At 43.1% G+C, this 121,896-nt stretch overlaps 2 protein-coding genes and 2 long non-coding RNA genes across 21 annotated transcripts in view; 1 reads left to right on the forward strand and 3 right to left on the reverse strand.

Annotated features, from left to right (window-relative positions):
• Positions 1-4,223, reverse strand: part of LOC139082777 (uncharacterized) — an 8,870-nt gene extending 4,647 nt beyond the window's left edge. The window contains exon 1 of the long non-coding RNA XR_011539003.1: positions 3,872-4,223. This is a non-coding gene — a long non-coding RNA (uncharacterized lncRNA). The remainder of the gene's footprint in view (positions 1-3,871) is intronic.
• A 16,295-nt stretch (positions 4,224-20,518) lies between these two features.
• Positions 20,519-27,609, reverse strand: FIGNL1 (fidgetin like 1). 12 transcript variants are annotated; one of them, XM_008531892.2, is made up of 3 exons: positions 26,074-26,175; positions 23,739-23,761; positions 20,519-23,304 (listed from the first exon to the last, which is right to left on the reverse strand). In XM_008531892.2, exon 3 carries the CDS (start codon positions 23,292-23,294, stop codon positions 21,261-21,263), a length of 2,034 nt encoding a protein of 677 aa, XP_008530114.1. In that variant the 5' UTR covers positions 23,295-23,304; positions 23,739-23,761; positions 26,074-26,175; the 3' UTR covers positions 20,519-21,260. The 12 variants fall into 12 exon arrangements, with proteins under 12 accessions (XP_008530114.1, XP_070471701.1, XP_008530116.1 ...); XM_070615600.1 differs by having other exon boundaries at positions 23,675-23,761; positions 26,069-26,150; XM_008531894.2 differs by having other exon boundaries at positions 23,675-23,761; positions 26,074-26,128.
• On the forward strand, positions 26,184-54,407 carry LOC139082776 (uncharacterized). 3 transcript variants are annotated; one of them, XR_011539002.1, is made up of 5 exons: positions 26,184-26,272; positions 28,407-28,445; positions 32,713-32,790; positions 33,035-33,130; positions 53,425-54,407. It is a non-coding gene; the product is annotated as an uncharacterized lncRNA (long non-coding RNA). The 3 variants fall into 3 exon arrangements; XR_011539001.1 differs by lacking the exon at positions 53,425-54,407 and adding an exon at positions 36,319-39,475; XR_011539000.1 differs by lacking the exon at positions 53,425-54,407 and adding an exon at positions 39,312-39,475.
• DDC (dopa decarboxylase) lies at positions 31,254-121,460 on the reverse strand. 5 transcript variants are annotated; one of them, XM_070615602.1, is made up of 15 exons: positions 121,276-121,460; positions 105,547-105,775; positions 102,105-102,218; positions 99,481-99,600; positions 92,821-92,955; positions 89,844-89,987; positions 65,686-65,752; positions 59,864-59,958; positions 55,380-55,447; positions 44,970-45,046; positions 41,425-41,444; positions 38,603-38,701; positions 36,353-36,454; positions 33,444-33,662; positions 31,254-31,627 (listed from the first exon to the last, which is right to left on the reverse strand). In XM_070615602.1, the coding sequence occupies exons 2-14, from the start codon at positions 105,745-105,747 to the stop codon at positions 33,462-33,464; spliced, it is 1,443 nt and encodes a 480-aa protein (XP_070471703.1). In that variant the 5' UTR covers positions 105,748-105,775; positions 121,276-121,460; the 3' UTR covers positions 31,254-31,627; positions 33,444-33,461. The 5 variants fall into 5 exon arrangements, with proteins under 5 accessions (XP_070471703.1, XP_070471707.1, XP_070471704.1 ...); XM_070615606.1 differs by having other exon boundaries at positions 33,459-33,662; positions 121,276-121,453; XM_070615603.1 differs by lacking the exon at positions 121,276-121,460 and adding an exon at positions 116,234-116,560.
• Between the last annotated feature and the right edge of the window lie 436 nt (positions 121,461-121,896).

Below are 121,896 nucleotides of genomic sequence, written 5' to 3' on the forward strand. Positions count from 1 at the left end.
TTTCAGTAGATTTCTCAGCAGAAACTTACTGGCTAGGACAGAGTGGAATGATGTATTCAAATATTTGAAGGACAAAATCTTTCCAGTAAGAATACTCTGTCCAGCAAAAATATTCTCCAGTTATGATGGAGAAATAAAAACTTTCCCAGACAAACAAAAGCTAAGGGAGTTCATTGTCATAAGACCCCCCCCCCACAAGAAATCCTCAAGAAGGCCCTCATACTTGAAATAAAAAAGAATAAAGGGGTTACAAAGTCCTGAGTAGGGAGATAAATAGGTAGACAAAATGAGAAAATTGTAGCTATCCTTCAGAACAGGTTAGCAAATACTCAGGTAAGACATTAAAGATAAAGGGAAGGAAAACACCAAAAACAAATATAATTCTGTCATTTTAACCACAAACTGACAATACAAGATGGAATAATATGTGACAAAAACAACTTAGGAGGGGAAGAGGAAAGAGACTGAATTGCCTTAGTCTAAGGAAATAAGAGGTCATCAGAAAATGTACTATCTCATCTACGAGATTTTGCATACAAATCTCATGATAACCACTAAACAAAAAAGTAGAACAGAGACACAAATAATAAATAAGGAGGAAACTAAGAAATCCAGCATAAAAAACTACCTAACTGAATTGATAGTCCAAAATACATGGAACGAGAAAAAAAGGAAATGCTGGAGAACCAGGAATCAAGCAATAAAATGGCAGCATTAAGCCCTCATATATCAATAATCACTCTAAATGTAAATGGGTTGAGTTCTCCAATAAAAAGATACAGAGTGGCAAGATGGATTAAAGAACAAGACCTAACAGTATGCTGCCTCCAGGAAACACATCTCAGCTCCAATGACAAACACAGGCTCAGAGTGAAGGGATGAAAGATGATACTCCAAGCTAATGGCAAACAAAAGAAAGCAGCTGTTGCAATACTTATATTAGACAAAGTAGACTTCAAGATAAGACAGGTAAAGAGAGACAAAGAGAGGCAGTATATAATGATCAAAGGGACACTCCAGCAAGAAGACGTAACACTTATAAATATCTATGCACTCAACACAGGAGCACCAAAGTAGACAAAGCAACTATTAACAAACCTAAAAGGAGATATTAACAAAAACACAATAATAGTAGGGGACCTTAACGCTCCACTCATATCAGTGGATAGATCACCCAGACAGAAAGGCAACAAGGAAACAGTGGAATTAAATGAAAAACTAGACCAGATGGACTTAGACGTATATAGAACACTCCATCCTAAAACAGCAGAATACACATTCTTCTCAAGTGCTCATGGAAAATTCTCAAGGATGGCCCATATGTTGGGAAACAGGGTAAGCCTCAATAAATTTATGAAGATTTAAACAATACAAGCATCTTTTCTGACCACAATGCTATTAAACTAGAAATTAACTACAAGAAAAAAGCTGAGGAAGGGACAAAGATGTGGAGACTAAACAATATGCTACTGAACAACCAATGGATCATTGAAGAAGTTAAAGGAGACATCAAAAAATATCTGGACACAAATGAAAATGAAAACATACCATACCAACTATACAGGATGAAACAAAAGGGGTACTAAGAGGGAAATTCATTATAATACAGGCTCACCTTACTATCTATTAAAGGAATTGAATTTATAGATAAAATCCTTTCTACAAGATAACTCCAGGCCAAGATGGCCTCACTGGGGAATTCTACCAAACACTTAAGGAAAATAATACAAACACTACACAAACTCTTCCAGAAATTTGAAGAAGGAATGCTTCCCAATTCATTCTATGAGGCCAGCCACTACCCTGATACCAAATCAGACAAATCCTTTAGAAGAAAAGAAAACTAGAGACTAATGTCTATCATAAATATAGATGCAAAAATTCTAAAACAAATTTTAGCAAATTGGATCTAATAATATATAAAAAAAATTAAAAGTAAATCATGACCAAATTGGATGTATCTGAGGAAGGCATATATGGTTTAGCAATCAAAAACCAATAATTAATTAATAATATTAACAAAATCACAAAGAAAAATCATATGATCATCCCAATAAATGCATAAAAAGCATTGACAAAATACAACATTCATTTCTGATAAAAACTCTCAGAAAACTAGAAACAAAAGGGAACTTCCCCAACCCAATAAAAGACACCTGTGAAAAACTTATAGCTAACATCATACTTAATGGTGAAAGACTGAATGCTTTTCCCCTAAGATCAGGAACAAGATAAATTTGTCTAGTCTCACCACTTCACTCAAACTGGACTAGTGGTTATAGCCAGTACAGTATTGCAAGAAAAGGAAAGAAAGGCATCCAGATTGGAAAGGAAGAAGTAACACTACCTTTATTTTCAAACAACATGATTATCCATGCAGACAATCTGATGGAATCTACACAAAAGTTACTTTATTTGTGAGTTTAACAGGATTGCAGGACACAAGATTGACGTGAAAAATCAATTGTGTTTCTATATATTATCAACAAACAATTGGAAATTGATATTTAAACTGTTATTTATAATAGTACCCAAAAGTATTAATTAGTTCAGGATAAATCTGACAAAAAGTGTGAACCACTTGCACACTGAAAACTAAAAGACATTGCTAAGAAAAATTAAATATGACCTAATGAATGGAAAGACAGAGCTATACCTCGTTCATGGATTGGAAGACTAAATATTGTTATGATGTCAATTCTCTATGAATTAATCTATAGATTCATGGCATTCCCAGGACAAATCCTAGCTATTTTGTTTTGGTAGAAACTTTCAAACTGATTCTAAAATTGGGAGAACTAACACTACCTGATTTAAAAGCTTGTTATAAAAACAGAGTAATCAGCACAGTATGGTATTGGCATAAGGAGAGACAAACAGATCAATGAAACAAAACAGACCCACACGTATACAGACAATTGATTGTCATAAAGGTGTAAAGGCAATGCAATGAGAAAGGATAGGGGCTTCAAATTACTGTTTTGGAACAGTTAGATATGCATGTACAAACAAAAATTAACTTTCATCTGTAATTCACGCTTTATACAAAATTAACTCAAAGTGGATCATAGATCTAAAAGTAAAAGTTAAAACTATAAAATTTCTAAGAGAAAATTTTTGTGCTCTTGTATTAGGCAAAGATGTCTTAGATACAAAGAAAGCAGTTCAGTGGTTGCTTGGGGTTAGGGGAGCCGTGGGTGGGAGAAAGGGATTACCAAAGGGCAGGGGAGGGATTTTGGGGTTGGAGATGATACCTTATCTTGATCCTGGTCATGATTTCACCTGTGTACACATTTATTAAAAGTTATCAAGCTGTACACTTTAAATAGGTACAGTTTATTGTATTTCAATTACACCTCACTGAGGCTGTCTGAAAAAACATTAAGGGGTTGACTGGGATGAAATTATTTTGAAACTGCACCTTCTTTCTGAGAGCTTTTCTGGGAGTGTTGCTGGATCCTCAGGGCCTTCAGAGCTGATTTACGTGACACCATCTGCCCCAGGAGAGCACTCAGAAGCTAGGACACACATCTCTGTGGCCTGGGTGAGGCAGTTGATCTGAACTCACAGAGCACACCTGGTGTAGGCTTTCATTTTTCATCTTATTTACTTAATTGTTAAGTTATGGCTTGCTTCATTTCAGAAATCCTTTGAGATGATTTTAAGTGTGTAACAGGGAAAACTCTTAATCTCCAATATAAAATGTGTAAGAAATCACATTTCTTTCTTTCCTGTTTTTTTAATGAATCTCCTTAATTTCATGTTCAAGCCCTGTCTTATTGAGCTAGCAAAAAAGTCAACCTCAGTAATCCTGGGAAAGCCCCCACTCACAACATCAAGCTTCTGCGGCCTCCCACAGTGCCCCGAGCACCTGCCGTCTGCCTGCCCTGGCTGCCTTTTCTTGAATCCTTAGGCCTTGCTGGCTCTCTTGCTCTGGTCATGTTGAGCTGAGGAATCATTGGTCACATTGGGTCCATCCTTCCTGGTGTGTCGTGGCTCTCTCCCTCCAAAGCCTTGTCCTTTTCTTAGGGCATTGTCAAAATCTACAATAGTGGATTTCTCAGATCTCTCTCTCTCTCTCTCTCTTTCCTCCAGCCCAGGGAAAAATTGCTTTTGTCTGAAGAAAATCCCTCTTCTCCTCTCCATATTTTCCTCAGGCACCGTCTCTTTCCTCATATCCTATTTTCTTCAGTAAACTTGAGAAGTCTATCTCCAATATGCCCCTGTTAGGGGAAGGGAAAGAAAAAAATAGAGAAATAACTGAACTCCTCAAAAATCATCCTTCCACATATATAAGAAAATACAACTATTTTTAAAAACCAACACTAGAGCTAATACAAATTAGAAGAGACAGTTAAAAGGAAGGGTGTGTAGGCTGAGGGTTCTAAGCTCCCTGCCAAATCTGACCAGTTCCATGAGTTTCATCATTTAGGAGACACAACATTCAGAGCACTCCACCAGAACTTCAAATAAGAGGAATGGGAACTCTTTAATTTGCAACCTTTTGTATTTGAAATGCTTTAGTTTGCAACCCTGCCTACATAATAGAATCATTTGGTAAGATTTTTAAAATACTAATGCTCAGGAACCCATGCCAAACCAATTAAATTATGTGTCTGGGAGTAGGGCCTGAGAAATCTGTATTTTCAAAGCTGCCCAGGTGCAGCCGGGGCTGAGGACTACCGACACAGAGGATGACATCCTCAGAAATACCCTTCCAGTTACTGCCTCTTGGGTTTCTCAGGGCTTTTCCTTGTTAGACCACTCAAGTTAAGCCAAAAGCCCGATCCCTAAAAGTGACTCAGACAGAGGTCAACCCTGGCCCAGACACTCAGCTCTGGCTGTCTGAATTCAGAGATGGACCAGGGTATCTGGAGGATGGTGTCCAGTTTGTCATGTCATAGGAGGCACTCATGTGCCCAATGAATAATAGCCTGCTCGTGGCAAGGGTGGGTAATCCTGCTACAAGACAAGGGATTGGAGAGACTGGTGATGCTAGTTAAAGAAGACAATGCCCTGGGAGATACCATCCCCATGACTCGGTCACTTTAGTACATGGTTGTCGGCTTCACCGGACTGCAAGTTCCTTTATGATAGGTTCCATGTCCCATTCATCATTGTATTCTCACTGACACAAGCAATTGTCAATAAATGTTTATTTAATCAATGACTGTGAAGAAGGAATGAGGCTGATTCTACGTGAACCTAGAGAACAGAACTGCAACAGTGAATAAAAATCATAGGATGGGAGAAAAACTTTCCAACAAAGAGGGATTGCTAAAAGATATATAGGATTGCCTGGGAGGTACTGAATTCTCTGTCATTGGAGATATCCAAGTATTCCCAGAATCCTGGGAATTGGTAGGCCCCCTGATGCTCCAAGATTTCTGGTCTATTCTTTGAATTCTATCAACTGTCTCTTTGAGAATGTGTGAACATCAAAGCAAACCGATGACCTCTGATGATTAGTGGGCAGCCATGTCCTAGAGTAGAGTAGACCCTTGACATTCATAAGCAATACCACTGTGGGAAAGTCACGAGTCTCAGCTTCATAAATGCCACCACAAATGGTGTCCTTGTGTCACAAGTGCCCTCCACAAATGAGGAGGAGAGATTAATGAAGCCAATGACATCCTTTATGCTAGGCTCACCTTGGGGCTAGAAAACTGGCCACCATACACAACATGCCAATTAAAATTTATGCCTCAGCACAATTAACATCACCACCTGTCCTGGAATTTGGGACCCCTCACAAATTGTCAAAATCACAAATGTTTAACCATATACCCAAGATTTCCTAGAAATAGAGTCTCATTCCTTGTATTTAATAGTAATTTTAAAGGTAAAAGAGGGATACTAGTTTCCTTAATCATTCTGCTTCACTCTGTTAATAGTACAGACAAAAATAAATAATGAACAACTAAGATGAGAACTCTCAAAACTGAAGAATTGAAGGAAGACATTTAGCAAGGATTTGGGTTCTAAATTCAGACTCAGGTTTAAATGGGCTTGAATTCATTGGTTGAATCATTGCTATGACTATGGTAGTCAGGTTACAGAACCTCTCCAAGTCTGCTTACTCATCTGAAACATGGGGATAACAATTGTTAAGGAAAATTATTCAAAACATGGGAAGAGGCAAAGGATGGCTGTGCCCTTTTAAAGTCCTCCTGGGGCATAGGCTCACAGATCCACCAGGGATTACTTAATTCTCTAGGAGAATGCATTTGTTTGACCTGCTATTACTGTCCATTTAGCCCAGGTTCTGTGAAGTGAAACTTGTTAAATGTGGGTGTTCGATGCAGTGGGTCCGGACTGGGGCCCAGGCAGTGCCAGTGCTGCTGATCCACAGGAAACACTTCACATTCTCCACTAAGTCAAGCACTGGAGTCCATGAATTTCAGGGTCTCTTGTTAAAGTTGTTAGCCTCCTATTTCTGTTAAGCCCATATAGTTCTCTGCTGTTCTTATAAGAATTTTCTCAGCACATAATCTTGTTTTTTACAACAGGCCAACATCAGGGGACTAGTTGAGTAAAGCCTGCTACAACCAGTCAGTGGAACACTATGAAGCCCTGAAGAATTTGGAGGAATGTGGAGTTCTGCTTGTAGTATATTGGTAAGTTTTAATGATAACAGTATCTGCAGTTATAATTCTAGCTATATAAAAATATATTATACTGTGTGTCACAGAGAGAATGACTTGGAGGAGAAGTATACCAAAACATTCTGGGCTGTGGACTTGTGTTTGTTTTGTTCCTGGTTATATTCTGTTCTTTTCCTTTTGTTTTTAATTTTTTGGTGATGAAGATTGTCCCTGAGCTAACATCTGTGTCAATCTCCCTCTATTTTGTATGTGGGATGCTGCCACAGCATGGCTGGATCAGCAGTGTGTAGGCCCATGCCCAGGATCCGAACTCGTGAACCAAGGACTGTCAAAGCAGAGCACCTGAACTTAACCACTATACCACCAGGCTGGCCCCACATTCTATATTTTTCAAATTTTCTTCAATAAGCATATATTGTAATAATTAAATTTTTATATGCATTAAAACATTTTTTAAAAATTAAGATTGCTCTAATAGTTGGAAGTGGGAGAATCTGTGATAGGAATTCCAGCTGGGAATTTAAAACAAGGATCCATAAATAAAACCTTAAATCTGGTTTGCAAAGGTGAATTTTCTCAGTTTTAGTTGTTTTTTTAAAAAAGACCTTAAAAGCACCTTATTTCTACAAATACTACTCAGGAAGATTCATATAATACTTGAAGAAAAATGCAGAGAAGATAACAGGGAAAAGGAAGGGAAAGTAGAAGGAAGAAAAGAAAAAATGTCACACATATTGAGCATGTCCCTGACATTTCCAAATATATATTTCCCATTTACTCCTTATTGTGATATTTAAAGTAGGGACCATTATCCTAATGAGAAATAAAATACATAGAACATTAAGAAGAGACAAGGAACACAAGGATTCTTAAATTTGAGTACCCAGAATTTTATATTCCAGAGGTTTATAATCAAAAGAATCAGTTTCAGTTGTTTTACTTTTTGACCCTGGGCCTGTACTATTTTTATGGTTACCTTAGAAAATGTGTTGGTTTTTTTGTCTCATGCAAAATTCAGCTTTGTCTGTTTAATACATTTTTTCCTGTGTCAAGTTATAATTAATCTTAGAGGAGCTCATTTATCTTAAGCTGATAACATCATTTATCAAGTTATCAGGGAATTTGTTTCCTTTTTTTTTTGTGTCATATTTTCTCTAGAACATTATAAAGTGTGTACTATGTTTTACATAAATTAGCATTTTAATCCAATAAAGGAAATACAATTTTGAATTCCCCATTTCTTACAATAGATACCTATGACTTGATTCCTCGACTTGGGTAGAAAGTCTACTTTCACTTTTAGTTCCCCTTCTTAATCTATCTGTTGCATAGGCTGCAAGAAAGACTAGCCTTGCTCACTACTTAATAACATGGCTCAGTAAACCAAGAGTTACAAGTTGGAAGGTATCACAGCCTTTTGAGGATACTTCAGTGGAGCTCATCGCCAATTGCCCTTTCATCTGGCAGCAATGCTTGGCAGATCTCTGTGTCCAATCTCACTAATCTATATTTTGCTGAATAAAAATATTGACCCTCAGAGTCCAGATCTTGATCAAAAGAGAATTTGTGAACTCCATTCAGTTAGTGGTGAACAACTTGATGGCATAGGTAATGTCTGACACACAAAAGGTGCACACAGATTGTGTAGTGGAATTGAAAGAGAAAGTCAAAAAGACTTTGAAATTAATTATACAGGAGGATTAAGTTTGTCCAAAGTACTAAAATGGCTTAGGAAAAATAATTTTTTTTTCATTTCTTTGTGTACAATTGTAGACTGGATATCGTGTGCATTCTCCACTCTAATTTGGACTGGTTGAAAGGAATAAATAATGAAGTACTGACATTTATTTTGCATCTACTAAGCTTATCCATTAAAATAGATTTATCTGCACCATTTCCCTTAAATTGCAATCAGGCCTTAGTTTTACAGCAATTTTCTATATTTTGTGAAATTATGTCTCCAGAAGCTTATCATACATTAGGGTTTCCACCGTGTCTGAAGCATATGTATGGCCATGCTGTTTCTTCCAGATGTCAGAGCTCAACATTATCTGCACCCCAAACTCAAACAAAATAGAATTTATCCACTTCTGTAGTCACAGATGTAATGTTATGCATATATGTTGCTTGCCCACAGATTCCTTTGTAAAATGGGTTTCTGAACATTCAGTTTCTTAAAATGCAGATTAAATCTCTGTTTGCTTCACAGATACTTTTTAAAGCAATTTTGATAGCTTTGCTCAATTTGGAGTTGGATGGATGACTATTTGCTATGGATTCTGATTCTGAGAGGTTTACTTCTAAATACAATCTTACATATGTGCAAAACATGGGGACTTTCAATCTGTTCTTTTGATGATTTATTTACTGTTTGGTCATCATCTTTTCAGCCCTGTTTTCCATATGCAATGCATAATGTTTTCTAAGAGGAATTTATAATAGGGGCTTTCAATTCTCACCCCTTGCTTCTCCATTACTTACTAACAAACCTAATGGCTCCTATAATAAAAGAAAACTCTAATTATTCAACAAAGCTATGTTCAATACTTCAAAAATACTATTTCTTTGAGTTGTTAAAAATTACAAAAAGAGTACATTATTGTTGTAAACAATCAAAACAACTATATTGTGTGTCTAAAGCCAGATATGGAAATTCCCCACTTCCCCCAACTCCTACTCCTGGAGAGGTAAGCACTCTTAATTGTTAGTGTACATCCTTCTGGAGCTTTTTGCATTCCTTTACTTACACAGAGACATATACAAATTAGTGTGCAGCTTGCTTTTTTTACTGAATAACAGAGCCTGGAGCTCTCTCCCTATCAGTGTGTACACAGTATCCATTTGATTTTCAAAAACCACTGCATAAAGCCCCATGGTACAGTTTTAACAATTCTCCACTGATGGATATTTAGGCTGTCTACTTTTTCATGTACTAAAATGTTTCAGTGGACTTATTTATGTAGTCACAGATGCCCAGAAGAGGAATTGTTTTTTGGTGGATATGATCAAGTTGGCTTCCAGAAGGCTGGAGTTACCCATCCCCCCAACTGTGTATGGCAATGTCATGCTTCCCCAGTCATTATCAACCCTTGACACCAGCAGTATTTTCACATTTTTTGCTAGTGTTTTAATAATTTTTAGTTTTTAATTTTTCATTTTCTTGCTTCTGGCTTGGTGTGTAAAGGCTCACAACTGGCATAAAAGATAGTAAACTTTTATCAGCATAAGGTATTTTTCCTGATTCAATTTATTGCTTTTCACTTGATTCCTCTTCTGTTAGGAATCACTTTTCTTTTCTCTCTCTCTCTCCATCCCTCTACTGTCAACATTTCTGTCTCATTTTATAAAGATAACATAATTGAACTTTGCCTTTTTACCTAATCTATGAGGCTTTGTTTATTAATCAAGGAGTTCTTTGCATTTATTGTGACCCTGAGATGTTTAATCTTTTTACTGACATCTTATTTACAATTTTCTATTAAGCTTTTATTTTTTTTGTCTTCATCCTTTTTTAAAAAAAAATCTTTTTTTCTCCTTCATTGGATTGATCAGGTTTTCTTGTTTTTTTTCTTACGTGATTTGGAAGTTTTCTGATCTATGTACAATTTCTATTTTACTAACATTTGCACTTACATTTTAGACAGACATATTTAAGCACATACATACATACACACATACACACATATATATTAGTTTTGTTTTGATAGTAATTTAAATGGGACATACATATATATATTTAAGTATACACATTATATATTTAGTTAGATGTTTAATCAATACTGATTGAGTAAAAATTTATTTATTCTAAAGAAGTTATTTCATGTGAAGCAGTTGATGATCATTCATCAATATCCACAGTCATTTACCCCAAGTATTAAGCAGAACATAAGGACATGATATAGTAAGTTAAAATGCAATGTTAAATACACAGTACTTTGTGAGTTCCAAATTTCAATATCAATAATTTTATGGACATTTTAAAAAGAAAATTTATGTCAATAATGGCATTATTTCAAGCATTTCTATTTTTATATAGCTTTTTCTTTTTTGTTCTCTCAATGTATAGTAAGTACTTCTAAATTACTGTAGATAAATATCACAACTTTTCCTCTGACAATAATTCCTGTAGTATAATTCATGTCACATGATTTTAGATGACAGAATGAGCCTGGGTGGCAGCAAAATGCCTAACAATGAAGACTGAGAACTTTTAAAGATCAGTGTCCAGATTTGTGGAGACATTGGAGCAACATGATGAGAGGCTATTAGAACAGAGCCAGTCTGTTTCTACGAAGCTCACTAATTCCAGAAGCCAGATTCTCAATTTTAACTCTAAAGGTATAGAAATTAAATTATTGTCCAGTTCAAAAGCCTGCCTGTGCATATACAACACTTTAAGGAAAACTGCTTAATTACGAACCTGGGAGCTGATGATTCAAGGCTCTGGACCTGTCCTGTCCAATGTGGCCACTAGTCAAATGTGACTGTGGAGCACTTGAAATGTGGTCACTTAGACTGAGATGTGCTGTGAGTGTAAAATACACACAGCATTGCAAAGACTCAGTACGAAAAAAATGTAAAATATCTCACAAATAATTTCTGTATTGATTACATATTGGAATGATAATAATTGGGATATTCATTTCACCTGGCTCTTTATTTTTTTATTGTTGCTACTAGGAAATTTAAAATTACCTATGTGGTTCTCACTATATAGCTATTGAACAGCCCTGTTCTAGATGTCCTGAATCCACTCAAGAGAAGAAAGTCTAGTGAAATTGTGACTACAGAGAAAAACAATTTTCCATGAGCCACTGACACCGAGATAGTAGGAAGGGTAACAATTCTTGGTAGGGCTCCCGCTGTCATTCAGGGTAGCGCCTAAGTTCCTTTACTCTTGTTGGTGTGTTGCTCATCATTTTCTTAGAACTCTGATAATTCTGCCTTGACTACAGCAGTGACTGTTCCAGGCCTGCTTAGTTTAATTCCATCCCAAGGATTCAGCAGCAATTCTCTGAAAACACAGGAGACAGTCTCTTCTCTTTAGTGTGACAAATGGCTACTGAGGTGATTTTCCTGCCAAAACTGTAGTTGCCCTTACTTGGTTTAATTATTAGCATAGTTTCCAAATTCATCATATAGCCCACAAATGGGCCCAGTGGCTGGACTCTGGATGTGTTTTGTTTTTGCACTGTATTATTCCTATCTTCTAAATACAGCCTTCGTAGTTTGTACGAGTTTACACTAAACAAATCCCTGTGCTCTATAGATATATTATTCTAAAATCTTGACTTTCTTTCTCATTTCTTCTTTTTCTCTCTCTCTTTCTCCCTCTCTCCCTTCCCCTCCTCCCACTCCCACTTTTATTTGAAGAGTAACAGTCTGGTTTCCTGACAATGTTACCCTTTTAAAAAAGAAATGTGGTCCTACTGTTTGTTTTCTCCACTCTCCTAAAAGCTTAGTGGATAAACTGTGTGGTTTAAGTAGAGTTCTTGGAGATGTCCTCATCCAGTGGCCTTCCTGTCCCCTCTGACTTTTGCTGTCCTGTGGTGGGAGTTTGCCTCACCCTTCCCCTCTCACCCCACCATGCCTGCACCTCGAATCACTCATCACATGGCTGCTAGGGGGTCCACCACTCAGTCTCAGTGCCCCTGGGCCTTGCCCCCAAACCCAGATGCTTTCAATCCACATTAAGACTCAACTAGAATATATACCAAACTCCCTCAAACAAAACAAAAAACACCATAAAAAGCAGGTGTGTTATTTTTGTTTTTCCTCACTTCTGTTTGTTGAAATCATCTGGAATTTTAGTTTTGGATTATTTTTTTTTTTTTTTTTTTTTTGGTGAGGAAGATTGACCCTGAGCTAACATCTGTTGCCAATCTTCCTCTTTTTGCTGAGGAAGCTTGTTGCTGAGCTGACATCTGTGCCCATCCTCCCTGATTTTATGTGGGATGCGGCCACAGCATGGCTTGATGAGCAGTGTGTAGGGCTGCACCAGGGATCCAGCCTGCAAACCCCAGGCCACCGAAGTGGAGCACACGAACTTAACCACTATGCCACCAGGCTGGCCCCTGCATTATTTTTAACGTTATAATTTTATCTAGAAATTCTTTTTAACAGTTTCATTAAACTTTACAATTACATTTTCACAAATGGTTTAGATTTAGTCCTAAGATTTACTGGTTCCTTTGCTCAGGGCTGTTCGTTATATGCTCTATCTTTCCTTGTGTTAACTTCTCCCCGCTGCTGCATTTTTCATTTTGTCTAAGTCACCCTTGAGGAGTTTTTGCTGTTTTGTTCCTTTTCCTATGTAGAATGTATGAGTGATAATTTGGGGGTTTGTTGTGTCTAAATAGGGCTTTATCTTAGCCACACATTTAACAGCCTAGGTCTACAATTCTAATCTCAACATTATTTGCCCCAGAACTTTGTGAATACTGTCCTATTATTTTCTAGTAGTCCATGTTGACACTATGGTGACACTGATTGTTTGTCTTTTATAAATTGCCTGTTGAATTGATATTTCTCTCTCTCTCCCCAACATCATTATTTCTAGGTGAGTCTGTGAGGGTGTTTCCAGAAGAGATTAACATTTGATTCAGTAGACTAAGAAGATCCACCCTCACCAGTGTGGGTGGGCATCACCCAATCTGTTGAGGGCCTGAATAGAACAAGGGGGAGGAAGAGTGAATTGCCTTTCTGCTTAAGCTGAGACATTCATCTTCTCCTTCCCTCGATGTCAGTGCTCCTGGCTCTCCAGCTTTCAGACAGACTGAGACTTATACCATTGGTTTCCTGATTCTCAGGCAGTGAGATTCAGACTGTATTACAGCACTGGCTTTCCTAGTTCTCCAATTTGCAGAAAGCAGACATGGGACTTCTCGGCCTCCATAACTCCATGAATGAATTCCTATAACAAATCTCCTCACATATATGTATATATATCCTATTGATTCTGTTTCTCTGCAGAATCCTACCTAATACACCAAGATATTTCTCAGTATTTCTTCCCCATCCTCAATTCTTGCTTGACACTCAATGGACTTTTTTTAATATGAATTCTCACATATTTAGTTCAGAAGAATTATCACCTCTTATTAATGTTACTATTGTCTCCCCTCTCTGCTCTTATTTTTCTATAGAATTCCCATTAGATGGATATTAATTTCCTGGAATCTATCTTTCATACCACTGAACTCCTAATTTCCATCTCTTTATCTTTCAGCTTAAGATTCTGAAATAATTCCACAACTTATTCTTCCATATCACTAGCCTGGTTTCAGCCTCTTTCATTCTACAAGTCAGTCCTTCCACTAAATTTTTTATTTTGACAATTAGAATTCTTTCCTGTATCCCAAGTCTTTATTTCACAGCTATGCTGGACAGACTCTAAGTGGTGTCCATTACCCAATAGGATACAGCAAAGGTGTGGAGGGTCACTTGTGTGGCCACATTGCAGATGACTACAATGCCTGTCTTGCTAGTGGACTCTCTCCTTTGCTGGCTTTGAGGAAGCAAGCAACCATGTTGGGAAGGCCAACATGGCAAGGAATTGAGGGCAATAGACAGCAAGAAACCCAGGTCCTCAGTCCAGTCACCTGCAAGGAACTGCAAGCTGTCAACAACCCCACCAGCTTGGAAGTGGGTCCTTCCTCAGTCACGCCTCAGATGAGACTGCACTTCTGGCTAACACCTTCAGGGAAGCTTTGTGAGCCCCCAACACAGAGGACTCAGCCAAGCCTGACCCACAGAAACCATGAGATCATTAATGTGAATTGTTTTAAGCTACTTAGTTTGTTACTGTTACACAACAAATTAATATCTGCCTATTTTTATTTTGTGGCCACTATGTCTTCTGGAATCAGTTTTCAAGGCTCTACTCATTCTCCTGAACTAATGGCTCCATGTGATGTGAACTTCTCTCCTTCTCCAGGTGTCTCTCAAGCTGTTGGATTTTCTAAGATGTCTGATGAATCTTGTGTGGTTCTGAAATGAATGTGAAAGTCCCTCTGTATAAGGAACTTTCTAGTGTGTGTGATATGGGGGCAGGGAGGGGTTAGGAGCAAAAAGACAATAAGCATCAATAAAATATTCCAGTTAGTGATATACACCAATAAAAAATGGAAAAGAAGTCATATGATAGTGACAGGTGTACACACGCTGGGAGTTGGTGAGGCTACCTTATATACAGTGGTCAGGCAAGGCCCTTCTGAAGAAATTGTACATGAGGCAACAACCATGAAAGGAGGTAGGGAAGAGCCTTCCAAACTCAGGGAACACATAGTATAAAAGCCTTTCTCCCTGTTATTACTTCCCAATCGCTGCTGCAGCAAATCACAAACTTACTGCTTAGAACAATACAAATTTATCATCTCACAGTTTCTAGGTCAGAAGCCTGGTAGGCTTGGCTGGTTTCTCTCTCTAGGCCCCATGAGGCTGAAATCAAGGTGTCAGCTGGCCTGGGCTCTTAGTTGGAATCTCTGTCGGGAAGTCCACTTTCAGACTTATTCAGGTTGTTGGCAGAATTCAGTTCCATGCAGTTATAGGACTAGGGTGTCTGTTTCTTCACTGGCTGTTGGCTGGGACCACTGCCAGCTATTAGAGGCTTCTCAGTGGTCCTCGTACATGGACCCCCACATCTCAGAGCTGTAATGGCCTGTCAAATCCTTCTCACACTTGGATCTCTGACTTCTACTTCTGCCACACCTTTCTTCTGCTTTCCTCTTCTCTAATCAGAGAACATTCTCTGCTTTTAAGAACTCATGTAATTAGAGTGGACCTGCATAAATAATCCTGGATAACCTTTTTTTTTTTTTGAGGAAGATTAGCCCTGACCTAACTATAACCTCCCCATCTTAAGGCCCACAATTATCTTACATCTGCAAAGTCCCTTCCCAACAGTGCCTAGACTAGTGTTTAACTGAATAACCAGAGGACAGGAATCCTGGAGGAACATCTTTAGAATCCTGCTCACCACAACTCCTGTATGGGGAAAAGTTAGTTTCGTCTTAGAAAAGAACAAAGACCAGTGGGATAGAGCAAAGTAAGAAATAAGGGAGTAAAGGGAGATGATGTTTGGCCCTAAGAAGGAATTTGGATTTTATTTTCATTTCAATGGGAATCTATTGGAAGATCTTTACATGAACTAATTTATACTTTAAAATTGATCACCATGGTGAGTGGGGAAAGTTTCTTTAGCAAGTGTGTCTCTTACACCACTCAGCAGGGCCTTGCATGGAAACGATGCATCAACCATGGTGTAGTATGATCTCCTCTGTGACTGCAGTGCGTGCATGTGGTGCAAGTGCATGTGTATGTTAGTGAGAGGGAACAGAGATAGGACCTCCCTTTAGGGACTGTAGGAAGGGAGGGTGACCCCTTAAAAACTGCGGAAGTAGGTAACAAGTTACAAAGAGAGATGGAGTGTGTACGTTAGGAGCTTCCACTGCTTCTTCAAACACTTATGCTTTTGCCTAATGTGGCAACCTGAAGTTACCTAGCACACTGTCCCACTTCTCAGGCCACAGAGCAGACAAAACGCAAGGCCACTGTAAACCACTCCCTGATTTAGGGAACTCTACTTCCCAGCTGCTCCACGTGAACACACTGGGCCATGAGAGCTGCATGACTAGTCTCTGCAATCCTTGCAGCATCCAGTCCACTGACCGCAGCCAGCTTTGCTGCCTGAGCTAGGGTAGAACCCAAGCACTGAGGTCCAACCTCATTTGGCCTTCCCATTGCCTTTATTAGATTGCAGGTCTCAGCTCAGAGATTCCAACAACCCAATACAATTTGCCTTGTAACTTCCAGAAACGCCTAAAATGTCATATTTGAAAATGGTATTTTCCAAGATTGCAAAGGGTTTAGTCTTAGTTTTTATCTTTGCATTTCAATGATGATTTCGCACATGTGGGTGGGAAAGGTAATGTGTGGCTTAGTCCACTACCTTAAATGGAAAATTCCATACTATATCTTTTCTTATTAAGCTAATATTTTGTTCTGGGAGAAAAAAAAAAGCTGGTAAAGTTTACCCAGAAGCATTTTAAGGGCAAGCTGAGTGGCATATCTTGAACACAAACATAAAGAGCAACTCTGACACCAAAGGACGACACCACCAAGAGGATGGGTCCCTCTCTGGGACTGTGTGTTTTAGTCATGTGTGGGGACAAGAACTACTGCCTGGAGCTGCAGGACAAAGGGTGGAGGTGAGACAGGGAGGGACAAGGTTCTGCTCTGTACTCCACCTACAGAACACATCTTGACTCTGCACACGTCCTTCTGGTATCAGAATGTTGCCCTGGCCATAACCAAGGAACCTGAGACTAGTCTATGTTTAACCTGAGTCATCTCTAACTTGCTGAGGAGAAATGCATTATGAAAGCTCAGCCACTGTAAAGCACTCGGGCCAAATGTGTCCTTAACTACAGCCTGCTGCCTAGTACTCCACCTTAAGTGGACTTCCTAATTTTTCACTTTTCCCCCTTTTTAAAATGATTCATATATTCAGTGGCACATTACGTTGACTTAACTTCTTACCAAAGCTCTTTCTTCTTGTTTTCCCTTTTAGTTTCCATAACAAGCCAAATTTGTAACATTTAAACAGGTAACCCTTAAATAAGTACATTTTTTTTGTACTTACCATAGTGCCCAACATCTGGTACCTTGCAAGCATTTGTCAAGTTAGTAAATTAATATTTGGTAATTGATAACAGAATAGCACACCTGGGTATGTCATTAAGGATTATCTAATACAACATCCTCATCTTATAGCTAGGAAAACAGAGATCTTAGGGGTTATGTACAAAATGTCCAAGATCACTCACTGGCACTTTTCTAATGCCCATTTCAAAGCTGTCTTCATTATAAACTCTGTGTTGGTTAAAGTCTTATTTAAGGACAAGAGTTAAAAGTGGTGACTATATCTCATCCATTCTCATTAGACTCCCTCGATTCCCCAGGCCGTTGGGGCAGACTTTAAATAGCTGCGCCAATTGGCTCACTCACTACCAACTCCAGATTTCAGGTCAAGCACCAGGAATCTGAGAAGGAAGTTAAAGTATGTATCCTTATCTGACCTGCCCTTTTGCCATGGACCTCTTAGATAGAATCCTCTCTTTTAATTAGATCTCTGGAGGTGGGCTGCAAAGTGTCTTTTAAGAACACTGAGGAATAACTATGGAGACCAATAAATAACACTTAAGGATGAGTAAGTGAAAACTACCAATCTGGGACCTATGAAAAAATCCTATAGTCTAGAAGAGAAACAAAGATATTTCTTTCTTTTGAATTAGATTTACTCTATCAAACTAAAGATAAATTTAGATGGCGTCTTACCTATAATGAAATACAAATATCACAAATATTAAGCAGAATGAGCTAGAATAAACCACGTGAAATAGTTGAAAAGAAAATGGCCCTTCAAAGCAATGAAGGCAGAATCAAGGCAGATGGACAGAAGAGGATGTACAATTATTGAGCAATCGTGAACGAGGCTTTTAAACATGTATTTTAGTATTTAATCCTGTCTAACAAGACAGGTTTAGACTATTCTCATCTTAGCATTGAGACTGAACAATTAAGTGGCCTACAGTTACAACTAGCAAACGACAGAGTCAGAATCCAACAGGTCCATTCGGTTCCAAGCCTATAACCGTTACACTATGATTGCACCTTTTCAACTTGTCAGTGTGGAAGCAGATTTGATAAATATTTTAGAATTGAGAAAATGAATTAGAATTTGAAAAGAATGGATGAGAAGACCAAAGACTGGAATAGGTTTTCCCAAACATACATCAAAAGAACCATAAATTATATGTGTAATACAAACATTTAAAAAGGACTGATATTAAAAATTCAGATACATTACTGTATTCCTACCAAAATTTTTAACCACTTATATACAAACACGCTACATGTGTTGGTGAAATGTGTGTGTGTATATTTCCACAAAGGAAATTATCTTTCAAAGACGTTAAAAACCAGGTTAATGTTCACTTCTCTGAAACAATGGCTAAGGACAGTGCAGCAGCAACACAACACTCAGGAGGAAAGGATTTGGCCCAAGATTATCATATCCAATCAAGAGAGGATTCACAATGTGAAGACACAAAGAAATCTGAAGTCTCAGTTTCTGGATATGTCCTACCTAACTGCCTCAGAAACATATTCCAAATCATAAAGGGCTGAGAAAATGCCTCTCTATCGTATAACATAGAAACAACTGTCAAGTGACTCCCTGGCTCACATTTTCTTTCCAGCTTTAAAATATTCTACTCGATTATTCCTTTCAGGTTTAGATTCTCACTTGAATAGAGCAGACCCTAATTCAAGAGGGGCCATTTCACATTCTAACAGGGCCATGGGCTCTGCCTAATCAAAGATGAGCTAAGCCAACAAGACTTTTTCCTCTTAGACATAATCTAAACTAAGATCTACAGCGGGAAGTGGCCTCATAGTTGGTGATCAATGGAGTGAAAAGTCAGGACTGGCAGAAGTTGCTGCTGAGAAAAAACAGACAATAAACATTAAGTTATAGAGCTAAACAGAACACTAACACCTACAGGACAATTGCTGATAAATCTAAATAGCTACACTAATTGTAAGATCCAAGGGGATGAGATGATGTCTGGGGAATTCTTTGATATCAATACCAAAGAATCCAAGGATATAGTGTTGTTTATGTAGAAATGAAAAGAGACAAAGACAGTAATCAGTATCATGAAATGCTTTAAGATTTTAAAAGATACAACTAAAAACTAAAGAAACTAAATACCTAAATTCTAATGAGAAACAATTACATACTTCAAAAGGAAAAATTAAAATTTGCAAAAATAAAGCTTTTAAAAGCATAAAAATAGAAGGTAGACAAGAATAAAAATTAAAGTATATGAACTATCTAAATTATTAAACCTAGTAAAAGTTTCAAACTTCGTTTTTCACTTATTGCATTGTTCTCAAAACATTAGAACTTGAATGTAACCTACAGGAGACCAAGGATTTTTGCCTGTGTTGTTCATTGCTCTACGTTCAGCACCTGGAACAATATCTGGCATTTAATAAATATTTTTGAATGAATGAATGCAAAAAGAATGCTAACAAACACTGCCTAAGGCCCAATGTTGGCATGGCACATTGGTAAACAGGCGCTTGGATTCAGCAGAGATGGGAATTCTACACAGGCACTGTTTCTCCAGAGGACAATTTACAACACATGCCAAAGCCTTAAAAATGTGCCTGGTCTTTAATCCAAGAATTTTACTCAAGAAATGTGTGTATATATATTTATTTATTTTTCCTTTTTCTCCCCAAAGCCCCTCGGTACATAGTTGTGTATTTTTAGTTGTGGGTCCTTCTAGTTGTGGCATGTGGGATGCTGCCTCAGCACGGCCTGATGAGCGGTACCATGTCGATGCCCAGGATCCGAACCAATGAAACCCTGGGCCGCCAAAGCAGAGCACACGAACTTAACCACTCAGACACAGGGCCGGCCTGATATATATATATATATATATATATTTTAAAAGATCACTATGGCATTCAACATATTTGTTTACAATAAACAAAAGACAACCAACCAAATGTCTTGCCCTAAATGCCACCTAACAGAGGAATGACTAAATTACAGCCCATCCATCCAATGGAACCCTAGGCAGTCATACAAGGGAAGATGTTGAAGAACTATGCTAACATGGAAAATAATGATGATACACCTTAAAGAAAAAAGCAGGCCACAAAAGGGATGCATAATACAATCCCATTCCTGTAAAAAGCTTCTGGAAGAATCGATACTCAACTGCTGTGTTCCCAAAAGTGGAAGGATAACAGTGATTTTTATTTTATTCTTTTTGTTCTTCCCTATTTTCTACTGTTTCTACAATGAACATGTATTACTCATAAAACAACATGGTCCATTACCAAAATTTTAAAACATTTATTTTGAAAGGGAGCAATACTATAGGCTGTGAAGTAGAGTCAAATAAACCATTAATTTTAAACATCACATACCCCCTGGAAAAATACAATATTCTTCACTTTTCAGTTCTGTGGATACGTCTCTGATATTGGATTACACCTTGCTATTTCTGAACATATTTTTATTCAAGTTAATCCTGGTAAGCAAAAAAACCCTTAAGAGGTCACAAACCAGAAGAAAGTGAAAACTAGCACTTTCACTCTAGCTTTGGGTGAGATCTTAAGTCTATTTAAACAACAGTAAGCAATATTCTGTCTCAAATGCAAACCATTATACTAGCAAACACTGAGAATCAAGTGGTCTTCAGAAGACTCTTTCTTCACTAAAAGATGAATATAAATCAGATACATCATCATATACAAATGAGAGTTAAAAAAGTTTCAATTTGAGCTCACTATTCATCATGTTATCCATCTTCAAAAGAAAGACCTCTTAGTAACGTCACAAAAAGTTCGTTCTTGTTTCGTATGAATCCACTTACGCATCAGGCAATAAGTGGAAAAAAAAATAAAGCTTATAATAACATAGGCTAGGTCAACTGTCAAACAAGCTATTGTTATTCTATCTAAGGTCCAGAATTCAGAATATACACTAAAACCACAATTAATAAATTCCCAGTTTTCTATGCTAAAAAATGGAAAAGATTGTACTACCAAGATGCCATCTTTTAAGTGTCCCATTTACTTTCCACAACCAAAAGTTTTGTTCCAGTTTTCATAAAGCTCTAAATCTTCTGGAGACACACTAGGTCGCACAGTTCTCAAAGCATTTTCAAAATCAACATAAGCTATTGGTCGAACTTGATCTGGTGTAATTGTGGCAATGTCGGCAGTTTGTAAACTGCGAATAGGACCAAGAGAAGCTTCTCTGCAAAGCTGTGTCATGTCTGCTCCAGAGAACCCATCAGACTGCTGTACAACCAGTTCAATTTCCTCTTCACTGAGGCAACACTGCTCCTTGGACATCAGATTAACTACTATCTGTTTCCTGGCTGAAGCTTCTGGGAGGGGGATATAAAGCCTTTTTACCAACCTTCTCCGGGCAGCCTCATCAATTTCTTGTGGCCGATTAGTTGCTCCCACCACTAGAATACGATCTTCAGAAGACGTGGTTGCTCCATCTAACTGAACTAGAAATTCGGTTTTTATCCTCCTGGAAGATTCATGCTCACCATCTCCCCGTTGAGATAACAGAGAATCAATTTCATCAATAAATATCACAGCTGGTTGCTGACACCTTGCAACAGCAAACAACGCACGGACCATTTTCTCCCCCTCACCTACCCATTTAGAAGTCAAGGAGGAAGCAGAGATACTAAAGAATGTTGCCCCAGACTGACTAGCAATGCACTTGCCAATTAGCGTTTTACCAGTTCCAGGAGGACCAAAGAGCAGAATTCCTTTAGGGGGTCCTCGTAAACCAGTAAAGATGTCTGGCCTCATCATGGGCCACACAACTATCTCCTTTATTGTGGCTTTGGCAAATTCTACTCCTGCAATATCCTCCCAATTTACTGGAGGTCCATGATCCATAATCTCATTCATAATGAGTTCAATCATCTTTGGCTCCAAGTTCTTCAGACGTGCATCAACCACATGTGCTGGTTCTGTAGGTCCTGCACCATAAGGCTTATACTGCATTCCCCCATTCAGATCTCCCCCATCTTGCTTAGGTACAGGAGGAACAAACTTTCCAAAGATTCCTCGGGATCGACTAGCTCCAAGAGACTTTTTTATACCACCATATGAAGACCCTGATGCACGCTGGGGTTGGTGGTGCTTTTTTTGCTGATCTACCCATAATTGTTCTTTTGCAGTTTTAAAAGTAGGCAGGCTGCTTTCCTCCCTTTGGCCAGTATCTTCTGTTTTAGTAGGAGCCTTACTCAGTATTGGGGTGGAAAGTGCATCAATGATGCCAGAACCATAAAAAGCTTTCCGTTCCTGTAGATTTTCACAGCCAGAAGGAAAACAAGACTGATTAGATGAGAACATATTTAGTCCTATGTTGGCTTTTGGAGAGTTGTTATTTTCCTTCTTGACATTGCCAAACAATGGTGTGGCATGGAATTTTGCAGTGCCTGATTCACCAAAAGGTGTTGAGAATATAGAACACATCTTAGTGGCATTAGTCACCATAGGTGGCTGGGCATTCTGAGGGCACTTCAAAGAAGGACTGCTCTCTGGGATGTCTTGAGTCCTATCTATACCAAGAGCTGACTTAGTTAATGGGTCACTCTCCCCAGAACCACCACAAATGCTAAATTTAGGAAGATCAAAGACAGCGGCTTCTTTATGGATTACTACTGATGCATCAGCAGGTGCCAAAAGAGAGTCTTTGAATTTTTTGCCAGCTTGCATCATCTCCTGTACATTACTCATTTTGAAAACATTACTTATTGATAATCCAGACTGCCACTTGTCACTATCAGTTTGCTGAGATCTTACCAAAGTTAAAATGTTTTCCGCATAGTTATTCAAACCAGATTCAACATTGTCAGAATCAATAATTGCAGAATATTTCTCTGCATATTTTTTGAACAGTTTGGTAGCACAGACCTGGGAGATCTCGGAGTTTGCCCATGCATACTGAATGCGTAGTATCTGTGCTCGGTATGCATCCGCCTTCTGTCCTGATGTACATATATCAGACATAAGTGCAAAGTAATTCTTCTGCCATTCACTCAGGTGCACAGACCTAGAGTTGGAGACCTGCATTTTAGAGGTCCTATAACAAATGACAAAAATGAAAAAGAATCAGTATCAAGAAGAAAACAAAGATATAATAAGTTAAATATACTTTTTAAATCTCTTATCTAAAGGAAGGTATATTGGACTTTTCATTTATAAAGACAGATCATTTATAAGGGAAATATGTAGTTAATCAGAGATTCCAAGCATTCAAGATATAAAGATTAAAGGCTGACTTAATAATGTTTTGTTATGAGTTAAACTATTTTAGTTATATAGTAATTTTCCCTGCCAATAAGGAGAATATTCATAAGATTTAGATGGGAAGGATTTAAAATTAATCAGCAAAAGAAAGGCAATATAGAAGAACAATGGAACTACAGAGAAACAAAATGAAACAAACCAACCCAGGAGTGTAAGTCTGGTCTCTAAGAAAACATAAATGAAGGATCTTTTAAGCAAGCCTCTTACTATTGCTGAGCCTTCTGTTTTATCTGTAAAGTGAAAGAAATCCTTGTGAGAATCAAGTCAAACGAGTATGAAAATACTCTGAAAACTACTATTATCATCCCTATTGCACAAATGTAGAGATTCAGGATGAGAGAGTTAGGAAACTTACTAGAGATCACACAGCCAGTCAGCAAGGGTGTCAGAATTCGCACACAAGCAGTTTCACTCCAAGTGCAGTGCGCTTCACCATGTATAAAATGCTCCTTGATGCTACTACCAAAGGTCATTGCTGCATGGATCATAAACATGAACCACTATGATACACTAAATGTTTTTAAGGACTTATTCATGAATGAGAACTTAAAACAGGATGCCCCAGAATCTTTCCCAATTTCCCAATTTCACATGAAGTATTAAAATGTGAACTGTTATGACAAGTGAAATATGAGAAGAAGCTAAACAATCTGCTAGTAAAGTATTGTTAGATTTCTTCTCTCAGGTTATTTTTATAAGGCTCCTTACATTAAGTAATATTATTGAAACAGAATTGCAGATGAATGTACCATGTTGCAGAATTTCCCTGCCAATCCACAATAAAAAGTTATAAGGAAACTTTTAAGTTTCCAAGGAGTATTGCAATAAAGCAAAAACCAAGAACTCACATATTTGAAAATTCACCTTCCAAATCACCTGTAAATATAGCTTAATATTCAGTAGGTTCCTGTAGTGCAAGAGCCATGTTTAATACAGCTTTGTATTTCCCAAAATGCCCTACAAGGAATCTATCACACTCTAGGGAGGTGTTCATAAATCTTTGCTGAAAAAAAGTAAAGAAACTTAAGAGGCAGGGAGATTGTAGTTTGCTTAAAGCTATAAAGATAAATAAACTAGAGTCAAAACTAGAACTTGTATTTCCTGACAAGCACTTCATCCCTCTTTCCACTATACTATTCTAACCTACTTTAATCTCTTTTATGCACTACTGGAAATGAGAAACTGTAAGAGAGGTGACTTAGAAAACATTTATCACAAACTTTCTTTGTGTATGAGCATCCTTCCTCTCCATGGCTTCATCCCACTTGGTCATCTGCAGTCCTGGGTACTCTTACAACAGCTCTGAGTTCTAGTCACTGTTTGCAGAACACCTTCCTTTCTCTTTTCCACCTTCACCATTTTCTTCAATATTCACCTCCCAAGTCTTACTTCTTCCTTTGAACTCAATCATTTATCCAACAAATACAGATATGGATAACCAAACAACCGTTTAGCCAGCACTGGTCAATAACACAGCCATTGTCCCGGTTACCATTTCCAAGTCACTCTAACCTTTATGGCCTTTCCTAGATCTAAAAATTATGGCTAATTAGCACTGATACATGAATGGCATTTCAATCTTCTTTGAAAGTTTACTGCTTATTGTGCAGTGTGATATCTGTCTTTTTAGCTAGATAGTTGGCCTCTGCAAGTAGCAACTCTTTTCTATTACATTTATATCCTCCCAGTATCTAGAATAGGGCAATCCACTGGAATAAAAGCTATTAAAATACTGACGGAACTCCTAGCAGGTGCCAGACACTGTGCCGGCCCTTTATTTAAGTTTCTAATTCCCAGAGACAGCACAGGATTCGGATTCTGGCTCCACTGCCTGCCAGCCGCGACCCTGAGTAAATTCCTTAAGTTCTCTACGTACAGTAACATTACTTAGTTGACAGGAGCTCTTAATTCTGCAGGGCACTCAAAACAGTTCTCAGCACTCAGAAAATACTCGACGGTGTTACTCCTTATCATTCCTCACCACCACCCCTCCACGAGGGACAGTATCCGCCTCCTTTCTGATCACAGAGGTCGACGCCTGCCTCGGGTCCCCCGGCTGGGCTGTCAGCGGCGGATGGGGAAGAACTAGCCCGCGCAGACCCATGACTACCACCGACGAGAGGGAAGGCTGAGTGTGTACGACAAAGACTCCGGCCCTGGGAACGACCTGCGACAGGATGCAGCCGGCCAGACCGACCGCCTACAGCCCAAAGTGCCGGGACAGCCTCCCCCGCCCGCGTCCCCACACTGGGACCGCGCTGCCCCCTCAACCGCCTTTCTCGGAGCCTCCAAGGCCCCCTCCTCTAAAAGTAAGTCACCTAAGACGGACCGGCGCTGAGGGCACGCCCACCGCGAGAAACGACTCCAGGACTCCGGCTTTTCCCCAGCCGGCCCAGGAAGACCCTCAACTCACTGGTGATTTGGGTTGGCGCCGGGAACCAGCCTGGTCCCTCTGCGCTCCGGGTTCACGGCTCCCAGCTCCTAGCCGGCCCGACTCCAGCCCGGGCGCGGCCCCGCCCCACCTCGTCTCGTCTCACCTCACCTCTCCGCCTCGCCGCCGACGGGAAGCCTCCGAAAAGCGCGGGGATCGCTGTGCGCTTGCGTACTGCTGACGTGCTCGGGCCCGCGACGAGCGTGCGTGCGTGCGTGAGACGCGACGAGTAGGCGCGCGCGTCTCGAGGGCGGGTCTCCCGGGCCGGCCGCTGCTCCGGCCCCTGCAGTTTAAGGAAGGCTGAGAACAGGTATTCTGCGACCAGAGACGTGCTAGCTGTCTGGCCACGACAGGCTTACTGACGTCCTGAACTATCTTCGTTTTCCTGCGCCTGTGCTTCATTTTAAAAGTCCTCCGAAATACGGACGCGGCGCGCTTAGAGCTGACCTACGTTCAGAGGATTCGCGTGGACCGCGCCTCCCTGGACTCACGGCGGGGGAGGGCGGGTCCTCTTGAAGACGGGCGTGGGGAGGGGTGAGCGCGTCTCCTGCAGGGGTAAGGGGAGCCTGCGGCGTCAGAGCCCAGCCCAGCCCAGTCCCCGCGGTTCCCGGCCGTACCCCGTCTCCTGGCCATACCTGGGCGGCGAGTCCGCCAGTCTGTTCGCCAGAGAGCGCGTTAGTAGGTGGGTGCTGGGGAAAGGGTACTCACTGGCGGAGAGGCTTGAATAGAGTGCCCTGCAAGATCCGCGTGCATTTTTGAGACCTAAGGGAATTGGAATACCTGCTTTGCATGAATCTGGCAGCTCAGATCTACTCCTCAGCTAGCACTTCCCTTTTCCCGCCCTGCACTCTCTAGGGACACGTTCCTGGAAGACTGAAAAGCACTCTATTATTACCTGGGACTTTGTTCTGGAGCAAGGCTTCAGAGAACAGAACCATGTTTAGATTAGTGAATTGCATTTTCAGACCAAGTGACAGAATAGCCACTCACAGCTATTCTGTGGGTAAGCTATTCTATGGGGTAATTGCTGTCATGTCACATAAGTCTGGAAGTTGGCAGTTCCAGGTCTGATGACACTACCTAAGGATGTCATAAAGGACCATTTCTCCTGCCATCTACTTCCCATGGAGTTTCCTCCCCAGGCTTGTCACCTCTTTCTCGGAAAGGGCCCCCACGATCCAAGGAACGTTGCCTCACACAACCATATTTAAAGCAAGAAGGGGCCAAATGGGGGAAGGACCTTTCCCTTTGTGTGTTCTCTCTTGGAAAAAGGAAGAAGACATTTCCCAGAAAGCCCCAGTAGCCTCCCTCTGGGTCCTATAGTTACCCCTTCTGAGAAAGGGAATATCTCGTGCAGGAGATGGGGAAAATAGCTGTGCAGTAGCAACTACCAGCACATGACGTTTAAAAAAAAAATCCAAAGAAATGTGAGGCAAAAAATTTTTGAAGACCTTTAAGAGAGTTTTAAATGGACACCAAATAAAAGAGATTGGACAATGCATGTTAAAAAATAGACAGGGGTTACAATGAAAACAACAGCTCCCAATTCATTTCTTGGCTTAGACAGTAATAAAAGACTTTTATTGTAATTGCTCATAAGTTGTTAATTTTCTAATTATTATAATTACCCAAAATATATAGAATAAAAATAAATGAAAATGAAAACTAGTATCTCAAGGTCAACTCAGTTGTGTGTTTACTAGCCATTTTTCTACTTGTATATTTAGAAATCACCATATAAATACTATTTGAGTAATTAGCAATTTTTGGTGATTTTCATCATCAAAATTTTAATGATAGCATTTTGGAGACTTCATATGAACCTCTGTCTTAGCCTCCTAAGAGTATTGCTCAAATACTGAATTACATTTATAGTTACCAGGGTTAGCTTTTTTCTAAGTGACACTAGCATTGCTACTTCACTTTTGTGCATCTGATACAAAAGCATTCCCCAATCCAGCAATTTTCTCTTCCTGCAGAGCTGGCAAAAGTGTGACCCCCTTCTGTACCCTCTCTGAATCTCAACCTCATCCTCATCTATAAAACGAGAATATCTCTAACTCAGGGTGCTGTTACAAGGATTACAATCAATACGAGATATAATACTGTAGGGGATCAGAATTGGCCACCCCAAAATGTGTCCCTTTAGCATGAGGATTATTGTGGGCTGGTTACTTTTAAAAACTGCAGAGATGGGAGAAGCTCTGAAAAGTAGAATTTACCATTTGTAAGAGACAGTTACATTTGTAAGGGAAATCTCCATTTGTAAAGGTGCCTCCCTCTCTATACCAGGAAGAGGGGGATGACCTTATTTCTAGAAACCCTTATCAATGCAGAAGGCAAGGACTTAAATCTGCATAATAACCTTACTCTTGTTTACTGTACTTTTCTGGTAATCTCCCATAACTGACTCCGCCACCCCCGGCATCCTCCCCTGTTTTTAGATGAAGATGGTATTTAAGGTGAGAAGCTCCATCGCTTTGGTGAGTTGCTCAGTTTTCCTGAATGTCTCCCATATATACATGTTATAAAGCTGTGTTTGATTTTCTCTTGTTGTTCTGTCTTATATCAATTTAATTCGTAGCCCAGCCAGAAGGACTCAGAGTAGAGGATTTGTCTTCCCTACAATACTGAATTAGCAAAGTAGTAGCTGGCACATGGCAGACATTCAACAGAAGCTGTGATGCTGTATCATATTTATTGCTGCTATTAATGCTATTTTTTGGGATTCAAATTCTTACACCATCGCCAGACTTTTTCATCTTTTACAAATGGGACATTTTAGAATACTATCCTAATACTTTAGCATAATATAGAAGAGTTTAGTGCTTGAGCTATGCAGATGTTAAACCTTCCCTCTGACACCACAGACGGTGTTCTTTCTTCTCCTGAGTAGAATTTTTGAACCTGCAAGGGAAGTGATTTTCACCTACAGCAGAGTGCCAGTGCTTGGTGTGAGGGATTCTGGGAGATGGCTGCGTATTTCCATATTCATGAATGTTATAAACATGGTCTCAAAAAAATGCCAGTGTACACTTGAGTGATCTCATTTGTTTTTGAACAGAGGGAGACTATGGCCCCAAATAATGTGCATCCCTGTGTGCCAGGACAGTTAGACTTTATAAGTTTCAAAGAGATGTGTTTGTTGGGGCCAGCCCCATGGCTGAGTGGTTAAGTTTGCACACTCTGCTTTGGCAGCTTGGGGTTCGCCAGTTCGGATCATGGGTGCAGACCTACACACTGCTCTTCAGGCCATGCTGTGGTGATGCCCCACATAGAAGAACTTGTATGACCTATAACTAGGATTTACAACTATGTACTTGGGCTGTGGAGAGAGAAAAAAAGGAAGATTGGCAACAGATGTTAGCTCAGGGCCAATCTTCCTCACCAAAGAGATGTGTTTGTCAATGTGTGGAAGGTGGTAGGATGGTATTGAGGAGATATTGAAGTAGACAGGACAACAGTCAGTTCCTTCTTGGTGGGATTCCTGAGTGTGACTGGATTCTGATTGATTTCTCTGCCAGCAGTCTGTGCACTACATCATGACACTAAATTGAATATATATTTACGTAAAGATACTATACACATAGATTAAGCTGAATAATCCAGACCTTTAAAAACTTCCCCACATTGGGCTATTAGGGAGTTGTCTGGTTAGGGTCAGGGGCCAAGACTCTACCCTAGGAGGTGAAGAAGGCTTTTTCCCAGAAGGGAAAGGATGTTCTCACTGCCAGTTATCCTTAGATATGGCTCATTCTGGGGACCAGACAGCATATTTGGCAGCATGGTCGAGTGGGCAATGGTGTAGATTTCAGACTGGGTTCCAGTCCCAGCTCAGCCACCAATAATCAATATGGCCTTGGTACTAGTCACTAAACATATTGATGTCTTGGTTTTCTCATCCATAAAATGGGAATAATCATTGGGAATTTTAAAGTATTAAATAAGTTAATATCTAAAAGATATGTGTAACAGCACCAGCATAGACCAAGTGCTATGAGTATGTGTGTTAAATAAACTGGGAGGAAGTAGTTCTTCCTCTTTCTAGGTTAGGTAGTGTGGGGTCTGATCACTATATTATGGGGATGTCTAGAGAAGTCAGGAGGTGGGGTGAACTGCCATGAGTTACTTAGAAATGAGCCAGAAGTCATACCACCTTTTAACTCTGCTGGGTCTACATCTAAGCTGGTGTCTTAGATCTCCACCAAAAGATCCAGCCAGTTCAGAGGAGGGAATTCTTTAGTCACTCAGCCAACTTCCTGACTCCTGTCTGTGCATGTCTCCCAGCAGCATCCCTATTTTCACCTGCTGCCCAGTCTCCTGCCTCAAACTCAAATCTCAGCCATCTTCCCAAAGTACATTTATGGACGGGGCTGGATAGAGCCGCTCCAAAAAGACCAAGGGCTGGCATTGGTGACTTTGGTGGCTTGTCTTAGAGCCCTTCCTTACAGCAATCTTTACTCAAGAGCACAATCTCATAAATTTGAGGCACCTCAGCCTCAACTCAGTGATCTGAGTGCTCAACACTTTACGGCTCCTAATGCAGTGACCCCAGTGGCCCATCCCAAGTCCCATGCTATGGACGTGGAAGTCAGGTCTGGTTCACTGATGTGTAGAGAACAGACGACCTAACCAAATAAGATGCGGACTACATGGCATCTCATATATTTTCAGATTTCTGAAAAACAGATAAGATCATTCAATTATATTTGCATAAATATCAGAGGTATTTGAAATTCAAAAATACCCATTAATAACCCAAGAATCCTTTCCGAGAGTGCTTTCGATAGTTCTGTAGTCTCCAAAGGATAAGAACTAATCTTGGGATTAAAATACCCATGTTTCTAAGAGCAAAAATGCTTTCAAATAAAAATAGGTTATTTGGGTAAATACTGCACTTATTGGCATTGATGTATACAAGCCTACTCTTCAGTTGTTTATTAATTATGATACCATAGGGCAGATGGACTGATTAGATAAAGAAACCAAGGCCCCAGAAGTTAGAGTTTTTCCCGTTACATGAGTAGAATTTGGTCTCTAGTTGTGTCTTAGCTCTGAATTTATTTCTTCAGAAGTTGAAGTCATCTCTAAGTAAAACTTGTGTGTTGTTAATGCATCTAGAACAGGGCCAGGCATATACTAGGCACTCAATATACATTGTTGAATAAATAAATATTGTTTAAAAATATCCAAGTATGCCATACCTTTGGCAATTTTGAAAGGGTAAGTCGATGTGACAATATTCAGTGCAGTACAATGTAGAACAGGATGCTTACCAGACACAACTCCCATTGCACTTCAAATTGTTTATTAAGCATCGAGCCACATGATGGAACAATTGAAAGACTACAAGTGTAATCTCAAGTTCCATAACCAGAGATTGCCCTGGAAAATATTTCAATAAGCCTTTCCCACCACTGACCACTTCAAGAGCACAAAAACACAGCCAAATAATGAATAAAAGCTACGTCCACTGAGATGAACTTTTCATATAGCAAATAATATTTCTTCATTGATGAGAGACTGAGCAGATGTAATCACAAGCTTCTGGATAACTTGGATAAGAAACATGAGGCCACATGTAGGCTTGGTTCCATGGAGCCGGGATGACGTATATTTTCCTCTCATTCCAGTTTTCAGAGATTCTTTTTTCAACTTTTGATCTCTACAGGGAAAAATAACATGAAGATATGGCTGCATTCAAAAAATTAAAGAATCTGAATTTTGTGTACTTCTCATTTGAGCACAGAGAAGGAATATGCTATTTCTCCAGTGAGATGGAGGCAACTCTGCAACATAAAAGAGTTTGAATTGGAAAAAAAAAAAATGAGTTTTTATTGCCGATCTGGCTTCTCTATGACACATTTTATCACTATCAGCTGGAATCTGTGCCCTGTTTCTTATCTCTGTAAAGTAAGGATAGTTCCTTCTTTCTCTCAGAACTGGGACTGGATTTGATATGATTACCTCAAATAAGCACAAGTAAGGCCAAGGTATTAAGATTTTCATTGTTCTAATTAATCTTGCCAAAATAACATATGAGCATTCTGACTTACGATTGTATCCTGTACTTAAAGAAATTAAATCTTATTTTTTGCTTTTGAATTGATAGTGAGTATAATGACTCCACAGTAATTGTGACTTCTAACAGAAGTGTGCCTTTGTTTCTGATCATTTTTCAGAGCTACAGTCTCTTTCTGTGTTGCTGTGGGTACATAGGAATAAGATCATGATACGATACATCCTGATGAGATATGTGCAAACACAAGGTTGCAGAAATGTTAATCAGGAGTGTTCTCCTGATATGGTTTTGTTTTGTATATATCTTATAGTGGTTATTCTCTGCCCCCCCTCAACAGAGCCTTATCTTAGAGCAATGGAATAATTTGAAAATCTGAACCTCTCCCCAGTACCTTCCAGAGATGCTCAAGCTATAACTTTGGAGTTGGTCTGGGCAGGGTGGTCCCCCTCAGCTTACCAGCAGTGCACCTTTAAGAAAGGTCCTTACTGTGCCAGGAAAAGGCTCTGGTATTTCGGGACATGCCTTGACTGAGAAAGTGGATATCCGACCTCAGGGGTCAGGAGCCATGGATAGGCCTTTCACATAAATGAAACACAATTTTTAACTTTTGATTTTTTGAGCACTGTAATAGTTCAGATATTCACAATTAAAATTAAGAGCAAAGATAAAGTTGTATGCAATCAGTAAGATAAATTACATCATATGCTTAGGTTCCACATTCCCCACAGGTTAGGATAACCAAGCAATGGAAAAATGTGAAAGAAGAGAGAGAAAAAGAAGCAGAAGTTAAGGGGATGATCACAGAGGTATGTCCACCACCCCCCTCCCCCAAAATGGGGTGAAAGAAAAAAAAGACAGAAACAAAGAAGATGGACAAACTCCACTGGAATGACATTCTTAAAATAACCTAATGAAAAGGCTTATAAGGTTGTTGTGGTTCCAACAGACATAGCTTTAAATACCCTCCCTGTTACCAACACTGCATTTGTGTAAAACGTTTTCCTTCCAAGTTACCACATGCTGTCTTCAGGGTTTCTGTCTTTCATACAGGGTAAATCCCTCAGAACCGCAAGAAGCCCAGCGGTCTAAACATCTCCTTCCTCTGAACCATCAAGAATTGGGTCCTTCCTGACAGTAAATCATCAGGTATGTCAAATTCCCTTCCTAATGTTTTCAGTAATTTTCGTTTATCTACAGTTTGCCAGTTTAACATATAAGCTAATTATGACAGTAAGTTGCCTCAATGAACACTGAAGAAATCTGAGGGGAAATTATAGAGATAGATGACTGATAGCCTCATATAAAAGAATACAGAGTAAAAATCTAAGTGTCTAAAGAGTCATTACTGTATAGCGATCCTCCCCTAGACGAGACAGGGTGAGGTGTTATCTTCTTCTTTTTACAGAGGAGGAAATTGGTCCCAGCAGCATTGAGTGATGGAGTTGGGACGGCAGCTTACCTGCAGCCGGCCCACCTTTTATTCCTTCTCTGCTTTCAGCAGTTCGGTTGCCAGCCCTCTGATGTGCTCCCAGGCCAGCTGCACGTGGGCAGATTCCACCGTGCGAGAGCAGATGGCAAAACGCAGCACGAACTTGTCTCTGAGGTGACAGGGAACCAAGTGGATCTTTTTGGCATTGTTTATTCTTTCCAGAAGAGCTTTGGTCAGTTTGTTGGAACCCTGAACAGATTGAGAGAGAGGAGCCGTGCTCAGGTCTCAGAGGACTGAAAAATTCAACTAATCACAAAGTAGGGCCAGTGCTTGGTAATATTGCAACCTATCAGTGAAAGAAACGAGTTTACCATTTGCTTTTCATTTACAATTGTAAAAAATAAAAAAATCAACTAAATCATAGTTACATGGCTCTAAAAGATTGCATCCTTTCCCTCCAAGACAATTTCTTGGTGTTCTAATGTGCTGTCAAAGGATGACCCTTCCACAGACCAGGTTCTTTAAGGAAAAATGAAGATTCCTAGATATGTGATCTACAAACTGATGAGCTTACACAGCAGAAATGGGGTTTCTGGTGGTCCCAGTGAAGGAGGCTCACTGAAATATATAGAAGAAAGTCTCAGCAACATAGAAAATGAAGCCTAATAGCCAACTTATTGCAAGAATCTGGGAAAATTGCCCACGAACTATAGGAGCAAGGGACCATTGGTGGACTTTCCATCTGGCAAGGAGCATCCCACCAGCCTTGGGCCAGAGGCCCAGCCCTTGCACCAAGTGGACCAGATGGAAACTTGTATCACACAGAAACAGAGAAGCCGTCGCTTCCCTGCCTGGGTGCTGCTTCCCGTGGCAGTGAGTCTCGCCACTCTTCTCATCATCCTCCCCCAACTCCTCTCAGTCTTTCTTCTGTTTCCAGGCAGCCACTCTACCACCTATAAGCCATATCGTTGCATGTAGAAGGGGGCTGGAAGTGGGGCCTTGCATGCTTGGTGGTACGACCCTCACAGGATTGTATTGTTTGTGTTCTCACTCTGTCTTGGAGTCGAGGCAGGAAGGACGAGTGGGAATAGAAGAGTCCAATTCTGCCCGGATGAACACCTGCTGGATGCTGGAAACTGGCCTTAGGCTGTGCACATCCACCCACTTGCTGGCTGTGGGCCTGAGTGGGGCTCCCATTGGTGCCCAAAGGGACAGTGAATGGACCAAAGGCAATTCAGAAACTGTTGTCATACACCAGGTCTAGACAAAGTTTGTCCTATTCAAGGATGAGGATAGAGAAGAAAGAAATTATGATACAAAGGGAATGAAATTTTACCAGGAAGACTTAGCATAAGAGCAAACACCTGAAAACTATATAGCGCAGGAAATGAAAGCAAGTTATTTAGGAAAAATGTACCTGCCATTTTCAAATGAATTGGACAAGATATGTTTTCTGTTAAATAGAGACAAAAAGAAAACAGTCTGAGATAGAAGGAGGAGGAGAAGAAGAATAGACTAAGATGCAGAATAGGATCAATGGAGGACTGATTGGGATGAGGATGAAAGGAGATCAATTATGCAATAGCAACAGTTTATCTGCTTTGAGTTAAATAAAGACCACGTATATGTTGAAGCAGTCAGTGATGCAGAGGATTTAAAATCCAGACTGGAGAGGAATGGGACAGAGAGAATAAAATAATGACACGACAGTAGACGTGGAAGCAGAAAAATGAACCATCATGTCTGAATAATAGGCTTCTTCAAGAAGAAACTGGATTCATGGAATGGAAGTAACAAGGTAAGTTTCACAGAAGGAAACCTGTGTTAGCTGAAAAGCACCGTGGGATTCCTGAATGGGAGGACTCAGTATGTTGCACAAGAGAAAATGGACAGCGACCATACACTGGTGGGTTTGGTGTCATCATGAATTATAAGAAGAAGATAAAAGTCTTAACCTTGACAACATTATAGAAAGTGAAAGAAGCCACTCACAACAGACAACATAATGATAATTCTATTCATAGGAATGTCCAAAATAGGCAAATCCATAGAGACAGAAAGCAGATCAGTGGCCCTCAAGGATGGGGGGAGGGAGTGACTGCTAATGGATATGGAGTTTCTTTTGGGAAGGATGAAGATGTTCAAAAATTAGATTGTGGTGATGGCAGCACAACTCTGTGGATATACTAAAAATCCTTGAAATGTATACTTTAAATGGACAAAGTATATGGTATGTGAGTGATATCTCAATGAAGCTGTTAAAAGTTTAAAAACCAAAGTCCTATAAGAACGCTGGCATTAAAAAGAAAAAAACAAAACCCCTGCTTAATGGCAAAAATCAAAGCATGATGCCAACACCCACGCTGACTGAACTGCCACGTCTGGTCATTCCAGAGGACCACACATCTGGGACACTGGTGCCTGAGGCGTCTCCCCATGTCCACCTGAGCATGTGTACCCTCTCTCTTCCTCTGCACACTTTCTCTCAGATCTCACAACTTCATGCTGTGCACAGAGCTCACGTCTCCCTTGCCAGCTCTTGTGTCAAAACTCCAGGCTTTTCCGTGACTGGTTCTCACCATCACCTCACAGCTCCAAGAATTAGTTGGGGAAAGAAATGGTAAGCAGAGGGCCGAGGTTTAACTGGCAGCTCCTTGACAATGCAACTGAACTCATCACTCCTTCTCCTGATAGCTTTCTTGGATTTGAAAGGGAGGCCTTGAGGAAGGGGAGATTCTGGAAATGAAAATCTAGCTCCAGAGCGGTCAGGGTGGTAGGTTCTCAACCAGCTTCATTTACACAAGGTAGATTAATAAGGTGCGTGTGTTCAGCACATCTTGGGATCTTTTAAGAAACATCGTCATGGAAGTAATGAATGCTATTTTCCCCTCTGTCGCATTCGAAGACAATGAAGAAGACTGAAATCGACTTAAACATACCTTTAGCCGAAAACAGACCAGCCCCAGAGTGACTTCTGCACAGATTTCAAAGCGGGGATCCTGCTGCACCAAAGACTCAAACTCGTGAGACAGCTGGACGTGCTTGAAAGGGAAGGGGAAGCGGTCTGAATTTCTCATCACCACATAATTCAGAACCTAACCAGCTAGAAAACCTTATTAGACTGCACATCCATAATTCATTTAGATGCTTCTAGATATTTTCTTCAAGTGTTTATGTCACCCACTCACCAGCTGTCCCCACACAGGTTGAGCAGAAACTCGTTACCACAAGGAAAGGGCTAGTGTCTTCAGAAAAATCACCAACCATCATTTTCTTCTGTTCAGGGGACTGTTTTTAATCACACCAAAACAACTTTTATAACTTTAGAATAAACATTGCTAAGATGTATTTAAATGTCCTAGAAAAGAGACAGTGGCTCATGTCTCTTGAGAAGCTGCCTTGTGCTAGCTGAGAGCCCTGCACTGCACCACGCATCCTCACGATAGATAGCCCACACACAGGGGATAGCACGATTACACCCATCCTGCAGGCGAGGAAACCGAAGCTGTGGTGCTGATGCAGCTGCCTAACACCAAAGCTTTAGGTCCACAGAGTTTGCCACTGAGAGATGTGAATCATGTCAGTCCCCATGACATTCAAGAACCACCTTCCTCTCTCTGAATTCACCACCTTATTTGACTTCTAGATGTTTATGGAGCTCAAAAGCTGACTCAAATAATATGTGCTCTGAGAACAGGCTCTCCACGGTCTAGGTGTACGTGTTGCTCATTCTAATCCCAGGCATCCAGCATGGTGCTCTCGCTTGTAGGTGCTCGGGGAGTACCTGAGCAGAAGCACCCTCGCTCAAAATGTTGTTGGGACTGAGACACCATTTAAATGAGCGGTTCCCAGTCACATAATAAATCTGCTGCCACTAGAGGGCACCAAAGACTTCATGCTGGAAGGTGATTCCCTCTCCCGCTCCCCCAACTCCCACTGCTGGCTGGGTCCGGGAAGAGCCACGCACCTACCTAGGGACGGGCCTTGACATCCCTGTGCTCCCCTTGTAAGACAAGACTGCTAACCCTCTTCAAGCGAGGCATGGAGTGTTTTTAGCATGAAGCAGCTTAATCACATCCAGTTGTCTCTGAGCTTAAAGCTGGAATCTTTATGGTGAGATAAACCACTTGTTTTTCACCTTCTTTCCCCAAAGAAACTGAATCCTCATTATATTTGAGACCATGGTCTTGAATGAGGACAGGGGGCTCTCCTACCCATAAACTCACACACACTCCTTTCCTAGTTCACTACCCCACATAGATTCTCCGGGTGATCTACAGCACCCATGTTTTCCCCACAATAGCCTTGCCGGTAGAGAGAGGCCAGTGGGTGGCATTCGATAAGCACTGGGCCAACGCTTGCAAATGGACACCTTGCCATCTGCCCTGTCACAGAGGAGGGGCCTGGAGCCATCCCACTCCACCTGCAGCTGCACAGAGGCTAAGCTGTGGTGCCAGGACATAAAATGAAGGGCTGACTCGTCACTATGGCTAGAGTTGGAACCCACAGGGGTGTCCAGTTCCCCTGAAGACTGAGGACCTCTGTCCTCAGGATAAGGTCACGGCTGAGGAAAGACAATAGGATGGGAGGGACCCAGCTGGAATTCAGCAGGCCTGCCACCACTGCCCAAATGAGTGGGCCTTGGGCAAGTCCCAGCACATATTCTGGCCTCACTTATTAGGGAACAAAAGCAGGTAATGGGGCTTTGAGCAGATCCATGGTTCTCACATTTCAGTGGCCATCATACTACCTGGTTCACTTATTAAAACAGAGGTTGCTGGGACCCACGCCATGAGATGAAGATCATGCAGGTGCTGCCAGCTGGGGCCCGTATGAGAACCACCAGGCTAGATGACACCCATGCCACCCCAGCTCTAAGATTCTCTTTCCTGGAAGTTTTTGGAGAAAAATATCTTGTGTCTTCACTGTTGTCATTGCTGACTGGACCTCACTGTCATCAAGATGTGGCTCAAGTGCCAACTATGTGGTGTTTTCGCTTTGACCATCTCCTGGGGCTGATAGCCTGTGTCATGGAAGTGTCTAAAAGGTCCATAATCATGCACTGACCATCTTATAAATACCCTATCTCAATAGCCCAGTCTATCCCTTATATCTGCTTATCAAGACATCTTACTTCATTTCTAAGACCTCCCTAATATTATCCTGATAAATAATGAAAGCAAAGGCACCTTGCGGATATAGGCTTGCAGTCCCTTGATTCCATACATCCTAAAAACAAACCACATCTTCAAAGAGCGGAATCTTCGACCCAGTGGTAACTGCCAGTGCTGAAAGAAAATATAAAAGGACACGTTAGTGAGGAATGTCCTCGGAGCTGGTTTCCTTTTTGACTCATCAGTCTGCCTGTTTCTCTTCGAGGCAGTTAATTCCCTGGAGGCCAAGCCCTCCAGCTGCCATGCCCCATCTTGGACGGCAAAGCTACCAATGGAGTGAGCAGTTCCCACAGCAAGAGGGTTTCTTTGCAAAGCTCTGAGACAGATGGGGGCAGAACAGGCTGTTGACTTGGGAGACACTGTGTCCACCGTGTGCACTCAATGGATGTTTGTTGAGTGCACACAGGGGGCGAGACCAGAGCTGGGCCTGAGGTGCCATTGATGGGGTTGAGGGCCGGCCGCCCCAAGATGTGGGGCTCTGGTATGCAGATTATTTCCAGCTGAAGAAAATGAAGCCTCAAAAGTCTCAGGAAGAGCATCCGACCTTCTCCCCTCAAACTGCCTAAAGGACTTCAACATAGAAGGCCCGTTCCAGGAAGGAGCTCATAGCATGTGATAGCTATAGTATGATGTAAAATGGGTGTGATAAAAGGACACCAACAAACCCATTTTTGGGGCCTAGCAAAACCTGTTTAACAAACATTTGCATTCCATCTTTTTGTAGATTGTCTTCCTCCTCTTTGAAGTCCCAGATCATCATGTCCTCCTTGTCTGTAGCTGAGGATACTTAAACAGGCGGACTCAGCCAGATGGCTGAGTCACTCAGTTTCTTCTGGGTTCCTCCCGTGTATACATGCTATTAAATTTTGTTTGATTTTCTCTTGCTAACCTGCCTCTTTGATTATTTAGCCAGCCATAAGAACCTTAAGGAAAAGCGGTGGGGGGAATTCTCCCACTTCCCGACACCATCATAAGCAGACAGCGAAGGTGTGGCGCCGACCCCATGGAGTTTACAATACAGTGGTAGGGGTCGGGGTGGGGGCTTTCACTGGTTTCTCCATCTACAGAAAGAGGAAGGAGGGAGTTGAAGGCCACACCCCTCTGCTGCATCTTCCCTGTGAGGTTCTAGCACCATTTTCTAGAGCAATATTGACTCTCTTTCTACTCCACTGGCCACCACAGAATGACCTGCAAGATGCTGTCACTAGAAAATACACCACCAACATGTACGACCTCAAATAAGCTTTCCCTAGTTTTTCCTGAATTTGTCAGCTGACTGGCACTCTACATGGTGTGTCACTCTCCAGTGGTTGTGAATGTACTCAAGCAGGGAAGAAAGGATGCAGAGGGGAAGGACAAGGGGCTGTTTGGGAAGATAAAGTACAGCAGTTTCCCCCCTTATCCTTGGGGGATATGTTCCAAGATCCCTAGTGGATGCCTGAAACCATGGATAGTACTGAACCCTATTTGTTCTGTTTTTTCCTATACAGACATACCTATGATAGTTTAATTTATAAATTATACACAGTAAGAGATTAGCAACAATAACCAAAACTAAAATAGAACAATTATAACAATATACTGTAATAAAAGTTATGTGAATGTGGTCTCTCTCTCTCTCAAAAGTGAGGAGGGGATGGAAGGAACAAAATGCCTAGGGAAAGACTGATGCCCCAGGCCCTTTGCATGCCCAGAACCCCAGAGAGAGGCCTCCACACTCAGGCCTCCACCAATCTGTGTGTTCTTTCCTAGTGGGGATGCCCTGAGTCTGCCCCATGTGACCTCTCCTACTTCATCAAGATGGTATTCTAAGGACTAACTTACGTGCATCAGTGTTTATAAGACCCTCTGCTCCAAAATAATTTCCCTATCCTTTTCATTCGATCCTTCACAAATTGCATTCATTACCCATGAAATATTTGCCTAGAATACACTCTGTGCCATCCCCCCGGCTCTTTCCAGGGGGACAGCAGAATATGCAGCACAAGCATTCAAGAGGCCCTCACAAACCAGGTAGACATCAGTGGGGGCCAGCTGCTATCATGCTTCACACCTGCTTGGAAACAGGTCCTTTAAAAACAGCAGGTGGGCCAAATGCAAGCTGTCCAGACACAACATACAACTCATAAGCTGCCAGCACTTAATGCCTGGGACTTCATTATCATAAAGTATAAGAAATGGTTTAAGGAGAAGCTGGAATATCAGATTAGCTAAGGAGTTGGGACATTTTCCCTCAGGCCAGAAATAGCCACCAGAGAGGATTGAGATGTTTCAGATCCATCTCAGAACGGCAGCTCAAGCACTGCAGAATGATCCTCATGGCATGTGTGACTGTCTGTACTTCTGTCTCCCTCAGCAGCCTAGGGGTCCAGGAGGGAGGTATGGGGCCTTGTGCACCTCTGAGAAGCTGCCAGAGCAGCCCATGGCTCCTGGTTGGGAAAGGAGTCTTGCCATCAGAGAAGCCAGTTAAGAGGCTGCCCTATGAGGCTCTGATTCTTCATTCTCCTCCTGCCCTCAGGATCCGGGCTCGAGGCATGCAGCAATGGTGTAGAACGGACAGAGGAATCTGGGTGCAGAAGTCCCTGTCCCCTTCCGAGGAGCACAGGCAAGATCCTTTCCTTCTGACCTGAGAGCTGCAATGGGTGGGTTCAGCAGAGCTGTCTACTGCCTGGTCTGATTTGCTCTTTAGGACCCAGTTAGAAGGTGTCCTTTGGTGGGACCCTGATAATGAGAGGAACAGGAGGCAGCAGGACTTATAGCCCATAATAGCATCCAGCTGCATTCATATTTTGGATTACCACAGACCTAGAGCTCAGTGTGACAGATTTCCCACTTACCCTGTAGTCAGTGATAAGCCCTAGAAAAGAGGAAAAAAAGAAACATTAGACACATTGGTACATTATGTGGCTAACGCTTCTCAACTTAAAGGTAAATTTCTTATGTCCCATCCGTCATCTCCTGAACCAGACATGAGACCTTCCAGGGCTGGGGCTGGGTGTTCTTTGTGGCACTTTCCGAGGTAACAGATTCTAGGAGGTTCCTGGAGAGAGGAATGCACAGAACACAAATTGGAAATGCTAAACTATGAATGGATTCCCATTTGCCTTACTTTCTGCAGTGACATAAGCATGAAAATCTGAGATTTCTTCTAGTTCCAGCGGTACATTGACATTCAGATCATGTAAAGCCTTCATCATTCATTCATGCATGCATGGGAAGGTGAATTTGAGATAGAGTGATTAGAATATAAAAAAAGAATCAAACTCTTGATGAGTATTCATCTCCATGTTCTCAGATCTTAGTCCAGTGTCTGGCACAGACCAGATACCCTGTGAGTCAATTTCATTATCCTGGATTCAATGGCTTCATAGTGGTTATGAAAATGGCTGGCATTTTAGTCTCCTCTCTTGCCTAAAGCAGTAAATCCCGGCATCATATGGGGGAAAGAACCCTAGACAAAGAATCTCATAGATGGGAGTTTCTATGTGGTGATGCTGGGCAAGGATTACGGTGGAATTACAAAGATGTGTTGCAGTCCTGGGTTTTGGACATCCGATCCTCTAATTTAGGCCAGACAAGGCACGCTGTGGCTCCTAAGCATTCCGAGGTAAGAGTGGCTGTGGCGTGGCCACAGGAGGACCTCACTGTGGTCTAAAGTCACTATGGAAAATCTAAAGTCACAACTTCTTATGATGCCCTGACTGCCATCCGGAAAGACCAGGTGTTTTCTCAATTAGGATCATAAAATGGTAGAGATGGGAGAACATGCAGGGCTGTTTTGCAAGACTCAACCTCCTTATTTTGAGTGACCCTGAGATGCAAGCCCAAAGTCACACAGCCTATGTCAACTCCCAACCAAAACTCTCTTCTTTACGCCATATGGAACAAAGTTGTTAACAAATAGACATCAACAGCAGAGTCACCAGAAGTAATCTGACAGGGATTCATAGATGCCAATAGAAATAAAATAACAGCGCCCAAAAGCATACTTGGCATGTAATAAACACTCTATAAGAATTTGTTGAAAACCCAGATGACACTGCAAATGAAGATAAACAAATGTCCCTCTTTTTAGTTTATATCACTGTACCATCTCTATGGCTACTAGTCACATATGGCTATTTAAATTTAATTAAAATTAAATAAAATTAAAAATTGAGTCCTCAGTCAGAATAGCCACATTTCAGATGTTCAATAGCCACATGTGGCTGCTGTATAGGGTAATGCTGACTTACAGAACATTTCCTTCTCTGTAGAAAAGTCTATTGGATGGTGCAACTAAAGCTGTAAGTAAGAGGCTTCACAAGTAGTGGCTTCTACGGCCAAACAACAAGGTTAGTGAAAGATGGCGTCTCCAGCTCAGTGAAGCTCCTTCTTTAAGGACTGCCTGAAGATGTATTTCAGCTGGGAGCTTCGCCGTGCAAGTGTTTCCTGTTAACATCAAGAACGCCAAAGCCCTCTCTGCCAGCAATTTCCTGCAATGATGGTTTGTCTCATACCGTGGACTACTTAACATATTTTATATGCCTTGTAAATCTTTACAATTACATAAAATATGTGGGGTGAGCAGCTTCTAAATTGGCAAATGGCATACAGTAATAAAAACAATGAAACCAAACAATGCATGCGAGAAGACTGGCGAGAAACACAACCACACATCAGCAGTGTCTAAATTTGGGTGGTGGGGTTATGGGAACGTTCCCACTCACTGTTTACTCTTTTCCATTTTCCAAATGTACAGCTTTTATATCGAAAGAATTTATCTGAAAAGTCTATATGACAGGTGCAGCCACTTTTCCCTGTTACCAGCATTGTGACAGAATTATCTGTTCTCAAAAAAAAAATTTCCCATTTCTTTTGGTCCTAGTTCAATGTATACCACTGGTTGGCATGCGTCCAATGAGACAACATATGTAAAAGTGTGCGGGCACAGAGGTGTGGAAGCAGACTGTGGAGAAATACTGAGGAGGTGAGGCTGGCACAGCAGGCTGGGGCCAGGCCAGGCGGGCTGTGAACCCTGGTCGCAGCCCAGAGGCTCTGATGGGTGTGGACAGATGGGTGCTGCTCCAGGTGGACCCAGGAATCCTGTCTCTGTGTGATGGAGACAGGTGCAACCCTAATGGGGAGAGGACTGAAAAGACCTGCCCATTACACATGGCTCACTGCTGCCAGGTGGTCAAGTGAGCCGCATGTGATGCTCCTGCGGTTAGGGACTGCTGTGCCGTCTGTAGGGATGTGTGTCTGCACGTCACCTGAGAACATCAACACTTAAAAATAGTATTTCTAATTACAGTGTTTTTAAAAATGTAAAAATGTAGAGAAAATTAAGAAAATTCACAAATAATTATGCCATCAAGTTGCAAGTACTGTTCACATTCTGAAATTTCTCATTCCATGATTTTTTTTTAAACTTTTGTATCACTGGGATCATTATTCTAAATATCAGATTTTTATCTTTGATAAGAACATCAGAGAATTTGGATTTCTACTCTGTTGGCCCCTCCTCGGGGCCCGCTTGTAGTAACATGATTTGGTGTTTGGCCGTGGCCTACAGGTGAGGACAGTAGCCATAGGAAAGGAGCCATTTTGTGTTTTATAGGAATTGTGCTGAACCACAGAAGGGCGTTTCCTGAGGAAGCACAGGAAAAATCTCTCCAGCTTCTCTGTACCGGGGAATGCTCTATTCTCACCATGACTCAGACACCTGGCCATGACCCCTCTCTGCCCTCGTCATTGGGAAGCCAACCTGGAGGCCCCCTCACCATGTTGTGAGCCCGCTGTGGCCTCTGAGAGCAGCCCACGCCAGGCTGCTGCTGTCGCTTCCCCACCAGACTTTGCAGCCAGGCACAGGGCCTCGTTCACTGTTGCATCACCAGAGCAGGCACTGAGAGCAGGTCTAACAACCCCGAGGAGGAGGTGGCATTTGTGTCCCAATCCTGCCCGGTGTCATCAATTTTCTCTTCGCTCCCTGACACCTCCAGCCCAGCTTTCTTCATTTCCTTCCTTCCCCCTGGTGGAACTGGAATAAACGGATGCACACTCTCTTTCAGAGACACTAGGGCAGTCGTTATTTTAAAGTTTCTTTGCTGGAGGTGTCCACACCAGTATTGAAAACCGTGCGTGCCCTTCCCTGCTCTATAGGCCCCCCAATGCTCCTGCACTGAGCAGTTCTGGAGTGGGGGCTCCACCGAGGGTGCCCAAGGCCTCATCACCGCCCCACCCCACCCCACGGGAAGCAGCTCCTCCTCGGCGCCATGCTTAGCACCCACTGGGCTAGTCTTTGTGGACTTGAATCTTCCTCTCTGGCTCTTAGGCACTTTGAATGCAGCTCTGATGAGGACAAAACCAGGAACAGACAGCAAAAAGCAAGACGACAGTTTACCTGAATCCTGGTGGCTGTGCTTCAGGTAGACAGGGTCCAGTTTAAAGGCTCCTGTTAGGTCTGTTCTCTTTTTCACCCTGGTTTTGGAGAACAAATGATGGGGCTTAATGAGGAAGCTCCGCAGATGGGGCTGTGCAGCCCTTGTGTCCTGTCCCCTCTTCCACCTGGCTCAGCTCAGACACACCTGCTTCAGGACCCCTTCCTGGGACCCTAATCTGCATGCATGCCCTTGTTTATGCTCCTACCACCCCTGGCCTCACTGTAGCATGGCATTAATTTGCAGAGCTCCAAGCACCTTGGGGGGTTAATAGAAAGTAAATATTTAGTCTTTATCCCTGGCTCCTGGCACATAGCTCCCAAAACCCTTGGAATCTCTGGAGTGATAATTGTGTCTTTCATATGCCAATGAGATGACTGGTGGCTGGGGGCCCCTAGATATCTTTAGAGTCGGGGCTGGCTGCCAGGAAAACTGAGTCTTGATTAGAGGGTTGGAACTTTGAGCCCCACCCCACAATCTCCAGGAGGGGAGAGGGTCTGGAGATTGAGTTAATCGCCAATGGCCAGTGAGTTAATCAATCATACCAATTCAGTGACCCTCCATACGAGCCCCTAAATGACAAGGTTCAGAGAGCTTTGGGGTTAGTAAGCACATCAGGGTGCTGGGAGGGAGGCACACCTCAAGAGGACAGGGAAGCTCTGTGCCCCCCACCCCACCCCTATCTTGGCCTATGCATCTCTTCCACTTGGTTGTTCATTTGTATCCTTTATAACGAACCAGTCAATGTAAGGGAAGTGCTTTCCTGAGCGCTGTGAGCTGTTCTAGCAAATGGTTGAACCTGAAGGGGAGGGGTTGTGGGAAGCCCCGACTCTATAGCCAAGTTGGACAAAAGTGTGGCTAACCTGGGACCCTCTCTTTGTGACTGGCTTGTGGGATTGAGCCCTTAAACCTGGGGGTTCTGTGCCAACTGCAGGTAGTTAGTGTCAGCAGTGAGTTGTGGGGCACCAGCTGGTGTCTGGAGAGCTGGAGGACTGATGTCAGGAGAAACCCAGCAGATTAGTGTCTATTCCTCTCTGTCCTTCCAGGCCTAGCACAGCGCCTGGCCTGACGGGCCTCATAGTGTGTGTGGGATGAACAGAGGGCTAATGGTAAGAAGGCAGTGCCCGGTGCTACCACACGTCCTCAGGCTCAATCCTTTCACACCATGGAACATGGATGGTGACAGTCGTTCTGGATAACTCAGGTCAAAGCTCTCACTTGCACTGGGATTTGAGGGTCTGAGCTTTATGATAGTCGCCCCCCTCCTCATTTGGCAGCGTGGACACCATCTCAAAGCAATTCTGTGGCAAATAGAGTGTCCTAGGGACAAACTAGAGAAGAAATGTCAGTCTGACAGTAGCTTAGGCTTGAAAGCAAATACAACGTGCGAGTCCCTGAAAAATAACACCTAGTGAGCACGAAATAGGATGCCAGGGTGTGGCTTACCGATGAGGAGACAAGAAAGAGGCTAGATTTATTTATGGAAGGTAACTGAGGTGTTATTACCTCAGAGAGTTAAAAGACAGACTGCACCAGTAAGCAATAATGACTGACTGGTGCTTACTCTCGCTCTGACCTGTGGAAGAAAACGGATAGCACCTGGTGTTAGGTGTGTGTATACGGAATTTTGTCGCATCATGGGCACTGTGTGAGGAGCCACTGGAGGAATTTGCTTTGGCTCTCTGGACTAGAAAAAAACTCTGTGCTTAGCCTTAAAGAGAGGGAGACAGCAAGAGAGAAAGGGGTAGAAATGCTCATCGTTCTCAGTAGGACTTTGCCCTTGTGAATGAAGTTCACACTTGACTACTCACTGATGCCTGTCATGACCTTGGAATGGGGTTTCTTTTTTTTTTTAATTAAAAAACATTCATTGTTAGAGCCATGCAAAAAAGTATAAATAATAATGCGTCCACTCTGCTACTTATAAACCAAACTTGCCCACATAGTTCATTCTTCCATATGTGTCCCTGCCCTCCCCGCCACCCCCCCACCCAACCCCAGGCAGCCACAGGCTGCACGTGGTTTATCACTCCTACAGTGTTCTAGGCAAATTCCCAAGTAATCTGTAATATTGTTTTGCACATTTTTAAACATAACATAACATAAACATAAGTTGTTCACACAGAATGGCATCGCTCTCTGTGTATTTTTCTATAACTCGCTTTTTCTCTAGAAAATTTACTCCTGAGCTTCCACCCATTCATCCAAGTGGTTGTCATCCATTCATCCTTACTACTTCACTGGATTCCACCCCATGAACAGATCACAGCTGATCCCTTCTCCTATTGTTTCCCATTTATTGTTAGACAACCTATGCTGAGTGAACACTCCTGGTGCCTCTGGGACTCGTGTCTAGTCATGGCACAAGTCAGGGAAAGGCATGGAGTCTATGACCTGGGTGGAGGCAGTGCCGAATTAATCTCCAAGGCTGCAGCCCATGAGCTCCTGCATTCGCGTCTTGGCCAGCATTCAGTGTGGAGAGACTTTATTTTCTACAACTGACAGTGTTTTGGTGTGATTTTGATTTGCATTTCTGATTACTAATGAAGTTGAGTAACTTTGCTTTTATAGAGGCCACTCCTGTTTCCTCTTTGGTGAGAAAATTGTTGTTTATTTTTCTGTTAGGTTGTTTGTCTCTATTGTATATTGGATTGTGAAAATTCTGTCAATAGTAGGAACGCTAATCTAGAAACTTGTGGGCTGTTTCTGGGCTCTCTCTTCTTATCTCCGCCCCTCTGTGCCACGCCGGGACTATCCTGGCTCCAACAATGTTGCTTCACATGCCCGTTGATGTTGGCTGGGGCGTGATTCCCACCAAATTTTTCTTCACTATTCTCTTGGGTATTCTGGGCCCGTGTAAGTATTAGGATCAGCTTTATCAAATTCCATGAAAATATCTAGTCAGGATACTTATTAGAATTGTACTGGGGTCTGACATTGAGTTTCCCCCTCCATATAGATAACATACCACTCCATTCAGTCAGGAATTCTGGAATGGCTTCAGAAAATTATTTAATTTTCTTCATAAAAATATATACAAGTTTTTATACAATTATTCATAGTAATCCTATATCTCTTCTTGCTATTATAAAGAGTATTCTTTTTAAAAAATTACATGAACTGCTCATTATATATGTAAAACATTATATGCAACCTTAAAAAATGTTGTGTATCTAGAAATCTTACTACCTTACTAATAATAATACTTTCATTGAAGATTCTCTTTGTATTGCAGTCACATCATCTGAGAATAATGAAGTTTTACAGCTTCCATTCTGATTCTTACACTTTTATTTCTTTGTCCTCTCACAACAAGGTTAGGAGAGCACAGGGTCGAATACAAGTGGGGACAATGGCACTCCTTTTATTTTCCTGATTTTAACGGGAGTACTTCTAATATTTCACCATTGAGAACAGGTTTAGTGTAGCTTTTTGGGAGATATTTTTAATCAGATTAAGAAAGTTTGCTTCTGTTCCTATTTTACTAAAAGTTTTGTCCTAAATGGGTGTTGCATTTATCTAATGCTTTTTCTGCATCTAATAACTTCTTTCTCCTTTACTATTAACATGGTGAATGACACATAAAAATCTTCTAATATTTCTAAACCACTCAGGCATATCTGGGATAAACACATTTTGGTCATGATATACTATCTTTTTAATTTAAAACATCGTTGAATTTTATTTGCTAATGTTTCACTTAGAATTTCACCATTTAAGTTTGTGAGCTTGTCCTATAGTTTTCTTTCTCAGCTTCTCATCTGGTTTTGGAATCAAAGTTACAGTTACTTTTTTTTGTGAGGGAGGGTGTGTGTCCTCCTTGCTGTTCGCTTTGAGTTATATTCTTGATTGGACCTATAAATGCCTTGACAATTTGGTAGATCTTGCTGTTAGAAGAGTTTGGAGATTACTGCTGTGTGAAAATTTAACTATTGGCACATTGTCTTTAACAGCTGTAAGATTTTTTAGGTTTTCTATTTATTCTGGAATCAGTTTGGTAACGCGTTTTGTAGTTATTGTTATGTACATTTGTAGGCAATTTTTAGCATGATGTTATTCACAGTACTCAGTTACTATTTTTTTAAATCTCTGCAATAGCTGTGGTTAGTCCTTCCTATGTCCATTACAGTTTACCTCTGTTTGCTCCATTTTTGATCCAGCTCTCCGGAGAGCATCCATTTTACAAGGCAGGTCAAGGTCCAACATGCAGCTCTATCGATCCACTCTACCAAGTTTCTATCTTCTGTATCATTGACATCTCTTAATCTTTATTATTTCCCTCCTTCTAGTTTTGGGGAGTTTATCCTGTTGCTGTTTTCTAGCTTCATTTTCTGGCTCATTATTTTCTTGGCTCATGATTTCCTGGCTTTCATCTTTTCTGTTGAAGTCTGTCCTCTAAGTCCTACTTTAGCCACTTGCCACAAGTTCTGTTGTGGCTTTAGATTCATTCAGTTCCTGGTGTTTCCAGTTTCCCATTGTGTGTACTTTATTCATTGACTCGTGATCCAATGGGTCTGTGGTATCTGCTCTTCAATGTTTAGGTACTAGCTCTGCTTTTCCTTGTAAAGTTTAACGGTATTACAAAGAGGAAGACTTTACTTAAACAAATAAACATGTGTATACACGCATACACACATAGACACGTGCTTTCTAGGTATCAGAGTTATCTCACGCAAAATGAGCCTCATGGTGAGGAAAGTCTCTTCCTGTCACCAAATATACTCCTGAAGGATGACCCTGAGGGATAAGGGCACGGGGACTCCTGTGCTGTGTTGAAAGTATAGCTTTTTAAGTGGTCTTTTAAAAAAAATCTACAATAATGTGCATGGCTCACTGAATGAACTCTCGTTACCTCTTGGTGCCAGTAACAGCTAGAAAGCCTTCAAAATACTAAACGGCACAAGGACCAAAGTGCAAAGAAACCAAAAACATTCGTAGAAATCTGTGCACTAACACTTCTAAAACAAGTTCTGCAATCAAGTCTTACCATAGCTAGAGTGATCAAAAATCTTTCCAATTAACTGAATTAAAAAGAAAATGTAACAGAAGCATACAAAAGCTATAAAACTATTTATTAAAAATCAATTTTATCTGGGAAAAAAAATCAAGCCTCTTTTTAAAGGTAGATAAAACATGCCCTTGGTGTGTGTGGGATTTGAGGCTTGCTTTGAAGAAGATCTGGTATTAAAGAAACATTAAGGTCTGAGCAGAATGGTTTATATTTACATATAAAAGATTCAGAATACCAAATGAACAATAAAAAGCTTATGAACACAATATGAAATCATTATGAAATGTATTTACTGTGCTTGTAATGATTGCAAGTTTTAGAATCTTCAATTACCTTGTCCATTTAAATACATAAAGAATATAACCAACGTGTTTACTTTAAATTAGGGACTAACCATTGGTAAAATTTCATTAAACAAAAGAGAGACACTTCTAATTTTAAGGAATACAAAAAAGCCAGTGAGAGCAATAAAAAAAAAAAATCCATTATATCTTTTTTGTTGTATAAGCAAAATCTTTAAACACATCTATAAAAAATTCACAATTTAGGATTGTTTGTTTGCCTGTTTTCAACTCTGAGGAGTGTGGAGGGAGGCCAGTTCTGTTCTGAAATCCAGTTCTTACAAGCATCCTTATCATCTATGTTAGGACATCTCATTTTACAGCAATAACTTCTTAGAATAACAGAATATGTACATTTGATTCCTGGATTTTCAGCACAGTGCAAAAAGCCTCTGAGTAGATTCTCAGCCTTCATTCTCTCCCCACTCCCTGTTACCATGTTGCAAAGCACTGCCGCCCTGTCCTTATATCCTCCACAAACACGCAGGCCACCCATCCTGGCCCAAGCACGCTCAGGTAGGAGAGGGATGCAGTGCAAAGAGGAGAGGGATGCTGCGGTCCATCTATTCATCCCTGGCCTTTAGGCTGTACATGCCTGGGCTAAAATACAGGACAATTTTCACCATTCAGAGAGAAAGCAGAATCAGTGACAACTTGAACAAAGTGGAACTAGAATCAGGGCCTGATTTTGCCTCATTCACACCAAAAAACAGCCCTTCATTCTCCAATTTCTTCTGTGTCCCTCTGGAACAATTTCAATGTGTTCTTTTTGCGCTCTGTCATTTGTATGTGTGTTTGTAAAACGTGTATCGCTTTGCATGCATATATTCTTAATCTGCATCCTGTGAGACACACAATCTGTTTCTGACTCTTTTTACTCAGTACTGGTGTTTTAAAACATCACCCCTATTGCCATCAAAAGTTGTATCTGTGGTTCTGGTGCAGATAGTTGTGTGCCTGTAAGCAAATTCATGAAACATCTCAGAACTCCACTTGCCTCATCCATAAAATAAGGACAACATTCCAACACCATGTGACTGTTGCAGAGGTCAGTGGCACTGTGCCTGGTGACAAGGTGTGTGCCCTGCCCAGACCAGCTCAGCCCCAGTGTCAGTGACCTACGGAAATGGTGCTGTAAAGGGCTCTCATGAACTAATGAGACATTAAAAAGCTGTATGTTTATGTAAAAACAGCAACTTTGAAATGTGAGCAGCTTATTCAAAACAAATTTAAATCCATATGGATTCAATTACATTTAAATTTAAATTTAAATCCATTTCGTGTACAAAAATGATCTTCCACGGCTTTCCCTGTTCCAAGTTCCCTGTTGTGCCCGCCTCCACCTCAGGGTCTTTGCGTGGATTCTTCTCGAGCCTCACGTGGTCCCCTGTCAAATGCTACTTTACCCAATACGCTTTCCGGATCTCTATCTCAAACTATCAGGCAATGAATGAAGGGGCCTATGGAGGTGCCTCCCTTGCACATTCCTTTCTCCCTTCCAGCTCCCAGGTGCTCCCCAAACTTCTCACCTGACTCTCTCCCCTCTCCCTTCCCAAACTCTTCCCTCGAACCTCCTCATCACGTGGACCTCAATCTGCATTGGCCCAAATTTGATTTTATTTCATTCCTCGATTGACTTTGCGTCTATTTTATTTATTGGAAACACTGTCCCACGGCTGAGACTCCTAGAGCCTAGGGACAATATTGCTCAGTTTCAGCTCCTCTGTGCTCAAAACCAAATCCCTTCCAGTTAACCTGTACCCTTTCCTCCTCCTTGTTCTTGGTCTGGATGGGGCTGCCCCCAATGCAGATACTGTTCCACGAGCAACACCGCGGTGCAATTCCTGGTTGGGGTCTGGACGAGTGTGGGAGGGCCTAGTGCCCATGGCCTCTGCAGGCAGGGCAATGCTCCAAAAGGTGCCTGCATGAAGGGAGAGCAACTTCTCTGTAGTGAGAACAAATGGGGAATGGCTGTTAGGGTGTAGTGAAATCAAAAGAAAACAGAAGTGCATGAGAATCAATGAAACCAGAAGTAGATGGCATAATGAAGATTATAGGCTTTAAAATAAGCTGACCTGGTTTAAATCCCTAAATATTAGCCTTAAGGCTTTAACTAATCATTCCTTATGAGCATTATTATGGGCTGGACTATGTCCCTTCCTCAAAATTACCGTGTTGAAGGTCTGAAGTCCTGACCCCCAGGGCCTCACAGTGTGACTGTATGTGAGATAGGGTCTATAAAGAAGTGATTAAGTTAAAATGAAGCTGTATGTCTAGGCTCTAATCCAATATGACTGGTGTCCTTAGAAGATGAGGAAATTTGGTCACAGGCCTGTCAGAGGGACGACCTCATGAAGACACAGGGAGGAAACAGCTGTCTACACGCCAAGGAGAGAGGCCTCAGGCAGGAGAAACCAACACTGCTGACGCCTTGCTCTCAGACCTCCAGCCTCCAGAATTGTGAGGAAATAAGTCTGCGTGGTTTAAGCCGCCCAGTACGAGGCACTTTGTTAGAGCAGCTCCAGCAAGGTAATATAGGCGCCGTGCCAAAAACCGTAGACATGAGCAGTTATGTTAAAACGCAAATCCTTCAAAATGAAACTCCATCAGTCGATATTCAGGTTGTCTTTATGACATCTTGTGACAAACCCTTGGGTTTGGGAGAGACCTGATTTTCCCAGATGCATAAAATCACCCCGAAATCCTTGACAGTTATTCTGTCCGGGACCCCCACTAGCTCAAGAGAGAGAAAACACATTCTCTACTATAGTTGAGTTTTACTCATTGATTTATTTAGCCTTTCAAACCCTCAGGCAGGTAGGAATCTCCTCAAATATTGACAACCCCCTCATTTTCCACCCCCAGGGGGTAACTAATTGTCCTTCTCTGTGGCAAAATTTTAAATACTGGGGGCTGCTCTTGCGTCTTATGGCTTTATGGTTATTCTTTTCTACAGGCTAATAACCCTCAGTCCTCTTTCCATTCTCCAAATGACATGACCTCATCCCTGTATTATCTTCATCTCTTCTATATGTCACATTTACTTTGTCAAATTTCCCTTTACAGGTGGTGCCTGATCTGAACACAGGCTGCCAAGGAGGACCCATCTGAGACAGATTAAAACACAGCCACCAGTTCTCATTGCATCTGCTCCTGAGTGTCAGTGGCAGCCACGTCATGCTCCGTGAAAAAGACTGTTTTCTCTCATCCTTCACTTACTCACCGACTTTTTGGACCCAAGTGCAGAATGCTACATTTATTATATTCATCCTTATCATATCTCAACATTTGGATTATAGATGAGTGCTGCAAAATACTTTTAGTCCCTGATAGCTTTAGTTTCCCCATCTGTAGGAGGCGGGCAGTAATGTAAGTGCCCTGCTCGCGGGGCTGCTGCGGGAGTCCAGTGACTTACATTAAATAAAGGCCGTTGAAGGGAGCCCACGCTCACCAGTGCTCATTAAACATCTATTTCTGATGTTATGTTTCACCCAGGTAATGAGTAAAACATCACGGCACACCACAAGCCCTCCTCTGGTCAGCACTGCCCAGCGGCACTCCGGTCACAGTCACTCCATCGCCCAACAGCCCTCAGCTCCTCTGTCCAGGCCGGGTTTGTAGCTTTCTCTGCCAAATGCCTCACTGACAACTAAGGCTGCTGTGTGACCTGCAGGAGGAGGCTAGCCACCCCTCACCAAACAAAGGCCTCCCAGACCCCTGCTGGCTCTGTGCTGGGACCCCTGCTGGCTCTCTGAAGGGCTGGCTCCTCAGGATCCACAATCTGACCTCCAACTCCTTTAAGTCTTTGCAACTGACCAAATACCCAGCAGAACAGAACTGTGTTTCAATCCAAATTAAATTTTGATTTAAATTAAAGTTTGAAAAAGGGGACTTTTTGACATACTGTATGAACTATCCTTAAAGTGTTCCACTTTAGGTAAAATAGACAAACACAACCCAAAGAGTAAAATAGAATATTAATGTCCATAGAAGCTATAGTTTTTATAAATCCTTATTAGTATTTCAGATAAAGTTAAGTCTGAAACGCCCATATTGGTTTTGAAATCGTGTCAAAAGTTTGGGGGGGCCGGCCCGGTGGCGCAGTGGTTAAGTGTGCACGTTCCACTTCGGCAGCCTGGGGTTCGCCAGTTCAGATCCCGGGTGCAGACATAGCACTGCTTGGCAAGCCATGCTGTGGTAGGCGTCCCACATATAAAGTAGAGGAAGATGGGCATGGATGTTAGCTCAGGGCCAGTCTTCCTCAGCAAAACGAGGAGGATTGGCAGCAGTTAGCGCAGAGCTAATCTTCATTAAAAAAAAAAAAAACTTTAGGGAAAAGAGAAACAAAGAACCTGATTTGAACAGAAGTAAAGCACTGGGGATGTGGTTTCTCTTGAGAGAAACTAGTTCAAGGGCAAACTGACTATCTGGTAAAGGGGAGAACTGACTGGAGCTGCATTGTGTGGGAGCTGCTCTCCTAACCGTTCTAAGGTGAAAAACCATTCATTTTATTACATACTGAATGACTTTGCGCAAAATTCATGCAAAGCCTCCTGGTCCTAAGGTTGATTAACCAACTTCTTACTCTAATAAACTCAAAAGAACTAGTTTCCAGTGTTTCATGCAACTCCCAGTCATTTCTTGAAGCATCACCTATGTAATGGAACATCATCCACTTTAATTTTGGAATTCTTTTTCTTGCTCGAAATATAACCAACATGAGGATGGCACTGCTAGTAGGAATTCCCAGAGAACTTCTTAGCAAATGGAATTACTTTTATTTTTCCTTAGCAAATGCTTTTAAGCGTTTACACTTAGATTCATTACACATCTAAGAATAAAAACCCAGAAGCAGCTGAATTAGAAATACGTGCTGAAATTCCTTTGCACTGTTTTTGTTAATGCTAGATAAGCGCTCCTCCAGCTCCACTCCTCCCCTGCCGGCTTCTGTCATAGCAGCCACCACTCTAAAGGGCGGGCGGGGACAGGGTGATTACGCTCTGATGCAGAGGGAAACTTACCACATGGCAGAGCAGTCAAAATTCACCAAAAGCCATTTGTGAGGATTAAAGTTAAATGAATCCGCAAACTGCCAAGGAACAATAAAAACAAAAGGAAGACATTTTAGTTGTTAACGTTCAGTTATAAAACGAGACGCCATACATAACAATTAACAGTTTGTATTCTCAAAGGAAAAACAGCAAGGCCATGCAGAGGAGAAGAAAGTACCTGAAACGGAGAGGGTTGGCATGGCGTCAAGAGAGAAGGTCTGGGCTCGGGAGCTGTCTTGGGCGGCCAGTCATCTGACCTCTCTGAGCCTCTTTTTATTCATTTTCAAGTGGGAATAGCAAATCATTCCCCTGAAACATGAAGCTAATATAGACCTGATTTGGGGGTGAAACACAGGAGGAGGAAGCTTAGGAGTCAGAGAATTGGGGGTTTGCATCCCCGTTCAACTGTTTACTCCACGTGGCCTGGAGTGGGAATATCTGCTTTGTGGAGAAGTAGTGAAATCGCAGCCACCAGCTCCTCAGCACAGCTCCTGAGGCTCAGTAAACGCTCCAGGGCAAATGTTGCTGATTTGTGCTTGTAAAGCCAGCCAGGGGGTGGCCCCAGGGAACGAAGTGAGGAAAACATGGCTACTGACTTCCAGCAGCTCCTGGTTAAGTGGCGAGATCTGACAAGAAAGCAGCCATCAGGATGCAATATGAATCACCTCAGATAGTGCAGTAAACCAGGCTCCCTGCACAGAGGAGGAGGGGAGGGACTCGCAGAGTCGGGCTGGACTGTGCCTCGGAGGTGCCCTGAGAGGGGCATCCCGCGGAACTCGGCAAGGCTTGAGGTGCACTGGACATGAAGGCCACTGGGTCAAGGCCTGACGGGCCTGACTGGCAGGCTTTGAGACACAGCACCAGGCACCCAGGTGATGCCCAGAAAGCATTTGTCAGGAAAGTGAAATAAAGAATCTCATTCTTTCCTTGCTGGAAAGGGCGTGGGGTTTGGAGTAAGCCCCAGATGCTGGCCTTAGTTCTTGCACTGTCTTGCTGAGGATTCCCAGAGCAGTAATTCTCCAGGAACTTGTAAATGAGGGATTGGAATGAGACAGTATCTAGGGCCTTCCTATTATGTGTGTGTTAATCCTAGTCTGGTGTAGGGCTATCACATTCTAATCAAGGGATGCATTTTGAAGACCTTGGATAATTCAGAATCCCAAAGCATAATCCAAGACCAATGTAACAAAGGATGTGGGAGTTTTCTGTCACCCATGAGGTGATACCCAGCCCCTGGCAGCAACATGAACACAGTTCACAGTTCCCTGGGCTCTCCTGCTTTGAAACTGTGTGAGTCCCAACTCATTTCTAATTGGGAAAATTCATAATTCTACTTTTCCTCATAAAATGAGATGTTAATATTTTATATTACATACTTTCAAATTTACATAGTCTAAAGTCACCTAAAATGTATCCCCACTAGATTTCAACTATTAAACTATTTGGAATAATCAGGATTTTGATTCACAGGTACGATGTCTGGAAATTGTACTGATTTGACCTATGAAACACTTTATGCCCACATTTCTTTCAACTTCTTGAACTCTCGAAGTTCTCAGAATATATGTATCATCACAAACAATGAGAAAGTGAAAATTTCATAACTAACCTACAGTAATCAGGGTCACCTCAGGTTTCATTTAATTGATTGGTTTTTAAACCAACATTGCCATAATAGATGAATAACTCTTCTCATTTACCTAAATATTTTCTTTATTTTTAAAGGCAATATCCAAGTTCACTGTACTCCTGACAGTAACAGCTTCCCCTTTTGGATGCCAATTGGTAACAACCATAAACAACTGGCTCTAGCATCGCATCAGTTTTAGGTGCTACCATATTTTCAAGCAGAGAATAAGAGATTTCAACTACCAAGAGTGGCCAAGGAGGGTACTCTGCATGCTCACTGAGCTGTCATAAAGGGTGAGTTCTTGCATTTTTCAAAATGCATGTCCTGGTTTCCCTCTGGCTGATGAACAGGATCCAGGCCCACCCGGAGGCCCATGGATACTGCCACATGGATAAATACATAATTGAACCAGAAATAAAGGCAGCAGCCATTACAAGGCCCCAGTCTGACTGCATATCGTAATGGGAAAATTCGACATCTTCCCAAGGCTTTGTGATGCCTCTTCTCTACTTGGTTCCCAGGGATGAGCACTAAGGAGGCACTCAGAGGCCAGGTGAGCATCAGCAGGGAGTCACTTGGTCAGCAGATGACAACCTCACAACCCACTCTGGGGGAGCAGATTCATTTCCTTCCAGGTTTCAATAAAAGTAATTTTGAGAAAGAGACAGGAAATTACAAGTTTCATTTGCTGATAAAAGGAAACAAAAGGTGAAAGAAGCGCTTTGTTTGTTGGGAATTTTATTAATTCCCTCCTAGGGGCTGGTCTGTTTAAACATCTTTTATTACCAGCTGCACTGTATTCCTCCTGCTGACAGAGAGGAAGGCTCTTATCTCCAGGGAGGGCCAGGACAGGATATTGCAACCCCTTATCTGACCAGCTGAGCAGCAAGGCCCTTGCCAGGCAGGGAGCCAGGCAGGGAATGAGACAGCAATAATGGGGAAAATGGGAACAACTCATTGTTGGGCATGAAATCCTGTCTGCTGCTGATAGGATCTCGCTGCAGTGCTGGCCTCTGTGGTGGTCTGACAATTAGGCACCCCCCGTGAAAGGTGAAACCTCAAGGTGGAGGCTCCTGGGGATGAGAAGACTCATAGTAGGAAAAGATGGTGAAATCCTAAACCTGATACTCAGAATTAGAAGGAACATCTGGCCCCGACCACATCCTGGGAAGAGGCCAAATCCCGATGAACACTTTGCCCCTTCTTCCCCTGAGACTACAGGGGCAGACATTCCTAGTGATATGGATCGTCTCCAGAACAAAAGGTATTTTATATGATACAGAGATTTATTCTTCATTTCCAGCACCAACCACCCACAAAACCAGCTATCAGCAGTGCACTGCAGAGGGCTGGGGTGAGCTCCGGGATCAGAACCCCTCACACACTGCACCCCCACCCACTGTTTACAGAGGCTTCTGGAAGCTCCATTTACCCCATCCCCCAGGATTGATCTAAGCCTGATCAATAAGTAATCACTGAATGAATGAGTGAATAAATGAAAGAATATGATGGAGATATAAACCAGAATGCCACTTTATTTATTACTAGAAAGGGGATTATTCTTTCTAAAGATGGGAACATTTGTATTCTGTATCACTGACCCCCACTTTTCTGGTATTACGGTATTATGAGAATCCAAATTAGTAATTAGAAGGTTGATTGGCAGCGTGACATGAGAATGGAGAGAGGTTTTGAGGGGCAGTCTCTGCAGGTCATGCAGAGAAAAATAGTAATAGCATCTAATGCATGCACAGTGCTTACTGTGTGCCAGACGCTGTTTTTAAGCCCTTTAAATATTAACTCCTCTGATCTTTACAACAACCCCTTGAAAGCAGACGTCACTACTAAATCCATTTTGTGAAGTGTAGAGAGGATATGAACCTGCCCAGGGGGACACAGCTAGTCCTACAGTAAAGCTGGGATTCTGGAAGGCAGTCTAATGCCAAAGACTGCGCCCTTAATCCCTGGACCACGCAGGAGCGAGGTCTCATGAAATCCCTTGCCTCTGAGCACAAAGCCAATGCCAGGGCTCTCTGACTCACTATCTCCTTCCAAAATCTGCCTCTCTGGATTCTTTGTTGCACTTATATCTGAGTTCCTGGCGAGGAGGAACTTCCTGCCCCATGTGCTGCTTCAACAATAAAATCCAGCCTGAGTCTGAAATAATACATCAGAGCACATTCATAAGGTCATTTCTTTGTCTTAAATGTGCACCATGTGCATTCGGCACCCCTGTGGAAAAGCAGAGTACGGGGCGATAATTTTGATTGTTTGTTATTTCTCAAAAGAAACAAATGTTTCAGTTGGCATTACAGGCCACATTTTACAAATTCTGCAAGTGGCCTAGGACATTTGAATGTGTTGGTAGCTGCTCAGTCAATATTGGTTTGGTGAATATCACATTCAGTTGCATGGTCAAAACATGGCTTTCATACTGAACCAGATTATATGGCATTGCAGCTCAGAATTTTAAATTACTCCTCAATCTGAAATGCAGTAATATTTTATTTTGTTCCTAAATATTTTCCCACAGTTTTACAAGCTAAAATCTATCCTGTCATGACAGCTCTGCGCAGGATTTGTGCAGACTGGAAAATAGCTGTAAATGTCAGATGTATTTCAAGAAGACAAGCTGTATGACCAGGAAGTTTCTCAACCTCTGTCATAAGGAGGTGTAATTTCTAATAATCACTGAAACTGGTTTGAAAATAATTTGCTGAAACAAACCACAACGGTGAAAAATTGCATATCACATCTTTATAAGAAGAAGTCACTGATAACATAGTGCTTTTACTAAAATGATCTTATAAAAGAGCACACCCACCTCTACACCATTGAGAAGAGGCCGGAATTCAGGGCAGATGAAGGCGCTGCCTGCATAGGCAGCATCAATGTGCAGCCACACGTCCTCCTTGATACCTAAAGTCCAGAAGAGACTTGTGAGTTCTCAAGTGGATGCCCTGGTCACATGGGGTCTGACAACTAGCCTTGTCCCATCCCAGTGCCCTTCTTGTATGTAGTCTATCAAGAGCATTGCTTGGCCTGATTTCTGGATCCCTAACAGGCTCCTCTGTTCTGAAGGCAATGAAGCTGAGGGCAGAGGTCATGTGCTGCTGGCCCTGGATGATGCCTGGCACAGACCCGGTGCTCAGTGAATGCATGGAAGGTGAGGGAAATGGAGCAATTGCCCCTGATTCTTCAGGCTGCTCCTCTGTTCGGCACAGCTCTAAGGGACCAGCACACTCTAACCCCTGCAGGCTTATTTGCCTGCATTATACCCCAGTTACATCACCTTTCTCTGCTGTCCCCCAACTCACCCACCTGGAATTTTCTTCCAGCTTCTCTCGGCTCACCTGTTCCAGAGGCCTTCCCCACAAACATCACTTGAGGAAGGTTCTAGTAGACAACCCACACTGATCTCCATCTGCCCCACTCCATCCCCACGTGAAGTGAAGTCATTTATTTCACACGTTCTGAAATCATCCCTGGCTCCTTCTGCGCATAGGATTTTTGTTTTCCAGTTGTACCAGATGGCCTTGCAGGAAGGGACCGAGTCTTACTTTCGAAGTGGAATAGTGTCCTGTTTAAATGCACTCCCTCAATTCGAACATATCTCAGTTCAGCAACTGCCTCCAATCGCCCAGCAACCATAAGACCTTATCTCCTTTCTCTAAGCCTCATTCTCCTCCCAGGCAAAGGGAGAGGAAAATAGCACTCATATAACCCCCATGAGGGATCAAGGAGAGAACCATCCTAATGCTCCCATCACGACACCAACACAGAGTTAACGAGAAGTGCACGGGATCATCATGGTTACTCCCTTCCTCAGTTAAGTGCCCACTTAACATGGGCATGAAATATGCAAGCACATTGGAGAGGGAACGGGGTCCTTCCCTTACAGGTGAGGATACTGCCCCAGGAGCACTGGGTGAAGGCCACTTGCGGGGATCTGTGGGGATCAGTCAGCACCTGCCAAGGGCCTTTGTGCTGATTGATGGGCTCACGGTACACTTTTTCATACACGATGCGGGTTAATCACACATGATGCTATGAGGAGTGATGAGCAATTCTTAGCTCTGCTGATAAAACACAGAAGAGGAATTTCAAAGCCTTGATTCAGTTTGATCTTCAGGATTGAAGGGATTAAAGGTTAGATGGAGATCAAATGTGTCCAAGCACATGTGCTATTGCCACAGAAGACCATGGTTCAGTGATGTCGAGCAACCTGAAGAATGTTTTATGGGCAAAGGGGGTCTGGGTTCATCACCTCATGTGGACCAGCCTCACTGGGGGCCTGCAGAGCCCCACAAGGATGCAGCCGTGAACCAGAAAGAGCACAAGCCTTAGTATGATATGGAGTGTCTCCTTGAAAACAACACAACAACTACTGTTGCTATGGCTCAGAAACGGTGTGGTCAAGAGAAACTTCAGATTCAGATGGGCATAAATCTCAAAGCAAGTCTGTGCTCTCCATGGCACTGTTTGGGCAGTCCCAACATCGCTGGTGAGGGAGCCCCATTTTCTGTCAGAGGAGCTTTGATGGAGTTTGAGATGCCCGTGTCTGTATTCAGTTCAGGCTGTGGGATGAAGGGCTGAGGCAGAGCAGGATCCCAGGGTCTGAACGCACAGAGGACTCACGAAAGACACAAGCCATGAGGGCGGGACGAGACGGACAGAATGGAGAAGCTGCAGACAGGCCTGTCTTTCTCCCTCACACCTATGTCCTCCTCCCTCAGCCACCACCCTTATGAGGGAACGTTTGTTTCAAAAGACAGTAAAAACCATAACCATCAACATTACCCGGGCCTCCTCCAGGACAGACAGAGGGGAGAAGATCTGGCCCAAACCCCAGGAGGGGGCCAGAATGATGCCATGCCTCAATTCTCCGTCACTCCAGAGTGCATGGCAGACTCGGGGAGGGGGTGGTGGGTAGGGAAGGAGGCCCCAGAGGAAGGTGTGCGGTGAAGAATTAACTTTATCAGGGCCAGCCTGGTGGTGTGGTCGTTAAGATCACACACTCCACTTTGGCAGCCCAGGGTTCATGAGTTCAGATCCTGGGCATGGGCCGACACTCTGCTCATCAAGCCATGCTGTGGTACCATCCCACATATAAAACAGAGGAAGATTAGTACAGATGTTAGCTCTGGGACAATCTTCCTCAGGCAAAAAGAGGAAGATTGGCAACGAATGTTAGCTCAGGGCCAATCTGCCTCACCACAAAACCAAAAAGAACCAAAAAGAATTAACTTTATTCCAAAAGAAGCCTGGCCTTTGCCATCAGCTCCTGGGAGGTGACCTCTAAGCCCTGGAATGCCCTGCCTGGGTCTTTGGCCCGCAGACAGCGTAACAACAAGATTTACGATGGGGGCTTTGGGCCACGCCACGTCACTTCTGACTTCTGGAGGAACTAGAGACTACAGGCATCAGCCAGACCTCAGAAAGGGCTGGAGACTGAAGGGCAGCCATGTGGTTAGTGTGTGACTGAGCCCAATACAACTCTGGATGCTGAAGGCTTGGGCGAGCTTCTGTGGCAGGGAGGTGCCCACTCCATGCGTGTCATCATGCATCTTGGCTGGGGGAGTTAGCCAGCCATGAGCCCCTGGGAGAGGATGACCAGAAGCTCTGAGTTTGGGCCCCTCCCACACTCCACGTGACTCCTCCCTGTAATAAAGTGTAACCATGAACATGCTTTTAGGGAGCTCTGTGAGTCCTTCCTGTGGATTATCAAACCTGAGCCTGGTTTTGGGAACCTCTGAACTTGGGATTGGCATCAGAAGCAAGGGTGGTCTTTGAGGGACTGGGTTCCCTCTGACCATTTGGTTGGCCTAGAATTCCCGCAGAAGGAACTTACAGATGCTCATGGAGAGTAGACTCCAATTGGGCTTCTCTCCTTTCCACAGGGGCGTAAAAGCCATTGTCACCACCTCTGCATCTTGTGTGTCACACGTGATCCACCGACAGCACGACCTGCCTTCGGGGCCTTCTGCATATGCAGGTGTCTCTAGCAGTCAGGCAGGCACTGAGACCCCAAGGCCAGAGCACAGGAGTTGCATGCCCCAGGACAAGGACAACAAGGTCAACAAGGTCAACTGAGGCGAGGCCGCAACAGGGAAGGGGCAGCCTCCACACCTCTCCTGGTACCAGTTTCCTTACAAGGCTTGCAGGAACAGTAGTGGCCCGGGCTCACTGCCCCATCTGCTGCATCCCCCTCCCAGCCATCCTGGTGCTGCAGCCGGATGCGGCTTTGGCCGCCTGGCCCGCCCTGCGCTCCCTTTCTCACTCCCCGGGACCCCTGCCCTCAGCTCCCCTCTTTCACACCTCCCACCTGTCTGCCTTCAACTCTCTGCTTTCTGTGTCTCATTGTCTTCTCAATAAAACCTGCAGGGAAATTCAACTGATCAGTCCAAGTGAACCAATCGAAACAGTCTGTCTGGCTGATCATTTTAAAAGGAGCTAAAAAGAAAATGCCTTTCCTAAAGCAGCAGTTTAGAGAAAACCATCTTTTGATGTGTCCTCTTTGTCAAATTCTGGTGGATGAATAAGTTATCTGAATTATTTTAACGTTTATTCTAATCATACTGTAGAACAAGGTCACCTCAGGATCCCAGAACAGTTCTGTTTGAAGTTGAAGAACGCTAAATATGTGGTGATAGTCAAGTAAATGGTGTCAGAGGAGGGGAAGTAGGTAAAAAAGTGCTTGCTATCAATGGGTAGTAATAGCGTCTCAATAATAAACACAGTAATCAAAATTCCCCTCAGCTATGAACTTCGGCAGTGAATGGAAGAGTTTGGGCATTCACCCGCGTGAGCTCCCTCAGCCAGCCCCAGAGCAGCCTCTGTGATTGGCACCAGACACATCACAAATCAAGCTCTGCCCACAGCCCCTAGACCGGGAGCAGAGGGAGCTCCAGGACAGCAGAACAGCCTGTGCTGGGTCCCCTCTGTGAGCCGTGAACGACAGGTGCATCCGGCTGGCTGTCATCTCTCCAGGCCAGCAGGCGGCCAGCCCTGGGGCTCCTGGGACCACAGGGCCATGTGGGTTCTGCCTTGCAGAAGACTCAGCCCTCTAAATCTGATAGTGCCGGGAATTACATCAGCCAACCACTGTCCAGGACATCCCGTTCTGAGCCCGACATCTGAGTCAGGCGGGCTCCAAGCGACTTGGCCCAGCTGACAAGTGCTTGCAGCTGACGAGGCCAACGCCGTGGCTGGAGTCCTGAGTCGGCCATTTCTGTCCCTTGTCCCCGGCTCCAAGCCATGCACAACTGCCTTCTGCCAGCTGTTCTTACAGATGTCTGCCACAGGTCATAAATGGTGGAGCAAAAACCTGTGGGTGAATGGGCAAGACTACACCTGCAGCCACTTAGCAGGGCTGGTCACAGACACCACCTTTTGTCCACCACCTTTGTCTCACACACTTTCCATGCATTAACTCATCCTCTAAAGAGCCCTGTGAGGGAAATGTTTCATTTTACAACTACAAGCATTGTTTTCCTCTCCAATTACAGATGGGGAAACGAAGCTCAGCACTGAAGGCACGTGGCTTTAAGTGTTGGGCCAGGGCTGTCACCTCAAGGCCCTCAGGATGGGACAAGAGGGTCTGCTCCCCTAAGTGTGACCACAGGCAGATCCCAGGTTAGGAGAGGCGAGAAACGTGCCAGGGTTATGCAGACGGGGCAGTGAGTTCCCATGATATCTGGCCCAAGCCACGGGTATGCCGTCTGAGGGACTGAACGGTCTTCGTGTGACACTCAGACCGTTCAGATGATCAGCTCCACCATCTCTGTGGCAGCAGCTGTGGGAGTGGAGCATGCTCACTCCCTGAGGGGCAGAGAAAGGGGAGGTCCGTGAGCTGGTGCCCCTGCCCAAGGAGAGGTCTCCCGTCACAGAAACCCCTCCCGGGCCTGCTGGGTTCCCAGAGCCACATGTTAGAGGGGGAAATTTAGAAATGTGGCTACTTATCCATGGTCTATCTTTTGAAAACTTTGAGTTCTCATCTCTGTGAGAAAACCTAAGGGCTCTAAGTATGGGAGGAGGTGAGAGAGGCCCAGGGAAACACATAGAGCACAGACAGTCAGGTTTTTACATTGATTCGCTTAGTCACTTTAAGCAATTTGCTTAACTACATTCACCAATTCCAAAAAGGCTAAAAATGATATGCCAGAAGATTTAATTTTAGGATAGCTAGTTCTCACGTGGTGCATATACACCACCCTTGTGTGAGGGTGCTTGCTCCAAGAGTCTGAAGAGCTTATTCTCCTCGACGGGGCAACAAAGCCTTGAAAACTGATATCACTGTCCGATGTATATTGCTGGGACAGTTTTTTCTTCTGGCATGTCAGTCTAGCTAAGCTCAGCTCTTGTCCAATTAGCCCAAAGAGTCTGCAAAGATCAAGCTAATGAGGTTTGTGTTACTGCAAATACAAGGAGAGTTTGGCAAACCAGTGTAATATTAAGTTTTATGATGTTAATATTATATTTTTATTAACATATAAATATATTATTATATAGTAATATATTTTATATTACGGTATGTAATATGCTATAATGTTACTATTACAGAAGAGGAGACCCCAAAAAGGAAGATCTACGAAGTTCCTACATATTAAGAACATTCTCCAAAAGAAAATTTAATTTGATACTTACAGATAGGACCCACTTCTAAGAGATTATCAAACGAGCAGCAAGATGTGGTCCCCAGTGTAGCCACCACCTGTGGAGTGAAAAACAGACCTCCTTTCAGCTCCCACTTCTTAGTCAGTCCCGTAACCTCCATGTGCACAGCCACTGCCCCCAGGGGATCCCACAGACTCTAATGTGGTGCTCGATGCAGTCTGCTAGATGAAGATGGAAACCTATGAAGGCACATTGCATCTTTGCATGGAAGCATCTGCACAGGTGGAGAGAAACAGACCTGCCGACAGAAGTCTAGGCTGTGGTTAGAAACGGCATTTGCACAAGATTTCCTGTGGTGTTGGGGGGCAAAACCGAAGCCCCTGACCACATGGACAGTATTTCCTGTGCTCTGTTTTATTCACAGTACAAATAGTGACTATAAGAATATCATTCCTTCCATCAAGTAGAAAGTCTGTATTTTTTCCTTTGGGGGGTATGTGTGTGTGTGTGCATGTGGGCATGTGTGCAGAGTGCAGAGCAAGCACACCGGCAGTAACATGCATGCCAGCAGGGCTGGTGCTGCTCAAGACACTGTGGGATGCACTTCTAGAACTGCATCTGGGGTCAGTTCAGAGCCACCCCAGGAGTTTGCCCTGGGGTATCACCCTCTAGCTTTCATCTGCTGCCTTTCTTTCTCTGAACCATACTGTTCCCAAAGATTAACTCCAACCCTCAAAAGATGAAGATTGCTCTCCTAGGGAGATTCATGAGAAAGCCCCACCAAGGCTGAAAATAGCTCTTAAAGGAGTGTTCCAAGAAGGCGTTCCACGCTGTTGGCCACACAACTGGGAACTGTGGCCCAGAATTCCAGGGCCTGTTCTTGCTCTCTGAGTACCTTGTAGCGCTGTGATAACACGTGCACAACCTGACGTCTCATTCCCACACACAAGGCTATCTCTCCCTCTAGATGCATGAAGCTCTTGAAACCAGGGTCCGCATCTTATTTCTTTATATTGCTAGGAATTTGCACTTTGCTGGACGTGGAACAGGTGCTGAAACATATGTGCTGAATTCAAACTCTCTCCAAATGATAGAAAAGTCCATTACATTTACAAAACCAAAGAGCCTAATTGATTTGCTTGCTGAGCGCTGTCCGGATAATGAAATTTCTCCTTTGAAGTGATGACTGTGAAATTTCATTCAATCTGTTTATCTTTCTTTTTTCGAAGACTGGCACTTGCACTAACATCTGTTGCCAATCTTTTTTTTATCTTCTTCTTCTTCTTCTTCTCCCCAAAGCCCCCCAGCATACAGTTGTACATTCTAGTAGTAGGTCCTTCTGGCTCTGCTATGTGGGGTGCCGCCTCAGCATGGCTTCATGAGCAGTGCCATGTCTGTGCCCAGGATCTGAACAGGCAAAACCTTAGGCCGCTGAAGCAGAGCACATGAACTTAACCACTCAGCCCCAGGGTCAGCCCCCAATCTGTATATCTTTATTGAGCCCTCACTAAGACTCCACGTAACCAACGTTATGTGTCCTGAGAATAGAGATGGACAGGTGAGAGACTCACTTAATCTAGTAAACTTGAGAACTGGGTTGGAGGCCTTTGTGGTTCCATTTCATCTATGATCAACTGCCTTTGACCTGAAAACGAAATGCGTCTCTCAGAGACAGTCAAGTGTTCTTGCCAAGGAAGCATTGTGTCTGCCCTATGGAAGGGTCAGTTGATGGGCTCTGGCTCTCTGCTCACACAGTTGCCTGGATTGGAGAGTGGTCCTGCTCGGGGACCAGAGTTGTCCCCTGCCCAGTGGCAGGAAGTGGTTCCAAAGCAGGTCCGAGCTGCACTCTGGCAGGACTCATGTATCAGTGGTGTGTGACCAAGGGGAGTCAGGCCCCCAAAGGGATTACTTTCAGCATCAGCAGGAGCAGAGTGTTTTAAAATGTTTTATTCTTATTCAGGCATGGTGAGGTCAATAGATCAGGAGACTATTGCCATTGAAGAGATAGCATGTTGTGCTCACAGTTTCCAAGAGGAGGTGGCATACGGTGCCATGCAGGGCCACATGGGGAATCACCAGGGTAGGTCAGGAGGCAGAGGGAGTGAGGGGAGAATGTAGGCAAGAGACTTGATTGGAGTTTCTGCAGAAAGGAATAGGTGAGGCAGGGTAAGCAGGCTTAAGACCGGCTAGAATTATTTTAGGGGGCTGTGGGGTGTGGGGCTGTCCCTGGTTGTCTGACACCTACCTTGGGATGATCAGGGCAGGTGGGTAGTGGCCTAGAGTGTAAGAGCCTGATATAGGAGGCAGATGGGCCATGTGGCCTCTGGATTGCTTGGTTCACATATGAAAGGCTCACCTGTAGGCAAGTCCTTTACTAACTCTAGGAATGGGCTAGCCCTGGGAGGCGCAGTCCCTCCAGCCTCCTCAGCAAAGCTCCTAAGATGTCAAAGCATCAGAAACACAGAAAATAAAAAGGCATGATGAATGCACAGACATTTAAGCCAAGCACTTGGGACAAAAAGAGCTGGCTTGGAGGCCCAGCTCTGCCTCATGTTGGCATCTCACTGGGTTTCAGATTTCTCATAAGCAGCACAAATGCACTGCATCTGGGCCCTGCCCATTCTATGAGGTCTCAGCAGGTTTAGATGCTCCACACCCAATACCCTCTGTGGCGCTCTCAGCACCCCTCGTCACCTCTGTGTGTGCCCCCCCCATTTCAAGCTTCAAGCATTCTCCACTCTTGCTTCATTTTGACAAGATGAGTCACTGAGTAAGAATTCAAGTCAGTGTGCTATTTTTCTCAGGTATTTGCATTTCTTCCTGATACATAACTAAATACTAAAGTGCTTTGTCTACGGCGCCTGGCTTACTGGGTAGAGCATGGGACTGTTAAGATGCTTTGTCTATGTTATTAAAAGAAGACTAAAAATTATGTAGTTTAGAAAAACTACAGGATGATTCACTTATCTTAATATTGCTTGAAATTTGTTTTCTCAATTTTCAGAGTCTCTTAGGAACAATGTATCTGTAGTTCAGCAATTCCTTCAGTTTCATCTCATTTTCCTCAGTTAAATTCTAATTGAATTAAATGCAATAACTTCTGATTTTCAAATTACATATATAGTAAATATCCTCTTGTTTGAATTATTTTCTATCTATTAAAGTGCACACAGAAGAGCGTCTAGAATGATGTTCACCAAATATTAATACTGCTTATCTCTTAAGATGAGATGTTGGTTAATATAAACCTTTATTCTTAGAGTTTTACATGATTATCGATGTTTTTGTTCTGAGCATGGAAAATTTTTGTAAAAACAATAAAATCCTGCCTTGTCCTGGGAGTGGCCTCCATTGAGAATAAGAATAGGGGACATTCTCTGAGTGCCCGCTCTGCCAGGCCTGGCACCGGGAGCTTGGCAGATGTTATATTCAATCGTCACAACAACCTTATGAGTTGGATATGTGTGTGTTCCCTACTTTACAGCTAACCTAAGTGAGACTCCCAGAGGTGGGTCCGAGGACACGTAGACAGGCAGGAGCAGACCGAGATGTGAACCCAGGTGTGGTTAGCACTTCTTGTCCTGCCAGTTAAAGGACCCAGCACCCAGGGCCATGCCACAGGCCCTTCCAGCCAACCCAAGCCCTTTGCCACTCACGAGGGAGGCCCGTGGACAGGAGTGGCAATCGTGGCTTTCAGCGAGGATGTGCCAGGCTGGCGAGGTGATGGGGCCCTGTGTGCTCAGTATTCTAGATGACTAAGAGTCAGCTTGTCCTAATTCTCAGAAGCCACTTTAAAGCCCAGCACCTGCTCTGCTGAGGGCTCTGATTACCTCGGCTCAGCTCAATCACACTAACCTGATTTCAGCCGCTCTGCAGAGGCATAATCACATTTGTGCAAGGGGCGGGGGGGAGGAGGACAGTGCAGGCGCCCCATCTCTGAGAGCCCACGGCATTCCTGCTCCCGAGCAGGCGTCCCTTTCCAGAGGTAGAGCCTCCTCTACTGCCTTCCTTGCCCATCAACTGGCCTGCTTTGCTCAGATATGTGCCTCTCAGGCACCACCCTCTGCCTTTGGCCTGACCTTAGCAAGTAGAGAAGGCAAACTATGACCAACGCGAGGAAGAAAGGGGAACTTTCACAAGCCCCAGTGGAGTTCATGGAGGGCAGAGATCCAGCTCTCTGGGTTCAAACCTACCAAATGTGCCCCTTGCTCTCAGCAGTGGGTCTTGAATTTTGAGGGGTCTGTAACCCCTTTGGGAATGTAGTGAAGGTTCCAGGTCTACATCTCAGACTTGTGCATAGAGTGATTGTGCATGCGCAGAATTAGAACCACTAGATATACAGTTTCAACGGAACAACAGGACAATAAGTCAAAGCTGAAGCTACAGCCCCTCTCGGTCTGGACCAGCCTGTCTCTTTGGCTTCACTGTCCCGTGGCTGCCTGTTTAAACTAACAAACTGGCTGCAGCTCCTTAACTATCCTATGATCTTGCACAGCTCTACCTTTGCAGTATTCTTTTCTTCAACAAGAAAGGCACGATGCCTATGAGCACTACCTGCATACCCTCTAGGGCACGGCTTATGCGCTCTCTTAGCAAAAGGCTTCCCTGATCTCCTCTATAGAGCTAAGTGCAGCCTCTACCCCTTCTCTACGTGCATGCTTTTCATCCAATGGTGCAAAGATTGGGGAACACGTCTGTCTTCCCACTGAGAACCATCCCATGTGGAAAGGGACCATGGCTTTTCACAAATCCCCAGGGGCTGGCACAGGAGGTGATCTGAAGGAAACCTGTTTGATGAGTGTAGGAACATGTGTGTGGATGAACCAGGAAGCTTCCCTCTGCTCCAAAACACAGGACTGGCCCATGTCTGTGGCCTCTGTCAGCAGAACGTCACAGATGCCCCAAATACATTTTGCTCTAAAGAGCAAAATTCCAACAGTGGTACATTCATTGGGTGCCCCATCCTCCTCTAAAAGAATAAAAATTTGGTTTTGTTCCTCTGGACAAAACAGTGGTCTTCTCTTGAATGCTTTGTATCTCTCCTTCTCACTTGGCTCCTTCACTTAAGCATATAAATATCATAAATCTCTCATTTCAGCACAACTTCCATTGTCCCAGCATTATAGCTACTGCCCTACTTCTCTCCTGTCCTTCACAGGCAAACTTCTTTACAAGGGAATCTATTCCTGCATTTCTCATTCATTCATTAGCCCAGTGGAATCTGAATTTCACCCCTGGCCACCCTGGTAAACCTACTTCTATGAAGTTCACAAATTACCTTCTCTTAGCAAAACAAGTAAGGTGTCTCTCAGTCCTAATATCACTTGGCATCTCCAGCCTTCAGGATACTCTCCTACGGGGCTTGGTTCCCCCACCTCCCTGATTCTCCTTTTCAGTTTCCTTCCCGAGCTCCTCTCTCTCAACCCACCTTTAAATGTTGATGTTCTCTCCTAGGCCTCTTCTCTCAAGTAGACCCCGTGGACTGCTGCATCATTCCCAGTGACTTTGGGACCACCCAAACTCATCTGTGTGTCTGGTTCAGACCTCTCTTCTTACATGACCTCAACTTTCTTGGGAGACATCTCTGCTTACAAGTGCAAACCTTCAACTTGTACAAAAATGAGCTTGTCTTCTTCTCTCCCAAGCCTGTGCTCCTTCTATTTCTTAAGCTCTCTCTATATCTCATAGCTCAAGGAATGGAATAGCAGAACCATCTAAGTGAGAGATGTGGAAGTCATTCTGAACTCTTCCCTGCATTCAATTAGTCACCGATTCCTTCATCAATGTTTCTTGAATCCATTCCTTTCATTTCACATCCATTGCCATCATTTTCATTCACATCTTCCTTATCCTCAACTAATTGTCACAGAGTATTTAATCTCCCTGCCTCTTGTCTTGCCTCTCACCAATCTCTCCATCACACCAACCATCCTTAATCATTTTCTTTTGCCCAGACACATGTGATAAGTAACTTTTACATCACAAATACACTCCTACAGGTAAATCCAGATTTTGATAGGACTCAATGAATATTTTTCAGATAAGTAATGTTGCAAAATAATTCATAATCTCTGCAAGTTTTGGCTGTTAATTGCTAATGACCACTCATAATGGTGGATGGATCAGTATGATAGCCATGAGAGTGACAGCCGCTCCACGTCCCACTCCCACCCCTGACCTGCCCAAGTAAAGCTATTCAAGTATGCAATGTTACTTTTATAGGCTAGCTTTGAACTGATGCAAACTGAAAAAAAGAACCCCAATTTTAGGCCTTTATTCTAATGGACAGACAACTTGAGGCACATTTCACCAGGAAACTCTATGTGCCAGGCCTTCACAGCCCCTCAACGTGCCCATTGGCACATTGAAAATACAAATCTGGTTGTGTCTCTCTTCAGCCTAAAACTCCTTCAGTGAATGCCCACTGCTCTTTGGGAAAAGCCCATCTTCCTCATGGGCTGGTCCCTGCATGGCTTCCTCACCACCCACCTCCTACACCCTTCCATTCACCTCACAGGTCCAGGCAATGAAGGCCCTCACAGTTGTTCAGAACTGCCAGTGGCTCTCTTCCTGCCCCTCCATGGACAATAGTGCAATGTGGTGCATGAAGCAGGAGATTTGGAATCACATCATAGCACGACCTGCCTGCTTTATGGCCCTCACAAATTCCAAAGTCTCTCCGTGCATCAGTTGACTGCGATACCATAGAATGTCATTGCAATTTCCTTTCACTAAAAGGTTTTTTTGCCTAAGCTGCCCCCCAACTCTTTCCCTTGACCTCCATCCCTCTTCTTTCAAGACTATTGCTCCTGCGGCAACTTTTCCCTGACCCTGTCTTCCCACAGTGGAATTGCTGAAATTGCTTCTAGCACAGACCACACTGCACCTTGTCACAAACGACCGTTCACTTAACGTCTCTGTCTAGGCAACAAGATCCCTGAGGGCCCCCGTTCATCTCAATACCCACAGGCCCAGCAGGTAGTGGGTGCTCAATAAACATTTGTCACACGAATGACTAAGTAAATGAACATGGAATTGTTACATATTCCATCATGATAAGTTTAGAAATATAGTGACTAGAAGGATCTGGCACCTCCTGCTGCTAAGACCATGAATTTGTCCACCTTTGGCTTGAGAGCCCACCAATGAGGATTATAAATTGTAGTCAATGTAGATGCCTCCTAAATGACATATATAAAATGTCCCAACAAGGGCCTTGGCCACCCTGAAGAGCTCACAAATGATGCTTTATTTCAAAGTGCTCATAAACACAAAGGCACAGAGGAGTGGCCAGAGCAGAAGACTACACTGTCTTCTGAAATCCCGTCCCTAAATTATGACAGCATTTGATTCTTCTTTCTTTTGTGTAGTGTCATAAATATGTATGTGTTTTTAGAACAACTTTTTATGGAAAATATCTGAACAACAAAGACAATAATAATTGTTTTCTAATGATTCCTGAGGGAAGACCACAAAAGCTTATACGTTATAAAATAATTTGGAAAGAAGAGACAAATTTCTCTCTCCTTCTTTCTCAGAATCCCTACAACTTTCTGTATCATTGTATTACTCAATACATACATTTGAATTTTTATCAAAGATGAAGGAGAAAAATACTGAAAGAAATTAAAGCTATTGACTTTGGAGAGGGAACATCACGGGTGAGGAGGAGGGGATTGTTCAGGTGACCCCTGTTTTTGGTGCTGCCGTTGCAGGACACACAGAACTAATTAACTATGAAGCTAGGTGTATATATAACTTTAATTAAAATATAAATTTTAATGTAAGTGAAAACTTAGATTCTAATGAAAGAACACATAATGGGCAAAAGGGAGGAGGGGAAATTTCTAATTAATAATATAACACTCTCCTGCTTAGCAATATCACCACCATTAGATTTCCTTCAGTAGATGTCTCTATTTTAACCTTTTCTTTCTTGGCTGAGGAAGATTTGCCCTGAGCTAACATCTGCTGCTAATCTTCCTCTTTTTGTTTGTGAGCTGCTGCCACAGCATAGCCACTGACAGACGAGTGGTATAGGTCCATGCCAGGGAATTGAACCAGAGCCACCGAAGTGGAGTGTGCCAAACTTAACCATTAGGCAACTGGGACTGACCCTTAACATATTTTTAACAATTTCTTTTTTATTTTGGGGAGAAAGATTGTCCCTGAGCTAACATCTGTGTCAGTCTTCCTCTATTTTGCATACAGGACACCGAAACAGCATGGCTTGATGGGTGGTAAGTCCATGCCCAGGATCCGAACCTGTGAACCCCAGGCCACCAAAGCAGAGCACACGAACTTAACCACTATGCCACCAGGCCGGCCCCTTTAATAATTTTTGTAAAGCACGTTTTTGGGTAAATTGGTGTGACATTTTTGGTGAGGAATATGGCAGCTTCTAAAGCCTTGGGAAAAACCATAATTTTGATCAAATAATTCCAGTGCTTGAAATTGTTCCTAAGGACCTAGTAACAGACATAAGATTAATTAATTAGTTAATTTTTAAAATGTACCAGTAACTATCATAAAGAATGTAAGGTAGATAACCCAAATGTTTAACACTAGGATATTGCTAGCATATATATGCATATATTTGAATTCCTCTCAAAGGAATTGTATTTCACTTATTTGTGTTATATGTACATATGTGTATGTGTGTGTATGTATATATATATATATATATTATACATGTATATATAGGGAGAGAGATAATATATAATGACCTGAAGAAATGTTCATAATATATGAAGTGAAAAATAAATTTACAAATCAGTGTCCACAACAAAATCTTAATTTTGTTCAAAATAAATAAATGTAAATGTGTGAAGAGAAAGGGTCTAAAATGATATAAACCAAAATGTTAAATGTATTTTTCTTTAACTTTTATTTGTCATTTTAGACTCTCCTATGATTATCAAATATTGTAAAGTGATTAATATCCTTATAATGAAAACATTGATACAATAATTTTAAAAATAAACTTTTTCTTAATAATACACCATTGTTTTAATTTTCATTTCCAGTTTAGCTTCCAGCTGTGATGAAGAAGCCTGGAGCAAACTAACAGTTCCAGAACAAACAGCTGGAAAATTCAAACCATATCAGTGTGAAGGAATCAAAGAGCTGCAGAGGCAGCCAAGAATTGAGGAGCCAGGATCCAAGAGCGAAGGGAAACTCACTAGTGAATCTGACATTCTGTCCACTACTTTCCCCTCAGGGCCTGTGCTGATTCTTAAGCCACCCTGGGCTGAGAGGCTATGATGTGTGGTGGACAGTCTGGTGTAGAGGCCCAGAAGTCAGCGGGGCTTTTGAGAACCTCCCAGGGCAGGAGACACATTGGAGTTTGAGGCTGCCATGGCAGCAAGGACTTGAGAGGCCAAGATCCCAGCAGGAAAGGAAATTCAGAGAATTGCACTGGATGTACTGCACTACACTGCCCATCAAGGTATTTTCTGCTTCTTATGCTGAGAAAGAAAGAGGCCACGAAGAAAAGCAAAAAAAGAGATGAAAAGCTGAGCAGAATGTTCAGCAGTCGGATGAAGCAGGAAGACAGAAATTGGAGTCTAGACCTACCAATGACAAGGGGACCTGGAAAACACCCAACTCTCAGACGGGCAACATGACAGGAGTGGGAGCAAAGCAGAGGCAGGCAGAGTTAGAGTCAGAGCGCAACTGTGTGCAAGCTCAGACCTTCGTTGGCTTGAAGGAGTGGCTCATTTCTTTAGCTTCCTGCCAGAAGCTAGGGTGAGTCCTCTCCAGAGAAAAATAACATAACTGGAAGTCTCTATAACTTTTCATACACTACGTTTGACATTGAAAAAAATACCAGCTACATCAAGAAACAGAACTAGAAGAACAAGAGAAACAAACAAAAAGAAAATAGATGCACAGGGTCTACAGATATTGGAGTTAGAAGACGATGTACTTTAAAATAATTATGATTAATATGTTCAATAAAATAGATGGAAAGATGGAAAATTTCACCAGAGAACAAGCATCTATTAAAGCAATCAAATGAAAATTCTAAAATCAAAATTGTTAATATTTATTATTCCTTACAAATAAAGGGGAAATTTAGACATTTTCAGATGAAGAAAAACTAAGAAAATTTCTCACCAACAGACCTCCCTAATAATGGCTAAAGAAAATTATCTAGACTGAAAGCAAATGATAAAAAAAGGAATCTTGGAACATTGAGAAAGAAGAATGAAGAATGAAAACAAAAATATGAGTAAGTACCATTGACTTTCCTTCTCTTCAGTATTTTAATTTATGTTTGATGGCTGAAGCAAAAAGTATAACACTGTCTGATGTGGTTCTCTGTAAGTAGAAGTGATATTTAAAACAATTATAAATGGGAGAGGGTAAAGGAACTAAGGAAGGTAATGTGTCTATTTTTTATTCAAATTGGTAAGATGATGACACTGGTAGACTTTGATAAGTCATATGTATATAATATAATAATTAGAGTAACCACTGAAAAAGCTATAGAGATATACCAAAAAGAAAATCTATAGATAAACCCAAATAAAATTCTAAAGAATGTTCAAGTAGCCAGCAGGAAGGAAGGAAAAAGAAAACGGAGAAAGAAAAAACAGAACAAACAGAAAAATTTTTAAATGGTAGACTTAGGCCTAACATACCAAATATTACACTAAATATAAGTGGTCTAAATACATCAATTTACTTCAAATATAATGATATAGGTAGTTTGAAAGTAAAAGAATTGAAAAAACATATCACACAAACATTAATCAAAAAAAGTAGAGGTTATATTAAATCAGATAAAGTAGACTTCAGAGCAAAGAATATTATCAGAGCAGAAAAGGCCACTAATTAATAATAGAGTCAATCAAGATGACCTATTAATCCTAAGTGTGTATGCACCAAACAAAAGGGCTGCAAAATTTATGAATCCAAAATTTATAGAATTGAAAGGAGAAATAGATAAATCCACAATTATAGTCAAATACTTTAATATTCCTCTCTCAACAATTGACGGACATCTAGACAGAAAATCAGCAAGGACATAGAAGAACTCAACAAGACCATCAACCAGGAAGATCTAATAGACATTTGTGGAACACTCCACCCCACTACAGAATACACATTCTTTTTAAGTATCCATGGATCATATACCAAGACAGGCCATATCCTGGGCCATAAAAAGTCCTCAACAAATTTTTAATAATTGAATTCACATAGAATGTGTTCTACGACCACAATGGACTAAAACGAGAAATCAATGGTGGAAATATAATAAGAAAATCTGCAAACACTTGGAAATAAAACACTTCTAGATAACTGTGGGTCAGTATAATGGGAAAACTTCCAAACACTTGGAAATTAAATCATGTACTTCAAGGTAACCCATGGGTCAAAGAGGAATCCTCAAGAGAAATTTTTTTTTCCTTTTTCTCCCCAAAGCCCCCCAGTACATAGTTGTATATTCTTTGTTGTAGGGCCATCTAGTTGTGGCATGTGGGATGCTGCCTCAGCATGGCCTGATGAGCAGTGCCATGTCTGCGCCCAGGACACGAACCAACGAAACACTGGGCTGCCTGCAGCAGAGCGTGCGAACTCAACCACTCGGCCATGGGGTCAGCCCCAAGAGAAATTTTTAAATGTATTTGAACTAAATGAAAATGAAAATAAAATATATCAAAATGTGTGGACCACAGCTAAAAAAGTGCCAACATGGAAATCTGTAGCACTTATTACTTACGTTAGAAAAGAAAAAAGTCTCAAATCAATAATCTGAGCCTCCAGAAATTAGGAAAGGAAGAAAATAAACCCAAAGAAAGTAGACAAAAAGAAATAATAAAGATAAGAACAGAAATAAATTAAATTTTTTAAAAAGTAGAAAAAAATCAATGAAAGTAAAAGTTGGTTCTTTATAAAGATCAAAACACTATTAAGACTCACAAAGAAATAAAGATAAAAGAGAAAAGAGACAAATATTAGGAACAAATGGAGATATCAGTACGAACGCTGCACATCAAAAGGATAGTAAAAGAGTACTATAAACAGCTCTATCCAAAATTGTTGACAACTTGCATGAAATGGACCAGCCATTCAAAAATTGCAACCTTCCACAACAAACCCAATGTGAAACAGATAATTTGAATAGACCCATACCTATTAAGGAAATTAAATTGACCATTTAAAACTCTCCCAAGAAATATATCTCCAAGCCCAGATAATTTCACTGATGAATAATACCAGATGTTTAAAGAAGAATTAACAACAATTCTAGACAATCTCTTCCAGAAAACAGAAGAGGAAGGAAGTGCTTCCTAAGTCATTTTATGAAGCCAGTACTAAATCAAAACCAGATCAAGTGAGTAAAAAGGGAAAATAGTAAACCAATATCACTCACAAATATAGAAGCAAAAATCCTTAAAATATTAGCAATTAAAATCCAGCAATATATATAAGGAACCATATGCTACAAATGAGTGAGATTTATTCCAGGGATGCAAGGCTGGTTCAACATTTGAAATTCAATCAATGTAATCTACCTTATTAACAGACTAAAAAAGAAAACCACATGATCGTATCAATTGATGCAGAAAAAATCATTTGAAAAGATTCAATACCTATTCATGATAAAAATTCTGAGAATTTTAGGAATAGAGGAAACTTTCTCAACTTGATAAAGAACATCGATAAAAAACCTACAACTAACATCATACTTAATGATGAAAAACTAATCACATTTGCCTTAAGATTGAGAACAGGTAAGAATGTTCACTCTCACCACTGCTATTCGACATGGTATTAGAAATTCTAGCCAGCGCAAGAAGGCAAGTAAAGGAAAGGAAAGAAAATGCATTACAGATCAGAAAGGAAAAAATAAAACTGTACCTATTTGCATATGACATGATTGTTTACATAGAAAACCCCAACGAATCCATAAAAAGAATTCTTAGAACGAGTAAGTGAATTGAGCAAGGTTACAGAATATAAGATCAACATACAAAAATTAATTGTATTTCAATAAGCTACAATAAACACATGGACACCAAAATTAAACATACAATAGCATTTACAGTTGTTCAAAACAAAGAAATATGCAGGTGTAAATCTAATAAAGCATGCACAGGCTTGTATGTTCAAAGAAATCAAACTAGATTTAAACAAGTTTGAGAGTTGAATGTTCCAGGAGGGGGTCTAATCTTATGGGGGGTGCACCCTTTTGTGAGTTTTAACTCCAGAAGCTCTGACAGATTATCACAGTGAAGATTGGAGGCAAAGGCCCCCATGCTTCTGGCAGGGAAGGGGGCAAGTAGAAACTTTGAAATAGGCCCAAAGCATTTGGTTCTTCTTAACAAGGCCTCCCCTCAAAAGAACTATCTGTCAGATCCTAACCTACTGAGGATTTACTAAACGCTCACCAATCTGAGAGAAGGGTTGCCTTCAAGGTAGGGGAGGGGAAATACCCAATTCCAGTCCTTGTAAACCTTTCTGTCTCACCTTAGGGAATGGGTGAGGGGACTGAGAAGCACTGGTGAAGGTCACAGCCCAGGAGCACAGCCCGTCAAAAGACTGAGAAATAATCACAGGACTATAGAACACTTCCCCTCACACACATTTTACCACCACATCAACAGGGCTCTTGAACGATCACAAGGGAATACAACTGAAAAAATTGCACATCAAAGACCTTATTTAAGAAAAAGACTCTATGGAACCCCAAAGACAATAGGGGAGATACAAACAAAGATACTAAAGACAATTTTAACCTCTGACATCTATAGCTATAACAGACAGTAAACACAGCCTTCTTCTAGACAGATAAACATGAAACCTCACACTAACAGCTATTTATCTCAATGCCTTTTACCCAGCACATCATGTATAGCTTTCAACAAAAAATTAAAAAGCATACTAAACGACAAAACATACAGCTTGAAGAAACAGAGCAAAGACCTGAACCAGACTCTTAGGTTGAAGAGATATTGGAATTATCAAGCCAGGAATTTTAAAAAACTATAACTAATATACTGAAATCTCTAACAGAAAGGATGGAGAACATGCAAGAAAAGATGGGTAATGTAAGAAGAGAGATGGAAACCCCAAGAAAGAATAAAAAAGAAATTCTAGAAATAAAAAACACTCTAACAGAAATAAAGAATGCCTTTGATGGATACATCAATAGACAGGGACATGGCTGAAAAACGAATCAGTGAGCTTGAAAAAATGGTAAAAGAAACTTCCAAAACTGAAATGCAAAGAGAAGAATGAAAAAGAGAGAACAGAATATCCAAGAATTGTAGGACAAACACAAATGGTGTAACATAGCCATAACAGAAATATCAGAAGGGGAATAAAGAGAGACAGGAAAGAAAATATATTTAAAGCAATAATGACTGAGAATTTCTTAAAATTAGTGAAAGACATCAATTCACAAATTCAGGAAGCTCAGAAAATACCAAGGAGGATAAATAACAAAAAATGTACAACATGGCATATCATATTCAAGCTGCGGAAAATGAAAAACAAAGAAAAAGTCTTCAAAGAGGCTAGAGGAAAAAAACACCTTACGTACAGAGGAGCAGGGCTAAGAATTACAGTGAGCTTCTCTAAAAATCATGCAGCCAAAAAGAAAGTGGAGAGAAGTATTTAAAATGCTGAAAGCAAAAACCCACCAACCTAGAATTCAGTATTCAGTGGCATTATGCTTCAAAAGTGAAGAAGAAATAAAGACTTTCTTAGATAGACAAAAACCCAGGGAACTTTTCATCTATGGATTTGCTTTCCAACAAATGTTAAAAGAAGCAATTCAGAAGGAAAGAAAATTATATAGGTCAGACATTTGCATCTATATAATGAAAGGAAGAGCATTGGAGAAGGAATAAGTAAAGATAAAACAAGATATTTTATTGTTCTTATTCTTAACTGATCTAACAGATAATCATTTGTTCAAAATAATATTAACAGTATATTCTGGGATTGTCACTTGTAAATAAGTGAAATAAATGACAGCAATGTTATAAGAGATGGGCAGGAGGAACTGGGGATACTGTGTTATAAGGTACTTGTACTACCCATGAAGTGGTAGAGGGCTATTTGAAAGAGGACATGGATTGGTTGTAAATGTACTGCAAACTCAAAAGCAACCACTAAAGAAAGTGAAAAAAAAAAGAGTCTAATTGATATACCAAGGGAGGGAGAAAAAATGGTATTACATAAACTGCTCAGTTAAAACAAGAGAAGGCAGAAGATCAAAAGAGGAAACAAAGAACAAGGAAAACAAATAGAAACCAACAAATATCGTAGATATTAATCCCACTATATCAATAATCACGTTAAACGTGAATGGTCTAAATAGACTAATTAAAAGCCAGAGGCTGTCATAATGGATTAAAAAAACAGGACTCAACTATATTTTTTTAAATAATAAATCCACTTTAAATATAAAGACACAGACAGTGCTATATCAGTTTCAGACAAAGCAGATTTCAGATCAACAAAAATTATCAGGAGCATTAAGAGTCAATTGATGATAAAGGAGTCAATTGTCTAAGGAGACATAAAATCCCTTAATGTGTATGCACCTGACAACAGATCATCGAAATACAGTCATGCATCACTTAACGATGGAGATATGTTCTGAGAAATGCATCTTCAGGTGATTTCATCATTGTGCAAACATCATGGACTGTACTTACACAAACCTAGGTGGTAAGCCTACTACACAGATAAGCTGGGTAGTACTAATCTTATGGGACCACCATCATATATGTGGTCCATCGCTGACAAAAATGTCATTAAGTGGTTTATGACTGTACATGAAACAAAAACTGAGGGAACTTTGCAGACAAATAGATGAATCTACTATTATAGTTCAGAGACTTCAACATTCCTCTATCAGTAATTGGTAGATCCAGCTGACAGAAAATCAGGGAGCCTACACTAAAACTGAACAGTACCACCAATCAAAAGGATCTAAGTGACATCTATAAAATACTTCATCCAATGAGAGGAGAATATATATTCTTTTCCAGCTCACATGGAACATTCACCAAGATAGACTACATTCTGAGTCATAAAACACACACCAACAAACTTAAAAGAGTAAAAATTACACACAATATGCTCTTAGATCACAATGGAATTAAATTAGAAATCAATAACAGAAAGATCGCTAGAAAACCCCAAAATATTTACAGATAAAATAATCCACTTCTAAATAACATATTTGTCAAACAAAGAAATCTCAAGAAAAATTTTAAAAATATTTTGAACAAAAGTGAAAATACGACATCAAAATTTGTAGGATGCAGTGAAAGTAGTGCTTAGAGAGAAATTATAGCATTGAATGCATATATCAGGAAAGGAAGAAAATCTAAAATTTCTCATGTAAGCTTCCACTTTAGGAAACTAGAAAAAGAAGAACCAATGAAATCCAAAGTAAGTAGAAGAAAAGAAATAATTAGAATTAGAGCAAAAATCAATGAAATTGAAAACATGAAATCAATAGAGAAAATCAATGAAACCAAAAGGTCTTTCTTTGAAAAGATCAGTAAAATTGATAAACCTCTAACCAGGTTAAAGAAAAAAGAGAGAAGACGCAAATTACTAGTATAAAAAATAAAAGAAGGGACATCACTACTGATCTCATGGACATTAAAAGGATAATAAAGGAATATTATGAACAACTCTATGCCCACAAATTTGATAACCTGAATGAAATGGACCAATTCCTTGAAAAACACAATCTACAAAAACTCACACAAAGAAAAACAGGTAATCTCAAAAGGTCTATGCTGTGGTCTGAATGTTTTTGTCTCCCCTCCCCTAAATTCATGTGTTGAAAACCTAATGCCCAAGGTGATAGTATTAGGAAGTGGGGCCTTTGGGAGGTGCTTAGGTCATGAGACTAGAACCCTCATGAATGGGATTAGTGCTTTTATAAAAGAGACCCCACAGAGCTCCCCAGAGCCTTCTGTCATATAAAGACACAGCAAGAATTCAGCAGTCTGCAATTGGAAGAGGACTCTCATCAGAACCTAACCGCGTTGGCATTCTGCTCTTGGACTTCCAGCCTCCAGAGCTGTGGGAAACAAATTTCTGTTGTTTATAAGCTGCTTAGTCTTTGGTATTTTGTTATAGCAGCCTGAATGGACTAAGACAGCCTATACCTACTTAAAGAAATTGGGTCAATAAAATAATAACCTTCCAAAGCAGAAAGCAACAAGCCCAATTGAGTTCACTGGTGAAATCTACCAAACTCTTAAGAAAGAAATTACATTACAAGAAAGAAACTATAGACAACTATCACTCATGAATATAGACGCAAAAATCCTCAACAAAATGTTAGCAAATTAAATCCAACGATGTATAAAAAATTTACACATCACAACCAAATGAGATTTATTCCTGCTATGCAAGGCTCATTCAACACTGAAAATCAATTACTATAATCTATCATATCACAAGGTGAAAGAAGAAAAATCACATGATCATATTCATAGATATGGAAAAAGTATTGACAAAATCCAACATCTATTCGTGATAAAAACTCTTAGCAAAGTAAGACTACTTTTATTCAATTTGATAAAGAATATCTATTAAAAACATTATATTTAATAGTGAGAAACTAGAAGCTTTCCTACTAAGATTAAGAGCAAGACAAAGATGTTTGCTTTGACTATTCCTATTCAACATCATTCTGAAATTCTAGCTAAGGCAATAAGACAAGAAAAGGAAATAAAATATATATAGGCTGGCAGGAAAGAAATAAAACTGACTTTGTTTGAAGATGACATGATTATCTATGTAGAAATCCCAAAGAATAAACCAAGAAAAAAGAATCAAAACCAAAAACCTCCTGGAACTAATAAGCAATTATAACAAGTTAAAGGATAAAAGTTTAATATACAAAAGTCAATTGCTTTCTTATATTTCAGCAATGAAAAGTCGAAGTTTAAAATTAAAAACACAATACCATGTACATTATCATCAAAGACTTAAATACTTAGGTATAAATCTAACAAAATATGAATAAGATCGATATGAGGAAACGTATAAAACTGATGAGAGAAGTCAAAAAAAGATCGAATATATAGAAAGATATTTCATATATATGGATAAAAACCCTCAATACTGTCAAGATGTCAGTTCTTCCCAACTTGACTTATAAATTCAATGCAATCTCATTAAAAATTTCAGCAAGTTATATAATGGAAATTGACAAACTAAGTCTAAAGTTGATATGGAGAAGCAAAAGATCCAGAAGAGCCAAGACAATTTTGAAAGAGAATAACAAAGTCAAGAAACTGACACTATCCAACTTCAAAACTCACTAAAAAGATACAATAATCAAGACAATGTGGTATTGGCAAAAGAATAGACAAACAGATCAACAGAACAGAATAGAGAGTCTAGAAATAGACCCATACAAATATAGTCAACTGATCTTTAACAGAGGAGCAAAGGCAATTCAATGAAGAAAAGATAGTCTTTTCAACAAATAATGCTGGAGTAACTGGACATCCACATAGAAAAAAAATGAATCTGAAAACAGACCTTACATGTTTGACAATTAAGTCAAAATGGATCATAGACCTAAATGTAAAATGCAAAACTATAAAACTCCTAGAAATTTTATACGAGAAAATCTAGATCACCTTGAGTTTGGCCATGAATTTTTAGGCACAACACCAAAGGAATAATCCATGAAAGAAAAAACTGATAAGATGGACTTCCTTAAAGTTAAAAACTTCTGCTCTGCGAAAAACACTTCGGAGAATGAAACAAGCCACAGGAGAAACTATTTGTAAAACATATCTCTTCATAAAGGACTGGTATCCAAACTATACAAAGTACTCTTAAAACTCAAGAATAATAAAAAACAAACAATCCAATTAAAAAGTTGCATAACATAACATAACATAAAAGAGCATAACAGACATCTCACCAAAGAAGATACTCAAATAGCATGTAATCATATGAAAAGATCCTCAACGTCATATGTCATTAGGGAATTGCAAATTAAAATATTAACATACCAATATATACTTACTAGAACAGCCAAAATCCCAAAGAGTAACAACACCAAATGCTGGTGAGAATGTAGGATAACAGAAGCCATCATTCGTTGTTTGTGGAAATGCAAAATGGCACAGTCACTTTGGAAAAAATTTGGCAGTTTCTTATAAAACTAAACATACTCTTACCACATGATCCATCAATTGCATTCCTTGGTACTTACCCAAATGAGTTGAAAATTTATGTGCACACAAAAACCTGCACATAAATGTTTAAAGCATTTTTTTAATAAGTGTCAAAATTTGGAAGCAATCAAGATGTCCTTCAATAGGTGGTCTTTGAATAAATTGTGGTACATCCAGACGATGGAATACTATTCAGTGATACAAAAGGAGCTATAAAGGCTCTAAAAGATATGGACAAATCCTAAATGCATATTGCTAAATGAAAGAAGCCAATACAAATAGCCTACATACCATATGATTCTAACTATAAAACATTCTGGAAAAAAACTATGAAGACAGTAAAAAGATCAGTGATTGCCAGGGGCTAGGCTGGAGGGATGGAGGGAGCAATAGTTGGAGTACAGGGGATTTCTACAGCAGTGAAACTATTCTGTATGATACTGAAATGGTGTATACATGTTATTCGACATTTGTCAAAACTCATAGTAAGTACGCCACAAAAAGTGCACCCTAATATAAACTGTGGGCTTTAGGTAATAACACTGTATCAATATTGGTGCACCAATTATAACAAATGTACCACACCAATGTAAGATGCTAACAATAGGGGAAACTGAAGGCTACAAAGGAGGAAGTATACAGGAACTCGGTACTTTCTGCTCATCTTTCTGTAAACCTCAAACCGCTCTAAAAAGTAAAGCCTATTAATTTAAAAATAATGCATCCATCCATTTAGAAAATGAGCAAAAATCATGAAGATTCATTTCACTGAAGAGCATATATGGTTGGCAAAAAAGCACATGGAAAGATGTTCAATATCATTAGTCATCAGGGAAATTGAAAATTAAGACTATGAGGAGATATCACTACAGACCTAACAAAACATCTAAAATTAAAAAATAGTGACAAAACCAAATGCTAGTGAGGATGCAAAGAACTTGAGTTTCTCACTCATTGCTAGTGGAAATGTAAATGGTACAGCCACTCTGGAAAACAGTTTGGTAGTTTCTTTAAAAAGTAAACATACAACTACCCTATGAGCCTCAAGTGCACTATAGGGCTTTATCTCAAAGAAATGAAAACACGTCCACTCAAATATCTGTACATGGATGTTCTTGGAAGATTTATTTGTAATAAGCCAGAAGCTGGAAACAACTACAACATCCTTCAATAGGTAAATGGTTAAACAAACTATGGTACAGATAATGTGGAACCAAATCTCTGTGGGACAGCAAAAAAAAAAAAAGACGAACCAACTATTGACATACATGGCAACTTGGAAGGATCTCAAGGGCATTATGCTGAGTGAAAAAAGCCTATCTCTAAAGGCCATTTGCTGTATGATTCAATTTATATAATGTTCTCAAAATGACAAAAGTGTAGAGAATACAATTTAGTGGTTGCCAGGGGTTAGGAATGGTGAGAGAGGAGAAGGGTGGGAGTGACCACGGAGGGGTAGCATGAGGGAGGTCTCTGGGTGATGGAGCAGTTCTATGCCCCGACTACAGTGGTGGTTACATGAATCCACACATGTAATCAGTGACATAAGACCATCCAAACACATTGTACCAGAATCAGTTCTCTGGATCTGTTATTAGACTATACCTATGGAAGATGCAACAACTGGGGGAAACTGGGTGAAGGGCACAAGGACGTCTTTGCACTAGTTGTGTAATTTCCTTAAATTAACAATTATTTCAAAATAAAAAGTTGAAACTTTTCAAGGTTTAAAATTAATAGCATGATATATTCATTTATCAGTTGGACGTGGCTAAAGGGAGAATTGGTAAATTGTAAATAGGTCAGACTGAGCATGGAGATTTAAAAAAAATGGGTGGAAAATATGTAAAAGAGCATAAGAGAGATTTTTCCCTCAGTGGAAAGACTTAACATGTGTAATCAGAGTCTCAGAATGAGAGGAGAGAGAAAACGGGCAGAAGGAAACTTCAAAAAGATAATGGATGAGAATTTTCCAAAACCAATGAGAGATAACAAATCACAGATTCAAGAAGTTCTGCAAAACCCAAGCACAAAGAAAGCAATTCTATTGCATCATAGTAAAACTGCCTAAAAGCAAATGCTACACGCAGCCAGGGGAAAAAGTCACATTGCCACATTATCTTCATCAAAGCAACACTAAGACTGACAACTGACACGGTGACAGAAATCATGGAAGAAAGAAGTGAATGGACTTATATATTTAAAGTGCCCAAAGAAAATAGCTTCCGCCCTAGAATTCCACACCAGGCAAAACTGTCTTTCAAAAGTGAAGGCAAAGCAAAGACATTTTCAGAAATACAAGAACTGAGATAATTAAATCAGAATGTAAAAGAAATTCTAAAGGGAGTTTTTCAGGTGGAAGAAAATGATCTCAGATGAAAATAAGAAAATGCAGAAAGGAATGAAGGTCAATGGAAAGAGAAATAGCTAGGTTCATCTAAACAAATATTTGCTGAATAAAATAACAATAGAGTCTCATGGAGTTTTAAATATATGTAAATTAAAATGTACGACAATAATAACACAAAAGGTGAGAGGGAGGCATAAAAATAAAAGAATACAAAACTATATGCTAAAAACGAAGAAAATGGAATAATATAAACATTTGATTAATCTAAGAAAAGGCAAGAAAGCAGAGAAAAGCAATCATCTAAGAAGTGGGCCAGAGAGAAAACAAATAGTAAGATGGTAGATACGCATTTAAATGGATCAGAAATTACCTTCAGTGTAAATGGACAAAACAGAGAAAACTGTCATGCTGAATTTATACACAAATAATTTTTAAAAAACCAGCAACAACCATACGCTGCTTACAAGAGACACGCCTTAAATATGAGAGAACAGTAAGGTTGAAAGTAAAAGAGTGGAAAAAATATATCATGCAAATGCTAACAAATTGAACACTGGTGTAATTACAGCAGAGTCAGTCAAAGCAGAAGCCTGGTTAGAGGTGAAGGCATTTCGTAACAGCCAATGGGTCATTCACCAGGAAGAAACGGCAAATCCAAATCCGGATGTACCAAGTCACTGAGCTTCAACATATGTTAAATAAAACTCAACAGATACAAAAGAAGAAATAGACACATCTACAACATAGTATGAGGCTCTAACATACCTCTCTCAGGGACTCATTTGTATTTCTTTCGTTATTAGAGGAATGGAATTTGTTTTATGTTCTTATTTTTTTTTGTGATTGAATTTGGAACCAACTCTTTATATATTTTGTGTATTTTCCTACTGGAATGTTGTCTTTTTGCTTATTGATCCTTAAGCCTTCTTTTTAAGATTTAGTTTATAATATAGCTCGTATTTCATTGCCAGCATCTGTCTTTTAACCTTGTTTATGAGTTTTGTAATTTTTATAAAATAAAATATTCTCATCATTTGATGTGATGTCTCCTCCATTGCCTTCATTCTTCAACCTAAAAGAGTGTGTCTCAATATATTTATTTTTCCCTAGACAGGATATTCTTGTGAGTCTTAAAATTGGCAATATAGGTTCAAAAGATTTTACTTCAATTAAATAGAATCATTCCAAATTGTGGTGAAATTGTATGTGGAAATTACAAGGGTAATCTTTCTTTCTGCCTGGAATGATCTTCCTTCTAAATCTTTATTTATTTGACAAATATTTATTGAGCTTCCGCTAAGTGTCAGGCACAGCTTCCAGAAGCTGAGAATAAAGCTGTGACTAAATGGACCCTTCCTTCCTGTAGCTCACATTCTGGAGGGAAGAGGGAGATAGCAAACAAACATAAAAATAAATATGTGTGTCAGGTGTAATACATGCAACCGAGAAAAATAAGCAGTGAGGGGTGACTGAGACAGACGTCGGGGTAAGGTGACAGCTCAGCCTGGCTCCACTGGCTGATGCCTGCCGCACCCGCCAAAATGACTTGGCCAGCATCCGTTCTACGTGCAGCCTCTGAAAATTCTCGCTCCTTCTATGTGACAGTTATTTGCTTATACTCCTGATTCCTATGGGAACGCCTTGAATCTGGACCAAATTTTGTATAAAATTGTACCCTCCATGCCTTCCTCAGTCACATGTTAGATAGTCAATAAATGATCAGTAATCTGAATTGACCAAAACAATTTTTTGGAGGAAAAAAACTTTGCCTCAAAGATTAATCATAAGTAAATATAGTGGCTGTTATTAACATGTGGCTCATAAAGTCTCTCAAACCTAGAATGCTCTAACAGCTAGGAAACGCCCAGATGCTGAAAGGTGTCCATCTGGGCAGTGTTTCTCAACCCTGGACGCATACGAGGATCTTGAAGTTGCTGTGAAACATTTCCAGCCTGGCTCCATCCCTAGAAATTCTGGTAAAATTAAACTGGATCAAGGCCTGGGCTTCAGTATTTTTTTCACAGCTCCTCAAGTGACTACAAAGTGCAGCCCGGTGAACCCCCAGGGCTAGTGCTATGATCACACATTTTAACGGCCGTCACACATGACGTGTCAGTCGCAGACACCACACACTGCCGTGGCCACCCCAGATATGACCAGTCCCAGTCCTAGCTGCAATGCCAGTTATTTCTTCCCCACTGGAAAATGCCTATCTGTGCACAAGAAAATCAGGCGCTATTTGGCTAGTTAGATATTTTAGCTCTAATTAGTCACTGCTAATGATGAGTCTTAGCAGCTACTGAGAACACTGGTCTGGGCAGCGACGCCTTCCATTTTATTTTTCATTCAGTTCACTCATCAGTCATATACTCCTCATGGCACAAAGTGCTGTCAATGGGCCATCATAAGGTGCCACTTCTAACGGGAAGCAGAACCCTCTAGGATGGGGTTCTCTGCCTCCTTCTTTCTGAGATTAACACGAGCAGGAGGGAAAATAAATGGAGTCTTCCTGCAGCCTTCCTCAAGGAGAGGCAGGCTGACAGTGTAATTACCGCCTGGCCTGTGACCACCAAGGCAGCCTGGGAAGTGGCCCTGGCACCCCCGCCCCACCCCAGGCCCACGGCTCCATTTGCAGCAAGTGCTGTTGAACTTACAAAGAAAGGAATCAGGCCAGCTGCCTTGTCTCTCTCCAGGGCCTCCTGCAGGGCAGAAGCACGCATGGCAAACTTGCCATCTGAAGGGATGGCTTTCAATTTCACTCCACCAATTAGTCCTGCTCTTTCCACCGAGGAGTGTGCCTAGAAAGAAAGCAGCAGAGTTTGTCTCGTGCAGGCGTGCTCCATGCAGTAGCTATAAGCCCCTGGCTCTGCAGTGAGCTCCCACCACTTCAAGCTGGCAGCTCCTTTCATTCCACAATGGAGAGAGAACGGCTCTCCTTTCCTCCCTCTCCCCATACCTTCTCTTCTGGAGTTGTTTCAGGTCGTGTGGAATCTTGCTTTCCAGTTTAATGAATCAGACACTTAGAAGATAAAGTGCTGGGTCAATGTTGGTGATGTTTCTCATTCATTAGTTTGACTTGAGAGCAAGCAGTGAGGTCTTGGAAGGCATACCCCAGAAGTGGAGTTAGAATACCTGCCTTCATATCTGGGCCCTGCCTCTCACTGCGGGGCCTTGGGCAGTGTGGTGGCTAAGCTTAGCAATCAGATGCTCAGTAAATAGTGTCTGGAGAAAGGAAGCCAAGACATGGCATGTTTGTTGGATGGCAGACCCCTCCTCTCTGAGGGACTCCCGGGAAAGCCAAGTCTTATTGAAGTCGCCGCCCTCTGCCCTGCAGCACCACCATCACTGTCTCATGATTGGTCCTGTCCTGGGGCCTCACTGCTGCTGCTGCGGTGCAGCTCCCAAACAGCAACCTCTGGGAGGGAGGCGGGCCCAGTGAGAAGCACAGGCTTTGGAACCATGTGGGCCTGGGTGGACTGCAGCCCTTTCCCTGTGACCCTAGCAGGCTACCAGAGGGAACCTCCATGCCTCCTGTGCACAATGAGACAACAAGCAATGCCCACTTCAAAGCTTAGTTGTGAAAATGATAAATAACGATGTGGAATCCTAGTACAGTGCCTGGCGTAGAGGGAACTAAATAAGCTACTATTCTTCTTCTTCTCCTGTGAGGCTCTAGAATCACCTATGAAGCTCTTGACAGCTCTAGGAAGCTATTCTTTTCATGAACTTTGTGCGTTGTCTTTAACTTCAGATGATGACTGAGATGATCAGGTTATAAATGTATAGCCAACACCTTGACCCTATGCGTCCTGGGGTTAATGCTGGCCTGAAATGTAGTTTCAATACAGGATTAGGCAATTGGAGGTAAGAAGTCTCAGGAAGGCTGGTGTGGCAGTGGACAGGGGCCTGGGGAGCAGTGACAACAGGGGTTGTCACTAAAGCCACTGGTGTTTTGAATTGTCCAGGAGAGACGGTTCTCTCATGGAGAAAGCATCTGCTTCCTGGAGTAGAAGCTTTTTGTGTCCTGCCCAGGTCCCCTTGGTGTGGCCTAGGTGTCCACTCCCAGTTCTGACAGATGTTGGCTGATCATGGCTTCCAGCTGGCCCCTTCTCTGCAGAGCTGCCTTCTGCACCCACCCCTGCAGGACTGACTATGCATATGTACAAAAGCCTGTCTCATTGCCTTGAGGAGGGGCAGCTCTGTGCTCTGTGGTGGTTCATGCACCAGTGGAGCCCCCATGGGCCAGGCTACAGCAAGACGTTCTCAGTTCTCAGAGACCACATCCTTATTTGTTCCTTCCCTGCCTCATCTTGCTTCCCTAACTCCTACAGGTTTCCCCAGAGGGCCCCCCTCAGTGAACAGTGTGCACCTAAAGCGCTGCATCTGGCCTTGCCCCTGAGGAAACTGACTGGAGGGCCACAGAGGAATTACACCCTGGAGCCCAAGGCCATCCACTGGATGTCATGAATTCACCTAACTCCTGTGCACCTGGAACAGTCCTAGCCATGCACCCTCCTTGGGAGAATCGAGAAAACATCACAAATTACTTTTTCTAGGGCTAAATTCCCTCCCAGAAACCACATCTGGAAAGGATACACTCTAACATTCATAGCAACTTATCTCAACACATATTTACTGAGTACGACAGGTGCATTTTTTTGTCTCCTCATGTCATTCTGGGAAACAGGGCAGTATAAATATAAATGAATAATTTTCTTCATGTATAGGTAGTGCTAACACGTGGAGTTAGAAAACACACAGAGAGATATAATCCTCCTGAGTAAGCATTGAAATACGGGTACTGTATTTGTTTCAGGCTACCTATCGTTATTAACTAGAACAAAGCTGCCACAGTTGAAATGCCTGGCTTAAGAAATTCATTAAAGATACATATATCAGCAAAGCTGGATCAGCTATTCCCTGTGGAATCCAAAATCTTGAGGGTGGTGCACGGTAAACTTTTGTGCCCTCTTGACTAGAATTTCCCTCATGGGGTTACTTTCTGCATCTGCTCAGTTCTCTTCCCTTCTGTTCCTTCTCACACAATTCTGTTTGTTTTTTAATCTTTTTGAATGGGCTGGCCATTGAAGTCACACTACAGGCTCCTATTTGCAGAATTCTCTAAACCTTACAAAGCACCTGCATATCCCTTGTCTTAGTCCTGTCACTAGCTGGCAGAGCAGCAACACCAAGGGGTAGGGGCTTTTGTCCCTGTTTGTTGGGGAAAAAAAAAAAGCTCAGAGAGTTTATGTGATTTGCCTGAGATCACAAAACTCAAAATAGCAGAGCTGGGCTATGAGCCCAGGTCTTTGAGAGCCTTGTCCAGTGTCTCGGCCATGCTACTCCGGAGGTGGCCCAGCTGACCTCAGTGTAAGCCAGAGCAGGTGGCACTGGCAACAGAGCCAGTCCCGGTGATCTCGCACCACAGTTATTTTCTTTTCAGCTTGATTTACTAAGTCCTCGCCTGCAGCCCACACCTTCTCTTTAGCACAGGGCTCTGTCTAGGTGATACCAGAGGAACTCCTCCTGGATTTGAAATGAGGCTGCACGGTTTTATTCTGTTTTGATTTGACGTAAAGCAAAACACTTTGATCTTGGAGGCTCGGTGGGGCTTCGGGCCAACACACTCACCTGATCGGAGGAGTAGGCCACCAGCTTCTCCATGATAGCGGCTTGTGTCAGCCCCGGGGAGGCGGCCTGCAGGCGGCGCGTCACTTTGGTCCGAGCGGCCAGCAGGGCCACCAGAGTGGCTTCACTGGCACTTCCCTAAATCAAAGAAAAAGTTGAAATGAGTTTCAAATACAGCAAAGGAATCCATATCTAAACTGGTTGGGAGACGCATTATTGGGTCTGCATATATTTCTTTAACGATGAATCTGAAATTGCAAAATTTGCTCTCCTGTGCATGGGAAACATCTGAAACCTGTGGCTGCCACCTCAGCTCTGATTATTATTTCAACATTGCTTTGTCTATTTCAGATAACAGAATAGCCATCATTTATGAGCACTTACTGGGTACTAGGTATGGTGAGAACTGCTTTGCAGGCATTTTCCCATGCAATCCTCACAGCCTGGCCTACGAGGTGCTGCTCCTGTGTCCATCAGAAGAGGAGACAGAGCCCAGGGTACCAGCATCTAAGCCTAGCTGTGTGCATAGCAACTTGAACAAAAAAATTTATATTTGTTTATAAACGGGTTACTTTTTCCTCAAGACCCAGGAATTGCCTTGGAGGATTTCCCTCAATCACTAACGTTATAAGGTGAATTGTGTCCTCCCAAATTTCATATGTTGAAGTCCTAACCCCTATTACCTCAGAATGTGACCATATTTGGAGATAAGATCTTTAAAGAGATCATTAAGCTAAAATGAGGTCTTTAGAGTTGGCCCTAATCCAGTCTGGCTGGTGTCCTTGGAAGGAGAGATGAGGACACAGACATGCCTGTACACAGAGGAGAGGCCACCAAGGACACAGTGAGGAGATGGCCATCTGTACTTAAGGTGAGAGGCCTCAGGAGAAATCAACCCTGCTGCCACCTTGATCTGGGACTTCCACCCTCCAGAGGTATGAGAGAATAAACGTCTCTGTTTAAGCCCCCTAATCTGTGGTATTTTGTTATGACAGCCCTGGGACACCAATACAACTAACGTCAAAAACTTATTTTGGCAAAGTAGTAAAGAATAGTGCAAACTTCACTCCTCTGAGGTTGGGAGTGGGTGAAGGATAATATGACTTTAGCACCAACCATGTTATCCCATTTAATTTGCAAAATAATCCTGTTTTTAAACTTTTCATCTTCAGCTGGGAAACTGATGCTCAGAGAAGTTAACTAATTTGCCCCAAATCAGCAGCTAGTGAGTGGCAGGGTGAAGAGTGAGCCCACGTGTGTCTCTTCAGGCTGCCTGGGGCTCCCTTACCCCCTTCTCCCTGCTCATGACCTCAAAGTCAAGTAAATCCTAGAAGAAACCCATCAACCGAACAGTATTAACATTAGAGAGAAAAAATAAAAGGTAGATTTTTGTTGACTATGGGAAAGAAATTTTAGAGTTTTACAGGAAAATAGACAATAAAATAATTGAGGAGGTCAACCTCTTTCGCTAACATTCCATCCTCGCTCCATTGATCCTGACTTATTTTATTTTACTGTTTCAATGCCTTTACTTATTCTATTTAGCCAACTCATATCCTTTGGGAAGACGAAAAATCTAAAGATAAATGCATTTACTCATAGTTCTGTAGCTCTAACGCATGGACTCAAATATATATATATATATAATCTTAATTCAGCCTCTAAAATGGGTTTTATACTTCTTCAAAACCATTTACAATTATTACAATAGCAATTGTTTTAGATACGGTTTTATAACAAATGGCTTTGGATATGGTTAAAGAAATTGGGCTGGCAAAACTAACTCAGCTATCCCGTGAAATCCAAGCTGTGTGAGGGCAGGCACTAGATTTCACACTCCTCCCCTCCAATGTGGCTGCTTTTCTCCTGTTCCCCCGCATCTTGTGTCATGGATCCACCCATCACGCCATTCATTCTCAATGGAAATGCAATGTGAAACACTTATTGAAAGGGGTAGCTCCCAGAATGGGAATCCTTGTTCCCACCTCAACACTCACATGGGATTGTGGCCCCCCTCTCTAAACTCCACCTGCGTCTGAGGCCTTAGAACTCACATTACCCTCAAAATATTCATTCTCTGAACCACATTCTAATGAAAGGCTTTGAATCACCGTGCCAATTCATTATGCGTTTTCCTTTGGACTCTGTCCATGTCCTAAGAGAAAACTCCCCACCTTCAGGCAACAAAGTGATTTAAAAAAAAAAAATGCCCAGTGAAACAAATTGTCAGTGGAGCATCCAGAACTCAGCAGCTCTGAGGCAGACAGCACAGTTTGGCCAACTGGAGCCGGAAGACAAGTCGATTTCTCTGCCCTTTGTTGGAAGCAGATCTTTGGGAGGGAGGAGTAGGAGGTGACTGTTCTTGTGATAAGAGAGCATAATGATACCTTTGCTGTTTCACAGCAGACAAAGGTTGCCATGGCAAGCCCGCTAAGAGGCAGAAGGAAGTGCTGGTGAGACATGCTGGGCTGCTAATGCTGTGAGCAGAAATATCCTTTCATCCGGGTTTTTCAAGTGTCACCCCACAGATGGCAGGAAATTGGCTTTTCTTCCATGAGAGTTTTCAAACCCAATTAAGAGACCACTTTTGTGGCCCCATTTGTCCAGCTCAGAGGCTGATTTGCCATTTGACTCAGATGCCCATCACTGCGCCAACACCTGGCAGCTGTGATTACAGCTCTGAGGGGCTCAGCGTCCAGCTTTGGCCCCACGGCTGTCACCCAGCTCGGGTGCCCTCTGAGTCCTCGCAAATTATGGACAATGAGCTTTGTCAGCTGGGAAGGGGGGCTTCCTGCCTCAAACACAGACACGTTGCCTGCTTTCATTCAGCACACTGAGTAAATTGGGCTCCAAGGGAGTCTGTGTTGAATCCTGGACCAAGAGATGCCAGGATTATTCTCAACCAAATGCTAGGGCTTCCACTGTCTCTGGAAAATGGGCTTGTCTTTAAGGAAAAGATAAATGAAAGATTTAATTCATGGCAGCATGCACACCTCCAGACACTAATCCGCACAAAGGGTCAGAGGTGAGCTGGTGTAACACTCACATGTCCCGTTTGCATTTGTGCTGGCTTTGCCTCTAACTAGCTCATGCTGTTGGGAGTGACATCCAACCTTTTGGGTCCTCCGTTTCCTCATCTACAGAAAAGATCATCAATAATGCAATCAATCCTCATCAATATTTGGAGACTGAAAAATGATAACATATAGAACAAGAAATAAGTCAACACACAGCCTAGCTCAGAGTAGGCATTCAATAAAAAGTAACTATTATTATAATAGACACAACTTACACTATGGGGTATTTGTAAGATCTTTGAGAAGCGTCAAATTAGAGGAAACATCTTGCACTGCTGGAAAGAACTGAATGTGACATTGTTTGAGGTGTAACATCCAATGACCCAGAAACATTCTTTTTATTTTTTTTTGTTTTGATTTTTGGTGGTACATGAATGGGGACTATGGACTTGGCCAGGAAAGCCCAGCAGGAAGCTGATGCTCTTAGATTGCTGCACCTCATCCTAAGTGTCCTCTGAAATGTTATTTATAAGAGAGAAAAACTGAAAAAACATAAGTATCTCATATATTATTTATATAAATTGTGACACATCATAGAAAATCATGCAATAGTAATATTTTCAAAGAATATTCAAATAATGGGAAATGCTCACAATAAAATAGTAACTAAAACACCACACAGAAAATCTGTGGGTATGTATTGTATTATCTCAATTTTTTTTTTTTACACACGGAGACAGACACACACACACACACACACAGGTATTGAAATAACACTGGAGGAAGCATGCCCCAAAGTGTTCCTGAATATTTTCTATTGTCACAATGGACATCCAGTTTTCAGAAGTGGAAAGGGGACAAAACTTTTGTTTAAGTGGAATAACAGAACGAAAATTGACATAGAAGGCAATAAATTGGCAGTGTGAAAAATTGAAACCATGATGTACAGAAAACCATGAGAAAGTTCCCCTAAATATAAAAGACAAAATGACCAAAAAAAAAAAAAGGGTAGGGGGAAATAACAAAAGAAAGCTAGAAATTCTGGAAGAGGTACCAAAACTGTGGAAAACTGAAGCTCCTGATAAACAGAGCAGAACTGGCCCATGAACAATAACTAAGGCATTGGAGAAGAAAAATGTCCCAGGTGAAGAAACACTGAGTCTCAGATTAATCGGGGTTACCAAATGCTGGGGGTGGTGGGGTGTGGGGGGCCGGGGGCAGCCAAAATGAATGGAACAAATGAAAAAAGTTGACCTTGGTAACACGTGTGGAATTACAAAGAAAAAGTGAGTCTGCTGCAAGCATCCAGGCTGGTGAAGAGTTAGGTCACCTCCAGACCTGGAATCAAGTCAAACAGAATAGGAAACCAAAGCGCCTCCTCCAGCACCGCGCTCCTTCTTCCTTACCGCTGCTTTCTCATCTGTCAACAGCTGGCTCTGCTCTTCATCAGAGAAGGATGGCAGCGGCATCCCTGGAGAATCAGGACAAGTGTCCGAGAGATTGGAAAGCTGCCTGACCTCCACGCACACAAGATGCAGTTGACGGGGCACGATGGGGGACCCTGTGCGGCAGCCTCTTTCCTCAAGGCCAGAAGGCTGCATAGACAGCCTATCTTGGTGTGTGGTCTTTGCCAAGGAGGTTGGCGGGCTGCATGACCTCTGACAAGAAGAAAACTGTCCAGGGGAACTGAAACATTTGGCATTTGCTGCTCTGTTTAAGTCCAGTTCACAGCACCATCTTGAAGCTTTGCTTACAACATGGCCAATGTTTCATTTTCATCAGCTCTCTGCTCAGAATCACTGATGTAGGATAGAAAGTGTGATAACCAAAGACTGTGAGGCAGGAGAGGACAGAGGGAATGGTTCTGAGCCTAGTGACACTGGCCTGATGCTCACAGAGAAGTCAGCCATCGGTCATGGCACATGGTCTGTCTATCAAAGTGGGTCTGGGATGGCTGCATCAGAAAGACCTGAGGAGCATGTTAGAATGCATATTCCTGGGCCCACCCAACACCTGTTGAATCTGAATCTCTGGAAAGTCTAGGACCCCCTCCATGACTCTGACACATACTACACGTGGTCAGCACAATAATGGCCCCCAAAGATGTCCAGGTCTTAATCTTGGAACCTGTGAATATTTACCTTACATGGAAAAAAGGACTTGCTGATGTGATATGATTAAGTTAAGAACTTTGAACTTGACACGAGGGATTATTTGGGGTTATCCAGATGGACCCAATCTAATCACATGAGGCCTTACAAGTGGAGAACCTTTCTCATCTGTGGACAGGGGGAGATGCGACCAGGAAAGAAGGGTCAGAATGATGAACACTGCTGACTTTGAAGTTGGAGGAGAGGACCATGGCGAAGGAATGTAGGAAGCATCTAGAAACTAGAAAAGGCAAGGGAAGAGTCTCTTTCCTGGAGCCTTTGAAATGTCAACCTTGATTTTAGCCCAGTAAGACCCATGTCAGATTCCTGACCTACAGAACTGTAAGATGATAGGTTCGTGTTGTTTTAAGCCACAAAATTTGGTACAACAGCAACAGAAAACTGACACGTGGGAGTTTAAAACCCCCTCTGTATGAGTAGTCTCAACACTGGAAAGTGGGAGCTGGCTTCCTAGTTTAGTTTTGCCCCACCCACCAGCCGGGTGATTGCATACAAAGGCATCTATGCCTCAGTGTTCTCATCTGTCAGATGGGCAGAATAATAGCTGCCTTAACAAATTCTCAGAGCATTTGAAAGTTTGATATCTGAAAAAGGAAATCCCTTTTTCCCCCCCAAAGTTAACAGTGCTTTCCAAATGTTATTATCATATACTTGACACGAGAAAAATGATGTCAGGGAGGGTGGTGGGTTCAACAGAGTCCATCTTCCATGCTAGGAACAAAAACCAGCATAAAACCTGTCTTCCTAGTGGAGTTTGTCCTGCAGACTCTGGTGGAACAAATGTTCCATCATGATCGTCATTTGCATCTGTCATGTCTCCTGATGGTTACTGTCAACAGTACATGTCAAATGAAGAGAATTAATTAAATTGGTACACAGAAGAGGCAGCATCTTTAGGCGAACTGTTGGTTCCCATAGATATAGAACTTTCTAGAAGCCATCAAAGCACATGGTCACAGCTGCCACTACTGCCTGAGGATGGCCCTGACTGGTGGTGAAGATCATGGCTCTGCAGGCAGAAAGATGTGGGCTCAGACCCCAGCTCTAGAACTTACCAGCTGGGAACCCATGGGCAAGTTACCTGACTGCTCTGTGCCTTAGTTTTCTCACCTGTAAAATGGGAGTATTTTAATTGAGTGTTGTTGAGAGAATTAAATGAGTTAAAGCCTGGAAAGTGCTTGGGCATGGTGGCTGGCAATGGGGAACACAACAAAAATGTAGTTGTTGTTTTTATTACTACACGCTTGCTGAGTAATAACCACTCTTCTATCTACCACAGAGTGAGTGAGAGGTGGCACCGGGATCCAAATCCACATCCCGAGTTCTCATAATAACTCATCTCTGCTTGTTTTCCAGGAGAAAGGTGAGGATGCAACAAGAAGCACAAGTGTCTCTTTTGTCCACCTACAGCTGTGGTCCCTTTGTGAAAGCCATGCATCCCAGAAAGCTGGACTCTCCGCCCCTCCCTGCCTCACCTGGATCACTCCACCTCCTTCTCCAGCGTTCCCAGCCAAAAATGCCTCTGGCAGCTGAAGCATCTTCCCAAGCCAGTCCATCATCACAGTCTCCAGCTCTGTGCACGCGGGGCTCGCAGCCTGCCGTGGGAGGGAGAAAGGAGTTAAGCACAGGGCAGCTGCCTTCAGCTTCCTACCAGCTTGCGACAAAGGGGTAAGACAAAGAGAATAACTTTGTTACTTCCCGTCACTTAGATTTTATCAATTTAACAAAAGGTTTTAAACATTTTCAAAAGCCCCATCCTTGGGCAGAATTACATGTGATTGTCTGCTTTTCCATCGCAGAGTTCCAGGGAGAAGCAGTGGCAGAGACTGGGTCCACGGCAGCAGGCCCCTCCCTCCCAGCAGCTCTAAGACATCCCTGAGGGCCACTCAGGGCAGACTGGTGCTGACAGCTTGGCACACAGGAGATTCCTCTTCTTTCCCACACTTGGAGAACAGAGGGAACCATACTCCGCAGATCCCAGATCGGCCACAGGACGTGATATGCTCTCTGTGTACAAAGCTCTACTGGTTCCCACATCTCTGCTGGTGACCTTGTGTCCTCCACCTGCAGACTTGGATCCCTGGGGATGTCACCCTCTTCCCCTTACCCTTTTTCATTCCAATTCTCTGGGGCCTGGTGCCAGAGAAAGGAGCTAGTTCTTGCAGAATTTTGGGAGCAGCAACAGAGTTTAATCTCCCACTGAACCCCCGGTTAAAACTGCCCAATCTCAGGCGCTATTCAAATGCCTGAAACAAGTTTCACACTTATGCCCCTTGACCAAGAGTCAAGGGAGAATGGTTGGGAAGGAAGGCATAGCCCACAGTAACACCCTTACTCTACCGTGCTGCGCCACACTGGCACTGTGCGCTGGCTCATTTAGCCACCTGTTTATTTACAGAAGGATCTAGAAAGGCTCACTGGAGGACCCTCCTCCATAGTCACAAGTCAGTGGAATGAGACTATCCTGAGTCGAGGAGGTGGGCTCTGGGCCGCCTGAACCCTCTGGGAGCCCTCGGCAGCTCACAGACCTTGCCTTCTAGGCTCTCGAGATGGCACTCTGCATACTCTCCCCTCTCATTGCACACTGAGAGGGGGAGGTAGGTTGGCCGTGGGTCCCACCTGAAGATGGATTGAGCCTCCACCTCCCTGGGGGGCTCATTGTTGTGCTCAGGGGTGCTCTCTGCCTCCACGTGCACACCAGCTCATGCTGCTCTTCTGGTAAGAACAAGCAGCACTTTCTCCTGCTAATCAGCCCCACCCAGAGGGGCCTACCATCCCAGCTAAGCCCAGCTCCAGGCATAGGGACCTGTACTCGCTATTAGGAGCCCAGGTCTCAGCCAGTACAGCCTAGAGACCGAGAGGCAGCTCTCCAAAGCCCCAGAGATATCAGACAGTGCTCAGAAAGAGCAGACACAATTGGATGGATGCCAAGTCACCCTGAAGGGACAGGATGGCTCTGGACTGGCAGAGTGAAATGAAATCTGCTGTAGTATCTAATGAAAGAAAATGTCCTTTAGAGGGGAGGGGTGTACTCAGCAGAGACAAAGGGAGGTCACTGAAGCCACACTGGCCATGCCCATCTGTCTCCCAGTGGAGAGGGAGGCCTTGGGGCACCTGACAGAGGAGCAGCTAAGGCGTCTGCAGCAGGGAGCCAGGAAGGACTCCTCCAACCCTCCCCCTCGGGGCTGCTAAGCAAGAGCGAGGAGGAGGGATGGTGCAAGGGACAGTGGTCAGCTCCGCTGGGTCCTGCTGCTCAGCATGGCGTGTTCATGACCCGAAATCGCCTTTACGTACCCCAGGCCTGTACTCAGCAGGAGTCAACACCCATGAGTCCACTCGGCCCCAAGGCACAAGCAGGTACACACTGTGGGTCAGACCCTGGCATTTGAAGAAGTCCCCACGGTATAGGCAGCCCCAGGTCCCTGCCACAGTCAGCAGCAGCTCTGCTTCTGAGCACTCTGTGTTTGGGAAGGCGGGAATCTTTGCTGTAGCCCTGAGATGGGAGCAGAGAGCCACAAGGAAGAGCCAGCCCAGCCTGCCCTTCTGAGCAGGGATCTTTCTAGGCATTTTACCCCAGATAAGGTGGGACTGGGCTGGTGGTGTGGTCACAGGAGCTGGCCCCATTTCCAGAATGCCTGCTCTGCATCACTTGGCATTTCTGATGGGCTGGGGCCTCTCGCAGGACAGCAGCCCTGGCTGAGAACAGATGGGAAGGGACAAGGGCAGCTGTGTTTCTCAAACTGCACATTATACAGAAATCCTCAGGGCTGCTTGGTAGAAATGCAGACTCCTGTGCATGGGCTATAGAAATTCTAGGGCCTTGACTGTAATTTTAATTCATACCAAATACCTCTGAAAAAGCACTGCTGTGCAGAATTGGCTTTGGGTTGTGGAAACCTTTCCAGAAAGGTCTCTCTCTCCCTGTTCCCTGTATTCCAAATTTCTTTTCCTTTATGAGGACTCTCTAGGGCTGAATCCTTCTCCCCTCACATAGGTGGCACTGTCACCTGCTCATATCCTATGAGTACAGATGTCATGTCCTCGTGGCAAGACCCCCCAACACTGCCAAGAACCCCCACAGGATCACCCCAACACTCACCCAGGAGAAGCCAATGCAGCCGATGGCCCCGCACAGCATGTCCGCGAGCATGGATGGATACGAGCTGGCTGTGGGGAAGTAGGCAAAGAAGTAGGGGCTGTGCCAATGGGTTACCTGTTGGGGATAGAGTGGTGACTCGAGTGCAAGGCAAGGCAGCCCCATGAGCGGAGGTGCCTCAGTTTGCCACAGCAAATGCAGTCTCTCAAAACAACACTGTGTTTTAAATCCTGGCCAGGTGTGCTTGTCAGTGAAGGAGCTGCACCTGAGGGCCCTAATGCATTAGGAGACTGGTTTTCCTAAATCTGCTCCAAAAACATAAAGTCTGTATTAGAAAAAAGGCCTGATTTACTAGGTTTCTCCAGCTGCTCTTACTGCAGCCTCTTCCTCACTCTCCTATACCATCCATGCCCTCCAGCCAAGCATGGCTCTGTCATCCCCCAGACCCCATGTCTCTGCTGTCCCCCAGTGCAGCCAGGGTGCCTGAGGCTGAGGCAGCGGCGAGACCACCCCAGGCGTCAGGAGGAGGAGGAGAGGATGATCAAGGACACCTCTGTTCCTGGGGCAGGAGCTCTGCAAGCCCAGCTAGGGTGGGAAGACTAGGAGTGGTCGTGTAGGATGGGCTGGGAACATCTCAGAGTGTTGGAAGAAGATAGAGGAGGAGAGAAAATGAGGGTGGGGCCCAGTTTTGCTTCTTTAATTTGTTCTTGTTGATGACACACCTGTCATGCGAGAACAGAGTAAAGCCCTTAAGACCCCACCCTTCCCTCCCAGCCCTCTGTGTGATGGTCATTCAGTCTCCAGTCAGAGTTGTAATGCCTTAACCGGTGTGCAGGAGACACCACCCAGCTCCCCGTCTTCCCGCACCTCCGCACTCTTCATCCAGCGCACAGCAACCGCACGCATGCTGGGAGCTCTCCTGACTGCCAGTCTGGCAGCCATTCGGTTTTCTGGGTTACCTTAGGCAACTGATTGCAACTCTCAGAACTCCAACCTCCTCTCACGCTAAACCAAAACATGCACCCGAGTGTTTCTTCCTCCTCTAACCTTCTCCAGAATCCCCAAAGGCTGTAGACACGTTCTCCCAACACTACTCATTTTCAGTCTGGGGAGAAAAGCAAACATTTCTTCCTGGATAACACTAGCTCTCAACTGTCCACTGTCATGACCTGGGGTGAGAGATGCCCAGATCGTGAAGGCAGCCACCCAGGAACCCTCCAAGAACTGAGAGTACTTGGCAGGATTTACGTGGTTGTGGGGACTTGAGCCCCGATCTCACTCAACACAGCCACCCCGCATCTGCAGGGTGAGGGCAGGACAAGAGGACAAAGCTATTCATCCTACGTGAGGGGGCGGTGCCAGCAGCAACGGGCGTCTCAGAGGGACAGGGCCGGTGAGGCTGCAGGCCTGTGCAGGGCCAGGGAACCGTCTGGACAGAGGGAGATGCTCAGCCCAGTCAGAGCCCGCGGGCTCAGGCAGAGAGGCTGGTGGCGAGGCTGCGGGCCGTGAGGAGCAGCAGACCCAGTGGCCAGGGCACAAAATACTTTCAGGAGCCTGGAAAACTTAAAATTTTTTTTTTAATCAGAAGAAAACATGAGCTTTCAGGTTAAAGGAAAAAAAAGGTTTTTATAATATTAATATATTCACCTTTATGCCAATGCATTCATAAACCATAATTTTCCGTATTTCTAAGGGGTCCACGGGAGTAATGGTGTGGCCCTGGGCCATCCTCCCCATTCAGGAACCTGGAGGCCCTCACTGTGTCTCCTCCCCACCTGCCCTAAGACCTGCGAAAGGACAAGAGCAATTCTTGACTAGGGACACATGTGCCTTTGCCTCACTCTCAGCTACGACTCACACAACACCCTGGACGGATGTTCCTACGCTCCCTCTGCAGATGAGGCCCAGAGAACTCTTCTACCTTCCCTGCAATCCCACAGCTGGCAAGTGGCCGGTTCGACTCCCCCCCAGGGACCCTGCCCCAAAGCCCGTGCGCTTCCTAGCACAGCTCTGCGCAGGGAGTGCCCCGTCTATCTGAGCAGAAAGATTTCAAATTCCAGTCTTCTGTAGTCCCCCTGTTCTGGACTGCATGCGTGTGGCCCCCCAAATTCCTATGTTGAAGCCCCAGTCCCCAAAGTGATGGTATTGGAGGTGAGGCCTTTGGGAGATAATTAGGGCCAGGTTAGATGGTGAAGGTAGGGCCTCTGCAGGGAGGAAAGGCCATGTGGGGACACAGGGAGGAGCCGGCCTTCTGCAAGCCAGGATGAGAACCCTCACCAGGAACCGAATCAGTCTGCACCTGGACCTCAGATAGCCAGGCTCAGAACCGTGAGAACTGTTTGTTGTCTAAGCCGCCCTGCCTGTGGTATTTTGTAAGGCTGCCCGAACAGAGTAGGACACACCCTCTGCCTGACATTTAACCACACCTGCCCCTGGAGAGGTTGGATGCTCAGCGGCTTGTTGTATTTGCACAACCTCTAGGCGAGAACTGGAATCCTCCACTTCGCTCAAAGTACAAATGTCAAAGGAAACTCTCCAGGGAGGGAGAAACGGCAGCAGGCCTCTGGTCTTGAGGAACGGATCCTTGAGTTCCGAGGGCCTGAGGCCCAGCCCCGCTCTGGGGTCAGTGGCTCTGTGACCTGCTCACAGGTAAGGGGGGCTCAGGGCCTCTGTGTCCCATCTGAAAATGAGGGAATGGACTTGAGGATCCGAGATCCTCCTCCCACATTAACACATGGGCTTTTAGGTGAATTCTTTGTCAGGGAAAATCTTGGGGAAACGTAAAGCTGTAGTGAGTTTCCTTTGAATGTGAACTGCCTGCTCCCCTCTGAGAGACTTTCTGGGGTGACAACCGGTCCTGGTCCTCTCCCTTCCTGTCTGAGACCCTCTGGGAACCACAGGCCAAGCTATGACTCACTGGCTTCCCATAAAGAGGCTGCTTCGGCGGTCAGCCTCTGGACAGAAGCAGTACCACGTCGCCCATTCTCAAATAAAATTAATAAAACATTTCTTCCACACGTGGGATTTACTCTCTGCTAAACAGAAGATGGTTAGGAATATGCTTTATTTTGAGCAATTAACATCCTTGAAACCAGCCACCAGTGGTTGGTTTCCTCCAATGGTCGGATATGACTCTCATGCATCAGGGTCTTAGGGCAGGGGACTGATCTGGGGGCTGTGGGGAAAGTGCACTCACTGCCTTTGGCGCCCACACCATATGGGTTGCAGTCCTGGCTCCATCACTTACTAGCAGTGTGACCTTAGGTTGATCACCTCACCTCTCTGGGCCTCAGTTGCCTCAGCCATAAAATAGAAATGATAAAGTTTCTCTCCAACAAGATGGTTGGAAGGATTAGATAAAATAATAGATATGAATTGCCTGATGCCCAACAGGTGCTACATTAATGCTAACCCTCCTGTTCTCTGATCTTGGATATAGACTTACCCCTGGCATGATTATCTTCTCGACATCATTAATGATGTCCTCAAATGTGTCTGGCTCCTGGGGGGCGGTGGTGGGGATTAGGGGGCGAAGGTAGCCAGGCTCCACATCGGGGTAGACCTGGCGTCCCTCGATGCCTTCCATGTAGTCAGCCACGTAATCCACCATTTCTTTCCCTCTCCTTCGGAATTCGCTTGCATCCATGGTGACTGGGCTTTGTTGGAGGTGAAAACTGCGCAGAGAGAGAAAAGAAACCAATTGGCAAACATGAGACCATTTAAAACTGGAGTGAGGCAGTTCTGAGCAAGCTGACTGCTGGGGCCACCTGGGCAGTGACCCAAATACCCTGGCGACCACCAGTTCCCAAGTCAGGAGCACTTTCCTTCCATGTCTGGACTGGGTGGAAGTGACACTGTATTTGGAGATGGCAGGAAAATGCTTATTCTAGTATTTGCCAGCTATTCAACTGAAGACTGCCACATTTCGTTTTTTTCATTGTCTGTGTCAGTAAAATGGACTAGAAACACACATTTATTTTCATAGTCCATCTCAACTTTAATGACGAACATGGGTCCAAGTCCTGCCTTGCCCCTTAGTAGCTGTTGGACAGAGACAAGTGATTTTTAACCCTCAGAGCCTCTCTCTTTATCTGAGCAAAGAGGATAATAACGCTGATCTCTCAGGAAGGTATGCAGGCATTATCACACAACATGCATAAGGCACTCAGCCCAGAGCCTGGGGCAGCATAACCCCCCTCAGCATCAGACACCTGTTAAGCACGACAAGACAGATTTTGTTCAAGACTATTGCAGTAGAGGCGGGAGGCTGGATTTAATTCCCCATACAACAGGGGCAAGTGAGCTTTTATAGCCAACAAGCAGGCTGAGGGAGCCCATGGAAAATTACTAAGAGCAACTTCATTAGTTATCCAGGGTGGAGGACAAAGAGCTAGATTGGCTGTCAGGGTAAAGCCATCCTCAGTAAACTGGCTTAGCAGGATTCTTGGCTAAAACGGGGCTTGGCACGCCAAGTGGGGAGCTCTCAGGGGGAGGGCTCAGAGGAGCTGACTGCAGTTTGGTCAAGGAGGCAGTCTTCCTCAAAGGGGAATCTGTTAGACGATGCCTTTCTTTTCCTCAGCATTCTCGCCATTGTTCTTTGTTCAGAGTATTCTCTGCTACATGAACAGCATGGCAAGTATCCTATGGAAGTTTCCAGGCTTCTTTAAGGCCAGTTATTAGATCAAACCACCATTTCAATGTGACTGTTTGAAAATACGTTTTTCATCTAATGAATGCACGAGTGACAGCAAGTGGGTATAAGAGAAGCTTCTAGATTACAACAACAGTGAATGCTAAAATAACAGCATGAGAAAAACCAGAGTGATTGCCTGGCGTTCCATTGCACCACAGTATTTCATAAGCTGAGAGCCACGGAAGGTCCTGCTTATCATCCAAAATATCACAACCAGACTTCCCAAATCTGTTAGTGCAAAACCACAAAGCCTTATATGTATAACTTCTGGTTTATAATTCCCTGGGCCTGCAGGCTTCTAAATTAATTTTTCATTTGGAATGACTCTGCTTATGTCAAACACTGCACATAGAGTGAAACTGTTTTTAGCTCAAATTGAAGTATTTCAAATTGACATGATTCAAATTCAAACAAAATTGTATCAAATTGCAGATCTTCTTGCTAGCTTACTGTTTTTACAAAGCAATTACGAGCCTATTTCCCGCATTGATAAAGACTTTTCTATCACGTGATTTCTCACAACTGCATAGTATGTCACAACTTGAATGTGCTATCCCCACAGTGGGCACTGCTACTGTTGAACATTTGGATCATTTCCAACCTTTGCCTGCGTTCGTGGGAAGGGCTGGTATAGCCTAGTGGCCATACTTCAGGATGGAAAGCAAAAGCCTCTGATTCGGGTATTTATTAGCTGTATGACCTGGTATACATTCCCACCGCAGTAAACCTCAACTGAAAACAAAAATCATGACAATAACAGTACTCCCTCAGAGAATTTTCTGTGATGGTTAGATAAGTACCTGGGAACAGCTTAGAACCGTGGCACAAAGTAAGCATTCAATAAATGTTAGTTATTAGCTTTTCTAGAAAACACTCAGATGTACAACCTTATATTTACATTTTTGCACATTTCATTTTGCATTAAAAATTTCTAGACGGAAGAGCATTTATCTTATAATTTCTTTAGAATAAATTCTTATGGAGATACATATTTTTAGTATTTTTAAATTATATGGCCAAATTTCTCCCCAGAACTTTTTCTTACCAAAGTGCTCTCCCCTCGGGGGTGCATAAGGATGCTGCTTGTGCCATTCGACCACCCACACTGAGTCTGTGCATCCATTTTGAGCTTTGCCGGGCTGATAGGCATTAACGACTCCGTTTTACTTTGGTTAATGAGGTTCAACAGTTTTCTCATGCTTCTTTGCCACTTGGCTTTCTTCTTTTATGAACTGCTTGTTCACTGCATTCTTTTCCACTATTTTTATCTAATTGCAAAAGCTCCAATGTAGTACGCTCATCCTTATGTCTGTGATGTATTTTGCAGACATTTTCTTTATTTTTATTTGACCTAATTTTGCTTATAATTTTATTCTGACCTATAAGAATTTCCATTTTTAGGTAGTCAAATCACATGATCTCTTCCTTTGTGGTTTGTATCTCGTGAGTGACGGTTAAAAATGCTTTTTAAAGTAAATACTAGAGCAACCTCTATTTGCCCTACTGAGGGGCAGCTCAAACAGAGGAGCTATGCAAAATTAGGAAAGTTGCTTGGGTTGTCGGAGTATCAGCTGCTCACTCCTAATGGGAATGAAAGATTTCGATGGCCAAAATAGGATGCCTCATAAAAAAACAAACAGGAGACAGATATATACCAAGTTGCCACCAAAAGAAATATTCCCAAATTCTAAGATAGGACCTGGCTATTATTTTCAAATCATTCTGTCATTTATTTGCCAATTATTTCCCACAAAGACCTTTCTAGAAGGCCCTTGGTGCAAAGCCAAGAGAATCTTGTGTTCATTTTGTAGCTGTTTGATACTTCATGCCCCCAAGCTGGGCAAATATTAGCTGGAAGATGTAGACAACAATAAAGGCTATGACTGATGCCTTTCCAGGCTCTTAAAACAGCTTCTGTTGACCTAATCTGATCACAGTGTCAGCAGCAGCTGCACACCACAATATTTTACGTGCAGCCCCTGTCGTGTGCTGTGTGTGCATGGTGAGCAATCTTTCCCTGGACTTCCGGGTCACTATCTTACTACAGCTGTGACAGACACAGCACAGCTCCAGCCCCACACGCTCTGGAAGGTAAGAACTTGCCTCCCCTACACTTCCTCATACCTCCTGACTGACCTGGGGGCTTATTTGTTTTTGTAATTTATCGTCCTACCAATATCCTTTGCTAAGTGTGGGCTTCTCCAAGCAGAGTCTTCAACTCTTTATTTTTGCTTTCTCAGGACCAGTCACAGACCCTGGACCACAGTAAGCACTGCGAATGTTTGCTGAGTGAGGAATGAGTGAATGAATGGACAAATTTCTGTTCCTCTGAATATTTTATTGCTGAAATATGCTAATTAGACCCTACTGTCTACTATTAAGACAGCAAAAACCACCAGTCCATCAGATATCTGCGACAAAAAAGCCACAGGAAACAATCATGGCCCAGGAACAATGGGCCCCTGCCCCAAAGAATCCTGACCCACTCCCGCCAGGGCCTCTCATATCCAGTTCATGCCAAGCCTGTGGCCCTCCAGGCTCAGTACTGACTCAGTTTCCCCAGTCTAGGCCTTGGGATTTCACAGTGAACTCGGGCTTCTCTCTCCTCTGGCTCAAGAAGAGCCCTGGACCATGGGAATCCAACCTCTGCCACCGCCATTTGGCCGGAACTGAATCCAGGCTCTAGAGGATGTCTCACTGGTAGTGGGGGTGGGAGGGGTGGGACTGAGCGCCCATGGGACCTTGGGGCAGAGCCTTTGTGGTGATTACACACCTGAAACTGACAGGGCCAACCAAGTCTGACCGTTTGGGTGTCTGAGTGGGTGCATCCCTCTGGGAGGCTGGGGGCCACAACCAGGTGCTTTGTGTCTGTCCATGGTCCTGCCTATTGGTGCATGCAAGCCACAGTCTTGCTTCAAACCCTGGGAAGCTAAACACTTCATTCAACTTCTCTTGGCTTTCATTTTCTATCTTGATAAAAAGAAAAGTGTTTACATTTTTTCTTACACTGTTCTAAGAAAAATGAACCATAATGCATGATTGAAGAAACATTTCTCCAAGGCCAGCCCGGTGGCATAGTGGTTAAGTTCGCACGCTTTGCTTCGTTGGCCCAGGGCTTGCCAGTTTGGATCCTGGGCACAGACCTATACATTGCTCATCAAGCCATGCTGTGGTGGTGTCCCACATACAAAATAGAGGAAGATTGGCACAGATGACAGATGTTAGCTCAGCGACAATCTTTCTCAAGCAAAAAAGAGGAAGATTAGCAACAGATATTTGCTCAGGGCCAATCTTCCTCACCAAAAAAAGAAAAAAACAAACCCACTTCTCTCTCTGGGACTATGAGGCCTTGGCCCTCTTTCTTCCCTCAAGCATTTAAGTATCAATCTAGGCACAAAACTAATTTGGCTGATTATCTCCTGAATTGACTGGTTTCTTGATGAACGTGGGTACAAAGAACATACATGAAACCAACAGGAAAAATGCTTCGGACCAAGACCAGAAAGAAGTTTCTAACATTGAGAGCTTTCTAACAATAAGGATGACTTTCTGTTAACTCACCTCAAAAAAAAAACTCCTCTAAGTTCATTTGTAACTCTTAAGACTAGTTAACAGTGAGATTATTAGGAGCTTTGGGTTATTTAAGCTAGCATTTTTGTAAGTGACCGTGAAGCACATGATAATCAAAACCAGCCCACAGGAGGCCTGTTGGCACAGCACAAAGTATCAGCAGACCCAGGGTCACAGGCCACCTCTTCCAGTCACTGAGTCACTGTGGCCCGTCGTTTAACCTTCCTGAGGCTCCTTCTCAGCCTCTGGAAAACGAGCTTGTGTGAAAATACCTCCCACAGCTGGTGAGGATGCGGTGAGATTGTGTGTAAAGGGCCTGATAGAGAGTAGGTGTTTAGTTAAAAGTTGCTTATTAATCATAGGGAGAATGGTGCAAGGGGAGAGAGGGCAAATATGGGAACTCTCTCCTTTCTGCTCAATTTTTCTGTAAACCTAAAACTGCTCTAAAAAATAGCTTCAATTTGTTTAAGTAAAAATAAATTTATTAACTGAAGAAAAGTACCTCAATTTGTGGCTTTAGAGAACGAGCAGCCCTTCCTCTCCTTGTATGAAACATTATTTCACTCATGTTTCTTGGCCATGATTCTCAAGCCCATCTATTGACAAGATGGAAACCCCACTGTTTTGCAAAGGCTGCTTCTTTTCAATTCCTGAGGTTTCGATCGTGCTACTCGATTCGTCAGACTCTTTCATGAGATAATGGTCACAGGACTGGAGCGGGAGTTTAGCGCTCAGCCCTACCTTCACAGGTGAGTGCTCCTCTTGGTTCTGAATCTACATGCTTAACCCCATGCTCCTCCAGAAAGCGGTCTTCAGAAGTCAATCTTACATGAAGATATTACATTAGTAAGGCCCTCAGCACACAAGTTTTAAAAACTGCGGAGAGACAATCTTCATAGATTCACTCGCAGGGTGAAGAAGTCGCCATCACAGCAACATCAATAGAAGGTATTGCTGAGAGGTGGTACCCACAAGGAAGGAGAGAAAGTGGACTCAGTGTTCAGAGTCCTGGGTTTGCATCTTATCTTCATTCCATGTTAGCTGGGTAACCTCTGGTAACTGGGGAAGGCTAGTTAATATCTTGGAAATTTTATGTCCCACATCTGCCCTAGACTATAGGGACCAGGTGAGCAGGCTGTGCTCCTGGAGCTAGGACACAGGTCATTTGCGCAAAGCCACAACTTCGTCAGGCTTGCCCAGCACAAGCTGGTGCCATGGACGAGACTTGGTCAGTGCCACAAAGGAGGGGGATACCTCTGCCCTCTAACCTCCCACCAGTGCCTCCCATTGGCAAAAGCCTACCAGGAGCCGGGGGTCCTGGGAGCCTGGGAAACACAACCTATGGAGGTCAGGAGGGGAGAGACAGGATAGAGATTCAAAACGGGCTATCTTACCTTGTTAAACGCTTTATTATGTCTGCGTTATTACTACCCTGACTTGACAGGTGAGCAATCTGAAACCCAGAGATGGTAAGGTCCTTCCCAGGTGCGAAGCTAGTGGTAGCAAAGCCGAGGCAGAACCCCATGGTTCCTGCTAAGCACTATCCTTTATGCCAAAGTGCATCTACTTGTCATCCCGATAATTAACCCAGGTACCGCATACTATGCACACACACACACACACACACGGACACTTACACACACACAAACACACTGTTTCCACTTCCTTCCACTCATACAGTTACTTCGATGTAAATCGAGGTGTTGTTGGTGAAATAGAGACTCTCTCATTGGTTTAGAAAATGGCCAACATTCGTATATTAACTTACATGTTCCAGGCACTGTGTGGAGCTCTTTGCATGTGTCCTCTAGTTAATCTGCATAATAACCTTGTCGGGATTATTATCATTCCCTTGAACAAACGGAAAGGCTGAGGTGAGAGAGGCCTGGGCCACAGCTCGACTGGGCACCCGCTCAGTGCACTGGACTCACACACCCACACAGCACATCCCTAACAGCTTTGGCTGGAGTAGGAGTATGGGTTGACAAACCTTCAAAAAAGTGCAACTAAATCCCAAGATTAGAAACTTGAAAAGCCAGTTTCTCTCTGAGCCTCCAGGAATGATTTTCCAAATGCCTCCAGAGGCCATATGGGGCATGGCAGCTTCCAGGGGTGTCTCCCTTGCCTTAGATCATGTTCCTAACAAATGGCTTCGTTGGAGGTATAGGTATGCCCATGGCCAAGCCACTTGACCTCTCCAAGCCTCCATCTTCAAACTGTAAAATGGCTATAATACTAAGCACCATTCTTATATTTAGAGAATTCTAAACAGGGTACAAAGTCATTTATATGGTTGGTGTTCCAAGCACGCAAGTTCTCTCTCCCTGCCCCATGCCACATCGGCATCTCAAGGGAGTTTGCTGTCCAGAGGGGAAGTCCCTCAAAGGCCTAAGCAGCCGAGCAGTGGAGTTCTCCTGGGTCAATTTTGGACACCCAGGAGGCTCCCTCCTCTCCTGCCAGCTTGGTCTGGGTTGGAAAGGTTCCCTGAACACTGTACAAAATAGGGCTCTTCAGTACTGCAATCCCACTGGACCACATTCTCCCTCTTAGCCATGGGAAATTGTAAGAACATGGATTTGGCATCAAAAGGAAAAAAAAGTCAGCAATATTAAACTTGTTGATATTACCGCAATTTACTCCTGACCTCAGACAATTCAGATAGTTGTCATCAGGATATGTGTATTATCTGGTACCCTTTTTATTTTTCCCATATGCCTAATGACAATATGCATAATTATGTTAATACAGCACACATATTTACCCTTATTAACACCTGCTGAGCAGAGATTGCACAGTGTTACTGGGACACTGTTCACATCCCATGTGGCCGTTGGTTGCTGTTGTGGACAGCACTACCGAGAGGAAAACATCAGTGGGCTCCTCTATCAGGATGCGTGTTGCTCTGTTTTCCTATTGAATTTGTCCCTCAAAGATTTCAACTCCCCAAAGGAACAAGGAGGTGTGATTTTTCAGTTCTTTTTGTGTGTAGCTAAACTTCTTTCCAGAAAAACTAGAATGGCACAACAATATCACCCACCATCAGGCGTGGTAAGCATGAACACCGCATCTCTGCTAGCTTTTATCACTCATTCACATTGGAAATTCAAATTTTTAAATGTTATCATTTTCATTCATGTTTGCTATCCCAAAAAGTTTATGTAAGAACCACCCAGTAATTATAATTTTAACTTTCTTCTTTCATTTTATCTTAGTGTTATTCCAGAAGAAACTTTTCTTAGATGAAAACCACTCTTCCTCTCCCTTAAATTTTTTTCTCTATTTTTCCTCAACTCTTTTTTCCCTTTCTCTTATTCTCTCGAAGTCACGTTCATAGTTCACAAAAGGTAACAAGCATCTGCCTTTTCTATAGACTCGAGACTATTAAATTATGTCTGGTTGATTGCTTCTTTTCATGATCAGTGTAACATCCTGTGACTACATCACATATTGATTTATTGTCTATTATAAACATATGACACCTGCCATGTGGGTCTATTTAGAATGCTCCGGCACAATCTTTGGGGAGTCTCCATGTTTTTCACAGATTGGGTCAGCGGTAAATACTGACTCCTCAGATCGTTGTGAACTCTTCACTGCTCCTTGGGCAGGGTTGTTGGCCTGTCACCTGGTGTTGCTAAGAAACCTACATCTGAGGTTCCCCAGGGCCAAATCCTGAGAACACGTTGGCATTTGGTTGCCACATCCTATTGTCAAAGAAACCAGACCAATCAGTATTGCCCAACCTTCTGCTAAGCTCGTTGTACACATTATCTCATTCAACACCCTCAACAACCCTGACAGCGAGTATTACTGCTGTTTTACCAAGGCACAGAGGGGCTGGTGCCCTGACCAAAGCCACACAACCAGTAATGGGAGCAGTGGTTCTAGCATCCTGAAGCCAGCCTCTTCCCCTGATGCCTGGGGCCAGGGGTCCATGCTTGCCTCTGCTGTCTGCTGCCAGTGCCCTCACGAGGCCTGAGGACTCAGAGCCCAAAGACCCAGAAAGGGGCTCAGGCCAGGGGTGAGGAGACAGCGCCTGTCACCCAGAGTGTGGTTGGGGTCCTGCCTGTTCACTACACACAGGAGAAGGTGCTGCGGGTGAGAGACCTGCACCCCGACCGGGGCTGATCCCCACGGAAGCAGGCAGAGGCCAAACAAACTCTGCCACCCTCTTGCCCGAGGAGAAGCTCCTCTCCCCACCTCCTCCAAAACCCAACAAATGCGGAGCAGTGATTATAGGCAGGGCACTGGTGTAAGAACTCTCTTCTCTCGTCTTCACAACAGCTCTGCCAAGTAGCAAAATTATCCCCAGTCTGGAAATGAGGAAATAGGTTCAGGGAAGCAGGTGGCTTGTGAAGCCCACACAGCTCATAAGTGGTTTCACACGTGGGTATGTCGCACCCAGAAGACCAGACCAGTTCCCTTCGGCCTGGGGTCCCCCATGCCTGCTGCTTACAGAGACCCGCCACCCCCATGGAGAATAGAGTGGGATTTTAGCCTTTTCTCTGAGGCCATGGGCCAATCCACTGCCCTCATGTGCCCTGAGCATCCTCTTCTGAAAATGCACCCAGAGAAACTTCAGGACCACTTTTCTAAAATACCTGAGGGAGTCTAATCTTCCTAGAGCCCTCCCCAAAACTTACCACCAGACCCAAATGGAGTTTCCAGGAGTAGGGTAAAACCTTCAGAAAAATCAACATCTCGAAGAAGAGAAAGCATATGTAAATAAATCTCCCAGCTATTTCTTTGAATTTGAGGATGTTTAAAGGGGTTTGTTTTATTTTAGGTATTTTAATCAAACTGGCTGTGTGCAGAGGCACACCCACCACCATATGCCCCAAAGAGAGAAAAAAAGAGGCCGTGTTGAATGGCACTATCTTGTCCCTTTCAAAAACATGCACACTCCTCACCTTGCCTGTGTCTTAATTGTTCCAGGATGTCAGCCTCCTTGCCAGGGACCTTGTGGGCTGCCCCCAAGCAGAGTCTGTTTCTCTCCGGCACCCTCAAAAACCCAAAGAGGGCCAGCTTTTATGCTGCAATTGTCACCTTTGCTTTCAATTCTGTTTCGGAGGGGAAATACTGCTGATTTCAACGAGAAATCAACTGTAAGGAGCTAGCTCTTGGAGCCTTTAAGAGAGAAACAGACTTAAGGGGGAGACCCAGGTCACCTGCTTGAATTGCCCTTGGGAACTGGAGAAACAATCTATGCTGAGCAGGCAGACCCCTCCGCAGTGCTTTCAATCCCCTCCGCCTTTCTGACCTGCAGTTTACTTGCTTATTAATAATATAGATCCCATTATTGACCACCTACTGTGTGTCTGACCCTTTACAAACATCAGATCCGGTTTTCGCAACCATCGTGTGGGAGGATGCTATTAGCTCTCCTGCACAGCTGAGGGCAGGAGCTGGGGTAGGGCATGCTGTATCTGCCATGCAATCTGGGTCGCAGCCTCCTCCTCCATTCCCAGCCCATCTCCCAGCCTCTGTGGGCTCTAGATGCACCAGGAACCTGCCTGGAAAATAATTTCCACTCACTTTGTCACGTTGCTATTATGGCTCAGAGAACAGGAGCTAAGAAGCCATCAGAAGTTTCTGATTCTCTATCGGACTTGTTGCTTAGAGATGACACACAAAAGAGCAGGCATTGTAGGTTGGAACCTTTTTTCTCAAAAAGTTCTTATAGCATGCCCCACCTTCACACGGCTGGATGCCAAGCTGTCCCAGTCTAGAGGAAAAAAAAAGCCACCCAGCTGGAATTAACAGACAAATCTCCCTCCAGTCCCCAAACCCGAGGGTCACAGCCATCCAGGAGCTGGATTCTCGAAGGAGTCTGGGCCCCCAAGCTACCAGGACAAAAAGCAGTACTCACAGGCAGCCCGGAGTTGCTCCTTCTCTGTCCTTCCTCTCTCTCCTCGGTGACAGTTAAAAGGCACAGACGATGTCATTGCCATTTATGTAGACAGAGGTCCGCCTTCCCAAAGCCAATCAGAGCAGAGGCTTGCTCTGCTTATTTACCGGCAGCAGCGTCTCCCACCTCCCGCTGCCTCCTGCTCCCCCCTAGGCCATGAGGGCGGGGAGGGGCAGAGCAGGACTGAAGGGACAGCAGAGCCTGCAGGGGATGGGGGACAAGAGGCCAAAGAAAAGGGGCCCTGTGCTCACAGTGTGCCGTGTGGGACCCAGACTCCGTCAGTTCTCCTAGAGACTGCCCCGGCAACAGGGGAGCAACCCTAGGCTTCCTGGCTTCGTTCAAGGGGTGAAGAAGGGCCGGTTTGGGCATGGCAAACCAGCAGCATTCGCTTTGTGCCAGCGCTGGGTGGCATGCTGGGCCTGCCCCTTAGGGGGCTGCTGGGACCCCCATGGCAGGAAGGATGGGAGGCTCAGTGTGCCAGGCCCTCAGCCCAGATCAGAGGGAGAAGCAGAGGCTGGTGAGCATCTGAACCCAGATTCATGATTCAAAGCCCTGTTCTTTTAACTATGAAGCCCACCAGCGTTCAAAACACGAATTTCTTCAAAATGAGGTTCGGGCTTCCTCTCTCCTCTACCCCACTGGGCAGTGACAGGGCGAAGAGGAGCTCCCTGGCTGAGCTGATCAGTGCAGGATGAGGAGCAGGGTTGGGGTTCTCCTTCAAGGAGTGCACAGAGCCCTGTGAGCCTGGAAAGGGGCCTGGGTGGAGCCCACTCAGGCCAGGAGGGGCAGTAGGTCGCTCTGCCACAGCACACATGCACACACACACATACACGTACATGCATGCTCACACCATACATACACACAACACACATACACATGTACGTGTTGCACACGGATACATGTACACATGCTCATTCACGCAGTACTCATGTATACACATACAGGTACACAATGCACACACAACATACAGTGCACACATGTGCATGTATACCACACACACCATACATATGTGTACACACGTCTACATATACACATACATGTGAACACACCATCATATGCATACATGCACACACATGCACACTCCACACATTTTCAGGGCCAGTAGCACAGTCAGGAGCCGGCAACTCCCATAGAGAGGGGGCTGTGCTTGAAGAGCATCTCTTCAAAGGAACATGTGTTCTCCTGGGGCCGAGACCTGTGGGGTGTGGAGCTGGCCAGAGGCAGCAGGTGGGTGGGGCCGGCGAGGGACCTGGATGTTGGTGGCTCCCTCCCTCCTCCCCTTCTCTCCACTGGCTGGGTGCAGACCTAGGGGCAGTGCAGAGACTAGGTCTCATGTGTGCAGAGAGCTCCCGAGCTCCACGCGCCACCTCCCAGGGGAGCCGGCCTGAGGACTGCCCCAGCTTGTGAGATGGGCCGGGCTGCAGATGAGAGGTACGCCAGCCTGAGTCCACAGCCCACACAGCTGAACCGGGTGCTCTGTGGGAAGGGACGGCATCAAGCTGTACAGGACTCGCCAGAGCTGGGAGGCTGGATCCAGGGTTTGCCCCCGCTGAGTGCCGTCCCCAGCACACAGCTTGGCCCAGCGCAGGCCCTTGATAAAGGCCGGATGATACATGGAGACTCTGCAAATGAGGGATACAGGTATAATGAGGGGCTGACACCCAGGCACAGGCCTCTGGGAGAGGGGGCTATGAGAAAAAAATGAAATCTTCCATTTCATAAAGAGTTACTACAACGATACCTAGCATGTGTAAAGGTTCTATTACAGGCATTTTTACATGGGATCATGCAATTCCCCCCAACCACCTTACAAGGTAGATGTCATCATCATTCTCATTTTACACATGAGGAAACAGAGGCCAGAGAGGTTAGGAAATTTGCCAAAGGTCATACAGCCAGCATGTGGCTGAGCGAAGTGTCGTCACCCGCATTTGTCACCGGCAGGCCAGCCTGCCCTTTTGTTGGGCGCAGCCAGATCTACTTGCTGTGTGACATTCCAGGATGGGAGGCAGATCATGAAAGAATAAACAGAGAGAGATCCACACCTGCCAACTGTGACCGTGCTGCAAAGTGTGTGAAGTGGACACGACCTAGAGAAGATGCCCACAGCCAGCGGGGTCTGGACCCTGCTTGGAGGGAAAGCTTTGAAATGGAGCACTGACATGCCCAATGTAAGAGTTTAAAAATCACTCCAGCTTTGCTTGGAGAGCCACGTGGGGGTTGGAGCAGATGAGAGTGGGAACAAGGAGATAGACTTGACATTTATTTAAGAGGTGGAAACGAAAAGATTTGCAGTGGCGTGAGGCAGGCGCAGCACAGGGCTCGGACGGCAGGCTCAGAGCCCAGGCTTGAATCTGCCTCCATCACCTATGAGGTGTAGTTGAAGGCAGGTGCCTTAACCATCCACAGTGATCATGACAAGATATCAGTCAGATTAGGAACAAGACAGTAGAAATGATCTAACAAAGTCTAACAAAAGATGAGCAAGGCTTGAATGAAGAAACTTAATGAAAGCTTAATGGAAGACATTAAAGAAGACCCAAACAAACAGAAATAAATGCCGGTTCGTGGATAGAAACACTCGATGTTATGTATATTTCCATTTTCCTCAAACTGATTGACAGATTCAACGCGATTCTAATCAAAATCTCAACACAGATCTTTTACTCTAAAATATAGACGGAAAAGCAAAAGTCTGAGAATGGCCAGCATACTGTCGAGAAAGAATATTACAGAATATTACAGGGAGTCTAGCACAAGCAGAGGCACTCACAACTGAATATACAACTATGTACTGGGGGGCATTGGGGAGAAGAAGAAGAAAAACAAAAAAAGGAGATTGGCAACAGTTGTTAGCTAAGGTGCCAATCTTAAAATAAACTAAAATAAAATAGAATTTTAAAAAAGCTATATGCTTTCTTTTATGCACCGTTTTCAATACATAGCTCAAGTTTTAAAATGTAGCATTATTATGATTTATATCTAAGTATTATTTAATTTCTATTATGTTTTTCTTTGACGCATGAGTTATGTAGTAGCTTTATAAAAAAATTTCCAGACATATATAGCAGTGTTTGCTCATCATTTCTTGAATTCTAATTTAATTAACGTAATTGAACTGTGGTCAATTGTTGATGAAATTTCCTAAATCTTTACCATATTTTTGTCACTTTGCTCTATCGTCCGGTTTACTATAATCTGCTAAAGATGTGTTGAAACCTTCCACCTTGCTGGTGACCTTGTCGACTTCTCCCCATAGCTGTGCCAATACTCTCTTTTTGTATTTAAGTCTCTTCCATTAGGTTTAGACATGTCTAGAACTATATTATCTTCTTGGTGGACTGAACCTTTGATCACTTTATATGGTAATAAGTTAACAGATCTCTGAAATGGCCTTCTTCAAATGTGAACACACTGTTGCTCTTCGTCAGTCGTGCCTACAGTCAGCATTCTTGGGCCTCTCCCCTTCCGCTGGAGGCCAAAGGTGTAGTGCGGCTCAGGGATGGCGTCCTGTGCAGATGACTGTGTCTCTTCACATATTATTTAGTAGCTTTTTAAAGTCTGAAAGTTATGATTTAAATTTAAAACAGCACCAATATTTTCCTGGTTTCAAAAGGTCATAAATCCCCTCTGAGGACATTCAGAGGGAAAGTTCTCCGGGGCACCTCTGTCACATACCTTCAGCCACATGAGCCCAAAGAACAAGGTTAAACTCTGGATGACTTACCCCGGCAGTGAGGGCACCATTTGTCATCTGGACCCAACACACAGGCTCGTTAGGCTAACCCAGAGCCATCCAGGATCCTCGGGGCTGACTCCCAACAGAGGCTCAGTCTATCCAGCTAAGCGAACCTCAGAACTGGGGGCACTGGGCCCCCCCAAGGCTGTGCATGAAGAGACTTAGAAGACAATGCCTGCTGTGCCTTCCTGCCACTGTGGGAGCCCAGAGCCTTCCATCTTGTGTCTAGCCTTGCAATTCCCACTTCCCAGCTGTGCCTTCATGTTTCCCACCTCCCACCCTTTCCATCCTGCTCCTATCAACAGTCCTGCCTCTTTGTCCCCAACTTCAGACCCCACTCCCTGATCTCCAAGGGGCTCTAGTTAACTCTTCACGTGATGCTTACTACAGCACCTGGGACATGGTGAGTGCGCAAAAAATGCAACACTTTCCCAGAATGGCAGAGCAGAAAGTGCCAAACTGTGCAGTAAGAACAACTTAAGTTCTAGATTCACCATCAGTAGCTGTGAGGTCTCGCACCATCTTCCTCACATGTTCCGTCTTAGTTCTCTCACTGTGAAATGAGGCTATGATTAGGGCCAAAAACTGAACACTCAGAAGTTTTTGCTTTGGCTCAAGCCTGAAGGAGAAGCGACGATGTCTTCTCAAGATTTGTATCTGTAGACGGGATTGTGATCAGCTCGGCAAGTTGGCAGAGAAGAGCCTTTAACTCTTCTCAAATCACACCGCATAGGTGGACTCTGAGTTTACCTCTGAGTAGACTACACCATACGTCAAAAGGAGAGAGTATTCATTACTCATCTCCCATGTGCTGGATATTTTCCAGACATTATGTGATTAATCCTCACAAGGACGAGACAAGGTAGACACTATTAAAATTTTAGACAGGAAAGAATCAGAGGTTCAGTGGAACTAAGTGCCCAAAACCACACTAGTGGTAAGTGGGAGAGAGGAGTGAGGTCCATGTCTGTCCTGTCCTTGCTATTGAGTGGCAGTCATGAAATTGTTCCCAGCACCTACTCATCACCCGTAGCTACGCGAGTGACTGTGTGTGCATGTGTGAGTGCCGGCATCAGGGTCCCACAGAACTGACAGCTCTGTGAGCCTGCACATAAGAGACAGCATTTGATCAATAATAGTCTCCAGCCCTCAAGAGAGTTAACCTTTAAGCAAACGCTCAGTACTGTGGGACCTGAGAGTCAAGGTACAGGTGTTGCCATTTCCAACAATAATAATCTGATTAAATAAAAAACCAGAGACTTACTTGCTGGGAATTAAAATTCCTTACGGTCGGCCCTCCTTTATGAGATGTGCTGGCTTCGGGGGTTGGGGAGAATGTGGAGAAGCAGCTGGGGGAGCTGGTGTGGAGGCACGCCACTCTTCCTGCAGCTTCAAATCCACATGTTTCCCTGTCCTTGTGTTTTCAGCCTCATATGCTGGTTAAACATTAATTTCTGATGGTGATAAAGGTCGAGGAAATCTTGAGAAACCTAGAGGGAGTCACTGATCTCTGGGGAAACCTGGGAAAGCTCATTCTGGAGAGCCTGTTTGTTTCATCTAAAACCCCAGCAGCTCAGATCTTTCTTACTGTTCAGCTGGCCAGTCACCATAATCCTCCATTTTCCCAACAGCCCCAATTTCAAATTTTCAGCCCCATCAGGTCGTCCCATAAATTCCAGCCCTGCACCGTGGGGAGCCTGCCTTACAGATGGCCTCCAGCCCTTTCAGGCAGCCCCCAAACTGAGCTGTACATCCCAGCTCCTCCTCCCCCAAACCACTGAAATGATAGTTAGGATATGTGAAGCAGTGCTGGGGATGCGGTTTTGACAAATTTCTAGGAAAAGCCAGAGTCAACAGAATTTTATTTGCGCATAAAGCAGGGCAG

This window comes from Equus przewalskii, chromosome 4 (assembly GCF_037783145.1).
Source record: "Equus przewalskii isolate Varuska chromosome 4, EquPr2, whole genome shotgun sequence".
Classification (NCBI taxonomy): domain Eukaryota; kingdom Metazoa; phylum Chordata; class Mammalia; order Perissodactyla; family Equidae; genus Equus; species Equus przewalskii.

Bases quoted from the DNA above. Each gene is read 5' to 3' on its own strand.
- DDC (XM_070615602.1), bottom strand. From the start codon at position 105,747: ATGGATGCAAGCGAATTCCGAAGGAGAGGGAAAGAAATGGTGGATTAC. The intron at 65,753-89,843 runs GTAAGTTCAACA...TTCACTCCACAG, and splicing joins CTGGCCTGATTCCTTTCTTT to GTGGTGGCTACACTGGGGAC. The intron at 41,445-44,969 runs GTAAACTGTCGT...CCTCTTTTCTAG, and splicing joins GCACAGCCACCAGGATTCAG to GGCTTATCACTGACTACAGG.
- FIGNL1 (XM_008531896.2), bottom strand. From the start codon at position 26,364: ATGAAGCACAGGCGCAGGAAAACGAAGATAGTTCAGGACGTCAGTAAG. The intron at 23,305-26,068 runs GTGAGACGAGAC...CATTTGTTATAG, and splicing joins CGGCGAGGCGGAGAGGTGAG to GACCTCTAAAATGCAGGTCT.